At 33.1% G+C, this 121896-nt stretch overlaps 6 protein-coding genes and 1 long non-coding RNA gene across 12 annotated transcripts; 3 read left to right on the top strand and 4 right to left on the bottom strand.

The window, feature by feature from the left end:
* The first annotated feature begins 773 nt into the window (after nucleotides 1-773).
* LOC111421488 (oxidative stress responsive kinase frayed) lies at nucleotides 774-14638 on the top strand. Of its 3 annotated transcripts, XM_071196955.1 has the most exons (11): nucleotides 774-892; nucleotides 1494-1598; nucleotides 1680-1897; nucleotides 2227-2445; nucleotides 2502-2812; nucleotides 2925-3098; nucleotides 3155-3331; nucleotides 3386-3600; nucleotides 14138-14167; nucleotides 14229-14415; nucleotides 14471-14638. In XM_071196955.1, the coding sequence occupies exons 1-11, from the start codon at nucleotides 831-833 to the stop codon at nucleotides 14546-14548; spliced, it is 1776 nt and encodes a 591-aa protein (XP_071053056.1). In that variant the 5' UTR covers nucleotides 774-830; the 3' UTR covers nucleotides 14549-14638. The 3 variants fall into 3 exon arrangements, with proteins under 3 accessions (XP_071053056.1, XP_071053058.1, XP_071053057.1); XM_071196957.1 differs by lacking the exon at nucleotides 1494-1598 and having other exon boundaries at nucleotides 775-892; XM_071196956.1 differs by lacking the exon at nucleotides 14138-14167 and having other exon boundaries at nucleotides 776-892.
* Nucleotides 14639-15381: 743 nt separating this feature from the next.
* On the bottom strand, nucleotides 15382-42723 carry LOC111423028 (MLX interacting protein mondo). Of its 3 annotated transcripts, none has more exons than XM_023056279.2 (13): nucleotides 42164-42723; nucleotides 41790-41896; nucleotides 41660-41733; nucleotides 41479-41601; nucleotides 32122-32269; nucleotides 31971-32063; nucleotides 31805-31917; nucleotides 31502-31751; nucleotides 31341-31438; nucleotides 31094-31259; nucleotides 16583-16746; nucleotides 15912-16527; nucleotides 15382-15854 (listed from the first exon to the last, which is right to left on the bottom strand). In XM_023056279.2, the coding sequence occupies exons 1-13, from the start codon at nucleotides 42439-42441 to the stop codon at nucleotides 15733-15735; spliced, it is 2352 nt and encodes a 783-aa protein (XP_022912047.2). In that variant the 5' UTR covers nucleotides 42442-42723; the 3' UTR covers nucleotides 15382-15732. The 3 variants fall into 3 exon arrangements, with proteins under 3 accessions (XP_022912047.2, XP_022912049.2, XP_022912050.2); XM_023056281.2 differs by having other exon boundaries at nucleotides 31344-31438; XM_023056282.2 differs by having other exon boundaries at nucleotides 31977-32063.
* Nucleotides 42724-43379: 656 nt separating this feature from the next.
* Nucleotides 43380-69539, top strand: LOC111423029 (Eukaryotic translation initiation factor mextil). Of its 2 annotated transcripts, XM_023056283.2 has the most exons (11): nucleotides 43380-43468; nucleotides 43668-43798; nucleotides 59165-59280; nucleotides 59340-59528; nucleotides 59587-59773; nucleotides 59911-59982; nucleotides 60507-60567; nucleotides 60625-60898; nucleotides 60954-61140; nucleotides 68805-68974; nucleotides 69033-69539. In XM_023056283.2, the coding sequence occupies exons 2-11, from the start codon at nucleotides 43681-43683 to the stop codon at nucleotides 69129-69131; spliced, it is 1473 nt and encodes a 490-aa protein (XP_022912051.1). In that variant the 5' UTR covers nucleotides 43380-43468; nucleotides 43668-43680; the 3' UTR covers nucleotides 69132-69539. The 2 variants fall into 2 exon arrangements, with proteins under 2 accessions (XP_022912051.1, XP_022912052.1); XM_023056284.2 differs by lacking the exon at nucleotides 59911-59982.
* Nucleotides 69540-75189: 5650 nt separating this feature from the next.
* On the bottom strand, nucleotides 75190-84085 carry LOC111423032 (de-etiolated protein 1 abo). The gene is made up of 3 exons (XM_023056287.2): nucleotides 83456-84085; nucleotides 75506-76399; nucleotides 75190-75449 (listed from the first exon to the last, which is right to left on the bottom strand). Exons 1-3 carry the CDS (start codon nucleotides 83986-83988, stop codon nucleotides 75215-75217), a joined length of 1662 nt encoding a protein of 553 aa, XP_022912055.1. The 5' UTR covers nucleotides 83989-84085; the 3' UTR covers nucleotides 75190-75214.
* A 10220-nt stretch (nucleotides 84086-94305) lies between these two features.
* LOC139429936 (uncharacterized) lies at nucleotides 94306-94745 on the top strand. The gene is made up of 2 exons (XR_011640531.1): nucleotides 94306-94363; nucleotides 94415-94745. It is a non-coding gene; the product is annotated as an uncharacterized lncRNA (long non-coding RNA).
* Nucleotides 94735-115892, bottom strand: LOC111423031 (Plasmanylethanolamine desaturase Kua). Its single transcript, XM_023056286.2, has 4 exons — nucleotides 115362-115892; nucleotides 115091-115302; nucleotides 95947-96165; nucleotides 94735-95886 (listed from the first exon to the last, which is right to left on the bottom strand). The coding sequence occupies exons 1-4, from the start codon at nucleotides 115606-115608 to the stop codon at nucleotides 95629-95631; spliced, it is 936 nt and encodes a 311-aa protein (XP_022912054.2). The 5' UTR covers nucleotides 115609-115892; the 3' UTR covers nucleotides 94735-95628.
* LOC111418803 (tigger transposable element-derived protein 1-like) lies at nucleotides 105840-115084 on the bottom strand. The gene is made up of 2 exons (XM_071196378.1): nucleotides 110710-115084; nucleotides 105840-110569 (listed from the first exon to the last, which is right to left on the bottom strand). Exon 2 carries the CDS (start codon nucleotides 109558-109560, stop codon nucleotides 108595-108597), a length of 966 nt encoding a protein of 321 aa, XP_071052479.1. The 5' UTR covers nucleotides 109561-110569; nucleotides 110710-115084; the 3' UTR covers nucleotides 105840-108594.
* Nucleotides 115893-121896: the final 6004 nt, after the last annotated feature.

Below are 121896 nucleotides of genomic sequence, written 5' to 3'. Positions count from 1 at the left end.
GAGCTAAGAGGCAGTTTAGTCCATACCTACTCCGAATCTAACTGTCTTTGAAGCATCGGTGTACCAGGCTCATCTTTTTAGTTGAGGCCCACCCATCTTCCAATCATCCCTGCTTCTAAATATAACCTTATACGGCTGGTTGAAATTGTATTCTGTCGCTATAAGGTCCGTTTTAATTTAAATCAGGTGATTTAGACATAGCTCCTTGAGGATTTCGAGGTGTCCTCTGAGGTTCCCCTGCATCAACTTGAGTGAAGAAACTGTTTTCAGTGATAAGGCACTTGAAGCTGCCTCCTTTTGTATATATATAAATGGTGTGGTGTGAGACCGAGAGTGCTAGTGTTAGCTCTAATGCCATTGTTATTCGGCACTAACTAATATAGGTGCATTAAAATTATTAATTCAAACAGTTTAAAGTGTAAATTAAAAATTTTTCATAAAACGGACGGAGTTTTATTGTATTTAATTTTTCTTCGTATTTAACCTGCCCATCACGTACGTGGTGTATCTATCCTAATTGGCCTTAACAAATAAATTAGACTATGATGTCGAGAAGTTACGCCGTTAAAAAGAAGGATCAGTTAAATTTAAGCAGCTCTAAAACGCGGTCCTTGAAAAATTCGGCATCTTTCCTTCGTTAATCGAAAGATTGACGGGCACAAGATTTCAATTATCACCTTTAAACAACGTTATTTAGCGGTATTTACTTTGTTGTCGTCGATTTATTCGCGAATATGAAATGAATTTTCTAAAGAGTAGTATCACTTTATAGTAGAGTAGTGAGAGAGTCGTGTCATATTTCAGTGAATTTAAATTATTCAATTATAATTATGATTAATTCAAGTCTGAATATCAATAATAACAACACGTTACAATTTGGAAATGGAAAAAGGTAAGTTTGTGTTTTTTGATTTGATTAAAACTAAAAATAGCTATAAATATATTCTTCCAACTAAAAATAGCACATAAAGGTACTTTATAAGGTCATATTAATAACAATAATTCCCCCCTTGGTGTCTATATTCGTAAATTGTCTTGTTAAATTCGATTTAAAATGATTTACTTACCGCCATAAACTGCTCGAGTCAAATGTTGTTTGTAAACTTTTTCTACGCCGAATAAAAATTGCAAATTCACAGTTTTAAAATGTTTATCTCAAATATAAAGAGTTATATTTAATTTTAGTTTTAATATGATTTGTTTGTTGAAATAAATTTAAACTGTAATGAATAAGTAAAGTATTTGACCTAAAATTGTTTGAATGACAAATTAGCGCTATTAATGGAAATTATGAGCTATTTAAGTTATACCTTTTATCTAGATATTTTCAGATTGACTTATAATTTTTTATGAGTCAACGATAAAGTCGATTTTATTGTTAATAAATAATTTAAATATGTTACTATTTTGTATAATGACGTGTAGATGGCGCTTTTTGAATTTGATGATAATCTTAAAATTAAACGTTCTCATTTCAATTTTGTTGATTTTAGAATTGATTCAAATAGTAAACGTAAAGAAGAGATAACATTAGAAGCAACTGATCAAGTGATATTTGAAAATAGCCGTTTTTTAAGTACATTGGTGGTCGGTAAAAAGTAGGTACCTGCAAATGGGTGATATAAAATAAAAAGTTTATATTTAAAGAGTGTATTTATAAACGAATCGTGCTCCTTTAGGAAGCCTCAAAGCGATGTGGTTCCGTGTGGATCTCCGGGAATATTCCGTCAAAAGTCCGGGACGTGTGATTTGTCCTTCAGTAGTTGCGCTCGCGCAGCACGGACATCGCTCGGTAATATCGGGAACGTCCTATCGCGAAAAATGGCGGCCTCTACATCGCAGGCGAACGTTTCCTGGTCGAATACCAAAGACGATTACGAACTGGGAAAAGTAATCGGTAAGTAAAATTATTATTTAAACGCCTTAACATTTACTTTTAATCTATTAATTTTTATTAACCAATTCGTTAAAAGCCTTTTATTAACCGGCCCAATGATTTTCTAGGTTATGTTCTTATTTGGTCAACGTAAAATTCTTATCGGTGTATCGCCCCTTTTTATCTTTTGACGTTTACGACGCGATAAATTTAATAAGTTACAACAGCTTTTTATTTGTACTTAATCATTCTATAAATTAATCAATCTTTTTTCGCAACATTTTTATAAAGTGAATTGTGGTTAATTGATTTGATTGATTGAAAATCATGTGATTTCTATCAATTTAAAGGTGTTGGAGCCACCGCGGTCGTACACGAGGCACTATGCAAACCAAGAAACGAAAAATGTGCCATCAAACGTATCAATTTGGAAAAATGGAATACTTCCATGGACGAACTTTTAAAAGAAATCCAAGCTATGTCTAGTTGCAATCATGAGAACGTCGTAACTTATCATACTAGTTTTGTTGTAAAGGAAGAATTGTGGCTTGTTTTGAGATTATTAGAAGGTAAAATAATCAAAAAGTTGTTTAAAGTGGTGTAATTTGATAATAATTTTAAATAGGTGGAAGCCTTTTGGATATAATAAAGCACAAAACGCGCAAAACCAATTGTAAAAATGGTGTTTTTGATGAACCCACGATAGCCACTGTGCTTAGGGAGGTTTTGAAAGGATTGGAATATTTCCATAACAATGGACAAATCCACAGAGATATAAAAGCGGGGAATATTTTGCTTGGAAATGATGGTACAGTTCAAATTGCCGATTTTGGAGTTTCTGCTTGGTTGGCAACAGGAAGAGATCTTTCCCGACAAAAAGTTAGACACACTTTTGTGGGAACCCCCTGTTGGATGGCACCGGAAGTCATGGAACAAGTATGGTATAGATGATTTTTTAGAGATTAGATTTGATTAATTACTAAATTTAGAAACTAAATTAAATGTAAAACTTCTTTTTTTCATTTTAATAAATTAATTTTAAATTTAGGACCATGGCTATGATTTCAAAGCAGATATTTGGTCTTTTGGTATAACTGCAATCGAAATGGCAACTGGAACAGCGCCTTATCATAAATATCCACCTATGAAAGTGTTAATGTTGACATTACAAAATGATCCACCTAACTTGGATACAGGAGCTGAAGAAAAAGATCAATATAAAGTAAACAATTTAATTCACCCTTTAAAAATATCAATTAAATGATCATTTTTTAACAGGCATATGGTAAAACTTTTCGAAAAATGATCGTTGATTGTCTTCAAAAAGAGCCTAGTAAGCGACCATCTGCTTCGGAACTTTTAAAACATCCATTTTTCAAAAAAGCAAAAGATAAAAAATATCTTCAATCGACATTGGTTGCTAATGGACCCAGTTTAGAAACTCGAGTTCAAAAAGTAAATTATTGCATTTATATTGTGCGCGTTTTTTTAAAGTATTATTTTTTGCAGGCTTCAAAGAGACAACCAGGAGCTTCTGGACGTCTTCACAGAAAAGAAACTGGCGAATGGGTTTGGTCAAGTGAAGATGAAGGAGATGAGGGGGCTTCTAGTGATACGGACACTGAACCAAAACCCCTAAATATTGTGAACCAACAGTCGGATTCTGAACATGAAGAAAGTAGTGAAGGGGAGGTTCCACCAGTTAATCTTGTTTTGAGAATGAGGTAAAAAAAATTGCGTAAAAACTTTATTTTCCTTTTTTTTTTCTTTTTAATTAAGTATAAAAAGAGAATTCCCTTAAAACATTTCTTTTTCTTTAAGATATCTGTTTTGTTACTTAATTAATCATAGTCTATGCTGGGAAGTTGAGCTCCAGGTTTCATACCATTGTATAGGAGGTCTTCTGGTGGGTATATTTGCTCTTGGAAGACTTTCTTTGATCATCCTTGGTAACCTTTAACATGATCCTGGATGTCACATTGTATGTCTTTGATATCCTCACTTCTTTTTTGGTCCCACAAGGTATATTCTGATTTGTTAATAAAGACTTGTTAATGACCTTAACAAGTCATTAACAGGATATTTATTCTCTAGACGGGTGAGCAGTACTTGGTAGCACTGTAAACAAATCCTAGGGTTGCAGCTGTTGATCTCTACGTCGTGCGACATAATTTCTGAACGATATTGTTTCTTGTGCATAGTTTAGCTGTTCTGTGGGTTCTGTCCAAGGTCACACCAAGGTACCTTGGAGTTGGGTTGTGCGCCTCAGAATGACTAGCTGACGTGTGGTCGCTTTGTTATTGAGGTGTCAATCTTCATTTTCTACAACACTCCTCCATCACATTCAGTTCGCACAGAATTCCTGCCCTCTCCTCCATGGTGTTATGGCTCACAGCCAGGATCAAATCATCTGCGTGTGCGAATTTTGCTGTACTAGTATCTGGCATGTCCGCAATGTAGGGATGGAAAAAATTCAGCAGTAAGCCCATTGTGTTACAAGAAATTACATTTAGGGTACGTTTACGTTGGAGCTGCGATAAACGATAATAGCGACAATAATAGCAAAACCAAAGAAAATGTTGTCATTATTTGTCACACGATTGACAACCGAGTAACGCTAATAGACAACCTAAGCATTGACGTCATAGAGATGGGCGGAGCTTATACCGACTCCAAACATTTTCGTTGCTAACGGTAAATCAACATATCGTCGGCGTAGTAAGAAAACCACGTAAGTCCGTTTCGGGAAATTTTACAGGAGACAGAAAAAATTGAATTCTTTAAATTATATTTGTATTTCGACTGTCGAATTTTGATACAATTGAAAATGAGAATGTTATACGATAGAATTTACTATGGTTGGTAATTGTAAATAATTTCAGGCACTTTAGATGAAGTTACGCGTTTTTCTGTTTAATTTTTCTAAAAAAAGTGGAGTGACGTGAATTTCATTCATACTTTTAATAAGTTTTTTTATGCAAAATTTTATAATTTATCTCCAACAATATATTTTAAATTGAAAAAAAACTTATATGCAAGTTAAAAAAAATAATATAAACTAGAAAATAATGAAATTAACAGTGTTTATTTTTTGAACAAACTAATAATACAACAAGGATTTCAATTGAAGTTTTTCGAAAACAAAAAATAGCTCTTATTGCTATAATTATGTTTTCTTAAGTGCTACATTATTAATAGGAACATCTTTTAAATACACAAATCACAAGTATCTTATTTGTAAAGAAGTTCATCATAAAATTTATGATAGTCTTGTAGAAGACCAGCTTTTAGGTTCTGAAGATGATCGTATTTTTCTTTCTTTGTTTTTCTTCGTTGAACGTATAGAGGCGGTAAATCATCAAATTTACAGGGATCAATTTTTTTGTTAACTCTACTATTTAATTTGCAAATGGCTGACTATGTCTTAATTTGAAAAAAATTTCACCATTAGGTAAATATTAAAGTGATTTTAAGTCGGTAACAGCGGGATCGCCGACAGCTCTGCCTGGACGAATCGAGTTATAAAACTTTAAACCATCAAACTTTAAAAAAAAGTATGACCCAAAAATTTCACTTCATATTGCAGGTTTTTGTCTGGCTTTTGTACAATGATAAACATAATGAGCAGGAACATTAATTTTACAATTTCGTATCTTTCGCCCAATGGTGGAATGCATAGAGTCTACCTCCATTTATGTATGACCCTTACACAAATATTTTTGGGTTATTGTTATATTGTGAGTTATCCTTAGATTTAAAAAAGCATTGGCTAAAGTAGCGTTTCGATTTGGCTTGTACAGCCATCACTATAAAAGATTAATTTAATGGAAATACTTTTCCATTCTGAAGGTATTTTTCTTTGGTTTCTAGTTTTAATGCATAAATTATTTTCAGTTCTTTCAATGTTCGTAGCTTAATCGGAAGCAGGCGGAACATTTTCGTTTGCTTCAACGATATTGTCATAATTTTCATCACTATTAGAAACCTTGTCCTTGAAATCGTCGTCTTCAGAAATTCAGTTTTATCAAAATGCTCTTCTTCATTAGGGTTTTTATTTTTTGTAATATTATCTATCGATGCAGGTACTTCAGAAAGAGGAAGTAAGGGTTTGGCTAAATCATTTTCTTTAGCAGGGTATTCAGTAGTATTGTCTAAAACTGTAAGTATAGTTGCGTAACATTAATAATATCTAACAATAAAATATCTCCATTTGGAACTGTTTCCTCTTTGCTTACTAAAACTTCACTAGCATTTGCTATAGTAACTTCATCATTGAAATTTTCGTGTTCTAAATTAGATTCACCAAATTCTGCCGTTAAAATTCCGGTGTCTTTATTTACAAGAGAATTAATTTCAGCTGATTCATTCAAATGTTGTAGTGCTAATAATATTTTTTTGAACGCGAAGTCGGAAAGTCGGCAGATCACAGCTAATCTGGGAGGCGAGTTGTTGTCTATTAAGGCGCTAAGAGGATTATGTAGCAAACAGATACACTTCACAATATCATCTATGCCAACATGTACAGTGATGTATATTCCATGAATGTTGCAGGCTGTTGCCTTAAGTGTTTATAAAGGCGCCAAACGTATACCTTTTGGTATTTATAGGGTGTGTATTGAATGAGCGCTTTTTATTTGCAATTTCAACAATACAGGGACATTTATTAGCTCGCCATCAAACTTTGACATATGATAGCTAATCCAATTACCAAAAAAAAATGTTAACGAACATCTTTCAATTCTTTACAAAATTATAACACTTTAAAGTTTTAATATTTATATCATAATTAACTGCAACATTTTTTTTAAACACATAAATATTACAAATATTGTTCAAAAATTCTCCTTCTGCTAGAATATATGCTTCACACCGACGAATTAAAGAGTTCTTCAGCCGAATTAAAATATCTGGTTGATTTCTTATTTCACTAGCAGCCATTTGTATTCTGTTTAATAACTGTTCTCGTGTGTTAATTTCTACTTGATACACAATTTGTTTCATTTGACCCCATAAGTAGAAATCCAATGGTTTCAGGTCGGGGGATCTAGGTGGTCAAGCAAATGGACCATTATTACCACTCCACTTGTTTGGAAAATATTGGTTTAACCACTCGATAACTACTCTTCCGCGATGAGGTGGGGCACCATCATGCTGGTACCACATATTTTGAATTACATTGAGAGGTATATCTTCAAGTAAATCAAAAAGTGTATTGTTCAAAAAAAATCTGTAATTTACAACGTTCAAACGACCATCAAGTATATGCAAACCTAGTAAATTGTTGTTAAATATTCCACCCTAAACGTTGATGCTGAAACGTTGTTGAAATTTCCTTGGTCTAATCGCATGCGGATTTTGTAATGCCCAGATATGTTCATTATGGTAATTATTTACACCATCTCGTGTAAAACATGATTCATCTGTCATGAAAATTTTTTTTTTTTTAATAAATTGCTGTGATGTGCTATAATAAACAAAACGATACCTACAAAGCAGAGATCGTCGCTATTATCAAAGCTCCACTATAAACTGCATATCATAAAAATGAATTTTGAGCAGCTCTTATCGTTTATCGCAGCTGCAACGTAAACGTTCCTTTAGAAACTTAAAGAGTAGTCTTACCCTCTATGTCGTAGGCCGCTTAGCAACATATTTTCAGCAAATGATACACCAACTGCTGGTTCTGGTCCGCGTAAAGCGTTTGTGCTTTAGCGCTGCCCACTCGTGCTAGCTCATCTGCCGCTTCCTTGCTAGCAACCCCAGAGTGGCCAGGAACCCACATCGTAAGAAACTCTGTTATCACAACTCAGTGTGTTTAATATTCTTTTTATAGTCATGATCCTGAGCCGACACCGTTTTCACGGTCTTTAGCGCCTGGAGAGCGGCTTGACTGTCTGAGAAAAATCGTACTGTCATGTTCTTCACTCCTCTCTCAAGAAGGGTTTTAGCACCCATGCCAATAGCAAATACTTCCGCCTGGAATACAGTACAGTACGTACCCAGGTTGTAAGCCTTAATCCGAGGTCTCTGGCAGTATACTCCTGCCCCGACCCATTTCGGCGCTTTTGATCCATCGGTGTACGTGCAAATATCTGTCTGAACCAACTGTCGTTCAGGCAGTACAATCTGGTATTGAGCATTAATCACTGATAGTGATCCCGCCAAATCTGACGGCAGTAATAGCGCAGTATCAGTGCTTATAATGTCTTCCTCAGCCCATTGGCAGGACATGTCGGAACAGTTTTGAGCATATTGCTTAAATCTGTAAATGGTTGTTCTAGCCACTTTCTGTATATGCAAATGCAAAGGAGATAGGCCAAGTAGAACATCCATTATTAGAGTTAGCGTTCCGCTTATTGCATCAGAGAGTGCCAATCCAGCTACTCGTTGAATTCGTGAAAGATAACTGAACTCTGTCGGATTTTCCTACACCAGGCTGCTGCTCCGTATAGGACCTAAATTTTTTCCACAAAGTCTACGACAAGTCTACAAGGATAATCTAGCTTTGTGTAAAATTCCCTGCAAATGTCTATTCCATGAGAGGGTTTTGTCTAGGATTACTCCTAAATATTTGACTTCCTGTGAGAAAGAAATTTCTTCACCTTGGATAGTTGGGCGGATTAGTCCATCCAACTTTCGTCTCTTGGTGAAGGGCACAACGATTGTCTTTTTCGGGTTTATCGAGAGATTCTCCCCCTTACACCAAGCGCAACTGGTATCTAGGGTCATCTGGAGGACCTTGGATATCCTTGACAAACAGGTTCCCTTGGCCATAACGACAATGTCATCAGCATAAGCTTATGTTTCTACACCAACGGCTTCCACTATCGCAATCAGAACATCAACCAGAAGGGACCAACCCGCTATAGTTGCTCCCACTCCTCTGTCGAGAGCAGCTCTTTCAAGAGATTGTGGTATTGCATTGTTGAACACACATTCTACAGGGTAATTCAAAATCGACCCCCACCATTGGGATCTCAGAAACCATAAGAGATACAGAAATGGTTAAATGGGGGCAAAGTTGCGTTTCTTAGAGCTTATCATTTTTCAACTAAGTTTTTGAATCTAGCCGTTTTAGATTTTAAAATATGGCCGAAAAACAAAAAAAAATGACTTTTTCGTTTTTTGTCTATAACTTCTTTATTTTTCGTTTTTTCGGGAATCTAAAAAAACATTCTTAAGGCAACTTTTTATGGAAAAATGTCATGACACAACTAGAAATTTTCTCCGATGTTTCGTTTTCGTGAAACTCTCATCAGGTTTATTTTTTCTTATGAACCCCATATTTGATTTTCACACCAAAAAATAGGATAATTAATTCTGATTTCAATGATATGTCACACAATGTATTTCATTAAAAAAAAACATTGAATTATTCAAAAAGACAATAAACCTGATGATAGTTTCACGAAAACGAAACGTGATTTGGATTGGGGGGATTTTAAACAGTTCCAAATAGCATCCAAATACATCCAAAGGCGTATTTTTTACCTTTGTCCTTAACTGCAACCCATACCTGCAAATAAACGCCATGACACGGAATATATTCACAGTGCAAATTAGCTCTTACGTAATTTAAAAAAAAATGCGTGCTTCGTCACATTTTCCCAAGAGCCACTGGCAAAAATTCATGCGCCGTTCAAGATCTTCTGGTCTGAGGTAATGGACTTTGCTAGTTCTGTATGGCTTAAATCTGAATTTTTTCAAAATTCGCATAGCTTTGGTTCTTTTAATTCCTGTGGTTACACTCAATTGCCGCGTTGATATTTGTGGATTATTTTCCATTACCCCTAAAACTACTCTTCTTCTAATTCCCCGTCTTTATTCGGTATATAAGTTTTTGATCTTTTCTTTTCGAATTAGTCGCTAGTTTGTAGATTATATCACAATCTTCTAAAAATATCATTAAAAGGTTGCCGCCTCTCTGAGTATCGTTCATGATATAAATTTCCTGCAGCCTCTGCATTCTCCCCAGATTGTATAAAACTTAATTAATAACTTAATAAATTATTCATTATAAAACTATCATGTCCCATTTTTTATATGACATTATTTTGAGAGTTGATAACAACTAAGTAATACTGTATAATACTGTAATACTCATAAACAATACATTTGTTTTATCGAAACGCCGTCAAAGCACACTAGCCTACTAGTACGCAATTGAAAATCTTAAAAAATTATAATATTTTTGAAAAGGAAAGTGTATGCTCTCGTCGAATTTACAAAAATATATAGGTGTTCCATTTAAAAAAATCATTTCTATGTCAATAACCACTAAAATATTGCTTTAAGTATTGCTAACTTATTCCATCGAATTCTACATAAAAAGTTGCTTTGGAAATGTTTTCACAGAAAGAAAGATTTATCAATAAGAAAAAAGTTATGATGACTTTTCGATAATGCACTTTTTTTAAAAACATCCTGTATCTCTGAAACCGTAAGAGACATCGATATGCGGTTTTCGCCATTAAGTTTCTTATAAAAATCGAGCCTCAGACACTGATATCATTTTTCCCCTATCTCATAGAAATCCCATTAAAAGTGTTCAATTTGACTCACCCTGACACAGCGGTATCAGTACTGTTATTACTGGTATCTTACGGGAGAGTAGTTGCTCCTTGATTTCGTTGACTGTGATTGAAGTAAGAATTAAGATCTAGAAAAACCTTCTTTTTTTTGTTTAACACGTTGACGTCGACATTACGATTTATTTCTTACTATGGAGGTAAATGCCGCCCGATGGTCCAGACGAGCATACATTGGAGCAAGTGTCAACGTGTTAATATTTAGATAAAAAATAGAAAAAGTAAAAACTTTTTGTGAGAAATAATTAAATATTAAAATTTATTATTAAAGAGCAGACATGTTTCGAAACGATTGTTTCATCTTCAGTACCTGTTTTTAGGAAAAAAGTACAAAATAGGTAAAACGTTAAAAAACGGAAAAGGATAAATGACGGTAACGGTTCGGATTTGAAAATTAACTTACTTTAAAATATATGCAAAATAATGGAAAAAAAATACAAAAATATAAATAAATTGGGAATATCTTAGTAAATTTTTTTAGCAAATTTTCTTAAAAAATAAAATTATTTCTATATAGGTTTTCTTTTTGTTAAAAATGAAAATAAAACATTTAGAAATATTGGAAATAAACTTATGGTAATGGCGAGTATAAACGTGTGTATTTGTTATCAAAAACTTCATTTAAAATTAAATCGGCATTGTTTTTTGAATTTTTGGAAATTTCATATTCTTCTAGCAAGTCTAGCTTCAATGATTTGGGTTGATATGGTGTAATAATTCCATATTATTGAGGTTTATTTTATGATCTGTTTCTGAAATGTGTTTGAAAATGGCAGAATTTTTGTCTTTGTTATGTTCTTTGAAACGTGTTAAAAGATTTCTACCTGTTTGACCGATATAAAATTTATTGCAGTCATTACAGGTAATTTTGTAAACTCCATTTAGTAAATGAAAGTGAAATTTATGTTTATTGTTGGTGAGTAGATTAGAAATTTTGGTCGTGTTTTTGGTGGTTATGTTTATGTTGTATTTTTTGGTTAAGAGTTGTAGTTTATTGATAGCAGGATCATATTTAGAAATAGAGATATATTTGGGTGGGAGTTTATAGTGAGGATAAATTAAGGAAAGTATTTTATTATTATGAACTTTGTAAAATATCTTTTGTAAATCATTAATATTGTAGCCGTTATTTAGGCCTATTTTTATAATATTAAAGATTTCAGCATTAAATAACAAATTAAAGATAATACTAAAAAAATCTTCCAATACCCTAAACAAATTTTCTCCCACAACCAAAAAACACATGCCCATGAACCCTCTACATCCCACCTTACACAGTTTAATAAAATTACACAAAAAAAGATAATCCCATCAGACCCATAGTTAGCGATATTAACTCTCCTTGCCACCTTATCTCTAAAACTATACGCAATATTCTAACTAATTCCTTTAATTTCAAATCTACTTACTCTATAAAAAACTCTTCTGAACTAATCTCTAAACTCCGTAACATAAAAAATAACAAAAACACTAAACTCATTTCCCTAGATACAAAAAATTTATACACTAACGTCCCTACTAAAGAAACTTTAAAAATTATAAAAAATTTTCTCACCAACAACAGATCTGAATTCAACAATAATTCTTCCATTAACATAACCAACATTGATATTAACAATCTAATAAATATACTTAAAATTATAACCAATCAAAACTTTTTCATATTTAATGACCATTTCTTTGAAATGCCCGATGGTTTACCCATGGGTTCACCCCTTTCTGGCCTTCTAGCTGATTTTTACGTTTCTAACTTAGAATCACAACTTTTTTCGTTAACTAATCATTTTTCAACAAAATACATCCAATTTTACTGTAGATACGTTGATGACATCCTCATACTTTATGAAGGCTCCGATTCTAATCTAATAGCCCTATTTAATCTTATAAACAATATCAGTAATCTCGAATTCACTCTTGAAAAAGAAATAAATAATAGTATCAACTTTCTTGATTTAACAATCACCAAAAACACATCTAATTCTTCCCTCTCCTTCAATATTTTCCGGAAACCCACCACTACTGACACTGTAATCCCCAAAAACTCTTTCACTCCCTTCAAATACAAAGAAGCAGCATTCCGATTCTTTTTCCACAGAGCTATTAACACACCCCTTAACACAGATAATTTTAATGCTGAAATCTTTAATATTATAAAAATAGGCCTAAATAACGGCTACTATATTAATGATTTACAAAAGATATTTTACAAAGTTCATAATAATAAAATACTTTCCTTAATATATCCTCACTATAAACTCCCACCCAAATATATCTCTATTTCTAAATATGATCCTGCTATCAATAAACTACAACTCTTAACCAAAAAATACAACATAAACATAACCACCAAAAACACGACCAAAATTTCTAATCTACTCACCAACAATAAACATAAATTTCACTTTCATTTACTAAATGGAGTTTACAAAATTACCTGTAATGACTGCAATAAATTTTATATCGGTCAAACAGGTAGAAATCTTTTAACACGTTTCAAAGAACATAACAAAGACAAAAATTCTGCCATTTTCAAACACATTTCAGAAACAGATCATAAAATAAACCTCAATAATATGGAATTATTACACCATCAACCCAAATCATTGAAGCTAGACTTGCTAGAAGAATATGAAATTTCCAAAAATTCAAAAAACAATGCCGATTTAATTTTAAATGAAGTTTTAGATAACAAATACACACGTTTATACTCGCCATTACCATAAGTTTATTTCCACTATTTCTAAATGTTTTATTTTGATTTTTAACAAAAAGAAAACCTATATAGAAATAATTTTATTTTTTAAGAAAATTTGCTAAAAAAATTTACTAAGATATTCCTAATTTATTTATATTTTTGTATTTTTTTCCATCATTTTGCATATATTTTAAAGTAAGTTAATTTTCAAATCCGAACCGTTACCGTTATTTATCCTTTTCCGTTTTTTAACATTTTACCTATTTTGTACTTTTTTCCTAAAAACAGGTACTGAAGATGAAACAATCGTTTCGAAACATGTCTGCTCTTTAATAATAAATTTTAATATTTAATTATTTCTCACAAAAAGTTTTTACTTTTTCTATTTTTTATATAATTTATTGAGAAATATGGAGAATTTCATCCCTTTTTAATATTTAGAGTTTTAAAGACATTAAGTTGATTTTTAATGTAGGATGTTTAAGCACAGTAGTGAAACAGGTTGTGGTTAATTTTGTATTGTCATTTATAATTTCTTTGTAATTTTCGGCAATGTATAGAAATGCAGGAGGAATTTTTGGCTCTTTTTCTATTTGTAATGGAGAGTTATTGTTGTTCTCAGTTTCTACATCATTATTCAAAACATGGTACCTGTTTTGTGTTAGTAAATCATCTAGATTTAGAACTGCTTTTCGTTTTCACTCATATTTACGTAAGATTATCTCCGTCTAGGAGCGGTTCCAACTCGTTTAAATGTTTTATTGCATTGAATATTAATTAAATTTTTCGTTTAGCTTGAAAAGAAGTGATACAAATAAAAGAACTGTATTATATGCACTCACTTTGATTGCAAGATCGAGACTAAATCATATCTTAATAATGATGATGTAAAATTTTGCAGTTGTGTTTTGAAATTGCATAATGAAAGTTATTTTTGCAACTTTATTAATCCCAAAAAAATCCCATTCCTTTTCTTAGAATTCCTGAAGAGTTCCCTCCTCCATGCAGGTTATTAAAACATTTTAATCCAAAAAAGAACAACTTTAACGATTTATTTTTTTCTTTTTAGAAATGCTAAACGAGAATTGAATGATATAAGATTTGAGTTTAACGTGGGAACAGATTCAGCGGAAGGAATCGCGAGCGAACTTGTTGGCGCGAATTTAGTTGATAGTAGAGATATGGTGGCAATTACAACGAATTTACAAAAATTGGTTGAGAGTAGGGATACAATGAAAGTGGTTACTTTTCCTTTGGTAAGTTTTTTCACAATTTGTTTTAATTAGTTAATATTATTTAAATAATTTTTAGAATTCTGGTGTGAATAGTAACGAAACGCCTGATGATAAAGCGTTAATAGGGTTCGCCCAAATTTCCATAACCGACTGAAATTTCGCTCGTTTCATCGCCCAATCACATTTAATTACATCCGTAAAGACACAAAAACATAAACTACATATGTATCAATTAGTGTTTAGCATCGATAAATTCCATAGTTCGGCTATTGTTGCAATGCGACAAGAAAGAGCTATTTGTAGAGGTTGCCTTATTATTATTATTATATACACAACATACACATACAATAGTATTTTTACAGAAAGTTTTGGACCGAATGTGCACTCTTGTACTTAACCTTTATTAATTTTTTTTCTTCCTGAAAATATTAATTCCTTTTTCTTTATGTTTGTTAAATTTAATATAATCTATATAATATATATTGTATTTGTTTTTAATATGGTTATTTTAAAAATGGTTTTAGACGAACAATTTTTTCTTTATAATCACGCGCTCACTAAATCTCTCTGAAGTAGTCCTAAAAATTAAAATTATTAAAAGGGAAAGCAATGATCAAAAAAAATAAATAAATAAGCATTTTTACGGCAGCTTTTTCATAATTTAGCGCCCCGTTTAATGACAATAAATTTTAATTATTAGCCAAGTAATAAAATTAACAAAAACAAAGTGTCCTACTATTTCTATAATAATAATTATAGATGCTTGTATTTATTTAATTGAGCTGTTTATTTTTAATGTGGCTTACCTTCACGTTTATTTAAATAAAGATAATTAATAAAATTTTAACTGTACTAAAAAAAAAAATAAGCTGCCTTCATAAATAAACCTCTCAATTATTTTTTTTTCTTTTTAATTTTGGGGGTGGTTCAGTTTGTATATATGTTATGATTATGTATTTATTTATTTGAGAGAAAATAATAAAAAAATTTCAATAAAACGTTTATTAAATAAATCTACGGGTTTAAAATTTTTAACAAAAAAGAAATAAACAATTATTTGGTACATCGACAATCACGAATTATTACGACAAAAATATGATAATAAAAAGTAACGGACTTTTTTGGGGGTAAGTACCTTTTGAAATCTAAAACTAGGTATTTTAAGGCACAAATTATATGTTCCTTTTTTGTGTTTATATCAAAGTATTCTACAGCTTTCTTTTAGTTTAAAATTAAGAAATCACATTGTTTTTATGCTTATTAGTAAGTGGGTTATTAATTAATTAATTAATAATAATTGACCCATATGGCAAGAGATGATAATTTTTCTTTTCCAACTCAAAGGTCTGCGTGATTTGTTGTAGATGGACCAACTTGACTTCTTGCTTCTTCAGGTAACTTATCAGGCATTAATAATATTTCGGTTTTTGTACATAAATATTTAAGGGAATTAAAAACAACTAAAACAAAAAATTATTTTTTTAATTAATTAATAAATTAAATTAATAAACATTTACTTGGTCTCAGATCTCCTAACGCGCAATGTTGCTCAACCCAATGAAAAGTAGTTTTATATAAATCTTCTAAACTTGCGGTTGAAACAAAATTATTAAACGAACCCAATAAAGGTTTAAATAACAAACTAAAAATCCAAAATTTCCAATTTTCGTTTGTTCGAATCCGCACGTACTCATCAAACATCTCTTGCATTTTTAAATCACGCTTTTTTGATGAAATGGGAGCCCCCGTTGCGGGTAACAAACACTGACAATTACTTATAGATGTAGTTAAACTATCGATTTGTTGCCTTAAACTATCCATTTCATCTTTAAGTTGTTCCCTTTCGTTTCGTAATTGAACGATATATTCGGCCCCTTTTTGTAACATCGCCGCTTTGCTTAATTTAGCGTTGGGATTTTGATTTAATGGTGGTATTAACGAATACATCACATCAAAACCATTTTTAATATTGTACCTTCTTTTTTGTTCTGCGTGGATATGTCCGGCTCGTCTTTGTTCGCGATGTATAGGCTCGCGATTTAACGATTCTAAAGAACCGTGGGGTGATGTTGGCGAACTTAAAGAAGGATTTTCTTGTATTATACTTGCGGGTGGTGATAAAGAAGTTTGTATCTAAAAACAATATTTATTAAACTCATTTTTTATTTAAAAAATAAATAAAATTTACCTCCGGTGATTTATGTACAGCAGTCATATTAATAGGGGATATTATCACAGGACTAGTGACGCATAATTTAACACTAGAAGGAATTGATTGTTCCTCTTTGCAACGAATTGATTCTGTGCTTGTGGAAGACATAGTTTGAGCATTACGATATAATGATTCAGAACCTTTTTAACAAAAATGTTTTTAAAACAACCATTGATGTTTTACTATACTCTATTTTTTAATTCGGAGGAGTGTTTTTAAATTGAAGCGCCAAAAAGAGGGGTTCGAGTTAAGCTCGCGTTTAACATCTCAGACCTCTTAGAGGAGGATGTACAAGGGGCCCGTTGGGGCCTAGGTGCCGCGTATAGTATACGCACTCCCCGTAACATACAAGAGGGGTTGTTATTGGTCAGTTTTAAACAAAAATTACACTAGGAAAATTCGACATGTTGCCGGCCGCCTAGAAACATTTGAATCCGAATGATTCTAGGTCTTGTGTTGGTTCTAGTGATAGTGTAAAACTAGAACTAACACTAGACCTACAACTAGAAAGTTTTGGGTTTAGCCGTGCGTCTGTAGACTAGAGAAATAAGAATATACAACATAGTAATATCTTATGCTAACTAGCGCTATCTACCACTGCCACTAGAACTAACACAAGACCGAGAACTAGAAACATTCGGATTTAGCCCCACGTCTCTTAAGACGGCTAAACCTGAATGATTCTAGGTTCTATGTTAGTTCTAGTGATAGTGTAAAACTAGAACTAGAAAGTTTCGAGTTTATCCGCACGTCTTTCAAGATGGCTAAAATCCGAATGATTCTAGTTCTAGGTCTTGTGTTAGTTCTAGTGATAATGCTAGTGTAAAACTAGAACTAACACTAGACCCAGAACTAGAAACATTCAGATTTAGCCCCACGTCTCTTAAGACGGCTAAAGCCGAATGATTCTAGTTCTAGGTCTTGTATTAGTTCTAGTTTTACAGTATCACTAGAACTAACACAAGACCTAGAACTAGAATCATTCGGGTTTAGCCGTCTTGAGAGACGTGCTGCTAAACCCGAATGTTTCTAGCTCTCAGTTTAGTATTAGTTATAGTTTTACACTATCACTAGAACTAACACAAGACCTAGAACTAGAATCATTCGGGTTTAGCCGAGACCGTGAAGGTCATAACGACTTTTTTCATTTGGTTGTTTCTCAAACCAATTTATACCACTTCCGAATAAGAATTCTGCTAAAACTTTACCATAGACGGAAGTTACAATAAGCGATATGAAGAACTTTTTCTTGGGTTGTTGATATTGATGGGTCAAACTAAAAAAGGTTGTAGGAGAGATTACTGGTTAACAGACCCTTTGGTTGAAGCACCAATATTTCCTAAAACTATGAGCAGGATGAGATTCGAACAAATCCTTACATTTTTCCATCTCAGTGATAATGTACAAAACGCACCTAGTAGAGACAGACTTTGCAAAATTAGACCTCTGTTCGATTACCTTATTCCAAAAATTTAATCTATATATGTAGCGAAACAGCAATTATTACTTGATGAAGTAATGATATCATGGAGAAGACGTCTTAGCTTCAAAACATATAATCCGGTATAAAGATTACAAAAAGTGAATGTGAGTCTGGACAAATTTGCAACTTTCAGATTTATTCGGATGGAGGACAAAAACTGCAATAAACTATATTATCAGTCTTGCATCTGTATTTTGGTTGTTGGTATCATGTATATACAAGGTGAGTCGAGAGGAACGGATCAAACTTTAGGAGTGTATTGTACGCTTGAAAATAATGTAAAAAAACTCATATGTTGTTGTCTGATTTTAATTTTTTTTTTCATTTTCAGCAAGAGCTTTTAGTAAAAGAAGCCGGTAATGTTTAGAAGTTAATGGCGATATTTTCGTACAATTATTAAAGTAACGCTGATGGTCAATATTTAATGTTAATGTATAAGATTTTGTTTAATTGTAGTTATTTAATTGTACAATACACTCCTAAAGCTTGGTCTATTCCTCCCGACTCACCCGGTATATCAAGATAATTACTACAACACCGTTTCGACAGCTGGTATATTATTAGAAAAGAAAATGCTTGTATGTTGTACCACACGAGAGAACCGTGGCTTGCCAAAGGTACTAATAGAAATGTCCAAGAATCTTCAGAGAGGGTAAATGACTTTTGTATGATTGCCTTCTAATAAAAATATAACCGGTTTCCAGCATTTCATGCATGTTTTGATAAATTTCCCACTATGAGAAAAACTACAACAAATAGGTATAGGAATGTTTATAGATTATTTGTAGATAATTATATTCCCTTCCTGGTAACCTAATAAAATATGGGGCGTTCCATTTAAAATTTTGGACTTTCTTGCCATTGAATGCTGAAAAACGGTAATTCAATTTAAGACCATCCCTGTATAAGATACTCTGATACAACAAATGACAATCTATTTAATATCATCTGAAGAATAGTCGTGCCAAGTTAGAGCTTTCTTAAATGAATATTGGCTGAGATATGGGGTTTTAAATAATATGGTGAAATATGTCAAAAAAAATTTTAAATCAAAATAACTCAATAACTAAAAATGCGCAGATAATTAGAAGGTGCAATAAAAACTATAGCATTCCATATAAAATAACGAAATTGTGGTCTACTTCCGGTCGACCGGAAGTGGCCACCATCTTGAAACTACTTTAGATCGAAAGATCGATATGAAATGAATGGAACAGAAAAAAAAAACGGGTGTTGTTGAGTTTTTGGCGGGCACTGTATAAAAAATATGTTCAAAGTTTAATTTCATTCAGTATAAATAAAATTTATTGGAGCTTATTTAAAACATTGTACTTTCAAATTCATTTACAAAAAAAATAGCTGGTGACATGACATAGTTTCTGTGCAAAATTGCCGGTCAGCGAAGTATTAAGACGGCTGGTAGGTAGTAGGTAGCACTACTTAGCAGAAATATCACTATATAACATATTTTTATTGAACTAAAACTAAAAAGTTTCGGGATTAGCCGTGCATCTGAAGAAAAACTATCACTAGAACTAACACAAGACCTAGAACTAGAATCATTCGGGTTTAGCCGTCTTGAGAGGCGTGCGGCTAAATCCGAATGTTTCTAGTTCTTGGTCTAGTGTTAGTTATAGTGGTAGTGTCAGGTAGCGCTAGTTAGCATAAGATATTACTATGTTGCATATCTAGTGTTAGTTCTAATTTTACACTAGCCTCCAAAGAAGGTGTAATGTCATTTTCATTTCAATCTTCAAAATCACTTGCACTATCGGATTCTATAACATTTCTTTTTTGCCGTTTTGGTGGTATAATGTCAGATTCATCACTTTCGGAATTACTACAACTTATTTCGAAATCACTCGGACAATCAGATAAACTAACCGCGTATAATTCATTGAAATGTTCTTCGCCGATACGTTCCATCATGGTTGAAATTTTTGCAATTATACTAAAATTGTGATAAAAACCTTTTAGGTTATTACCAAGAAATTTTTTTGTTATAAAGCGAATTAAAAGCGAAATTTAATCTGAAAATTTTGAACAACCGCTTTTAATTTTGTGTTAATTAGCTACCCACTTATAAATGAATAAATTTTCTTTTATCATTTTTATTTTTTTCTTATTTTTTTTTAAATTTTGATATCTCCGAAACAAAGAGGAAGTTTGTCTTCATGTTTTGAAGAAAATTGCGGTTTTCATTTTGAACAGCTGTTTTTAATTTTGTGTTAATTAGCTACCCTCTTATAAATGAATAAATTTCCTTTTATCATTTATATTTTGATATCTCCGTAACAAAGAGGAATTCACCTATAGGTGATATACCATTTTTTGATCGTTATGATCCCCGGAATATATGGTATAAGCTTGTCGGTCGAGTCACGGAACATCCTGTATAGGATGTTTACAGGGTGTTTCATAATATATGCGCAGGACTTCAGGATGTGATAGCTTATCCAAAAATTTGAAAAAAAATTTCTATCAATTTACTCTCTAAAATGCACCATTTTCGAGATTTTTGCGAATATCTCCCTAACCGTTTATCGTACAGAATTCATAATAAGCTAAGTTTTATGGGAGAAAAAAATTGTTTAGTCATAACTAGTGAAGATTTTGAAGGGGTACTGGTTGTTTTTCTCCCTAACTTCTACGCCACTGGAAAAAGTAGACAGAAAAAAAGAATGAAAGAAAAAGAGTTCCGGAGATATTCGCAAAAAACGATTTTTTTTATTAAATTTCAACACCTGTATCTTGAAAATGGTGTATTTTAGAGGGAAAGTTGATAGAAACGTTTTTTCAAATTTTAGGACAAGCTATCACATCCTGAAGTCCTGCGCATATATTATGAAACACCCTGTATATTAGTCATATCGAAATTTTAGTGTAAAGTCAAATTATATTGACATGTTGTATTTTATGTGGGACAAAGTAAGTAGGTACGCCCTGGTTTTTATTATGTTTAGTCTCGTTACTACCATCTTCTGGTTAAGCTATCTAGGGGATTATTACCATGGTAACGGCTATTTTTGTTTATCTATAAGATAAATTTAACAGTTTAATTGAAATTTTTTTTTTAAAACTCCCGCAAAAAAATAGCTTTGAAAAATTACACTGTGTAAACGTGACTTTTCATTTTACTCCTGGGAATTAAAAAATAGAGTATACAGGGCTTCTCAAAACTCCCGGGACGGAGCTATAAGTTTTGAACGAGTGAAGAAAAATGTTTGAAAATTTGGGGATTACTAAAGAGTCATAAAAACTACATTCTTAGATAGTTAAGCACTTCCATGCAATATGGAGTTTTTTGGGAGATGACCACCAATACATTTTTAAATAGCAACCCCTGTCTAGTTTTCCGTTATTTTAAAGGTAATGAAAGAAGAAACACAACCCCATAAACCAAAACCCCATATCTTAATTCTTTCAAGAATTATGAGGGATTGCACGTTTATTACGATTTTTGTAACAAATGTTCAAATTCTCGACCTTCTTCGGTCTCGCAATGACCCAAACGCTCATAAATGGAATTTTGAACCATCAGGAGCATATCCCTAGTGATAGTGGTGGTTCCCTAGTGATTGGAGTGACGAAAATTCACGTTTAATAAGAGAAGATCATACTCAGAGACCCTTCAAGTATGCGATTTTCCAAATCATTTATTGATTCTGGTTTTGTTGCATACACTCTACTTTTCAGAAACCCCCAACAGAAAAAAATCGAGTGATGATAGATCAGGAAATCATGGTGGCCACTCAATTTCACCTGTTCTACCAATTCAACGGTTTGAACCACTTATTGTTAATACCATGTCTGCATAGGCTATCTCCAAAACTAAAACAGATAGAAAAAAAGTAGCTTACATGTCGTGATCTCGTTTTTCCAGAAAATGCTAATACCTAATTCATCGTCTTTTGTTTTCGCCCTATCGGCAAAAACTGAAAATTTGCGAAAACGACAATCGCGAATATCTCACTTATTAACAACGATGGAGTATTATAAATAAAACATTATATGGGCAACTTTTTACGAAGAATTCAGTGGCGTAAGTAGAATTTTTTTCCCATCTTTTATTTTCGAGATTTTAGACGTAACTTTATTTTTTTAAATGGAAACCATAGTTGGCTATGACCTAAAATAATTTGTTATTTTCTTTTGATAACAAATATATATAGTTAGTGGGGTATATTTCTTATAGTTATTGAATAATTAACAAAAATGTATTTTGTTCTTTCTAAAACTATTGTATGTACCGTATTTTCTCGAATCTAATCCGCACCCTTTTTACAAATTTTATATGCTCTAAAATCAAATGCGGATTACAATCGAGTGCGGATTAGATTCGCAGTCGTATAGTTGCGATTTGGAAAATAGTAAAATAAAATCGCATTATAACAATAACGCTGTTAAGGGTTTTAGAACGATATTTACATTTTTATGTATCATTTTCTGCCCATATTTCGTCATCTTCGGATCTGTCCAAAGCAGTGGTTATACAAAACTTCTTAAATGATGTTATAATTGTTTTCAGGAATCGTTTTCCATGTGTGTTCCTGGTCTACGACTCCATACTCGTCTTAACCATTCCATCATCAGCTTTTCCATTATTCATCCTTTTATTGTGCCCTAACTAAGACGTCATTCGGGAAGTCTTTCGGATTTCAGAATGGTTTTTTTCTCAATATTAATAATGACAGCAATTTTTCCCCAATTTTGTCACTTGTTGCTGCTAGCATACTAATGTTATGCACAATTTTTCGCAACCACTCGTTTCTAAGGAAATTGGGAGGCATATCCAGATATAGTGCCATTTCGTCGGCATTCACTGTTTGAGACAAATTGAAATTTTTTTGAAAATCATTAGGAGCTTTTGGGAAATTGTAGTTTGTCCAACCTTTGCTAGTATTAAAATTACAGACAGAGTAATCGAATTACAATTAATGGACTATATTACGGAATACAACCTTTTACCGCCTACATAGTCAGGTTTTAGAAAGCATTATGGCTGTAATACAGCTCTGTCGAATATTGTGGACGATGTCATACGAAGCACAGACCAAGGAAAATACACTTTGATGTGTCTCTTAAATTATTCAAAGGCTTTTGATGCTATCAATCATGCCAAGCTTCGCTACATTGGGTTTGATGATCTTGCATCGGGGTTAGTTACTTGCACAGTTACTTGACGGGCAGAATGCAGTGCGTGAAGGTGAATGGTTGCGTTTCATCGTTTCTTTCGACAACATCCGGTGTTCCTCGGGGTTCAATTTTGGGTCCACTGCTATACTCACTTTACACATCGCATTTTAACAGATACATAAAAAGTTGTAATCATCATTTCTACGCGGATGACACCCAGTTATATATCTTTTCTGCCATCGGATGTCGATGATAGGCGTCACTGCCTTTGTCTTAAAGCTGCTAAAACAGAGCTGATTTTATTTGGGCCAAGAAAGGTGATAAGTGATAATTCTGTTCGAGATCGGGTCAAGATAGTTGTCAACAATCAAGTATTGCCGCTGAAGGATAAACTTGGGTGTCTTATTGGACGAAAATTTAAACTTTAATAAACACATCAATAAGTGCACTGCTTCCGCGTATGCTGCTCTTAAGCTGATTTATGGCGGTCGGTCGTTCCTCAATCGTAGAACAAGGGTGCTTTTGTGCGAGGCCTTGGTGTTAGCGCATTTTAATTATTGTGATACATTGTATGATCAGTGTATTTCGTATCGTTCGGGGACGTCAGCATGTTTCGCACAAATTAAAGGATTTGAGTTGGCTCAACATGAAAAACAGGCGCATACTTCATTCGGCGGTTTTGTTCTTTAATATAATTACTTTGAAGAAATCTCCATACTTCTTCAATAAAATAAAATTTCGTACCGATGTTCAATTGAATATTCGATTCAAGGGCACTCGTACCCCGCCGATACATCATCACCAGCTATTTAAGAAATACTTTTCATACCAAATAACACATATTCTTAATGATTTGCCATCAACTATAAAATGTTGCACTTCTTCAAGGTTGTTTCGTCACAGAGTGAACGGCCGCTTGTCTCAAATTCAGAATGCATTGTAGGGCGACAGGGATCGGGGAGTTTACGCTTAGTAATTAATTATGATTTCACCATCGGGTCTTTTTCTTTTCGTTTTTCTTTTCTTTTTCTCTCTTATATATTTAGAATTAGTTTTATTAGGTTTGAGTGGAAGAGCAGGTGTTGTTGGAAGAGCAGGCTGCACCTGAACTCCGCCTAATTTGTGCTGGCTTAATTTATAATAATTTTATGTATATATGTATACTATGCATAAATATATTATTATTATTATATATTTATGGTTAACAACAAGCATCGCATCATTTTGTTGTTGTCGAATTGCTCAGAGAAAGATGCGGATTACATTCGCAAACTAAATTTTTTTACCATTATGCATTTTTAAAATCGGGGTGCGGATTACATTCGAGTGCGGATAAGATTCGAGAAAATACGGTATTTAGAACTTAATGTTGTTATGGTGATAACCATACCATAATGGAAAACATTGTTTCCAATTATTGCCAAAGTTTGTAGTAGTATTTAAAAATTCACTAACAACTCTGGCATTATGTGCTGGTACTCCGTCATATTGAATATATATCATTTGAGACATATTTAATGGCAAATTGTCGGCCAAAGGCTCAATGTGCTGCCTTAATATAATAATATACCTCAATAAAGTATGTCCACGGAAAAGGTGTTGAATAAAAAAAATTTTTTAATTTTTAATTTTATCGAAAAATGTTAATCTTGATAAAAATTTTTGTTAGTTCTTAGAGTAAGATTGGGATAGAAACATTTAACATATTTTACACGCGGTGTTCAGAAAACTAAAAAAACTTTAAATGATATAAGAGTAAAGTGCATTTATTTAAGAAGATTATGAAATAAGTTACTAGGAAAAGTTGTTCAAAAGTAAAAGGTAGTCTCTAATACCAATTTTCGAAAAATCGGCCTACATTTATTTATTTGTGATCATTACATTTATTTTAATATCAATTAACTAATTCCAAATTAACAATGCACATGTTGTAAGTTTATTTACTCAAACACACTACCACCCTGTTGGGCACATGCCTTTAAACGAACAAGTAATTCATCAAAACTTTTTCTAACCTCATGTAAAGATATTAAACCAACATCACCTCAAAACGCATCCTTTAATTGATCAGTAGTGGCATTTATTTGAGGTGTGCGATAAACAATTTGTTTCAATTGGTCCCATAGGAAAAATCCAGTAATGTTAAATCTGGACTCCTAGGACGCCACTGAACTGGTCCTTGTCTCCCAATCCAATGGTCTGGAAACGTATGGTCTAACCGTTGCCGCATAATGTGCTGGGCATCCATCTTATTGAAAATGAAATGAACAACTGTATTTTAATGGAAGATTGTCTAATTCTGAATAACTTGACGACAACATTTTTCGCCTTTCCCATAATATTGCACCAAATAATTTTTTTGCTGTAAAGTAAGCATTTTAAGCTGACAATACTACGGCCAATAAAGTATAAAAGCGAAGTGTCAATAAAGCTTGTCACTATCAACGCCTACTAGTACAAAAATGATCACAAATAAATAAAAGTAGGCCGATTTTTTCGAAAATTGGTATTAGAGACTACCTTTTACTTTTGAACAACTTTTCCTAGTAACTTATTTTCTTATCTTCTCAAATAAATGCACTTTACTCTTGCACCATTTAAAGTTTTTTCAATTTTCTGAACACCGCGTACAAAATATATTAAATGTTTCTATCCCAATCTTACTCTAAGAACTAGCAAATTTTTTTATCAAGATTAACTTTTTTCGATAAAATTAAAAATAAAAAAGTTTTTCCTATTCAACACCTTTTCCGTGGACATACTGTATATTAAGGCAGCACATTAAATCAGTTTAAGTTTTCATGGTAGATAGTATATGCCAAAATTCTATTATCTAAAAGGGCACACCATACATTAAACCCGAATCTTCTTTGAACACTCAGAGACTTCATCGGTTCAGATAACATTTTGAACAAACAGCAGATTATTTAATTTTTCTAAATATCATCTACAAAATTCTAATCTTAGATTGACATCTCGGGTACGTAAATAATGAGTTAGCCCCGCTTTATATGGTTTATATTTATTTTTCTTTCATATTCGGGAGCAGCGGCTTTTGGGTCAGACGTCTTGTTCAATTTCTCTGCAAGATGTTGATGGATTTATCGCAACTGAAGCCAACACATTGACTTCATCCTCTTGCAGGTCATTTTGGTATGTTTTTGCACGTGGTTTGGGGAAAGACCAAAAATCCATTAAATTTTCTGATAACCGGCTGAAAATTCTTGCGTGCGGTTGTCTTCTTTCCGGATACCTTGTGAAATATAATTCCGCGGCTAACGGCGCATTCTTCTCTGATAACATGTAGCATTCCATCATGTTACCTTTTTCATAATTTTCGAAATTCATTGTAAGGTTTTATTCAGTTTTGTTATACTTTGACACTTAACATGCTGATGCTCCATACCAGCACATAATGACAAAGTTGTTAGCGAATTTTTAAATACAAACTTTGGTAATTATCTGATACATTATTTTCCATCATAGTATGTATGGTTATCACCATAGCAACATTAACTTTTAAATACATACATTAGTTTTAGAATGGTTTTAGATAGAACAAATAGTTATTTTTGATACAAGATAGCGAAATGACTTTTGCATTCGAGAATGAAAGTTGAAAAGAATGAAAAAAATCGTTCGAGAATGCAAAAGAATTTCGCTGTCGTGTATCAAACAACATTTTTTCGAAAACTGCGTATTCTAAAGTTATAAATTGATAAAAAGACCAAATTTAGGATAATGACATTTAGAATTCATTTAATGTTATGTCAAAAACTTAACGTCACATCGATTTAACCTCACATATTGAACAAATGTACTATTATAAATTTGCATTTAAACATGAAATGAAATGATAAAACAATTAAATGTTGATTATTTTGTGTTTATAATTTGTTCATAACAATAAATTAACAATTAATAGTATCAAATTCTTTGATTGTCGTAGCTAGACGTAAAAGTCTTTTGCGTCCTGGACGTAAAAGACTTTTATCTACAACTATTGAATTATCTATTCGTTATACATTTGATTTTTGACGGGTAATGACACGCATTACCCATGACTGACAAAGTGTTGAATAATGAAGCCATTATTCCACAGTTCTGACACGGCCTACTAATCAAAAAATAAAATATTAACAGAAATGACAGCTTTCTTATATTGAGGTTATGTGTGAAATGTCTATCAAGTTTTTTTTTTCCTTTTTTTTTGATTTTTTTTTCAAAATTAAATAGTTGTAGATAAAGTATAGTATTCAACTTGCGTATAATGGATGTTACCCACTCAGATTACAACACTCGCTCGCTTCGCTCGCTCGTGGTTCAACTTCATCTTCGTGGGTAACAGCCGTCATTATACGCTTGTTGAATAATATACTATTTTGTAATTCGCGACGGCAATGAAAGCTATTACAGTACTCAAACGGGTGCGGTAATGAGACTCCTTACAGCATCCAATGCTGTAATGAGATTTTAGTAACATTTTATGGAACCAATTCAAGTTGGTGACATTGGGCCATTAATTTTTCAATGTGACAATTTTGTCTATGGATGTTTAAACACGTTCTTAGCATCAAATGCAAGGTCCACAATGATGAGGACATTGAACTCTGAGCAATTTCTCTTATATTGGGAGGTGTACATGAAACATTTTTTTCAGGTGAATACATTTTGTGTTTTTACAATTTTTAATTGTCAATTCAAATTTCTATTTTCAAGTGTTACGGTGTTACCAACTGCTACATACCTATTTCCCTACATTGCCAAAATTTACTTTATTTTTGTTAAAAAAAAAGTATAAAAACGCGATTTACAAAAAATAGCATAAAAAACACGTTTCATAAGACTTAAAGCACTCATTCATTAAAAAACTCGTGGCTTCACTCGTGACTTGAATTCGTGCATTGCAAGCGTGTCTTACGAAACTTGTTTTTTAACATACTATTACGTCCTGTTGACAAAAAACTATCGTTTTGATGGTCGCTAAGTACTACGCAAAAGTCAACTTTTAATAGCAGTTTTCGAAAAAAGAATTTTTGTTAATTATTCAATAACTATAAGAAATATACCCAACAAACTATATATATTTGTTATCAGAAGAAAATAACAAATTATTTTAGCTCATAGCCAACCATGGCTTCCATTTAAAAAAATAAAGTTACTTCTAAAATCTCGAACATAAAAGATGGGAAAAAAATTCAACCTACGCCACTGAATTCTTCGTAAAAAGTTGCCCATATAATGTTTTATTTATAATACTCCATCTTTGATAATAAATGAGATATTCGCGATTGTCGTTTTCGTAAAATTTTCAATTTTTGCCGATAGGGCGAAAACAAAAGACGATTGCTGTTCGCAGTTTTCAGCATTAGCATTTTCTCGAAAAACGAGATCATGACATGTAGCTACTTTTTTTCTATCTCTTTTAGTTTTGGAGATAGCCTATACGGACAACGAAATTGGGACGCCTGTACAGGATGGGCAAATTTGGGTGTTATTATAGGCTATTTCACAAACTATAAGAGATACGAAAAAATTAGGTGCCATGTCTCGGTCTCTTTTTCCGAGACTAATTCAATCCCGCAAAGACCAAATCTCTATCTTATTTTGTTTTAAAGTTATAGCCGAAAAGTCAAATTTTAGCGATTTCAAAAAATGCTCATATTTCGTTTATTTTTGAAATTAGAGAAATGGGGCTAATACATTCTACAGGCACCTTTTTGAGTAGAATATACTGCCGTTGAAAAATTTTAAACATAGCTGATAATTTTTGAGATATAACATAAAGTTGTATTTTATGATGTTATTGAAAAGAGCATATTTTTAGCTTTCCAATGATGGTGTGATACATCATTGCATGATGTATCTGCAGAAAATAAGCGTTATTTTTCAATTTTAAAATATTAAAGATTAAGATTAAAATTTTTAATTATAGTAGGCGAGGAAAACGCTAAATGCTACTTAGTCATTTCATTCATGAATTTTACGAAACGAGTTTCCCGTTTAAGAAGTTCCGCATTATCTTTAAATAAAACGATAAAATGAAATATAGAATATATTGCAGTCCGCATATCCCCATTCAAACGGTGTTTCAATGGAAAGTCCGTTCCCAGTTCATGATCCCTAATTTTCCTCTATCTCACCTAATTTCAAAAGAAAAGATTGCTGATATCAAAAAACTTCTAAATCTTATGTTTGGGTAAAACTGGGAAAATACTACCGAAGATTTCATTCATTGATTCTGAACTGTTCTAACCTTACAACCAGTAAGTTTAGTAGAAGAAGATGACAGTTTGTGACTGTTCAGTTCCTGAAGTTGTCCATATTTAATTATTCATTAATTAATATATTTCTTGTACTTTTAATAAACAAACTTTACTTGCTAACCATTTTTTATTGGTGAACAAAGTCAGGGATAAGACGCCGAGAAAGTTAAATTAACTACATATTCAAAGTTTTTATTCGTTGATACAAAACCAACTTTATTCTGTCACATTCGTGCAAAACCATATGACTACGGAAAGGGGGCTTATGTGCGAAAATTTAATTTTATTTCTACGAAAAAAAATCTAAAATTAAATTTTACATTTTGCGTTTCTACTTTAAAGACATTAAACTTTCGATGCAAATAGCTCAGCCGCGAAGCGATAGTTGCGAAGCTGAGGTTCATTGAAAAGACCGCACTTTACACTATTAGAAGATTCAAAATCGACCTCTTGACACCTAAACCCCCTTTCCATAGTCCAGGTCACATATATTATAGCCATTAAGTAGTATTTATTGTCCGGACCCGCCTGCTATAATCAAAATTTTGAACCATGGCGCTTACTATTTTGGAATTGAACATTAACGCTTATTTTCTGCAAATACACCATACATGCGATACATTATTGAAAAGCTAAAAGTTTGCTCTTTTCAGTAACATCATAATCAAGTATAGTTTGTATTTAAAAAAACACAACTTTGCATTGTATCTCAAAAATCATCAAATATGTTTAAAATTTTTCAAATTGCAGTATATTCTACTTAAAAAAGTGTCTTAAGAACGTATCAACCCCATTTCTCTAATTTGAAAAATTAACGAAATATGAGCATTTTTTGAAATCACGAAAATTTTACTTTTTGGCTATAACTTAAAAACAAAAGAAGATAGAGGTTTGGTGTTTGCGGGATTGGATTTGTCTCGAAAAAAGAGACCGGGACATGGCACCTACTTTTTTCGTATCTCTTATAGTTTCTGAGATAGCCTATAATAACACCCAAATTTGCCCACCCTGTACACTTGGAACCACTTGATTTTCTAACAGTTGCAGATATCTGTCTCTGTCCAAATTTTCATTAGTAAAAAATGGACCAATTACATTCTCTCCCATAATACCAACCCATACATTAATTTTCTGTGGTCTCTAAGTATGGTCTTCTCTTATTAAACGTGGATTGGTTCAAAATTCCATTTATGAGCGTTTGCGTCATTGCGAGATCGAAGAAGGTCAACAATTTGAACATTTGTTGTAAAAATCGTAGTAAACCTACAAAAAAACATGAAAACATTTTATTTTCCCATTTGGTAGTCAACCCCTCATAATTCTTGAAAGAATTAATATATCGGGTTTTGGTTTATGGGGTTATGTTTCTTTTTTAATTACCTTTAAAATAAGGTAAAACTAAACAGGGGTTGCTATTTAAAAATGTAGAGGTGGTCATCCCCTAAAAAAACTCCACATTGCATGGAAGTTCTAAACTATCTAAGAATGTAGTTTTTATGACTCTTTAGTGATCCCCAAATTTTCATGTTTTTTTTTCACTCGTTCAAAACTTATAGCTCCGTCCCGGGAGTTTTGGGAAGTTTATATTAAAAAAATCCTTACTATTTGTGAGCAATTGTGATAAGATAATATTATTCGCTGGACTAATTAAAGAAGGGTCACTAACGGCAGATTGTAAAGGTGGAACCCTTTTAAGCGGTTCCCGCGTATTCGATCGTGACCTCCTCACTCTTTGTATTGATCTGATCCCGTTAACTTTTTCCTCTTTCTACTCACCAAAAACGAAAAACAAAAACATTGATAATCAGAAAAGAAAATAATCGAACAATTAATTTAAAAAATGATATACCACCAATTGAGGAATTTTACTTTGCCCTCCTGGAACCGGATTTGGCTTCTTATAATTTTCCTTGTAACCTTTGAAACCTTGCTGCGTCTGTTGCGGTACTGAAAAAACAACAGCGTAACAGGGTTTTTGAGCTTACAACTTAATAGTTTTTCAAGCGGTACATTGCAACACGGTTAAAGTCACTGGTGTTGACATCTCAGCCATTTGATAATCGGGGTAGTTGGTGGTTTGTTGGGGTCCTTTTTCTTTTGATTTTACACTACTCTTGGATATCACCGAATATGTTGGTTGCTGTAATAAAACGTCGTTGACGTAGGGTTGTTGTTGACGATTCGTTTGTAGTTGTTGGACATCTAAAATTGTTGTAGATGAGCTTTGAAATTGTTGTATGGTACTCGAAGATAGATTTAACTAAAAATTTTTAATAAAAATAAAATTGTGACTTTTTTATAACAATAATTTACATTTATGTTGTTTGAGGTTGATGCTAAATCTAGTTCTGGGTAATTCCATGGAAGCGATTTATTATTACAAACTGGTTCTTCAGGTACAGTAGGTAATTTCCCCGATAAAATATCTAAAAAAATTAGTTTCTTTTAAATTTGGTTCTTTTATTAATATTTTTGTTACCTAAACCTTCAAAATCCATTAAATCGTTATTTGGTAAGTTTGGTTGTAAGGGCCCAAGACTTGGTTGGATAAAATGTGATAAACCAGCTTTTGCTAATTTTGATAAAAATAAATTAATAATTTCAACATTAAAAATATTTTTTGATCTCACCAATTTCTCGAGTATCAGGAAAAGCGAATGGTTGATTACTTATAGTTGAAAATAAAGTGTCGCTCATCAACCCCATATAATCTTCATCAATGAGCATATTATGCTCTTGATATGGGAAATCATATCTTAATAATTCCAACTCCAAGAGCTAAAACAAATCAAAATAAAATAAGTAACCATAATTACTCAACAGGTGTTAAGTTAACCATAGATTTAAAAGGATACTTTTCTCAACTATAATAGAACATAAAAAATCAGAATTAATTGAGACAATCTTCTGTATTGATGAAAGTATGATCTCAGCACATAATTTCGTTAAAAAAACTTGGACTAACACAAGTAGGTTATGAATATTTATAGGATTTTTCTATTATCTGTCTGACCGAAACGTGGTTGAATGCGGGTTTTTTTAGCGCAGAGTTCATGAATTCGAGATACAATGTCTTTAGGGTGGATCGAACTGAGACTATGGGTATGCTCGGTGGTGGAGTTCTTATTGGGGTCAAAACTAAGTATATAGCATGTATCATCCGTTTGGAAACTGAACTTGAAATACAAGCAGTTAGGGTAAATTTTGGTAATTTGTTGATAATATTAGTGGTATCATATATCAGACCGTCTAGTAATGCAGACGTGTACCAAGAATTTATAAACTTAATGACTAATTTGTATATAACATACGAAGCAAACTTTAAATTTTTGGGAGATTTTAACTTGCCATTAGTTACAGGTATTGGGTTTGGCTTTTATTCTATTAATAATACTAAGGGCCGATCTTACAAAACAGTTTATACCGCTCCGTATACCAAGAATAACTAAATGTTAGTATAAACACTAGAATAAACGTCTTACAATATCGGCGTATAGCATAAGTAACGGTATACGGCGCAGGATAGCTATACCGTGCAATTCAACGCGAATAGCTTATACTAGGAATAAGTCAGAGACTGTTTGACATTAACTATAATCAATCAGACGTAATAATTATTGTATGAATAACGCGTAATGCTGATTTTCAACTTAAAATTTGCGAGACATCCAAAAATAAGTTAAATTTGCGAAAAAAACTAAGGGTGATGAAATCTTTCCATTATTTTTCCCGGATTCAGTACCCAAAAATCAATGAAGATCGCCTTTCAGTTTCAAAAAAGATTTTTGATCGCAGGCCTGAGTTATTAAAACTAGAACTAACACTACACTTCGGATTTAGCCATATGTCTATTAAGACGTCTAAACTCTAATGGTTCTAGTTCTAGTATTAGTTCTACATTTAGTTCCATAAATATACAACAACCTAGCACTGAATAACTATAAAACTAGAACTAACACTAGACCTAGAACTAGAAACATTCGTGCGTCTGGAGACGCATGGCTAAACCCGAAACTTTCTAGTTTTAGGTCTAGTGTTAGTTCTAGTTTTACGTTAGTACTATCATCAGAATTAACACTATACCTAAAACTAGAATCATTCGGATTTAGCCATTTTTAGAGACGTGCGGCTAAACCCAAATGATTCTAGTTCTAGGTATAGTGTTAGTTCTACATGGTAACAGTGCTAGTGTAAAACTAGAACTAACAATAGACGTAGAACTAGAAACATTCGGGTTTAGCCGTCTTAAGAGACGTACAGCTAACCCAAATGTTTCTAGTTCTAGATCTAGTGTTAGTTCTAGTTTTACACTAGCACTGTTACTATGTAGAACTATTAATACCAAAACTTAAAAATATTTTGTTCACATTCATATTCGTAAGGACGTAAAATGAAAATGAAAACTGAATAATGGTAAACACTGATCAATTTGACAGTCGCTAAACGGAAACACCCACAGTATTACCAACCATTGGAATAACTATTCTGGCATAAGAAAGGCTTTATAAGATCGGCCCTAAGTATAATAACTTTGGGGACTTCCTTAGCTTTTGTAATTGCAAGTCGTTGAATGATATTCCTAATGGAAATAGTGGAACACTGGATTTGATAATTTCCGATATGAACCTCAGCCCTCATTAGAAATTCAGATAAACTGTAATATAGAAAAAATAGTATTAACTCCTAAATATGTATACGTGATTTTCGGAAAGCTGATTTTTTGGATATTTATCGAGACTTAAGTAGTAATGAGACGTAAATGACTCTGTAGATGCATTCCACAGCATACTTAATGAAATAATTGAAAAGTATACACCAATGAAAAGAGTTTGTTCTAGGAAGTATCCTGTTTGGTGTAACTATGATATAATAAAAAGTATTAAACTTAAAAACTTTCATCACAAATTTAAAAACATTTCTGCATAGCATATGGATAAATTTAAGGAGTTAAGAGCTAGCATAAGGCATGACATTGGCATAGCATACAATAGCTACACCGCTAAGGTGGAAGAAAATATTAAGAATGAGCCAAATTCTTTTTGGAATTTCATTTCTAACAAAAAAAGAAACTTAAATGAAGCAACGTGTGTTCAACTTTCTTCTGCAGAAAATATAAGTATGGCATTTGGTGAATATTTCAATTCTGTTTTTGATAATGTTTCTACTTATATGCTTAATAAATATGATGAATCCCTTCAAAGAAGCTCGTTGAACATATTTACATTTAATCCTATTTCGAATAACGAAATATTGGAAGCAATAAGAAAGTTAAAGCCAAAAAAGGCACAAGCACCAGATACTATACCCCCTTATATTGTAAAGGGTTGCAAGAGTTTTTTTTGTTGGCTCTCTCTATTATCTTTAACCTAGCAATTTCCACCTGTACGTTTTCTTTACATTGGAAGTGGGCAAAGATTGTATCTATACACAAGTCTGGTTCTGTAAGTGAAATCGTCAATTATAGATCAATTTCAATAATATCCTGTTTTGCAAAAGTCTTCGAAAGCATTATACAGGGTGTCACACAAAAAACGCCCCAAGCTGTAACTCTGTCATTTATATTCCGATTTTCATAACCAAGGCATCAAATGAAATGGTTTGATGAATACTATGATTCATGCTACAAATAAATTGTTTTCAAGGTCATCTTCAATTTTAAGCGATTATTCACTTTTGTTTTTCAAATTGCTCTATATATTTTTCTTCAAGTCATTAGATAGAGATTGTTTTTCTGAATCCATTGATGTACAATACATCCATTTTGAATGTAATTTTAGCACAGAAAAGACACCTGTATTGCCAAATTAAGGTTGATAACGATACTAAGATATATGACGAATTGGGTATTGCGAGTGAGTTTAATGTAGACTTTAGAGACGTTGCCGAAAAATTATTGAAAAATTTGTGTGCCATAGTAAAGTGACCAAACGATCTAGCCGTTCTCGGCACCAAAACATACTTCATCATGTTGCTTAAGCATATTCTAAATCCTAAATCGACATCTCAAAAATCGAGTGTTTTCTGATTTTTGAACAAATGTCTGCTGGAGCAGATTTTTCTAGAAAAATTCGAATAACTCGAGAACTGCAGAATCAAATTGCAAAAAGTAAAATTATTTATACACCTTGAAAATAGACAAATCCAAATATGTAAAAAATATATAGGGTGTTCCATTTAAAAAACATAAAGTAGGTGGCGACTTCCAGTATAACCGGAAGTGCTAGAAATCTGAAAATATTTTAGTCGAAGAGAACGCAATTGATTATACTTAAATCGGAATTCTCAAATTTTTATTTTGGCCAGAACTCCAGAAACGTCTAATGACTGATCTCGCTGAGACACCTGTATTTGTCTACTAAAAACAAACTCATACTAAATAAAAAACTAAAAAGTCCACGTGGTACGACCTGTACATATAAGTGCCGTTCGTTAATATCTGAAAATCAACGCCAGCAGATTCATAATGATTTTCGGAAAAAATGTTTTCTTGAGAGTGTAAGAGGCAGTTCATTAATTCTTCCGTGTTTACTAAAAATATAAAACGACGTAGACCAAAAGACCCTCTATCTACAAAAGTGCCTACACAACAAAATCTATACTATAATTTCTTCATTGAAAACAAAAACATCCGAATCTGTAAATTATTTTTTTATAAACACTTTATCGATCATCGAAAAATTTCTTTATAACGCTTTAAAAAAGAAGTCTACATGTAATATGTCAGTACCTGATCAAAGAGGTAGAAAAGTATCTATCAATAAAATTTCTGATGAAGTTATTGAAAAAAATCACTAAGCAAATTAACAGCTATCCTACGTATGAAAGCCATTATTAAAGAGAAAGGTCTGTAAGAAGTATCTTGGAGATGGCTTAAATATTTCAAAAATGAATGGGGTTATATTGCGAAGAACTTAGGAACAAAAGTGAAGAAATGTCCTTTTAGTAAAAATCTTCAACGAAATGTTTAATTTGTCGTTCCATTTACCAGACAAACAACACGTCTGTGAAGTTAGCACCTAATTTTTAAAAACTTCAAATTTCTCTTGAGTTCCTATTGCACCCCATTGAATTCTATAGTTCTCTACTATTTTTAATAATAGTTCCGCAAAAATAGGCAAAAAAATCGATATCGACTTTTTGGGGTGCTAAGTTCACAAAACGAGATCACAAAATTTGAAATAACTCTTAAACGAATGTAGGTATCAAAAAATGTTATCAAAATGTCTTTTAGAATTTGTGAGGTGTTATCCAGAACTCCTGGAACTTGAACCTGAACTTTTACCTGAAATAATTGGATTAATTCTATTCGTAATTGTAAACAACCCCCATTCAATGTATTCTCTATGGGTCTAGAAGATTTTAAAAATTGTAGTACATTTTACTCATTATGAACAGCACCATTCATATCAAGAAAAATAAAGTAATGAAGGAGAACAGTTTAAATTATCCAACGTTGTTTGGCTCCAAATTAGACGAGAAACATTAGACGCCGAAAACGACTATGTAATAAAATACGGGGGATGCCATTTAAAAAAATGAAGTTATGGTACTTCCAAATTTCGAAAAGTTAACGTGCCATAGTAAAGTGACCAAACGTTCTAGACAGCCGTTCTCGGCACCAAAACATACTCCATCATGGTGCTTAAGCATGTTCTGAATCCTAATTGATAACCCAAAAATCGAGTGTACTCTGATTTTTGAACAAATGTCTGCTGGAGCAGATTTTTCTAGAAAAATTTGAATAACTCGAAAACGGCCGAATCAAATTGCAAAAAGTAAAGTTATTTATAAACCTTGACATGAAATTAAGACATTCTAGAAAACCTATAAGTAAATATGAAAATCTTTTAACCCTTCTTAAGTGGGTTCCTGAAGAATATCAGGATTACTTTAGGAATTTACCTTTCGCTAAAGAGGCCCCAGAATTTCCTAATGATGATTAATAAGTTTTAAAGTTTCAAATTTTGACTTGCCGACATATACCTTGATCACTGTATATTTTGGTTGTTGTCAGAAGATAACAAAATCAAGGAATATAATTACATACATAATCTAGCGGCTCAGAATGGATTCCCTAATAAAATAATAAATAATCTTTTTAGAAAAGTACATATTCAAGCAGATCCACTATATGTTAAACATGAAAAAACAAAAAACATATACAAGCCTATCACTTTCAACAATATCACTTTTAAATCAAGTTCAATCTTCTCAAAGTATAACATTTCATTGGCATTCTCCAACAACAACAATTTACTTCGAATCTTTTTTAACTATCATAATAAAAACAACGATAAATTGAAGGAAAGTGGGGTCTACTCTATTGCATGTTCTGTGAATGTATTTATGTTGGACAATCAGGAAGTAAGCTTGAAAAGCGAATTCAAGAACATAAAACCAAAGAAAACTCAAACGTTTACAAACATGTAGCAGAAACAAAACATAAAATAGATTATGAAAATGTGAATCTCATTCATAAATGCGAAAAAGGCTTTAAGCTTGATTTATTGGAATCATTGGAAATTCACAAACATAAAGTTAAAAACAAACACAAGTTACTTAATGAACAAATTCAATTGCAACATAAACCTCTTTACATGTCTTTAAAAGACAACATCATAATACCAGCTCAACAAAACAAGTTCTTCCTCTTTCAAATATTTCAATCATTCCGAAATGCAACCAGTCGTTTCTTCATAATGATCAAGTATAGAAATTAATAACATCTATAACAAACTTTTTAACGTGTTCGTGACTCGTTTATATGTAGAAATGTCATTTACATTTTAAGATATATATGTACATTCGTCGTTTTAAAGAATTTTTTAATGATTGATTTTTATTTAACAAACAAGTTTCCAAAATAGTTTTATTGACAGTAAGTTCACGTTTTATATTTATTTGATTATCACTAACCATTTTTATATATACAGGGTGTTTCAGGTTTTTGTAGCAGGACTTTAACAGTCGATAGATCTTTTAAAATTAACACAAAAACTTCATATAAACATAGGTCGACAAACGCTTTGTTTTTGAGATACAGGGTGTTCAAATTAAATTTTTAAATTGATTTTTATTTAATATTACTCGTGTATTTCAACCGTTTCTTTTCAAATTTGGTATACGGAGGTTTTTTGGCATGAGAACGACGACTATGGAGTCCGTTTTACTATAGCCGACAGAGGGCGCTCTGTAACGTATTCTTTACGTTTTAAAATAACAATAACTTTTCTGACAGTTTACTTTTTGGCTTTTTAAATAAAAATTCTTATTCTGTGTACTTTTTTAAACAAAAAAGGTACTCTTATCAAAATGCGCTAAAGTTGTTCGTTTTCAAGATAATCCGCTTTTTATTATTCGATATAGACCAACTTTATTAGAGGATACTTAACGATAGGTATAATAATGTGTGCCATGGAAACAAAGTAAGTTCACTAATGTTTCAGTTTATTAATGTTTTTTAATCTGAATAATGCAAGAAAAAAATTAAAGAAACTGTTGAAAATGTGAACCATTTTGATGGATTCATAATTCTGACCGACGAATGACTGACCGAGTAATATTATTTAAGAACGGCCTTATGTCATTACAAGCATCCTATTAATAAGTTCATCCCTTGTGGGGACAGGTGTTTCATACAGTTTTCCTTTCAAATATCCCCATACAAAAAAATCTAAAGGATTAAGATCTGCAGATCGTGGGGGCCATGCAACTGGTCCACCACGACCAATCCATCTTGCAGGAAAATGGTTGTCTAACCAACTTCTTACCACCCTACCTTTCCTTTAATAAAATTAGTCTATATCGAATAATAAAAAGCGGATTATCTTGAAAACGAACAACTTTAGCGCATTTTGATAAGAGTACCTTTTTTGTTTAAAAATGTACACAAAATACATATTTTGATTCAAAAAGCCAAAAAGTATACTGTCAGAAAAGTTATTGTTGTTTTAAAACGTAAAGAATACGTTACAGAGCGCCCTCGACCGGCTGTAATAAAACGGACTCCATAGTCGAAAATTTGAAAAGAATCGGTTGATATACACGTATAATATTAAATAAAAATCAATTTAAAAATTTAATTTGAACACCCTTTATCTCCAAAACAAAGCGTTTGTCGACCTATGTTTATATAAAGTTTTTGTGTTAATTTTAAAAAATCTATCGACTATTAAAGTCCTGCTACAAAAACCTGAAACATCCTGTATATAGCTTCGGCTAATGATGGGAAACTGAGTTTTTCCCGAAACTGGTACCGTTAAAATAAATTATAAAAAAGCAAGTAATAAGTTTCATTTTCCATTTTCAAAACGCAGTAAGTCCAATAATTTTGTAAAAATAAAGATTTCTTATAAAAATATGCTATTAATGAATATTACAGACTATTAATATTAAAAAAATACCGATATTTCCGAGCTTTATTTGCGAGGTAAGAGCATGAGAATTATTAATTATTTCAATTTATTATTATTTGAAGTTTTGGACTTATGTCCCTTTCGCTTTCAGGTACAGATATACAGGGTGGTTCAGGTTTTAATCGGGAAACTTTACTAGGATGTAGTAGTTGCCAAAATAACACAAATTTTTTATATAAACGTAGGGTCGCAACTCTTTTGTTTTCGAGCTATGAGCGATCAAAATTGAGCTAAAAATTTACATTTTGTTTTGTATTTTGGCTGTAAGTAAACCGTAGAATTTGAAAATTTGTACGTATGTATTACTGGTTAAGACCTTATTTTCAACCATACCTTAAACTTCCCCAGCGCCCTCTAAGGGGATGAAATTCACCACCCCCTTGATTTTTTTATAAGAACTTTTTAACGGTATGGAATATTAACATAAAAAAATATGGGTTGTAAAGCTCATTCTTTAGTGGTACTTTTTGTCTCTTTAGTATTTTCCTTAAAGTTAATAGTTTCCGTGTAAAAAAATAAAATATCGTGCCATGTACCGCTATGTTTAGCTAAAATTATTCTAAAAGTTGGCTCTGAGAACTTGTAAGTTTCATTTACAATGAATCCTCATAATTGTAGATGGTTATTAATAATTTTTGACTGTTATTAAGCAAGAGTAACAATTTTTTAATATTGTTTAAAACTACGTAATTTGTTCAGACAGGCATTAATCTTATTTATGGTTTTTCTTATGAAAATCACAACTGATTGGTGTTATTTAGTTAGTACTAGATCCTAATAAGTGCACAACTTCCCTAGCCAGGTATAAAGATAAAATTTTTTTTAATAATAGCAGCGCTTTACAGTACAAGGTAGCATATTTTATTTTTTTACGCTAAAACTATTATTTTTAAGGAAAAAACTAAAGAGGCAAAAAAGTACCAATAATGAATAAGCTTTACAACCCATATTTTTTTATGTTAATATTCCATGGCGTTAAAAAGTTGTTACAAAAAAATCAAAGGGGTTGTGAATTTCGTCAAACCACCCTGTAGATTTGTAAAATTCTGTCTTAAAATTGTAATCTGCTGGATTGAGTTTAGATAATAAGACCACATATGCTTTCTTATTATCATTGAGGGGAAATAAAATATAGCATAAATTATTCAGTTACACCAGCGGTAGTGTAGTGAAATATTTTTCGCTCAGTAAGATAAAACGAATTTCAAAGTAAATTTTGATTCTTTTGTGACTACAAAAAGGTAGGAGTCTTTAACTTTACATTTATTTTCGTTCTTTTTGATCATGTCTGATCTTTGAGGTTTTATATTTTAAGCCTGTTTCGCCATTCTAAGATAAACATCAACAAGATTTGTAAGATAATTTGGCTTATTTTAGATTATGATGTCATTACAAAAAATAATGTTTTTGGATTTCTGATTCTGACTCAGAATCCCATTCTGAAACATAATCCATTAATTTATATCACTAAAATATAATTAAATTATAAATAAATGACACAAAAGTGATTCTGAACCTCCTTTTTTACTTTTAAATCTATGGCTAACTTCATCCTTAAATTATTCATCTTACCAAATCGTTTGCATCCTTTTGATGTCCAAGACTTTGAGTTTTGTAAAACATTCTCCATTTTTTATATTCAGCTGTAACAGCGGCTAACTTTCTTTTCCAATACTTACCCTCCAGGACAATTGCCTTAAATTGTAATAATAAAATTATTTTTCTTAAATAATGTGTAAAAAAATGTATTTACCTCAGGTTTATTATGTGTGTCAACATCTAAAGGTGATGCAAATTGACAAATAAGAGTATTTTGCTTCCTGATAACTGTTAAAGTGGTAAATTTAATAAAAAATGATAAAAATTAATTTATTAAAACATACATTGCATATGCCAACATCTCCAAATAACATTGTTAAGTCGAATTTTATCCTTCCATCTTAATCGAATTCCTCTAAATCTATTCCATTTTGGTGATGTTAATTTCTGTCTGGATAAAAAAATAAAAAATTGTCAATACAATTTAAATTAAAAAGAAATTATTAATCAAATAGATAAATCTCCATTTTTTATCATTTTTCTTGATAATTTGTAGTAGAGATATACATTTATATGACCAGATAAAATGAACAATAAGAAAAAAAAACATTTTCTATTGTGTTATCTTTTATGCTTAACAAATTAGATTACACAAAAAATGTGTAATAACTAGTTAAATTATTTCATATTTTGAATTCATTCATAAACTTGATCTTACCTGTAAGCTATAGACATACATTGAAACAAAGTGGATAAACCATTTTCAATAGCAATAGGTTGTAACCGTTTATTATTAACAAAATGATCCATAATCACATTGGTAGCCACAGAACTTTTCTGTAGATCCTTAATCGCAATATCTGGTATAGGAACAGCAGTATCGTCGTCGTCTTGAGCCTCAGCTTCGAAATGAGACACCATAAAATGTCCCGAATGAATCGCTTCCTTATTGTTGCCAGGTGATTCCATTTTGCGAGTATTTTCCGTAACATACATATTGATGGGATTTAACAATCAAATGGGAGGGCCCCCGAACTATAAGGAAAAATATTTTCACAAAAGATGTCGATACAGAGCGTTGTATTTCCGAGACTGATCAGTAATCGTGGCCGCAATAAAGATCAAGGACTGATTAGCTGGGTCACACACACCGAAAAACGGGACTGATTACAGATGTTGTATTACATTTTCCATAAATAACTCCGCCGTAGATAACTCTCAACATACGCGAAGTTCGATACGTTTAAACAGAGCCCCTTTCGCCGCTATCTTCTCCCCGGAATCAATGTACAAAGTTTATGAAAAGTTATTTGGTTATGTCATAACGAACTAATTATTTTTATTTTTAAGAATACTTGTTTGTTTATAAACACGTAACATATTTGTAATCATTGAGGATAAGGTGCAATTTTTAAATGCTTAAATCGTTTTATTGATAGCAAAGTAAACCACTGATACACTTTCTGACATTTCTAAACGCTTTGGAATGTAAAACTGGGTTTTATGCTAATCAATGTTTACGCATAATCTAATTTATTGGAATGTTGCAAATACATCACGTTTTAAAAGAACAAACTTAAATTTAAAAATTAAAATTTAAAAGATTTAAAAATTTTTTTAATTGTCACTTTGACAGATGTCAAAAATTAACCTAAAAATTTATGACACTTCTTTATTTTACTAAAAAATAGGGGCAAATTATTTATTCAAAATATTAATTTATTTAAAAATTTGTTATAACTGCAACTTACATTACAAGCTTTATTAGTTGCCTATATAATAAATAATTTATAATTATTAAATTAAACATAAACAATTTTGAAAATGTAGGTAAGAATTTTCTATTTCTACCTTTTATTGAAAATATTTTTATTTATATTTTGATTTACAGTTTAAAATAATGTCTTTGTGACTAAAAGTCGCAAAAAGTCCGTGAGGGTCGCACATGCGCATAAACGAACGGCACCAGCTGTTGGTGCGACTTATCACGACTGTTGGTGTAGAGATAAGAGCCTTCGACAAGGTATTCGAATAAATACGTCCCGTAATCCTTAATAACCCTTTTAATTGCAAAAAATAGAGCATGCACGTTAAATAGGGACAATTTGACTTTATTTCGCTTTGCGTCAAATTTAGTTTCCACAATGAGTCACTCACACTGTCCGTTTTCCTTCCATCCACCCGAACTTGGTTAATTATACCTACAACGTTAACTTTTTTAGGCAACCGAACGAAATGTCTCTGGGAGTCTCGGCCAGGTTGAAGTACACCAAAAAGCATGAATTGGTTAAATCCCATAGCCAGTCTCAATTACTTGCCAACAAACTTCGACAGGATGGTGTCTTAAATACAGGTTATATTTACTATTTATTTATATTTATATTGAAAAGCATATAAGACTTTTGCTTTAAATTGAAAAGAACAACCTATTTCATACTTGTTTTATTTTGTTTTAAGTTTGACTTAGGATCTTCATCACTTTGTTGATTTAACCTTAAACTGGGGAAATTATGTGTTTATTAATACAGTAATCACTCTATATAAATATGGAAATGTTTAAAGAACAGCCCCAAATGTTTTAAAATGTGTGATATTTTAAAAAGTAAGTACAAAGAGCTTCTACACAAAACAAACTATGCCTAAGTGAAAATTACCTGGAATTTGGGCAATTTTGACTTGCTTAGATGTGGAGGACATTTTTAGATATCTCCGCATATTCTATTACTATCTTTATACCTAATTATTGACACAGATTGTGTATTTTTAAAGTTCAAGTTATTCCTAAAAAATATTCAGTAAAAGCAACATTTTCAATGTTATATTATGTTAAGTTTTAATTTAAAAACAAAATTACATTAAATTATTTTCAATGTTTTAGTTATTATTCCTCTTTGTAAGTGAATCTAAAGTAAGATTAAAAAGAAGGGTTTTGAATTGTTTAAAAGAAAACTTTATTTTCAAAAGATTTTCAAGATGTTAAGAAAGCAAATTTTAAGCTTTTTTATTAAAAACACATGCGAATTACAAAAAAACCTCAATGAAGAGCTTAACATATCATGAAGTTCATGAAAAAGTATACTCTTGATTAGAACTACAACAAGTTAATGATTTTGTTTGGAACAAATTGCTAAAATTAAATTCTCTTGAGGTGATTAAATTAATTAATTGAGATGAATCATTTGTAACAAGTAGATTTTGTTAGTTTGAAGAGAAAGTCTATTCTGCTATGCTGAAATAAGTCACTTAAATTAATTGGAAAAGATTATTTCCCAATAAAATTTATAAGAAAAATTAGCATAAAAAATTTTCAAAAATATCTATGGGATGAAAGGTAATGAAAGTTATGCTGTGTCTTGGTTCATTCATATCAATTGGTAATTGTAATGATGAAGTGGCAGTAATTCAAAATAGAAAAAGATAAGATTCGTTTAACTAATAATATATAATTCAATCTTAAAAGATTGGGATTTAAGTCAAAATAAACACAGAAGGTGAATGGAATTTTAACGCGGCGTTTATTTCTATGTAATAAATTGATGTAAGTAATAACTGCCATATTTTTCCATGTACCATACCAAGAATAGCTGAAACATAAATCATGAAGCTATAAATTGTAGCATATAAATTTGTCATTATCTATTTAAATGCTTCACGAATTTAGCACATACTTAAAAAGCAATTCATTGCATTGAAAATATTCGCTGAAGTATCCTCAAACAAAAAAGAAGTTTCAAACAAATATTAATAATTTAAATTAACTGTTTTTTCAAAGTAACATTGGATTTGGGAAGAACATTCAATCAAGACTGGCATTTTAGTTTGTTATTAAGTTTTCTAACAATGACAGGCGACATTTGATATAAACATAGACTGTGTTGAGGTGTGCATTTTTTGAGTTTGTGAGTTTTGTAAACACTTCAATACAAGACAATAAACATTATTTTGTAACTAAAAATGTATCAGAGTAAATTAAAAAATAAGTATACAAGTGTGCAAGAAAAACGTAACCTCTTCTTGTTACATATCTTACAGGAAGTTTTTTATATTATTTTATATGCAGGATGTTTCTAAATTGATGCGAAAGATTTCAAGGGGTGATTTTTCAGCGATTTTTTAACTTTTTGTTCAAAACCCCTTTTCCTCCAAGATATAGCCCTCTAAAGTTAAGGGAAAAAATCTGAAACTTTCTTATCTCTTGACATTTTACAACTAACAACTTGTTAGTTTGATCACAAATACTAAAATAATGCTGTAATCAATTTGACATAACTTCATTTCTTTGGCTAATAATAACCAATCTCTGAATTAATTCACTTGAGCCTGTGTTTTATTTTATTTTTTTGTGATTAAACTAACAATTTTAGGAGAAAATGTGAAGAGACAAAAAAGTTGCGTATTGAATCCCTCTATTTAAGTCAAGTTCTTAAATAGAAAAATGTAGACGCATTAAAAAGTTCTGACGCAAAGTATTATAGGGGTTGATTTTTTCAACTGATTTATCTGCCAAATTTCATTCTTCTAAATTCCTCCATAGTGGATTTATTAAATAAAAACAATTTCTTCCCCTATCTTTAGAGTGCTTAGAGACCCCCTTAATTTTTGCTGAAAAATCTTTATAATCAGCTCCAATCGGCAAAATACGAAATTTCGAAGTTGTCATAAATATTTCTTTAAAAATTGGAACATAATTGGTGTTTACTGTGTAACGAAAAGATAACACAATTATTTGGCATTATCTCCATATTTATGAGTCATAAGTTGAAAATACGTAATCATAAAAGGATGTGGTTTTGATTACGATAATAACAAATAAATATCGCGTTTATACTGGAGAAGTGGAAAGAAAAGACGACGTTCTTTGGTCACTATACTATAATCTTTATAATAACTATATATTTGGGATCAATATTTGGAAAGTGGGGGAACAAATAGAAAAAAAAATTAATAGCTATTTCTGAGCATGTGTTGAAACGATTTATACACGAAGTAGACTTGCGGAAATGGGGTATGGAAGCAAAATTTTAAATCTTCCTGAAAGCGGTTACAAAATTTCAAAACAACGCACAGAATTGTTTCTCGTAAAATAAACAAATTTGTAACCCGTTCATATGGAACAGATACTATTAAACATTAAAAAATTGTAAATGAGTTCATTAATAAAGTAAAACCATTTATTTAAACATATGATATGGTCCGAAAAACGTATTTAATGTCGATGAAAACGGATTTAATTAGGAAATACACGGGAGATGTTCACTGGATTTCAAAGAGAGAAAAAATGTTGAAACAGTTGTTTAATTGGTAAATGTAACAATTCATAGTTACACAATCTTGCATTACTATCAGCATTGGGTAAGGTTATGTCGCCATTGCTGATAGTATTAAAAAAAACCCAATGGGAAGTTTGGCCCACAAATGCTGTAAACATTACTTTAACCGCCAAATATTGATATAAAAGTATTGATCTCAGGCGAACTAACCTCTGATATATTTAAGATAGTTTATTAATACTTAATTACCAGTCTTAGGATCGAAGAGTTTGTTATTACTAGATTCATGGGTGGATCATTATCCAAAGTTTTTATAAACAAAACTTCTTTCTGAGGAAGACAAAGACGTTAAGATATTTATTTTATATTCGTGTGGTTTTTAAATAAGAAAAGGATTGAAAGGAACACTTCTGATAATACCTACCACTTCTATAAAATACAATATCTGGTACATAATCAACAATCATCATCCAAATATAAAGATTTATTTTCATATGCATAGTATAAGAGCATAGAACACTGACCTAAAGCTTTTGGCCATCTGAGTCTTGCTTTTTTAAATCAAGATTTGCCATATCCTGATCGAACCTCAGAATGATACACCTTCTTCTTTATTTGTTGTTCTTGATGCCATAGGTTTTTGTCTTTTAAGCACTTTTTTGACGACTTTCATCATCATCAATAAAAGAATCAAAAGTCAGTCTATCATACCTTCTACGTTTGAAACTAATTTTCTTACGCATTCTAACAAAACATTAGTTAATAATTTTTGTAAGATATATCGATGTTGTCAAGCTAACGCGGTATAAACCACATTTACTTGATTTTTCTTTAAATAAAAATTTTATCATCATGTATTGAAATAGGCATTTGCGCAAACTTAAAACCAATATTGTTGCGATTTTTGTTTGTTTCCGGTTATGCTTCTTTTACTGTTGCACTACTGTTTGTAATATTTATTGACGACTTATTAAACAGATTTAAATCTGGTGTATTGGCCTATGGTGATGATCTTAAGATAATTCGCCCTGTGACCTCGGATGACGTGGCTTCGATGCAGTCGCATATTAATATCTTGGTGGAATAGTGCGATCGTAATCAGCTCAGGCTTAATGTGGAGAAGTGTAATGCTATCACTTTTATACGTAGAATTAATCATATTCCTTCATCCTACTGTATAGATTGACTTCTGTTAGAGATCTGGGAATAACCTTTGATAGCAGATCATCGTTTATAACGGACATAAAGGGTGTCACTTTCTGTGCTGTGAGGATGCTTGGCTTTGTGCTCCGTACTTCACGTTTATTCACGGATTCTGCAGTATACATACTTATTCTGTCGAAACTGGAGTATAGTTGAACTAAAATTAGAACTAAAACTAGAATTAACACTAGAAACTTTCGGGTTTTGCCGTGCGTCTTTTAAGAAAAGGTTTGACGTTTCGGATGCCATGTTGCAACCTTCTTCAGAAACTGGTTCGAAGTACTTCGTTTCAGACCAGTTTGAACCGACGTACGTCAAATTATTTTTCCATAACAGATCAACTACTTGTATGGAAGAATACCAATTGTCAGCTGTAATATTACGATTGCTGTTAAAAATTGGTTTCGCTAAACGTAACACAGATTGAGTAGGCTTTAGTAACCTCTTTTCTTCACCATTGAGGCCAAAACTATCAGAAGCTTTTCCCGTATAGATGTATGCGTTATATAGATAACTATTTCGTGCGTCGGTAAGGCACTGTATTTTGAGGCCGTACTTTGCCGGTTTATTAGGTATGTACACTTTGAAGCGGCACCTTCCTCGGAAGCTTAGAAGCATTTCATCTATAGTAACAGACTGTCCAAGTCCATAAACATTTTTACAATTTTCTACAAATGTCTGAAAATAAATTAAATTGCTGCAGCCGGATCGTTCTTCTTCCGCTCTTCCCTGTCCTGAGAATTGTCGAATCATATAGCCGTCAAAAGAACAGAACACTCTTCTTACTTCTTACTCATGACTGCTCTAAATATTTCTCTTCCATTTCCGTCCGTTACTCGAATTGAATATCGCCGTATATACTAGAAGCCCCAAAAATGCCTTCAGCTCAGTGATATCTGCGTTTGTTACATGCTGTCTGGATTGTACAGAATATCTCTCACGAATTGAATTTATTGGTAGTTTTTGGTTGGTGTGCTGTAGAATATGTTCTAACATTTTGTTATCGAAAAACAAATTCCAGATTGGCAATGGATTCGCAGCATCACCGAGGTTACGTGCTTTTGATTTTAGAATCGGAATTTTTGTTATATTATGCTTGAAGCATTGGAGAAAAGCAACCAAAATCTTCACCAATTATGACTTTTCATTTGAAATTTTTTCTCGCACAAAACTTAGCTTATTATGAGTAGAAAAAGCTTACAGACTGTTTGGTTAAAAAAGTTTGCTTTATGTTCAACATCCATATTAAAAATACAGTCGAACGGAATATTATTTAAATCATTTGTAAAATCTCTATATGTATAACAAAATGGCTTAACCGGTGGATGGGTGGACCCATTGTCACAATATGCAATTTCATGGTCAGATGCTTCATTGTCTTGAATACCATGATCTAGAACGCTAATATTTCGGTTAATTTAACCTTCCTCAGAGCATTTTTTATTGTTTTTTGAAACTAACAATTGTAGAACAACCGAAAAACATCATCATAAGAAGGTTACAATAATTAACCGAAATATTAGCTTTTTAAAAAGTTGTTTCTTTAATTAAAACCTGGACCGTACACCCCGAATAGTCGCAATTACTTGTTGCTCACTTGTATCGGTCGTAGATACTTCTTTTCCGCATGATCTAGAACAACAAGCGCAGTAGACACGGCGACTATATCCAGCAACGTAGAAGAATTAGCAGTGATCCTTGTAGGACTCTGAATCAATTGTACTAAGTCCAGTGATTCAAAAACAGACATTAATCTCTTGGTGTCCGCACTATGCAAATTCAATAAATCTATGTTTAGATCACCAAGACACAACACATAATCATAAGACATTTTAAGCTCAACCAACTGGGATTCCAGTTGACTGTTAAAAAGAACATTATTTAAACCAGGGGGATTATAAACACAACCAATCGCTATTATACCCAATTTGGTCCTGACAGAAACCCATACCTGCTCATAATCAGCTATACAATTAATGATATCACTCTGCAAATGCTGGCGCATATACATAGCCACGCCACCTCCACACCCAACTTTATCCCTCCTGAAAGATTTATAACCATCAATGTTTATCATATAAGAGATGTAGTTGAAGATAACCAAGTTTCAGAAACACAAAATATATCATATTTTAATTTCCTTCGTTATCTACGATTGGTTTAACTCTTTTGTGCTTTCCAACAAACTGGCTATAGGTTCTACAATTAATAAATCCTAAACGGAACATAATTAACACTTTTGCAACGTAAACCTCAAATTATTTGTTTTAATACGATAGCTTTTGTTTCTTGGGTTTGGTTGCTCCAAACCAAAGCCAGCTGATAATTTTAAATTTACTAATAACCAAGAAAATTTCATTTTTTTCAAGTTTCTACGAAAACCGTACGTTTTAAATATAGGGATGTAATGACAAAGTTCCCTTATTTTTCAGCGTACAATACGCTGGTGAAGGAAAAAATTGGGGTTGCCATTTAAAAGAATGAAGTTTTCGAGATAGGGATATTCGGCGCAAATTTCTGACAACTGTATAATTTTTTAAAAACTTTTTGAGGGTTATGTAAGCTATGGGTCCTCTCTGTGCAAACCCTGAGAATATTTGGCCGGACACTAGTGTAATTTTTAAAAATTATTTTTATGGTGAAGGGCCAACATTTTCGAAAAAACTGAAATAATTCAAAAATGGTGCATTTTAGACATATGATGACTTATATGAAATTTAAAATTTTAATTTTATTACCATTTAAAATAACGAAGTTGCTGTCCATTTCCGGTATTACCGGAAGTAGGAGAAGACTGAAATTTTAGCTGAAACGTGCACTACAGCTAAACCCTGTATGCAAATTTTCACAAAAATAGTACCTAAAGTTTGCCATGAGTGTCCCGTTAAGCGTACGGAGCGGCTGTATCTCTAGAACTGTAAGGCCTAGAGGTTTGGGAAAAAATCCTTATAAGCAAAGTGACCAAGAGAAATAGCTGGAAATTGTTTTGAAGTTCGTAATTCGACCGCTAAGGGGCGTAATTGCCATTGAGAAACATAAAGTTCCTGCTATCTCAGAAACTTAGGCTAAACACATACTGACGCGACGAGCAAAGCGGCGAGCAAAGCGGTGAGGAAAGCGGCGAAAACAAACTACATATCCAAATGAGTAGAACATAGTGGTGCGGCGCGGCGCCAAGTAGCAGTGTGGTCATAAGAGAGGATAGCGGCGTGTTCAAGCAAGTTTGTTTTCTCCGCTCTCCTCTTTGATACAAAATGGATGTTGAAGGTTTAATACATGAAAACGTTACATGAAAAGTTACAAAAATAAAATAAAATGGTTGAGAAATTGCAAGAGGTAACCACTTTTTATCAGTTCGCGAAAACCAGAAATAAAATGTATAAATGCGCATGTGTTGAAAATAAAATAAAATTACATAGAGGGTGTTCAGATGAAACAAATCCCTTCTGCGAGTATAATTGTCTGCGAGGCAACAACTCTAAAATCTGTTTTTTAAAAATGTATGTAATGTATATAATTTGTATTTTGTTGTTAATATTTCCAGGCGTTGAATAGTAAGGTAAGGGAAGGGGATAATAAAATTTGGATTTTTAAATTAATAGAAAAATATAGGATAGGGAATACAAGGATAGGGTGTAGACAGGAGTTGGGTGTTGCCGCAGGGACCCCAAAATCTGCGAACAGTGTGTGCGGCTAAGTACACTGATCCTCGGTATTTTGGGGGCATTTGTATAAGGGTGGCTTTAAGGGGAGGACCTGGTCATTAAGGCACTCAAGTCTTGTATTAGTTTTTATGAATTTGTCTATTTCATAGCTCTCTAAAAGCTCAAGTTTGTGGCCTTTATTTTGTTTATGTATCAGTGTTATATTTTCTTTAATATCAAAAGTGTGGTTGTGCAGAGATAGGTGTTTACCAAAATTAGAGTTGGGTTTTATTAAATGTTCTCTAATTCTTGTTTTTAGGGCTCTCCCTGTTTCGCCAATATATGTGGCTCCGCAAATATTACATTCTAAACTATAAACACTGTTAAGTTCCAACAAGTCTAGCTTATCTTTTGCATTATGCAAAAGTTTTTGTAAGGTGTGATTGTTTTTGTAACATATGCTGATTCCATATTTATTGAAAATGTTTCTGATATTGTGAGCTATTTTGCCGGGATAAGTAATTGATCTGTATGTCTCAAAGTTTTGAGTTATAGGTTGAAGACCTGTAGAGTTGTTAAGGTTTTGTTTAAAAATGAATTTATTAATTATTTTGTCAATTTGGGATAATTGAAAACCATTGTTAATACCTATACTCTTAATGATATTAATTTCTGTGTTTCTATCTTCGTTTGAAAGGGGGGTGTTGAAACATCTATATAGATAAGCATTAAAGGCAGCTAATTTGTGTGTTGTAATGTGATGAGAATAATATGGGATTATGGTGTCTGTTTGTGTTGGTTTTCTGTAAATTTTGTATTGAATAGAATAATCGGTATTAACTAAGGTGAGATCTAAGAAGTTTAGTTACCCTTAAGCATGTATTTAATTTTTCTGTTTGTTCTGGAATCTTTCCCGGGGCGCTGAAAATTTCTCGGGTCATTCCAGTTTTCAAGGCTGGTGATCCTACAAATGTCAACAATTTCAGACCAATAGCGATAACTAGCGTTTTTTCAAAGATATTTGAAAGCATCGTCTCGGAGCGAATTTTGAGTTTTCTGGACAGGTTCAATGTTGTTAGTAATGCTCAGCATGGTTTTAGGCGGGGCCTGTCTACAGAGATTGCGTCATTGAATTTTATTGAGTTCATCTACGATAACCTGGATAAAGGTAATTTTGCTGTGGGTCTGTTCTTCGACATGTCGCGTGCGTTTGATTCGCTGCCACTAGTGTACATCATGCAGAAATTGTATGCTTTGGGTTTGCGAGGCACGATTTTAAATTGGCTTCAATCATTTCAAAGTGGTCCTCTCTGGTCAGGGGTCATCGGAATCAAATGTTCGACTGGGAGTTCCCCAGGGCTCAATCTTGGGCCCATTAATTTTTCTATTGTATATAAATGACCTTCCTGAGTATCTTTCCGATGTCCACATAGTCATGTATGCCGATGACACGTCAATTGCCCTGGCGTCGAATGATGCTGATATACTAAACTATCTAAACTGGCACAACTTTCTTATTTCTGATTCCATTGATGATAAGGCAGATTTTTTTAATAATTCGTTATTATCTTTATTTAGAGCTCATGCACCACTCCGAACAGTTACACTGCGAAAGAATTATCGCCCGTGGATAACTGATACTATTAAAATTCTCATTAATTTACGAAATAATGCCTATTCGAGATACAGGTCTACCAGGGATCCCTCTCATTTTAAGTCGTACAAAGACTTGAGAAACTATACTAACTCAGCAATCCGTCGGGAAAAAAAGGCTTATCTTTCTTTAATATTTCATAACAATAATTCTCGTAAACTCTGGAACAATCTCAAGTCGTTTGGAGTATGTGGTGCTAAAACGAAGTCAATTCCGTCTACTGTGGGAAATGCTGATGATATTAATAATTTTTTTCTTTCTTACATTCTTTCTTCTACTAATAGATTATCTTCTGTTTCTACAGAATTTTCCTTTTCTTTAGTTTCTGAGGAAGAGGTTTTGGAAGCGCTTAATCGAATTAAAACAAATGCTGTTGGTAGTGATGGAGTTATGAAGCAGATGCTTTTATTAAGTTCTCCGGTGACACTGCCGTACATGTGCCACATTATCAACTTTTGCATCGAGGGGTCGGTCTATCCGAGGCAGTGGAGGGGTGCTCTTGTTAAACCTGTACCTAAAACTGGAACGGTTGCTTGTTTGCAGGATCTTAGGCCTATAAGTATTTTGCCGGTCTTTTCTAAAGTATTTGAAAGATTATTGTCCACTAGGTTGTGGTCACATTTAAATGCGCATTGTATACTACCTAGCTTGCAGTCGGGTTTCCGTTCTGGGTATAGCTGCACTACGACTCTTTTGGATATCACGGATGATGTTCTACGTGGTATCGATGACGGGTTGGCCACGGCTCTGGTCTTGCTTGACTTTTCCAAAGCTTTTGATACTTTGCATCATTCGCTGCTGGTTGAAGTGCTTGGGTATATTGGACTGTCGGGGTCTGCTCTCAATCTTATTCAGAATTATCTTTGTTACCGTTCACAGCGAGTAGCTTGTAATGGTGAGTTATCTGCACAAGTTGAGGTCGTGTCGGGTGTGCCGCAGGGTTCTATTCTTGGCCCAATTCTGTTTTCAATTTATACTTCCCAACTGTGTTTGGCTGTAAAGCACTGTACTGCGCACATGTATGCTGATGATATTCAATTATACTACACTTTTTCAACATCAAATCTAGCTGTGGCTGAAAGTAATATTAATGCTGACTTGAAGGCCTTGGTCAATACTGCTAGTGAGCACAGCTTAAGGATAAATCCATCTAAGTCATCGGTGATGGTCTTTGGGAGCCGGGGTGTTTTGGACGAAGTCAGGGATGGGTTGAGCTTGAAAATTGACTCTGATGTTTTGCAGGTTGCTGAAAGTGCAAGGAATTTGGGTATCATTATTGACAGTAAACTTAGATTTGACTCGTACATTGGTAGTCTACTGCGTCGTGCATATGCAGCGTTAAAATTGCTCTATAATAGTAGGCATTTATTGGAACAGCAACTGCGGATACGCTTGTGTGACGCCCTGGTTCTCTCGATCTTTAATTACGGTGATGTATTATATGGCCCTTGTATTGATAATATTCACAAGGTAAGAATTCAAAGAGTTCAGAATGCGTGCTTACGTTTTATTTATGGCATTAGGAAATATGCGAGTATCTCATACACCTTAAAATGGGTGGGCTGGTTGAATATGTCACGTCGTAGGGCCCTTCACTCTGCTTGCCTCTACCATAAGGTTTTGACTACCAAATGTCCACCATATTTATACAACAAAATTCAATTTCGAACAGACGTTCATAATATTAATATTAGGCACAGACATACGTTAACAATACCCCAGCATCGACTGGAAATTTTTAAAAGATCTTTCACGTATTGTGTGCCTAATTTGTTGAATAACTCCACTTTCGATCTTGCAGGAATCTGAGCGGGTTTTCAGGGTGATATATAGGTCTGAGTTATTGAATGAGCAGAATTGTGATGACATATGAATCAATTTTTTTTTTGCTGTTTTTTCTCTTTTTTCTTTCTTTTATTGTTTTTTCGTGTTTCTTCTCCTTTTCTTGTCTTAGCTCTTCTTATTTACTAGAAAGCTAGTCTTACTATTATGTATAATTGGTATTAATTTTAAGTTTTTGGTAACAACTAGTCTTTCTATTTCCGTTTGCCGTCATGAAGTTTAAGTTTATTTATACAAAATGTAGAAAAAGGACCAATGAAAAACAGCTGACCCACTGGGAATGCTGACGTGGTCCTTTTTAACTCATGGCATTTCATTTTGGTTTTATTTTAGTTTTTAAGTATTTTGTTATTGGGGTTTATAATGGTGCTATGGGTTAATAAACACTATTATTATTATATGCTTTTTTCTAAAGTCAAGCATACCGTTGAATCATTTGATGCTTGGTGCAAACAAAATCGTATTGTTCTTAATCTAAAAGAGACCGTGTTTGTAAATTTTCATAAGAGGAGAAGGCTTCCGCAAGCCGATGATATCATTCTATCAAATAGCTGCAAGTTTTTGGGTGTTTATCTAGACGAGCAGCTAAGTTTTGACAAACATGTTGATCATCTGGTTTCGAAATTGAACTCGTCCTTCTATGCAATTCTGAAGTTGAAGGGATGCCTCCCGCTATCGGGATTATTAGATGCGTATTATGCTCTCTGTTATTCGCATCTCTCATACAATATATTATTGTGGGGAAGATCGACGGAGTGGCGGCGTGCCTTTGTAGTACAGAAGCGCATTATAAGATTAATCTTCGACCTAAACTGCAGAGATTCGTGTTCAAGGCCAATTCGCTTCTTACTCTTCAAAGTATATATATATATATATATAAATCAGTTGTTCATGTGCGGGAGCATGTCGATAGATACCCTGTCATGAAACACAATTACGAAACTAGATCTGATAGTTTGGTGTGCTTGGATCATCATAAGACGGCTTTCTTTGAAAAGAGTCCACGGTATGATTTCCCAAAGCTCTATAATAATTTGCCATCTGCAATTAAAAAAGCTGATACGTTTAGCTCATTTAAACATAAAGTAAAAATGATGCTTGTAGAAAGGGCGTTTTACGACCGCCAGGAATACTTGTCATTTAATTTTAGTATTAATCCTAGTCAACTAGCATAGGTCATACTTCATAATTTAGTTTCTCTCTTTCTTTGTTGAATATTGTGTATGTTGTGTATTATATATTGTATGTGGTTTGAACTTGTCACATCTACTATTTGTAGCCAGGTGATTAAATAAATTATTATTATTATTATTAATTATTATAGTTGTTTATGTTTTTCAATTTCTATAGTAAATTTATGATTTTTATGGAGGTTATTAATGTATTTACGGAAATCATCTATCAAATTGAATCCGTCATCATCCCAAATTATCAAAATATCATCAACATATCTGAGCCACAGGACTATATTATTATTGTTAATGTTATCTTTGTGTAAAATTTTGTTTTTTGTATTATTAAGGAATATGTCGGAGAGTAGACCGCTCAAGGGGGATCCCATTGGAAGACCCTCATTGTATTGGTAAAATTTATCATTGAATAATGGCGTAGTTGTTCATACAAATGATGAAATTCGCCATGTATATGTCTACTTTTATTTATTTCATGTACATTACAACTTCTCTTCCTTTTATATTTTAATAAATACCAAATTTTCACGGAAGAATTTTCTAATAGTAATAAATCTATACCTCCTTATTAGACGCGCCACTATGTGAATGCAACTCTTTTATTACCGCGATTCTCGGTCGCCGCTTTCTTCACCGCTCTCCTCGCCGCTTTGCTCGTCGCTCCAGTATGTGTTTAGCCTTAGACGATGAGTATAACTTTGACAACATCATTTAATAGCTTGGATAATACCGCATCGCTTTTGTTTTGCGATATTTCGCATATCTGTCATAATAAGGGAGGGGGAGGCCAATACGTTTTCATATGTTTACATTTTAATATCTCCTAGACCATTCAACCGATTTGAATATTTTCGGTGTTGTTTGAAAGAGCATTTTATGCTCTTTTTAAAGATATTTTCAGTAAGGCCGTTTGCTTTAAAACAAATGAGCTAGAGGGCGTTATCTGCAGCGATTACATATTTTTGTGATTTTTGAAGAAAAGTTAAATGGAACGATACTATCTACTTTACAGACCCTTAGTCACCATAAAATTTGCTAAATTTTAGTGAAAACCGCATCTCGATATCGCCACCCGTTCTCGAATTATAGAAGAAAATGTTAAAAACTCGACTGCCATCAATCGGATCCAGTTACCTCATCGAGAAAAACAAATCACATAACCATGGTAACTGTAAACATGTCATTTACTAACGCAGAAGCGTACGATAGAGCGTATGATGATTTATTTTCAACGTTTCTAATACGATGCAACTGCATGGCAAAAATGTGCAATGCAATTAAGACAAAGAAAGACATTTTTCTCTAGAAGTGTTTTTAATATTGACTCAGCGATTACGGAAAACTGGCAACGTGTAGCCCATTCAGACATCTCTATGAATTCGTAAATCACATTGGTGCGCAATGTGATCCCACATAATCTGGGAACTCCGAAAACAATTGTCCACAAGATTTCTCAAGAGAATAATATCTCCATCACGTTGTTTTACATTAGGCCTTAAGATACCGATTATGATAACAGACTGAACTATTACCATTGACTTTTAAATATGATTTGGGCGAATTCAAACCTTTTATCACAAATGCTATGGATGCATGAAGCATCTGTCCACAAGCTGATGTAAACTTGCATAATATGCATTCTTGGTTCGAGCAAAATCCACATTGCTTTCACCCCTTTATCTATTGGGTAGACTAAACGAGCTGACTTTTCAAGAAAAACCAATAACCAAGGAAAATATGACAAAACACTAAATACCAGTAGAAACGTGTCCAGGGCCGACACTTAAGCAGCGCTTTTTTTTCGTCGAAACTAGATTAAATAAATGCATCGAGGTTTATGGAAGGCATTTCGCACATTAGTGAGTTATTTTTGCCAAAAATTTAAGTTATTCTAAGTGTTTTAGTTTATTTTGTTTTATTATCATTGTTGATGTTTCATTGATCCGTTGGCTTTTCAACACGCCTCAAAAGTAATTTTGAAGCAATTCTAAGCTTGGATAAAGTGTGAAGGAAGGTTCTAGATAATAAAATTTTTGTTCTCTCTTATTTGTTTCCTAAAGTAACTTGATCCGATTAAGATATACGAATTTTTAACATTTTCTTTTATAATTCGAGAAGGGATAGAGATATCGAGATGCGGTTTTCACTAATTTTTAGCAAATTTTATGGTGATTAATGGTCTGTGAAGTAAATAGTACCGTTCCATTTAACTTTTTTTCAAAAATCACAAAAATATGTAACCGCTGCAGATAACGCCCTCTAGCTTATTTATTTTAAACCAAGCGGTCTTACTGAAAATATCTTTTAAAAGAGCATGAAATGCTCTTTCAAACAAGACCAAAAATATTCAAATCGGTTGAATGGTCCAGGAGATATTAAAATGTAAACATTTGAAAACGCATTGGCCTCCCCCTCCCTTATTATGACAGATATGAGAAATATCGCAAAACAAAAGCGATGCGGTATTATCCAAGCTACTAAATGATGTTGTCAAAGTTATAGCTCATCGTCTAACTTTCTGAGATAGCGGGAATTTTATGTTTCTCTATGGCAGTTACGCCCCCTAGCGGTCGAATTACAAACTTCAAAATAATTTCCAGATATTTCTCTTGCTTAATTTGCTTATAAGGACTTTTTTCCCAAACCTCTAGGCCTTACCGTTGTTGAGATACAGCCGCTCCGTACGCTTAACGGGACATCCCCTGTACATATAGACTTAGCTCGTCGTGACAGACCCTGTACTTATCTCTTTATAAGCATTTTTTAATTCAATACGTTTCTGTGTTCTTCATATAGAGTGGTACTGTATTAAATGGTATCGTAATGTATTCTTTGTATTAAAGAAATTATCATTTGACGATTTTATTTATTGGTTTAAAAGTGACAAATAAATAATTAATTTTTATTTAATTTCAGTTGAAAATGTTATGCAAGCTGTTGATCAAGTTGCTTCCTTATTGGCATCATCAAAACCTGTTGATCCTACAATTTCTTATAAAGACAGTATCATTAATTTATATCAACACTTAAAAGTAGGTTAATAACTAACTTACTATTCTTAACTGATTAAAATCGATTTTTGTTGTTGTAGGTCTATGGGGCTTACTTAGAAATCTTATACCAAGACCAACTCAACAGAGCTTTTGTGGTATTTCGTGATAGATCTCAAGACGACATACGACTCGATTATTTATCTCGATTACACCTTCTCGAATTGATTGAATTACGAGCGAAAGGATGGAAGGGAAACGATATTATGAACCAATACTATCGCAAAAAAGTATGCATTTTTATAACCACAATCAAATATTCTAATCCAATTTTTATTTTTTCAACAGATAGAGCAATCAGAATCTGCCTCAAGTTTGACGGAATCAATGACAACAATCGCTCCGAGCCCGGCACCTTTATTGGGACCTGGTGAAGTTATTAAACCTTCTGGAAAATTTAGTAAACCCACTAGGATCCCTGGAAAAAATTATTGCAAGGATGAGGTTGTTATTAGAAATGCGGATTCTGGAAAAGGTAAAGACATTTTTTTCGTTGGACTTGGAAACCAATGGAGTTAAAAATATTAGAATTGTGGAAAAATATATAAATTGTGTTTAAAATGATTGAGAAATCTTCTTTAGTAGGAATTGAAGGGTAAAAATCTTTTATAGTAATGGGCATAAAGGGCCGTCGAGTTCACATGATTGAAGAACTCAGTGAAACGATCATTTCGTTCCAGAAAGGTAACAGTTAGCTGCGATAACTCAGTTAACACATCCGCTTCTGTTTGGTTTATTTTTTTCTCCCCCCTATTTTAAATTCTAATACTATTTTTTTTGCACCAACAATTTCTAATTTTATTATACAATTTTCTTGTTTTCTAAGAGAATTATGCTAATAATATAACATGTTTATTCATCTTTATTAACTCTTTAACATTTAACTTTTAAAATTTTATGGTCCCTTTAAAATAAGATCTTTTGATTTGATTTAAAGGTTTCTTTATTGACAACAAAATATTTTATATTATGTTATGGGGTTAATACTTTGCGAAAATGATATCATCGTTGTGTATAATTCTCTAATTCGATATTCTATTAAAACCCACATGTTTTTTAAATACCCTTTTTTTATAGGCATGTCCACCATGATTTCTACGTTTTTTTTTACGTTTTCATTTTACATAACAATGCTTATTACTTAAAAACTTTTCAAATTTATTAATTTGATTATTACAAATTTTATTAAAAAGACTTATTTTTTGTAGTAACTCCAGGTGCTAAAGAACGTCTCGTCCAAATCACAGGTGCAAATGAAGAAAGCATAAAGTAATTATTAAAAAGTTTTATAATTTTTATTTTAATTTATTTCTTTTCGTTTTATAGCCACGCTAAACAATTAATTGAAGATACAATCAAACGTAACGCTTCCCCAGTTAGAGAACACGGAATCGCAGTTGGTGGACCATTAACAGGGTCTAGTTCAAGTATTAATTCTTCTGCTTCCGATGATAGCGCCCTTCCTCAAGTTGCAAGATCCTCAAGAGCTTTACTACATAGTTTGAGTACAAACGATGCTAGTATTGGAGAATATAAGTATACAATTGTAACTGGTGGACATACAATTAAGATTACAGGAGATAATTTGGATTTAGTGAGGGTAAGATTAATAAAAGAAGATTAATGTGGTACTTATTATTGTTTGTCTGTTAAAGACGAGTAAATTAATTTTGGATGAATACTTCTCTGGGGAACCAATTCAAGATATAGGCCAGTTTTATAGTTTTGATAGTTTACCCCAAGCAGAGATTGTTTTACCTGTTTCCGAGCCTCTTTCTCCACCTGAATCTCTTCCGTCGCCGAACGTTGTTCCTAATGGACAAGTTGAGGAGCCACCGCAAAGTAAGTAGTTTAAACTTCAATTTTACTCTGAGATGTTATATATTCATTGGAGGCATTCCCTGAGCTACTTTATATGATTTGTAAATGTTTAAATTCGCTATAAAATTAATTTCTTGAAGGATGCTTGTGGAAATATCACCGATTATTAATTAAAGTATCCTCTTTTTGATGCAAAAAGCCGTTTTGAAAAATCACTTTCAGTTCTTGAGAAATAAATTTTTGAAATGAGCGACAATTTTTTCGAATTTTACAATTTACGCCGATTAAGTTTTAAAAATTCGTATAAAATCTAGTTCTTGGAATATGAGTATGAAAATCTCCTAAAGTGTTAATAAAAGTGTTTTCTTTCCAATGAACCAACCCGTTTTGAAAAATAGTTTTTAGTTTTTGAGATAATATTTGAAATTTTGATAAAATTTTCGATGTTGCAATTTTCATCGATAACTTGTAAATTCGCTATAAAATTAATTTCTTGAAGGATCCTTGTGGAAATATCACCGATTATTAATTAAAGTATCCTCTTTTTGATACAACAAGCCGTTTTGAAAAATCACTTTCAGTTCTTGAGAAATAAATTTTTTAAATGATCAACAATTTTTTCGAATTTTGCAATTTTCGCCGCTTAAGTTTTAAAAATTCGTATAAAATCTAGTTCTTGGAATATGAGTATGAAAATCTCCTAAAGTGTTAATGAAAGTGTCTTCTTTCCAATGAACCAACCCGTTTTGAAAAATAGTTTTTAGTTTTTGAGATAATATTTGAAATTTTGATAAAATTTTCGATGTTGCAATTTTCATCGATAACTTGTAAATTCGCTATAAAATTAATTTCTTGAAGGATCCTTGTGGAAATATCACCGATTATTAATTAAAGTATCCTCTTTTTGATACAACAAGCCGTTTTGAAAAATCACTTTCAGTTCTTGAGAAATAAATTTTTTAAATGATCAACAATTTTTTCGAATTTTGCAATTTTCGCCGCTTAAGTTTTGAAAATTCGTATAAAATCTAGTTCTCGGAATATGAGTATGAAAATCTCCTAAAGTGTTAATAAAAGTGTCCTCTTTCCAACGAACCAACCCGTTTTGAAAAATAGTTTTTAGTTTTTGAGATAATATTTGAAATTTTGATAAAATTTTTGATGTTGCAATTTTCATCGATAACTTACAAAATTCGCTATAAAATTAATTTCTTGAAGGATCCTTGTGGAAATATCACCGATTATTAATTAAAGTATCCTCTTTTTGATGCAACAAGCCGTTTTGAAAAATCAGTTTCAGTTCTTGAGAAATAAATTTTTTAAAAGATCGACAATTTTTTCGAATTTTGCAATTTTCGCCGATTAAGTTTTAAAAATTCGTATAAAATCCAGTTGTTGGAATATGAGTATGAAAATTTCCTAAAGTGTTAATGAAAGTGTCTTCTTTCCAATGAACCAACCCGTTTTGAAAAATTGCTTTTAGTTTTTGAGAAAACAATATTTGAAGTTTTGATACAATTTTCATCGATAACTTGTAAATTCGCTATAAAATTAATTTCTTGAAGTATCCTTGTGGAAATATCACCGATTATTAATTAAAGTGTCCTCTTTTTGATGTAACAAGCCGTTTTGAAAAATCGCTTTTAGTTTTTGAGAAATAATTTATTGAAATTATCGACAATTTTTTTGAATTTTATCATTTTCGCCGATTAAGTTTTAAAAATTCGTATAGAATCCAGTTCTTGGAATATGAATATGAAAATCTCGCATAGTGTTAATAAAAGTGTCCTCTTTCCAATGAACCAACCCGTTTTAAAAAATAGCTTTTAGTTTTTGAGAAAACAATATTTGAAGTTTTCGATGTTGCAAGTTTTATCGCTAACTTGCAAAATTCGCTATAAAATTCGTTTCTTGAAGGATCAAAAAAGTTCATTCAAAGTTGACATATCTTATCAGCTTTCTTATTAATTTAATTTTTATTCAAATACCGTAATAATGTGACAATGTGGGATATCACCTCAGAAATGTACTAGAAATTATAACCATAATGGCCGGATAGATATGCCGGATAACCGGATATCCGGCCGAAGGGGATGCCGAATATCCGTTATTCGGCTTTTCGCAAAATCACTATCGGTTCCATCACTTGAAATTGAGATCAATAGCAGTTAAAGTATCAAAGTCTGATTCAAAGCTGATCGCCTCATTGATTGATACTTCCTTACTGCTTATTAGATTCGTTTTCTTCAACTTCTAAAATGATGGTAAAACTGCTTTCCTGATTCGAAGCCTCTGTAGCGGTAAATACAGTAATACCCCGGTATAAGTCGAATAAGCGTAAATTGGGGTCCAATTTTGCATATAAATGCATACAAGTTATGTTCAATTTGGGACAAGAGACTAAAGGAACAATAGTTTAGAAAAAAAATGTTTAATAAACTGTTACATAATAGGTACATACATCTATTATTATGTACATATTGCAAAAAAAGTAAACAGAGTTTACTTACAAAGGGAGTTTACTGCTTACAAAAAAGTTATTTTGAGGTAGAAGGCTTCATAAAATCTATTAATGTCATCTGACGAGTTAATTCTTTTTCTTCTCACGCAAAATTTCCTCGTAGCACGCTAATAAATTAGTAGCACCTTTTTTTTTTGTAGAAATACGCATCTTTTTTCAATTGAGGCCTTCTGCCAAGTTTGCAATCGTCATTTAATCTTTTGATTGAACCTAGTCTAAAGAATTAGATTGTTCAATGTGTTGCTCTTCTTCTTGTTCACGCATTTCTACAAGCTCATCAATTGTCAGCTCCTGATTGTGTGAATCCAGCAGTTCTTGAACGTCATCACCATCCACCTCTAAATTTAATTAGACGCCATTTAAAGTTTTTTGTAAAATTTCATTCCAAGATTGTCATGACTTCCATTGACTTCTAAAAGTCTTTAATAGAAAGCTCATTGTTTTGTCTCATAGCTTCATGTAGATGCGCAAACGATCGTCTCTTGTAGTAGGTAGTATTCGGTGGCAAAAATACAACTTTCCCACGTGGGTCGAAATTAATTAGAGTTGCAGGAGGATGACCTGGTGCGTTGTCGATTAATAACATCACTGTAAATGGAATTTGTTTTAATTGGCAATAACGTTCGACTTCAGATACGAAGTGATGACCAAACCAGTCTTTAAAAAGAGAAGCTGTTATTTATTATCCAAGCTTTAGCATTCCAGTGATTACGAAATTTTTCGTGATTTTAGAAATGTTCAGTGATTACAACAAACGTTGTCGCAATTTTTTTTTCAAAGTGAGCCTTGACTTTTTGCACGGACAGTATTTTTTTAACAAGACAAAAAATAAGCAATGCAAAGAAACGAAGCGCACTCAACGGCAAGGGAAAAAACCAGTTCTGTATTATTTGTAGTATATTATTCGAGATCTTTTGACGATGTAATAATTTTAATTTTATTATTATTATTTACAAAAATCTTACCGTCGGACGTCCAAACATTCTTAAATGATAACTTTAACGCGGCTTTTTTATATTTATAGATCGCGCCTAAATACTGATAAGTCCTCTCTGATGGTGATACCTGTTGAGTTAAGTTTTCTTTTCATATCAAATATCTTCTTACGATCCCGATAGCTGACGAACTTGACTATTATCGGTCTAGTTGGCTCATTGAAAGGCTCTTTATTTTTTTTACGGTTACTTGTTCGGCTGGTAGATACTTTACCAACACGGTGAGCCCTGTCGATGGCATCAGGGGAAATTAAAGGTAAAGAAACTATAACTTCGCCTGATTAAACATATCATATGAACTTGAAACTCGACAACATACAGGGTGATTCACATAAGAACTGACACTGAGCAGGGACATGTAGAGGACAATAAATTAAGATGTTTAACCCAACTTATCTCTATACTAAGTTGTATCTCTGAGGAGTTATAGGCCTTCAAAGTTGGGTCTTAATTTTTTAAAACATTGAAGTTTTTTATGAAATGAAGTAGTAATGTATTAAATCAGCCAAAAGGTTAAAAAAATCTTTGAAATGCCTCAATTGAGTTCAATTTGCTACCAATTAATACCCTTGGTACACTCACAACGTATACCAAATTTGGTTTTTCTAGCTTAATGTATTATGAAGATATTGAACTTTTCGACAATTTAAGAGGCTACTTTGAAGACCTTTAACTCCTCACCCTGTATTGTAGCGCCTTAACTAAATTAAGGACGGAGAATCTAGAACTTCGCTTAATAGAAACAGAGTTGTAAGAAAAAGTGTTTATAGTAGAAACCACGAGAGCTGGCAGTGACAGATCGCTTAAAAATGGTATGAATCAAGATATGGACGTACGACTTAGATTATTTCACCACATACATTTAAATGAAGGTTATGTTAGTAATGGAGGTTATATGTCAAACATTGTCAAAGATATTATTTAATGATTTTCCTTTCAAAGAAAACATTTTCGGCTTGTAAAAACACTAACAGAGTCATGACAACGCTCACAAGACGTTTCGATTTGAGGTTATAGTTATAGAGTTACATCCCTTAGGCCCACTTTTACCATCCTCCTGATAAACTATCTAGAGGACAGTTGCCATGGTTACGGCGGTTTTAAGCACTCTCATTGGCTAAGAGCTGGATTTATCTATCGGATAAATTTATCAAGAGGTGGTAAAAGTGGGCCTTAGAAGAACAGACATACTTTTTCGACGCAACCATTTGAATTGTACAGCAGACATATTAAACTAATGCTATCTCTTTCTAACACACATTACTCGCTAGCGGTTTGTGAACTACGTATGGCATTTGTAAGAGCGGAAAACGATGATTTACTGCCAGCTCTCGTGGCGTCTACTATATAGATTATGACTTTAATAGCAAACTTTTGGTGATTTCTATAAAGTTATCATACCTGTAAGGAGTTAATAATGTTAATAGTAAACAGTAGTGATGTAAAATTATCGGTAATTTAAAAAACGGTAATATTACCAGTAATGTTACGTAATATTACGGTAACATTGGTAATTTGTAAATAACAGCTTTTTAAGTAATACAAGTTTTTCTTATTTCAAAACTCTAAAAACATTACGAAAAACAACAAGAACGTTTTTTAAACTAGTCAGAGTCACAATGGACTATGTAATAGAGTGGATAATGGTAAATCATCCTCATCATCATCTGGATCATCCCCAACCTCGTCATCTGAATCTTCTTTCTCTTTCGTTAATTGAGTAAAGTCTATAACTTCGAAACCGATATCTTCTTTTTCTATTTCTTCTTCAGTAGCTTTTACTATTTTTGAATGATCGTCTTCATATAGTAAATTATAATTATGGGCAATATAAGTTAGTTTTCCGGCCCTCTCCACGGTAAGTCTGTTTCTTCTTTGCCGATGAATAAATCCGTAAGTACTAAAGGTTCTTTCGGTTGCGGCTGTTGACGGTGGTAAATTTAAAATGTCTACAGCCAAAACCTACTTATTTTAGAACTGGAGCAAATTCCTGCCCACCAAACAGGTCCAGCCATACATTTTTCGCTGGAAATAACGAATTCCTTAGCAAAATTATTACCTCTAATTTTGTACGGTGCGAGTGCTTCCATAATAAGATCTACTTGTGAAGAATACTTTGGATGATGCCTTGCAGTTTCATAGATGAACTCCGTTGCAATTAAATTTTCATCTTCAGTTAAATTGTCGCCGCGTTGATTTGGTTCTAATAGGTAAGCAGCAAGATGAACGGGTTTGAAACATTTATTTTGTCGTTTTTCAAGAATTGAATACATTTTCTAGTATTCCAACATAGTAATAGATAAATTTGATGCTTTGTCACATAGTATAGATCTTATTTCAAAAAAACAGATAAACACTTGAGTTTGTTGGCCCGTTAGCTTCAAAAATCGTTATCCACTTAGTGATTGGCTGGAACAAGTCATAAGTTGCTTCTATTTGTAACCAAAATTCGTTTTGAAGAAGAAGTCTTACTGTATTTGATGAAAGAACATCAGAAATATCTGGGCTATCATCAACTGCTAAACTTTTTAATGAATGTTTAGTGTCCAAAAAGCTTGTTAGACAACAAACAAAGGAACAATCCTTTTAGACAAAGGAGATGTGTCGCCCCGTTTTGTGTAACTGGATTTTTTCAAACGTTGCATGTAAAATCTGCGAATTTTTCAGCTCAGATACAATTGAAATTATATTCTTTTTAAAATTGCAAAAATGGTCTAATTTCAAGAAGTCTTCAACCAGAAGGTTTAGACCGTAGTAAATACAACCATAATTAGTAATGTAATCGTACTTGCTGCTAACTATTTCACGAGCCTTTTTTATGTTAGCTCTGTTGTCAGTGACAATAGCTGGAAAAGTTGAAGCTCCTAATTCTTTCAACACTTTTTCAATTTCTGAGGCCAAAAATGTTGCTAAATGTCTGTTATTTTCGGTGTGTATTGATTTGTAAAATACCGGAAGAGGTGTATTAATAACAAAATAGATATAGAGTCATTTCTGCAATTTGACCATCCATCCATTTGTTGGCTTAAGATAGGTGCTTCACTAATTTTTGAAGAAACTGCAGCTTTTACTCTAGTGTACTCGGATTCGAGCAGTTGATTTGACAACTGGTAACGAGAGGGTGGTTTATATGCGCATCTCATTGCTTTGAATACATTTAACCATACTTTTTTCGTTGTCATATCTAAGGGGGCTCCTGAGACATAAATAGCCCTTGCGAGTATTTCATTAATCTTATTGTTTTCTCGAGAGGACGTGTTATCAAAATACAAAGAAATTGTACCCTTTGATGCTTTAGTAGTACTTGAAAATGAAGAACTAACTGATGAAGGCACAGACCTGACTAGTGAAGCAATTTCTGAGTCTAAAGATTCTCCCTGCCCCTGCTGAGAGGTAGTATCAGTATCATCAGCATCCCTATCTTCTAATACCTCGGTTGAACTTAGCGTGGTGTTATTGTTACTACTGGAAACATTTATTATAGGCAATATCCCTTTTTAAAGAATTTGTACTACATTTTCAGGTATTTTGATACAGTTTAGCAAATGTTGGAATTGTCTGGTAGCATTTCTTTTAAAGGAGGTTTTACAATATTTACAGAAATAGTTGTCTTTATCTTTAAGATCGTAGTACCTCCAAACATCACTGTTCGGCTTAACCATATTATCGCAAATACAAAATAAACATCATGCATTTCGGGAAGAGCTCAACTTAAAAATATCTAGACTTACTAGTTCAAATATCACATAACAAGGCAAAACAATTACAGTTATTTAATAGGAATCGCACTGATAGTTATAAACAACACCTTTTATAGCAATAATGTCACTAATTATGATGAAGATTGTTTACAAAATATCGCTTGCCGCTTGTCACGGGGAACCATGGAATTATCACAAGTTAGATTTCGGGTATTCCCCGATCGATATGTGCGGCCGCGCGGCGCCAATGACGCCATGTACAGCTGGGCAAATAAATGAGAGTGTAGAGCGAAAAAAAAAACAATATTTCCAATGTTACCGATCTTGCGGTAATATTACCAAAATTACCGGTAACATTTCCTCGGTAATATTACCCTTTACATCACTAGTAAACAGTTAATAATTCATAATTTTTACGTTTTTATTTTATTTAATACTGAGGTAATTTATTATAACAATTTCTTTTAGCTCCTACATTAAGACGACCACATACATCGATTGATGAAGTCCCTAAGGAAAAATCTAGACTTATCTATTCAATTGAATTTTTGGCCAGATTAGCAATGAGTCCTTTGTGTTTGTCTCCGCCCATTGATCTCGAACGTATCACCAATCAACATCCGACTTTAATTAGAAAGGTATGTTAATATCTTCGATTTATTTTTTTTTGATTAATTAATCATTTATCTATTTCAGCTTGTGGAAATGTTTGATGCAAAACAATATCTTACAAACCGTATGGGTGAGCCATTAACAGTTTTAAGTGCTGATGAAGTTGAAGCGGCTGATGTTTGACGTAAACAACGCCGCAATTACAAGTAAAAGAATCTCCTCTGTTTATAAAAATATCCCCCCAGACTTAGTAGGTTTGTGTTTTGTTTTTCATATATTTTTTTTCATCTTTCGTTTTGTTAGGTGTTTTTAGAAAGATTTACATATAAAAGTAAGTCTCTAGTAATTCTTTCTGTCTTTTTGAGAAGTTTTTCGATATGATAAAGTTTTAAAAGGAAACAATAATGCTCATTTTGTAAGATGAAATGAAAATTTAAAAAAAAAGAAATGAATGAAATAGTTGATAGGAAATATAAACTTATAAAATATATTTTAAAGATTTAAAATAACTATGTTTTGTTTTGTTTGTTTCAAAATTTATTATTAAAGAAAATGTTAACGTTCTTGGATAGTTAAAAAAATTTATAAAAATATTTAAAAGAAAAAAAAAATCGAAAATTTAGTTCACTAAATTATTTAATTTTTATGTTTATATATTTTTTGTTGACTCTCTGGTTTTTTTTTATTACTATTGATATAGTTTTAGTTTGAATCTAAACATTTGTAGGCTTTAATATTTATATACGATAATAATAATCCTATTGTTTTTTTTATTTAAAACAATAATGGTTTTATCTATTTAAAACAAAAGTATATATATTTTTTGTACACTTCAATTTGACACTGGAAATAAGTCATCCACTAGTTACTATTCTGGTAACGCTGTTTTAAATAAAAATTGTAAGCAATAATTTACATTCACTTAAAATGATTTGATGAATATCACATAAAAATCATATCTTGTCCTAAAGTAATACCTAATATTTATTTAAAGTTAAATAACAGTTACTTTTTTGTGAAGGTTTACTTTCTCTTTCTTGTTCGAATTAAAAAAATCAAAATAAGAAAAGTTTCTTTATTACCTTATTTCAAAATATTTCACTTCCTTAATTAAAAATTTTATTTATTATTTATTGTCTAGGAAAAGAAATCGATAATCCAGAAAATAAATAATAACAACCAACGTTAAATATTGTCTAAATAACCTTCGAAAATAAATCGTCTTTGAATTTATCACAATGGCAAAGGTGCCAAAACTTTGGACACACAAAAACCTACTGTAATAGAGACTCGCGTTGTGTTAAATGCGCAAGATAACACTTTATTACTGATTCTTCCCGCCAAAAACGATGTGATGATGCCAAATATGTTAACTGCGATGAAAATCATCCGGTTAATTACAAAGGTGTCTTGTTTATAAAGAATTGCAAAACAAACATTTCCCGTCTCTACGCAATAAATATGTAAATATTCCCCAAGAGACAAAAAAGGTGTGTACTACTCGCCAATACACAACAATGTAGTTTGTAATGATCAAATTAGAAGCGCTAATATCCCAAAAGACGCAGAATTAAACCAGCAACAAGAATCCCAAAATGCACTCTCTGCATTCTCTATATCAAACAATTTTGAACACATTATACATAAAGGAATGGAAAATGTTCGACCTCATAATTGCTTTATGGTGTGTTCCCACGGGATGTGAAAACGAAAGTGTATCACGCCTTCATACTCGATTTTGTGTATGTGCCTGCCAGTTGTGGATCATGAACCTTTCACACGGACTATAGTATCAACGAAAACGTTATTCATCGAGATATGTGCTATGGTGAGTTCAATTTGTAGTGCTATCTTAGCACAAAGAATGAATCAGTTGCTAAAATCGAAGGAAAAACGGAAGAAATGGCGATGGTGGGTTAAAAAGTGGATACTTGAAAAGAAATTGGGGGCACGTAATTTGGTTGACAGGGAGCTAAAAGTAATTACTTAAGGGCTTTGGTAAAGGCAACTGCTGAATAATATGCCATATCCTTAACTGTAGAGCACAATAAGCAATACACTATTTTGTATAATTACTGATTGTCCGAAACTTTACCGGCGAAAAATAAACGAAAAAGTCTTAATACTAAAGTATCGGATGAACTGTCGTTGCTGGGCGAATGAAAGAATTCATCAAGTCAAACCAGAAAACTCCAGACCGCTGTCGGCTATTTTCTACAACTCTTTACAGTATGAAATCCTCAGGTTCTTAAATTTTTAAATAACGTCTTTCCGTCCAAATCCAGGAATATTGATCAAGCTAGGAACTCTCTCAGCTGCTGCTATTCCCAAATCTCGGTTTATGTAGTCGTTGATTGTTGCATCATACAACACTGGTTCATTAGCATACGTGAGCAAATTCACGACAAACATCAAACCAGTTTGATATGAAGCGTGAACATCACTCTTGCCTGTGGCGTCAGCGTGAGGGTGTTACTCGAAAACATGCCTCTGTGGAAACTCGGGTTTAATCTCAAAACTTAATGTACAACAATAAAAAAAAGTATGGGAAGCTAACGGCTTGACTAATCCTAATCAAGAAATAAAGTTGTCTAAATAAATCTAAGCCCATACGACAAAATTAAGTTATTTTAAGCCGGAAAGACGTGCGTATATAATTATTACTCGAGTACGCACGTTGGGTATTTTTATCCATTTTACATATAATAATAATAATTTATTTCCAAAAAACTCAAAAGTTACAGGTTGTCAGATAAAGTATTTGTATATCATAATGTAATTCATAACATTATAGAAAATATAATAATACAGAATATATGACAGTTTGTTATAAAATTTTACGCCCTGGTAATATATCGATTCTTGACAGGTAGTCGGTGTCGGTGGTATGGAATTTATAGAGATGAGTTGTTGCTCATACTGTAATGATGATATTGGGCTCTACACGACACATCATTCATGTTTTGTTTTATGAAAATAAGACACCTATAGATATACAGCGAATAGACAGTCATTATTTTTAATTCTTTAAACAATGGCTTACGCTGTCTATTAGATTTGCATTCATCAACGCTCTAACTCCTCTTTTTTGTATTATAAATATTCGTTCAACACCTGGGGAACGTTTTCAGAACAACACACTACAAGACATAATGCTTTGGAAATTCGAGTAATACACCATTGCTGTATGTCGATTTGTCAATCTTATCACTGTTCTTAGCTGGAAAACTACTGAACTGAGTTTATTTCCAACTTCATGTATCTGTGTATTCCATTTCAGAGAACTTTCTAGGAGTACTTCTGGTAGCTTAGCAGCTGTTGCATCAGTGTGAAACTTAATTCTTCTGTATGTCGATCTGCCACAAACGTAACAGAAATTGTTTATATTGCAAACCATTTTATGCGCCACAAATACTGGTTTTTCCACCGTAAACACAACAAACAAATCACTAAGTCGCAAATAAACACACACCAAACAAATCACTAAGTCACAAATAAACGATGCTCTGCCAGATGTTCACTGTTTGAGGAATATTCTCGAACTAAAAGCTACGGACTTATGTACTAACCCACCTGAACATCTAACTTCTATCCTTCTATCTGTTCGTTTTTTTACCTGTAAGACTTTCTTGTTTCTTTGTTATAGCGAAGGGTGATGAATGGACTCCCTGTACATACGTCCTGTAAGTCTACTGTCCGTTTTAAGTTATTTTTCATAAAATGTTTTAACCCTAGAATACTATAGTGGTTTTGATATACGTGAATACTATACTGTCGTAAACTTTACGATCATTAAAAAAACGTTATATAGAAAGCGCGTTTTTATTACAAAATATGTACAATCTATGAAGATATCTTGCTTACGTATTCAGTAACACAATAATATATAATAAACCTTATATTCTTAATGCGAGGCGAATTCGGTGCAGTAATTTCCACGATGCGTTACACAAAATGCCTTTCTACACTGCACACAATAGGTGGTGGTCATTCGCCTTAATTTGCTCGGGCAGTAAAAACAAATTGTACGTTTTTTGTCTTGAGGAACCGTATTTTCATCCACCATATCTACCTTGAGTATTTCGCAAATGTTTTGGCGTAATTTTGACGCAAACTTGGAACGCTTATTCTGTGCTGCATCCACGGCTTTGCAAGGCGATAGACCAATTCAATCACAAATCCTTCCCGTGATAAAGGTTTTTCGCCTCTCTTAAACGTATTGTAGCAATATACTATATATGAATTAATACTGGCTGAATTTACCATTCCGTAAAATACACATAACGGCCATCTTCTGGTTTTTCGACTGCAACTCATATTTGAAGAAAGCTGATCAAACGTATCGACCCCTCCTTTGGTTTCATTATAATTAAGAATCATCATTGGTTTACCATTTTCTTCTGAAATTTCCGCTCCGTCATGCATCGTGGATAGCAATAAAACGATTTTATTTTTTTTCGGTTCGTAAGACACCAATGTTTTGTTTCGGTCAAAACAAGTTTTAGGATTCCTTCCTTTCGTTTCTAATAGTTATGGGGGTATCGCCCGTTTTTTTCTTTTTTGTTCCTAACATCCTAAGTTTATATGGTTTTTATAGTAGTTCATCAGCAAGGTCAACCGAAGTGAACCAATTGTCCATCGTGATATTTCGATTGCTGCCGTGAACAGACTTTGTTAGTTCTTTTACAAAATAATTTGCTACTGGTAAACCTCCAGTTTGCGTTCCCTTTCCTAAGTATGGACATGCGTCAACTAGATATTTTGATGAAGAATCACATAGCATCACTATCTTTATGCCATATTTAGCTGGTTTAGTAGGTATATATATTTTAAAAGGGCACTTGCCGCGGAAGCCCAGAAGTTGCTCGTCTATTGTCAAATAAGACGATGGCGTATACGACGTTCTGCAGGTGTCGATGAATATTTCCCATATTTTACGTATATGTGTAAAAGGATCATCTTGCTTTCTCGCTTCTCTACTTTCTTTATCATCAAATCTAAGACAATTAACTAGGAAGTTAAAACGTTCGTAACACATGCAACTTTTAAAAATGAACCCGAAATAGCAGAATCAAACATCCGTTTGACGTGAAGATGATTATCTTTTTTTACGGCAGAAAGTAGCAGTACTGCAAAAAATTCCATTAATTCCTCCTTAGAAACATGTGAGATCCAGGCTTCGGCATATTTCGCAGATTGTCTGGTAATTTCTTCATTAGTGTGTTGAAGAATTATATTCAATATATCATTGGAAATAAAATGCAAGAAGTGATCCTCAACAGTTAAACACTCTTTAGCTTATTATATTTCGACTAGCTGTTCTTTTAGATCTTTGCGGTAATTTAGCTGACCATTTATGTCCGTTTTTTCCCTTGAGATTAGTTGTATTGGGCAAAATTATACTCTTCTCCGTTCGGGGTATTTTAGACAATGGGAGATGTTTCTTGTTCAACGTTTTGTGGTGCTACTGTTGAACTACGTACATCAGCAACATCTATGGGAACATTTGTAGTCTCTTGTGTGGAAAAAACTGGGGAGTCATAGCGTGCAGTTCTAACATCCTCATCCAAATTGGTATCATCATCTGAAATAGACTCATCGACTTCTAAATTATATTCTTCCCAATCACTTCCGCTATCACTATAAGGTTCTGAATTACTTTCTTCTCCATTCATTATTCGTTCAATTTCCATTTGTAATTCAAGTTCAGACAAAGGTCTTTTGGACATTTTACTAAAAGTTTTAGATATTTTGCCGTATCATGAACAAAAAGCTTACTTTACCTGAATACAAAATAGTTTTCGCTTCACTATAGAGAAGAAATACGGCCAAAAACTACCGTAAAAACATGCCAACTTTAGGTGATCATAAAAAACCCCGAGTTTTACTTTCATTTACCATTGGAACCAACCGGGATGGTTTTTCTTGTTGCACAGTGTAATTGTTCAAAATATAAGATATGTAAAAATAATAAAAAACAAGAGCACATTCAATACTTTCATGAATATATTCGTAATCTGGGAACTTGAAAACATAAAAATTTGCAGATATCCAGGGCAACAAAAAAAATTTTTTTGTTGTAGAGCTGTGTAATGAGGATAATTTAGCAAACTTGCAACGCACGCTTCGTTTTACGTCACTAAACATTGACACTGGAGTTGGGAGCGTTTAAGAGTCACTTTTCTAAACTGGCCAGTCCTTGGTTATATTAAAGAGATTTAGATTGCAGTAATAAATGAGATTAAAAAAAAATATTTATTGATTCATTATTGAAACGTTAAAACATTTTCATTTTCATTCATTTCACAATCTTCCCTCCTATCTAATCTTATATGAAAATTAACAACATATTCCATGTTTGTTCTTTGAACGGAAATTGCAAATGGATCAGTTGGATGGAACGTAAAAGCTACCAATCTTCTAGCTGGTGGTGTTTGAGCTCTATTTAAGCTCCCCGCGTAAATTTTAAACTTCAAAAACCCCGAATCACGGGCATAAAACCTTCAAAAAAGTAATTATAATTAAAAGAAATATATTAAATAATTATTTTTGGTTACCTAATTGGATGTTCTCCGCAAGGTTTTGGTCTCTCCATAACAGAAACCCATTTATCATCGTAACTAAAAAGTGATAAATCCAAATAAGGCGAACTGTTGTATGATTGTGAACTAATTGGTAACTGTGCAAGAATTCTTTTTGTGGCTTCGGTTTCCCCGCCAAATTTCGCACTGACGATTGTCTTTTGAAACCTTTCTTGAATTAATCTAGCATAAATATTATTGGAAGGACTACACGTGAATTGAACTTGTTTAAAAATGTTTGCGTTTCGAAAATAATCGCAAAAATCTTCGAATAATTTTAATAAAGCGGCCGAAGTATTTTCATAAACCGCCAAAATTTTACTTTCAACCATATTATAAACAACAAAAAACGACGGCAAACTATTCGCATCTATAGATTTTTGGGTAACAACTTCTTCGCTAGCATACTTCATGAGCAAATGGTCTTCATCTAAAAGTTGCATTTTCCATAACCGTAAACTTTTAAAGTTTTCGAAATATTGATAAAATTTTCTTAATTCGTATGGGTTTTTTGTATCTAAAGTTATACATTTAGCTCGTTTGTATAAAAATACCAATAATCGATGTTTTAACGTATTTATAAACGGTTCTCGAAATTTTCGTTCCGTTGGAAAAACTGAGTTGTAAAAGTACAAATCATCCTCAAAACAAAACCTTCCTATTTTTCGTACATCGACAAACATTCCATCAAGAATTTGAAAAATATGAATTACTTGGTGTTGCACCGAGAGGACAGCTAATGTATCTTTGTAAAGGTATAATCCCTGATTGTGTGACAAAAAAATTTTGTCAACTTTGAAACGGCGTGTATCACATAGCCTTCCAGCTTTTAAATCAACTAAATGTAAGGTATAATCTTCTAATGGTGATCTAAAATGATTTTTTAATGAAAATTGAAACTTTTTAAGGATTTTTTTTGGAAAAATTCAAGAATCATCATGTGGCTTAAAAATTGACCCAAAACATATGTTAAAAATAAAAAGAATGTGCGGAGAAATGTAGAACATATCGAAAAATTACAACATTTCTAGTTCTTGGTCTAGTGTTAGTACAATAAAAATATCCAACAGAGTGATATCTTATGCTAACTAGCCCTAACTACCATTGTCACTAGAACTGATATTAGGCCGTGCGTCTCTTAAGACGGCTAAACCTGAATGTTTCTAGTTCTAGGTCTAGTGTTCGTTCTACTTTTCTTTCAATAAAAATATACTACAATTTAATGTTAAATAACATTTAAAACTAGAACTAACACTAGACGTAGTACTAGAAACATTCAGGTTTAGCCGCACGTCTCTCAAGACGGCTAAACCCGAATGATTCTAATTCTAGGGTTAGTTCTAGTTTTAGTGTAATAAAAATATGTAACATAGTGATATCTTATGCTAACTAGCGCTACCTACCACTGCCACTAGAACTAACACTAGACCTAGAACTAGAAACATTCGGATTTTGCCGCACGTCTCTCAAGACGCATGAAGAATCGCATGAAAAATTAGAAGGAATTATTATTTCCCATATTTTTTTTTGCTTTGATCTTTTCACTATTTTAACCTCAAAATTAGAATCTACGGCAAAATACATAAAAAAACTCGTTTTTAAGATAAATAATACTAAGCCCCGTTACTACCAAACCAATGCTATCTATTAGTTAAGCTATCTATAAGATACAATTTATCTCGTAGATAACAAGGTCGTGCGTACTACCACCTCCATTTATCTCATAGTTAAGAAATCCTTGAGATAACCAAGAAATCTTGGGATTTTTTTGTCGATTATGTTAAATTGACAGCTCTATGTGATCAAAAGACCTACTATTAGGTATTTTGACGATATTTTAACCTGTTCTAACCTTAAAATTTAAATTTGAAAATGGAGACTGACAAAAGGCGACGAACCACCAATTTCACAAAAGAAGAATGCGAACATCTTGTTGAATTTGTTATCAAACATAAAACGTAATAGAAAACAAAAAAAGTGATGCAGTATTGTATCACTTTTAACATACCATTATTGTATGTTAAAATGTGATGGTAAACAATATATTTATGTCAATTCTTTTGAAAGATCTGGATAGAAATAGCTCCGGACTAACGGCGGTAAGTAGGATTTGCCGGGATGCAAAAGGCGTTAAAGCCAAGTATGATATGTTAAAGAAACAAGTGAGAAGTAAATGTACTCAAATTCGACAAAACGCGATGAGAACTGGTGGTGGGCCTAATCAGTTGAATTACATAAACCAACAGAAGTTAACAACAATTGGACCACATGGAACCCACAAAACCTTAGGAAAAGGAAATGTCGTGTGTTGGATGTGGGTTCAAAGCCAAGTAAGTTAGATTCTTGTATGTAATATTACTTTAATACATATGTATACTTGTTTACAGAAACCGCAAACAAATCTATCCGTGATGGATATAACCACTTGAATAAAAAGAGACTGGAATTAACTGAATTGCTTATTAAACAAGCGAAAGAAGAGCATGAAAAGAAAATGGAATTGCTGGACTTACAATTAGAAATAAAAATAAAAAGAAAGCAAGGAGCATTACTTTAAAATTAGAATTGATCTGATTATCTAATTACACAGGTTTGCGATGAAAAAAATACAAGAGAATTGATAACTAAACTTTATAAAAAAATACACAACGTTCAGCTATCAATTCCTTTGTATTTTTTCCATTTCCAATTCCCTTGTAAAAAAAAAAGTAATTTAAGAAAATAAAAATTTATTTACATTATTACTACATTTATTTTTAGTGAAAAACTAGCGGTATCTATAAGATAAATACAGTGGTAGTAACCAATTTTTAAGCTATCCGATAGATAACGCTATCAGAGACTTTAACTATGACTGGTAGTAGTGGGCCTAAGTAAAATACTGCACACAAACATATGTATTAATTTAACAAAAATAAAAAGTTTAACTTAAAACATTAACAAAAAGCGCTTAAATTTTTAACAAATAACACCAAAAAAAGTTATAATTGTTCAAAAATTCCACCATCCAGGTCGATGCAACATCTCACTCGTTTAATTAATGAACGTCTTTCTTTCCAAAAAATACCTTGTTTGTTTCGAATAGCATTACAACCGTCCCTTACACGTTGTTCTAGCTCTTCAACATTGTGAACTGGTATTGCATACACTAAATATTTAAGGTAACCCCAGAGAAAGAAGTCTATAGGATTCAAGTCCGGCGAACGTGGGGGCCATGCTACGGGCGCTCCTCGACCTATCCATCTTTCACGGTAGGTTTCATTTAAATATTGCCGTACTTGAACGCTGAAATGAGGAGGAGCCCCATCACGCATAAACCACATTTCCCTTCGTGTTTGATACGACACTTCTTCCATCAGTTCAAACAAGGTATTTTGCAAAAAGTTAAGATAATTTGTACCGATGAGACGGTTATCAAGTACATGCGGACCAATTAAATGATCTCCAATAATACCAACCCATACATTAATAGAAAATCTTTCTTGATGTTTCGTGGCTAAAACATTGTATGGGTTTTCATCGGCCCAAACATGGATATTATGGAAGTTAATGACGTCATCTCGGGTAAATCCAGCTTCATCGGTAAACATTTTTTCCGGAAAATTTCTGTCATGGCGCCATTGTTCCATAATCCAACGACTGAACTGTAGTCTTGGGATGCTATCGGTGGGTTTTAAGGCCTGCACATGTTGGAAATGATATGGATGCAGTAGCTAATCTTTAAATAAAACGGTCGTTTTCGGCACAATTTCTTGTACCGATAATCTCCTAGTGCTTACCCTAGGATTGATAGTTACTGCATCGAGCACCTTTTCTTCCACTTCTACAGTCCTCATAGTGCATGTCCTTCCACAGTCGTAACGTTAAATTTTCCTTAAAGCACCAATTTCACACAATCTTCTATGAATAGAAGCGAACGTTCGTTCACAGGGAAGTTGTAGATTTGGATATATTCTGCGTACAATCTTCGTGTTTCACTGGCATTTCCATCAGCTCTACCGTACGTAAAGTGAATGTTTGCCATCTCTTCGTTTGAGTATTGAACCATTTTGATTTAATTAAACGTAAATTACAATAATGGTTTTTGCACTAAAATATGTTTTTATCGACCGCTTGACAGCAAAGATCAACAAATGAAAGGAGCCTACTAAGATTTTTAGTGATAGTTTAATACACCTGTTTGTGTGCAGTATTTTACTTAGTATTATTTATCTTGAAAACGAGTGGTCGTAGACTATTTTATAAGCAGAACTTTTTTTTTTGTATTTTTTGCCGTAGATTCTAATTTTAAAGTTAAAATAGTGAAAAGATCAAAGCAAAAAATTTCCGCAACTGTACATTCTTTCTAATTTTTCATTCGATTACACAAGGAAACAGCATTTTTGTTGCATGAAATATTATGACTAATATTATACTTTCTCTGAGTGCTGATTTCAGATCTGAAGGCAGATTGTTCGTATCAGCTTCAATTTTTGAGATATAATAATTAAACCGTTTTTTAAGAAAAATCTATATTTTATTAAGAAACTCATTAGAAAAACAACCACTACTTATCAAAAAATTTTCTTTTATAAGATTTTCTTTTGCGTGACTTGGTTCACGAGGGCTGTTTTTAATGCTCCATCATGTGAGCATTCCAGTGACCCTGGTAACGTTCCTGCATAGTTCGAATGTCTTGATGGAACCGTTCCCCTTGTTCTTCACTCAGATCACCAAGATTTTCAGGGAAACGGCCCAAATGACTGTGGAGGAAGTGTACCTTGATGCTCATATTACATCCAAGCTGCTAGAAGTGTAACAACATCAGCTCAATATGCTCCGCATAGCTTTCGTCCTTTTTGTTTCCCAGAAAATTTTGTGCAGTCCAAACGAATTCATTCCAGGCATTTTTTTCAATATCAGTCATGTAACTATTAAAGTTTTCATCCTTTGTCAACCTGTTTATTTGAGGACCACCAAAAATTCCGGCTTTAAGTTTCTCTGTGCTCAAGTTATGGAACTTTTTAGCGATGTATTTAAAACACTCACCATCCTTGTTTAGAGCTTTGACAAATTGTTTCATAAGCCCTAGTTTGATATGTAAAGGTGGCAGTATTATACGATCCCTGGACACAAGGGGTTCATTTATCACATTCAGCTTTCCCGGAACCATAGTTTGCCTGGAAGGCCAATCTTTTCTAACCCAGTGCTCAGACTTAGCTCTGCTGTCCCACAAACAAAAAAAAACATGGATATTTTGTATAGCCCCCTTGTTGTCCAAGAAGAAAATTCACCATCTTTAGATCTACACATATCAGCCACTTGTGTTCGTTGTACTTGATTTTATCCATAACAGAAGCTACAGTAGCATATTCTTCTTAGACTGTACTTGAATGTGCAATCGGTATCGAACCCAGTTTATTGCCGTTATGCATAAGTACACATTTTAGGCTACGTTTAGCAGAATCAATAAATAAACGCCATTCGTTTGGATCATACTTCTGTACTCCCATTGCTTTCAATAAACCAGGAACATCTGAACAAAAAGCAAAGTCGTCATCTTTAGCAAAGAATGAAAGCAATTCTGTCTCACGGTTACGATAGTATGAAATTCTTGTTTCCGGGGTTACAAGATTTCTTTGCTTTAATCGAGAAGCTAGAATCTCCGATGCTTTTTTAGAAAGACCAAGGTCTCTGACTAATGCACTGAGGTCTTCCTGATTAAAGGGCTGAGGCTCAGAAGAAATTGGGTTAAAATCACTTGTCCCACTTTCATCACTTAAAGAAGACCTTGTTTCCTCAAAGTCGTGATCATTTTGTGTAGGTGAAGAAACTTGGGGTACTGGCGCATCTCCGGAGTACAGGACTGGCCGAGTAACAGATAACAAGTTAGGGTAAAACCATTTCGACCGGTTTCTTCTATTAATTCCGTCTATATTAACCACACAAAAATAACAATCATCTTGATGAGGTCTTTTCTTATTCGCCCATAACCTCAAAGACTTATATATATTTTAGACCACACATATTTTACATACCATATGAGGGATCCAGTACTTGTCACGGGTGTCCAACGGGAATCCAAAATAATCAAAATACACCTGTTTTATGAACGCCGACACACTTTGTCTACAATTTTTGAATGTATATTTACCACAGATTTGTAATGTTTCGGTTTATTTTCATCTAACATTGACAATCTAAATATTAACATTTAAGAAATACTAGTTCTGGGTAGCACGAGTTCTAACAAAAATGATTAAGGCCCGAAGCCGTAAAACTAACATTTAAGAAATTGTGCGCGTTTTCAAGTGTTCACATTGAGATTTCGTGAATGCCCTGGAGGGGTGAAAATTTTGAAAAGTTCCGGGAGTTCTGATAGGAGTTCTGGGTAGCACCTCACGAGTTCTAACGAAAATGATTAAGGCCCGAAGCCGTAAAACTAACATTTAAGAAACTGTGCGCGATTTTAAGTGTTCACATTGAGATTTCGTAAATGTCCCGGAGGGGTGAAAATTTTAAAAAGTTCCGGGAGTTCTGAATAGCACCTCACGAGTTCTAAAAGATATTTTAATAAAGTTTTTAGATACGTGCATTCGTTTAATAGTTATTGCAAATTTTGTGATCTCGTTTTGTGAACTTAGCACCCCAAAAAGTCGATATCGATGTTTTTGCCTATTTTTGCGGAACTTTTAATAAAAATGGTAGAGAACTATAGAACTCAATGGGGTGCAATGGGAACTCAAGAGAAATTTGAAGTTTTAAAAAAATGAGGTGCTAACTTCACAGACGCGAGAAAAACCACATATTGAACGTCTTCTTCAAAGTGCTCTACCTCCCTTAGGAAGCATTTTAGGACACACCTTTATATGTATGAACTTTTCTTCATGATTTTTTATGTAGAATCACACCTTTTAATATATGAACGCAATTTCCGGAAACCTTGTATACAATATAACTCTAAATAACATTTAAAACTAGAACTAACACTAGACCTAGAAATATTCGGGTTTAGCAGCACGTCTCTCAAGACGGCTAAACTCGAATGATTCTAGCTGTAAGTCTTGTGTTAGTTCTAGTGATAGTGCAAAACTAGAACTAACACTAGATCGAAAACTAGAAACATTCTTAGCCCCATGTCTTTAAAGACGGCTAAACCCGATACTTTCTAGTTCTAGGTCTAGTGTTAATCTAGTTTTAGGGCAATAAAAATATGCAACATAGTGATATCATATGCTAACTAGCGCTAACTACCATTATCACTAGAACTGACATTAGACCTAGAATTAGAAACATTCGGATTTAGCCATACGTCTCCAAGACGGCTAAACCCGAATGATTCTAGTTGTAGGTCTTGTGTTAGTTCTAGTGGTAGTGCAAAACTAGAACTAACACTAGACTGAAAACAAGAAACATTCGGATTTAGCCCCACGTCTCTCAAGACGGCTAAACCCGAATGATTCTAGTTCTAGGTCTTGTGTTAGTTCTAGTAATACTGTAAAAGTAACACTAGACCTAGAACTAGAAAGTATCGGCTGACCCAACCTGACATTTGAGAAATTTGCACTGTTTTAAATGTTAATTAATCTAATTCAAAGTGGAATTTCTACACAAAATTCTGAAATAAATCAGAATGTAACGTTTAAAGAGGGGGGTAGGGCATCAGGTATAGATTTTAGGTTTTCTTTAGTTTATAGATGGTAAACAATGACATTTTAGTCATTATGCGTCGAAAACCTAAGAAACAACCGTATTTCACCCGAAAATATGCGTGTTAACGCATAGTGACGTCACGTCAAAACTTTAAAGTGATTTTTCAGTAAATTTTACACTTTTTTTTTATATATAACCTCTTACCTGAGTGATTTCCTGTCAATTAAAAGAAAAATTGTCGATTTTTAAGCGACATGATTCTTGAATTATATCATTTTTTTTTAAATAAATTACCTAGGATTTGGTGTAACAGATTCATTATTAGTATAAACTTCATAAAAATGAGGTCTTAAATCTTCGGGAATATAACTAGCAGATCCTATAATAACATATCGACCATCATCACTAAACAAACTACACTCTCTATTTAACTGTTCGGAACTCTGACACACATTAACCACATGTTTTAATTGAAAAAATCGTTCAAATATACTACTTTTACTCTCAAACTTTTCTTTTTCACTTCTACAATGAACGTGTTGCAGCAAATCGCAAGCAACAGCTGGTCCTTGATAACTATACACCTCCAAGGAAGTTTGATCTGCGGAAAACGCTATAAAATGCCTTCCATCTGGACTGAATTTTCTTAAAAAACACGGTGGTTTTTCTACGTTTACCACAGTGAAATTTGGGAAGACGTTTTGATAAAACTGCCGCACTTGGTAGTAATGAGTTCCCGGTTTTTTGTAACCATACGTTTGTCGATTAAATAGTCTTATTACTATGTTTTGTGGCGGAACTTTTCGAGGTTTAATAAAGTCATCCATTTCGTTAGTGGAAATACTTTTCTCATAATAGAAATTGAGTAAAACATTAATTAAAAGATATTAATTTCTAATTTTATATAAATCTGACTTGACATTATCTTGTAACTACATTCATTGTTGTCGTTTGTTTTTCGGATTATTGATATGAAGTTAGTTATAAATTATTTGATTTTCCTTAAGATTTATAAAATGTTATAAGGATATTAAGATAAAGTTTGATTGGGTTTTATAGAATAATCTAATAATATCAAATACATATTTGTTATCATATGAACAATGTTGTTTTATGATTTTATTTATTGTCGGTTGGTAACCTCTTAACACTTCATATAGACTTTCACAAAGTGGGATTTATGCAATAAGAGTTGCATATCTATCTATGAAATTATTTTTATATTCAAACAATACTGAAATACATCTAACACAAATCGATTGAGGTCACATTTTTTGAAAAAGGTGGTAAATTGTCATGTCATGTGTCAAAAATTCAATCTCATCATGTCTAAAAATTAACGAATGCTTTAAGTAGTTACTAATTGTAAGACTAAAAGAAATTAACGTAAATGAATCAATTTAGGATTTCTCAAACAGGGATTAGTATAATCTTGTTTGGTCTAGGTATATCATGTGGCAATAAAGTAACTAATTTAATTTTGTAGATTTCCGATGTCGAGATAATCACAAAAGATGCAAGGTCATCAATGGATTTATCTTCTTCTTCCGCTTATAATAGGGCTCAGTCTTATCTTTGTTCAGAACACAGATTGCCGAAACAGTACACTGTTCTGGACCTATCCCGACAGGATCTCTTCATTTGTCGCGCGCTCCTCTTTTCCTTGACGTCTTCATTTCTAATGCGGTCTAGAAAAGAGCAATTGCTTTAAGAATCTCTTCATCTCTATGGTTCTGAGAAGCCCTTCTTAGCTGTCTTAATTAGGTTTTGTTTGTAAGTATTTGTCGTTCTATATTACATCCTGGAAGCACAGTGCTTTTGTGATTTGTGTCCTGACTTTCGTCAGAAGATATTCCACCTGCATGACCTGATCTATGATACGATTGTAAACCCCTAGTTTACACCTTCTTGGTTCTTTGGCTATTGTTAGGGACACCACTCTTTGGAGGCTATCTTTGTCTTCAGATCAAGACTGCATCGTCTGCGTAACATATGATTCTAATAAACCTCTCACTCAATAAATCGTTTCTTCAATTACTTATTCTATTACTAAAATAAATAGAGCCGGGCATGGGCGTAGTCAGAATTTGGTCTAGGAGGGAAGGCGAATTAGAGTTGACATCTTGGAGACTTGCATGACCGGGGGAAGGGTTTCAACAATTGAACAAATTCGTTAATTTAAACAACACATACTTTTAAACTAAGATTAGAACTAAAACTAGAACTAACACTAGAAACTAATTGCGTCGCGTCCGGTGTGAGGCGGGAAGAGGTCTTCGTGTTCACCACCATCTTCCATGTTCTGCTAAGCTCCCAGCCATCCTGTCTGTTGACGTTATTTTTATGTCGGTGAATCTCTATGGCTTCTCTTGTCAGTCTTTGGTAGTATCTGTTGTCCCTAGCCAGCACCTTTGTTTGTTCGAAGTCTATTCGGTGCCCCTCTGCATGGCAATGTTCCGCAACGGCCGACTGCTGGATCTTCTTCAGCCTTACATCCCTCTCATGCTCCTTGATGCGGCACTCGACGTTGCGTCCAGTTTGGCCAACATAAACCTTCCCACAACTACACGATAGTCGATAGACTCCCGCTCCTTTTAATGGAGTTAGTTTGTCCTTGGCTATCGGGAGTGTGTTCCGAATTTTGCTGACCGTGCCGTACCGCACTACGATGTCGTTCTTCTTGAGGTGCCTAGCAATTCGTTCCGTTACACCTGAAACATAGGGAAGACAGATAAATCCAAATGGTTTTGTACTTACCGTGTCCTCTTTCTGCTTTCGCTGCTTGATGGCCTGGTTGATGTTCCTCGAAGTGTATCCATTCTTCTACAGCACGCCTCGTAGAAAGTGTTGCTCCTTCACATAGTCTCGCTGCTCGCTGAAATAATGTACGGATCTCTTCTGTTGGGGATGATGATGTGAACATGCCTGTAAATACCTGTTGGTATGGGTCTTCTTTCGGTATACACCAAGTTCTATATCTCCATTTGTCGTCCTGGTGACCAACACATCTAGGAAAGGTAGTTTTTTGGCAGTTTCTGTTTCCATGGTGAACTTAATCATAGGATGTTGAGAGTTCAAGTGATCCAAGAACTCTTGGAGCCGTTTTTGACCATGTTGCCATATCACAAACGTATCATCCACATATCGGAGCCATAGTTTTGGTTTCCACTGGCTCTTCTTCAAAGCGTCCTCTTCGAATAATTCCATGTAGAAATTAGGTATAATTGGCGATAGTGGAGATCCCATGGCTGTCCCTTCGAACTGCTCGTAAAATTCTCCTTTCCAGCTGAAATACGTCGACGATAAGCAATACTCCACCAGATCTGGCATGGATCCTGGTAAACCCTCCGGAATGAGTTTTCGGCGAAGACCCTCTACAGCATCCTTAACTGGTACCCTAGTAAAAAGGGATTCCACATCGAAACTTACCAACATATCCCCAGCATCCAGCTTTACACCTTTTACCGATTCCACAAAATGTGTAGAATCCCTGACATACGATTCCGTGTTACCTGTAAAGGGGGACAGAATCTTTGCAAGATGTTTAGCCAGCTGGTATGTTGGGGAGTTGATGGCGCTGACGATAGGGCGGAGGGGTTTCTATGACTTCTAATTCTATCCCATTCTCTTTTTCCGACACAAGATTTTTATGCACACTCATTAAACATAGTCCATTTAAACGATTTTCCTCCATTGTAGATCTTAACCATGTTTTGACACATCTTAATGTGCTAAATGATCTTTCTATTGTACTTGTAGAACAAGGCTGCGCTATTGAGATCATTAAAGCATTTTTTATACCGGGAAAGAATATATTAGCTTCTTTAATCACTTCAACCATTTCCAGATCTTTTAAGATCTGTCTACCAAGGTTTTTCAGTCCACACATGATGCCACAATTCTGTTTCAGACTGAAGTTCTTTCAGGTCGTACAATTCAGCAATACATTTTGCTCTCTGGTTAAAATCTTCAATCTTCAAATTTAGCATAAGATAAGGATGTAGGGATAATATAGAAAAGGCCGGTAAGTTTTCTACAGAAAATCTGTTCTGCAACGCTGACGTTAAAGAGTCCAGATACGGAATAAGTATCGTACGTTTCCAATACTCGGCAGGTGAATCTGCAGGAGTGTTTGAACGATGCTGTTGGTGCTTTACTATTCTGGATGAATGAAGAGTTCTATTTGTATTTCCTCCGCAATCCTATTGGCAGAAGCAAAGAGATCTTTCATAATGGCATCATAATGGCAATGAAAGAACAAGCCCTTTCTATACTTTTCTCTTATTATCTTTTGTACTCCACCATCTTTGCCGGCCATTGCCGCACATCCGTTGTATCCTTGCCCAACACATTTTTGTGGGTCTAATTCTCCTGTTTGTAAAAAGTTGTTGATTGTTTCAGCTATGGTTCTTGCATCCATAGATTCTAATTTTTCGAATCCGAGAAATTCTTCGCGTACCGTCAATTTTTCTTCATCGAAAAATCTCAGTTCTAAAGACAGTTGTTCGCTTCCTGATATATCGTCCTCTAATATAGAATAAGTGAACGATTTTTTAGCAGCTTTTAGTATAAGACTTTTTACAGCATTACCACACAATTTTATAAGTTTATTTTGTATCTGGGGTGATATATAGGTAACATTTTTTTTACCTTCTATCTGTCGTTTTAGGTCTACGTCGGCGTCGCCACTATCAATTCTGAAATTTCTAACTCTTCAAAAACTCCTTCGTTTTGTACTTTGCCTCTTAATGGTAAGTCATGAATTCCACAAAATAGTATGGTTGATATGATTGATGATAACATTTTTCCATTTTCCGCTCTTAATTTTTGATGTGCGGATATTAGTTCGACATCTATAGGAGCTTCCTCCATGAAGGATTTTGCAGCTTTGACTGCTGCCAAATGCCATCGACTTGCAATATGTAGTATGCAGTACTATGCAGTATGTACTGAAATTTTCTCTTCAGATGTGTGGCATCTTCGGCAAAGCTTTAATTTTGTGGAGGTATCCAACAGCGTTTTAAAATTTTCATTTTTTTGGGGTGTAGTCATAAGCGACGTTTTTCCCACCCATTTGCCGACGTCATTATCGCAGCTCTCTTCTTGAACAGTGTTTTGGATTGTCGACGAAGAAGGCCCTGGCTGAGGTTCAGGGTTTGGTAAGGGATCCTATGGCTTCTCCTCATCATTTTCACCTTCATTTTCCGATCTCTTCCTTTTCTCGGTAGCTAAAAGCGTCAAACATCGCTACAAACTATAGTCTATAGGTATAGGCATATACCTGAATAGGTAAAAAAAATTTGCATTTTAACACAGCACTACGACTAGGCTATAACTTCAGCAGAAACGTTTCTAGTGGTTTATATGTTTATGATTTCTGTCGACTAACCAGAATAAAGTTATGAAGGTCTAGTTAGTCTTCTCGGCAACAGATGTCGCCCGTGGTGTAAAGGCCTAGTTAGTCCTCTCGGCAAACCGATGTTGCGCATGGACTGTGATGCAGTCAATTTGTAATTAAGAGTTTTATTTTTATTAGTAATTATTTCAGAGATTTGGGGCCACTCTGGCTATGCCCATGGAGCCGGGCGAAGGGTATCTCCCTGCCTCACATCACTTGCAATTGGTATAACTTTCATGAATTCCTCTTCTGTTAAAAACTTAAAAACTTCTTAAAAAACCTGAGTATTCATCCAGATTCATCTCACTTACAAGTGTTACTATATTAGAGGATATGTATCGTCTTTCTAGCAAGATTACTACGTCACTTAGTGTCAACCTATCAAAAACCTGTTTAAGATCGACGAAACACATACAAGCTGTCTTGTTGAACTCTGTATTACATCTATAGTTAGTTGAGCTGTTTTTTGAATCATTGTTGTTGTTCACAGATTCCAGTTGTTATTATTTCATCTGATAGCATTTTGGTCATCAATTTTTAGATTAAATTTTTAGATAGAACTCAAGATGGTAATTCCCCTTTAATTCCTTGAGTTTGTCTTTTCACCCTTCTTGAAGATTGGCATCAGTATGTTGCACTTCCAGTACGATGGCATCCTTTTACTTTTGTCTTCGCCATATTTAATGGCGAATTAATGGTGATTTTCTATTTTTCAACTTCTACTATTGTACGACGACTACATCTGCATGGCACACTACATCTAGATTGTTTGTTTTACTTATTCTTTGGAAAATTTGAATTTCGATTAAGCAATAGTTTCCATGGCTAGTTGAGGAGGTACTGTGTTTTGCCTGTTTTCTGCCATGTCTTCGTACAACATTTTGGAGTATTTTTCTCAATTTTCCGCCTTTATCTTTGTGATATGTATGAACTCGTTTACTAGTTTCTTTCTGTGTATCAATAAATTTCAGGATTCATATCATTCGTTAACTTTTTCCTGTAGCTTTCGTTGATTGATTGAATGTCTGCCTGATCTCTCATTTTTCCGCAGCTACATCTTGCACTTCTTGAGTGAACCAAGTCTTTGAGATAAATTTGATCAAGAGAGATAGATGTAAAAAGTCGTACCACGTTTTGCAGTTGTTTGCAAAAGTCGTGCTAATAAATCGTGAGATATTAATTTCGAAAGTGCAAAGAAAACCAGTACTATGGAAGGATCAATACCCAGATTACAAAACAAGGGAGATAACAAGAAAGTTATAAGAAGATGTTGGAATATGTATTGGATTAGATTGTAGTTAAATTGTTTCACGCTGATTTTCTAGAAAATAATGCTCTACTTATTGATAGTAATGTAAGTCACGTCAATTAAAACATAGGGTACTTTGAAGTTTATACCAGATAGTTTTCTGTTTGGTGGCATATCGAATTCCTCATGTTTAAGCAGTTTGAAGAGTTGCGAATATGAAAATATTCCGTCATCACTTTGCTTTCGCCTGGTTCCAACCGCGATTGTGGTAAATTTGTTTTGTCAGCATCAGCTACTACTTGTAACTCCACTGCAAATTACTTCAGGTAATTGAAATAGCGAAAACCATGTCCTGGTGGGCATTTAGTTGGCAGTGGTTGCCGTCAATTGATCCTATAAAATTTGGAAACTTCTAACGTCTTTAGTATTTTGCAACAGTTTGTAATTGGTATTAACTGGCATGAATTGACGAGGAACTGGTATAAATTCGTCAACAAATTCATCCTATATTATTTTCATGTTTCATGAACAATTTTGCAAATGACAATGAGAGGCCTCTAGATAAGAGCTTGAAATATTATAATAACTAATAAGTTATTAGTTATTATTACTTATTACCCGAATTTATGTGTAATAAGTAATAACACATTCGGGTAAACAAGCTCCCGATCAGAAAATGACAATTTAATAACAAAATAGCCGATTTTTGATATGTAGCTATTTGACAAAGAGTAAAACAACTGGCACCTTTTCAAACAAACTTCAGAACACCAAGAGTGGGGATGAAGAGCAAACTACAGAAAACGTAAATAGTGAATTAATACCATATAATCAGTGGCGTACCTAGGATAAATGGCGCCTATGGCAAACATCGATCTTACGTTTTATTTACTAAAAAACTACTTTAGAATTGGGTAAAAAAGCACACAAGCTAAATCTATTAACATTTTATTACAAATTTATCTTTCTTGCTTTAGTTGACGCAAATTGTTTAATTATATTATCAAAGTCAATTTCTTCGGTCATTTCTCATTCTATGCTAAGTAAAGCAAGATCACATAATCGACTTTGGGCCATCGAGGTTCTCAAATATGAAAGTATCAATTTTAATTTGCTAAATGATCTTTCGCAACTGGCAATAGTAACTGCGACTGTCAGCAATATTTGCAATGCTATATACGCATATTGGGAAAAACGTTTTCATCTCCATACTGAACTATAAAATTAAGTAATTGTTCGGGACTTGATATTTTTTCGGTACGGCTTGTTAGCAGCGTTTTAAAATAAAAAATTTCTTCATATAATCTTGCCCATCCACATCACAACTGTAGGCTTCTCCAAAATTTTCACAACGCTCTTTCAAGTAGCTTGATTCGGCTTTAAAACACAACCCTTCTATATCAAGAAGAAATCAAAATTTTTCATCACTTTCTTGTAAACAAACGCTTCTACTTTTTAATTCATTGAATAGACGGTCCACAATCCCTTTCATAACTCTTTCCATTTCTTCTTTAGCTGATAAACCAGCATCTCTCGATGTTTCGCCATCCATTCTTTTCTTTCAAATTCAATGTCCCGTTCATTGCAAATTCGAATTCCTTCTTTCAGTGAGTCACTAACTAACACTTCTCTTTCATCATGAAAATAATTTTGGAGTGCTTTTAAATCTAAAGCTGCTTCATGAAAGTTCATTTTAGGGTCTTGCAACCTCTTTTGAGCGCGGTCAATACGAATTAAGATCTTGTCCCAAAACCCTAGTAACGTTAGATAAGTCATATGTTAATATTATTATAGAGTTGCTTTGCATCGCTTTTAGTTTCACTAGTCGCGCTTTCATAATCCATTATGTTCTGGAGAACTTTCACTATTTGCTCGAGATATTTGTTAACAGGTTTTACTGATTCCGTTTTTGCGCTCCACCTGGTATCGGAGTCAGACTTTAAAGCCACAGGTACAACAGCTTTGAGCTTTTCCCAACGCTGGGTTGAACGAGAGAAGAAAACATAAAGTTCATCGATGGTTCCGAAAAAAATTACCATCATTACTTCTTCTTTGGCTGCATGGACGCCTACCAAATTGAGAGGAATGATTATCACAATTCACAAATACTGTTTTTTTTGATTCTTTGATGAACACCAGTCTTGTGTCCAGCTATAACAGCAGCATTATCATAGCACTGTGACCTACAGTCTTGTAAATTCATATTGTCTTTCTCTAACTGCTTCAATATTTCTTGAACCAAGTTTGAACCATTCTTTAATCTGCACAGTTTTTTTCTCAAAATTTATATCTACATATCTTACTACCTCAGACATTTGTTCACGATGAGTTTGATCAGGAGTCGAGTCAAACATTAGCCCATAATACTTTGTTTTACGTATTCTTTCTAGCAAACTATCACGAACAGTAGATGCCATGATGTGAATAAGGTCGTTCTGTATTTTCGGTGAAAGATATGAAGTGGATCCAGGATGGCTCTCCGCAAATCTTAAATTAGTTTCAAGAAATCCAGTAAATTTCCTGTATTAAAATCTGACTGAAGTGACTCGCAAAGCCAGGTTTTGTATGGCAAGGTATTTGATGCAGAGTAAAAGTCTTTTCAAAATATCACACCACTTCTGACTTTCTTTTTAAATTTGCTCTTGAAGTTGCATCAATTATGGCTCTGTTGTTACGTAAATTTCTTTCCATTTCTTTCCGGTGAGTAAACCATTGTCGATGATTTTTGGAACACTTATTCTCTCAAGTGCTTTCCATTGCTTAATTCCGAAGAAGACAGCAAATACAAAAGGCAGACTTTTTGGAAGGTGAATAAACTAATCATGAACGCATCACTTGCTCACCAAGACCATCTTTTAATTTTTTTTGAACCAAGTTTTGTTCATAGAACGATTTTTAGTGGGCAAAACACTAGGACCACTAACAATAAATAAATAAATAATTTCTATTCTCAACGCATCAGTTATAATTGCCTTTCCCGACTCTTCACTAAACATAAGAAGACCGATGTCGTGTTCTTAAATCGCTCTAGATATGGGATTTTTTATATTTTCTGCGTCTTTGGACATCAAGTTTTTATTTACTTCAACGTCATCAGTATCTATTTCTTTGTCAGACCCATCTTCTAATTCTTCAGAAGTAGCATACTTTCTAGAATTAGAATTCTCTATATTTCCAGTTATCTTTTCTGCATCATTAGATGTCGTATCAAATTCTTTCTCGGTTGAACTTGGAACCAGCATCATTCAATTCTTTAGAATTTGCAGAATTTTCAAGACATTCTGAAGAAATCGTGTTTGTGCTTGATTTTTTAAAAAACGTATTACAAATTTTGCTGCTTTTTTCTACTTCTTTTGCCTCTAACAAGCGTCTTTTTCGACCTGCAGCTCTACTCTCTTTCTTCTTCTCAAAAAAGAAAAATCACTTTTAGTTCTTGAGAAATAAAATTTGGAAATGATCGACAATTTTTTCGAATTTTACAATCCATTTCTTGGAACATGAGTTTGAAAATTTCCCAAAGTGTTAATAAGAGTAACCTCTTTCCAATGAACCAACACGATTTGAAAAATAACTTTAATTTTTTGAGAAGACAATATTTGAAGTTTTGATAAAATTTTCAATATTGCAATTTTCATTGATAACATTCAAAATTCGCTATAAAATTTATTTCTTGAAGGATCCTTGTGGAAATATCACCAATTATTAATTAAAGTATCCTCTTTTTAATGCAAAAAGCCGTTTTGAAATACCACCTTTAGTTCTTGAGAAATAAATTTTTGAAGTAATCGACAATTTTTTCGAATTTTACAATTTTCGCCGATTAAGTTGTAATAATTCGTATAGATCCATTTCTCGGAACATGAGTTTGAAAATTTCCCAAAGTGTTAATAAGAGTGTCTTCTTTCCAATGAACCAACACGTTTTGAAAAATAACTTTTAGTTTTTGAGAAAACACTATTTGAAGTTTTGATAAAATGTTCGATGTTGCAATTTTCATCGATAATTTTCAAAATTTGCTATAAAATTAATTTTTTGAAGGATACTTGTGGAAATATCGCGAATTATTAATTAAAGAATCCTCTTTTTAATGCAAAAAGCCGTTTTGAAAAATCACTTTTAGTTCTTGAGAAATAAATTTTGTAAATAATCGACAATTTTTTCGAATTTTGCAATTTTCGCCGATTAAGTTTAAAATTCGTATAAAATCCAGATCTTGGAATATGAGTATGAAAATTACCCAAAATGTTAATAAAAGTGTTCTCTTTCCAATGAACCAACACCTTTTGAAAAATAACTTTTAGTTTTTGAGAAAACAGTATTGAGGTTTTGATAAAATTTTTGATGTTGCAATTTTCAATATAAACGCGACCTAATAGAATGAAGCAATTTGAATAATTTGCACAAGATTTTATGTCTTCATTTGGATAAAAAATTAATTACAATTACAACAGATTCTTTTTTACATTGTTTTTTTAACCCATTGTTTTAAATAACCATGAAAATATTATATTGGTTATATTTCTTATTGTATTCATTTGCGTGGATTTTATTACAAGTACGATAGGAATATCTTTTATATTTAAATTTGAATTTATTTTCCCCACAGACTACAGATACTGAGAATATAAACCTTTGTGATTACGACGATTTTGGAGATTTTTCATGTAGGGTCCCAACCTTACCAGAAAAGGCAAAACTAATCTTAAAATCTTCATGGAAATTCATTTATGGTTTTACAAATTTTTGGAGAGCCTTTTTCCTTTTCTTAATGGAAGTTTTTAATCTTCGCCATAAAGACAGCATGGAATTGTTATCTTTAATGGATCATTTTGCAACGCAATTTCAAACGGAATTTTTAAATATATTATGTGTTATAAAAGGTAAACCTGGGTATGGATATGAATAAATTTGAAATAAAAAAAATCGTTAAACTTGAAGCATATATTTATTTATTTAAATATACAAAACAGCACTGTGGTTTTATTTAAAGTAGAAGTAATTAAAACAATTTTTTTGAGGTTAAAACGAAATATTTGTTGATGATTGTCGGATTAAACAGAAAAATTTTATTTGAAGCGATCAGCAGTGAGCAAACATCGACAATTTAATATGAAAATGGCTTCGTTAAAATAAAGTATCTAAAATACAAAAAGTTCTTTTAAAGTTATTGGCCTTAAGCGCTTTTTTGTTCTTTGGTAATTAAGTGGTAGGCTTATTACTATTTAGTTTAAGTCATTTTTTTATAAATCCAGTATTAAAAACGTTCAGTTAATTTTTGTAATTCGAGAATTGTTTTTAAAAAAGAAAAGCTTTAAAAAATGGCACCGGAATGTATAGATTTATTAAATATATCCGTAGTTTTTTTTAAAACGTTCTTTGTATAATCAGTCTCATGCATACAGGTCATTTGTAAGGCAATGTATCAATTCTTAGCAAAAAAATGTACCACCAAAAATATAACAACGAATAAATTATAACAATAAAAATAACAACAACCCAAAACGATTTTTGCTAAAGCAAATTTAACAACCAAATAATTGCATAATTAAAATATCATAAAAATCGAGTGGTCCCTATTAAAAATATATTGATACTAATATAAATAAAATATATATTAGTGTATCACATCGCATTGTAGCTGCTAACTTAAAAACGCAGTAAACATTTTCTCTTAATCATTTAAAAACAATTTGTATTAATTTACCGGATAAAAGACAATAAGATTTTATTTTATAATTTGTGAACCTGAGAGTGAAAAGTGTATTATTTTAAGTGCTATAGCAAAACATAAATAAAAAACCTATAGCAAAAATTGTTTCGTCAAGTCTTCTTAGACCACTTCATGTCGTCATCTCTCGGTTTGTAGCCGGTAACTGATTCGATAATCGTTTCTAAAGTACTCCAAAACCTCAGTTTTTCCAACGGCCAATTCAACCACCCCGTTGTCATACAAAAATAAGTTTCGTGGGGTGCCACGTGGTGAATCCTATGGTGTTTTCTCGGCAGGATTATGTGACAATCTTGTAACCACATCACCCAAAAGGGTAATCCAAAATAAGTATGCGACCATTTGTGAATCTAAAATGAGCTTGTTTGTTTTTAATCGCGCTTGGCATGAATAATAAATTTAAATCGAACCTGATTTGTCATCGCCACAAATATTGCCAATAGAAAGATGTAGCAATACCAATTAAAATTCTTTTGTACTTGATCATTAGGTAACGTTATAAAATCGTAAAGCATTTTTCCTAGGAATGGAATTGTCACTGAAAAATTATCTCCATTCGTTTCAATAAAATCATGTCTTGTTATCGATGTCGGATCGATGTGATGCTCTCGAAACGGTCTTAAAAAGTTCTACAAATTAAAAAAATTAAACTATTTTGAGTACAGTATAACCTCGATATAACGGACAAACTATTTTTAAGTCATACTATTAATATTATCTATTTAATACATCAGCATAGTTAAATATAAATGTTAGTGCTAAATGTTAGATAAAATCTAACTCGGGTTATTACAGTTGCTGTATTTCATGTTCATATACAGGGTGATTTATAACATACGGAGTAAACAAAAAGGCTAGGTACTAGAGGTAAAACTGAAGAGATTTTTTTAATAATGTTTTGTTAAAAACTTAATAGTTACATAGATATCACATGTTAATTATTTAAATAATTTAACGTCCATTTTTAAGAACCGCTGATATTCATTAAAGAATAATTAACATACTTGTCCGTTGCTAAGTAACCAAATCAACTGGATTGGCAGCAATAAAAACATGATATCAGCGGTTCTCAATAAACAAACACCACGGTTTGAGCGTTTTAACAAATTTTTAAATAGCCGTAACTGCTATATTATAAAGATTTTATTATTTTTGCTAATTATGCATTGTTTAAGTAACCCCGAAATATTCGCAGTTTGAATTTAAACGTAGCGTAATACCGTATATGGCAAGAAATGCTCGGCCATTAATTCAACTTTAACGTTCTGTATTTTTGTGATTATTAAGTTGTGGTCAAAACATTATTAAGAAAATATCTTCAATTTGGCTCCCACTACCTACCCTTTTAGTCTGCTCCGTATGTTATAAATCACCCTGTATATTTTTTTTCTCTTTCTCCTTCTCTTTTCTTTTTTCAAGCAAGAAATGTGTTTAGAATTCCTTATATAAAATAATATAAACATATTGTTTTCCCTTTTTTTTAAGTATATGGCAAACAACGCGTTACTTTCTGTTGGGCACATTAACACTAGATCGTTATTATGCAATTTTGATATATTTCGCGACTATTTTGTATCGGGTGAATGTAATGTTATTGCCTTATCGGAGACTTGGCTTCACGCGGACATTCCGGATCATGGGGTTGCTATGGATGGGTATACGGTATACGTTGGTGAGGAAGGATAGAGGTGCTCGTGGGGGTAGCGTGGGATCTTACATCTCTAAAAGCCTTAAGTTTTCTCGACTAACTGCTGAGCGAAACCGTGACGCGGAGATGATATGGGTTAAATTACATCTTCCAAAAACATGCTTGATTATTGGTGTTTTATATAGACCCCCCCAATCAAACGTGAACATATTTGTTGAGGTTCTGGATTCGTGTATATCTCAGTTTTTACCAATAGGTGATGATTTGATGATTGTAGGTGATTTCAATATTAATGTTTTGGATGAAGACGCGCCGTTTACGGTTTGCTTCAGATTGTGAACTCACCTACTAAGGTAACTGCCTCTAGTTCTACGCTCATTGATCTTATTTTGGTGACGGAAGGTATTGTGGTGCGGGAGTGCGGTGTTCGGGAATTTTTTAAATTCTCGGATCACTTTTTCACTTTCTGCACCATTTTGCATGACCACTTCAAGCCCCCTCTACTCTTTAAAACTGTCTGGGATTATGGCTCTGCAGATCGGGTTGCTCTTGAGAGGGACCTGGGGATGCTGCCGTGGATGGATATTATTTATACGCAGATGTTAACGATAAATTGAGAATTTTCAATGAGCTGCTGCTCTCTGTGTTTTATGTACACATTCCTAGTAGAGTGGTGAGAGTATCCAGCCCTCGGCCTCCTTGGTTGACGACCACTATTAGAGAAATGATTAAACTTCGTGACAACTCGTATAAGAGATTCAAGCATACCAGGCTGGATTCTCATAGGGATTATTATAAAAGCTTAAGAACCGCTATCAGAAGGCTCCAAACACTTCCTCCGAGTATTGGCGTCGCATTAGGTAAAACGTAAATATTACTAAAGGTAAGGGTATTATCCCGGAGTCGTTGGCCAATGCAAATGAGATTGCGAATCATTTCGGCGGCGCTGTTCCTCAAACTGATTTCGACTGTGATGTGTATCAATACTACAATAACAACAAGGCTACCGCTTTTCAAACTGAATTCTTCTTCTGGGCTGTAACGGAGAACGATCTATACTCCACGTTGATTAGTATCTCTTCCAATGCCGTTGGAGTCGATGGCATAGCACTAAAATTTGTTAAGATGTGTTTTCCTTTTATATCTAGATATATTTTACATATCGTAAATTTCTGTTTAACAGAAAATGTATACCCTACCATCTGGAAACAGTCTGTTGCAGTTGCAATACCCAAAAAAACAAATCCTTCCGATTATAGCGATTTAAGGCTCATTTGTCTTCTGCCCGGCCTTTCCAAGGTTGTTGAAAAAATTGTGGATCGTCAGCTGCGAACACACCTAACTCAATATAATCTTCTGCCTGATTCCTAATCGGGTTTTCGTCCGGCTTTTTCGTGCGCTACTTCTCTTTTAAACCTTACGGATGACATTGTGCGCTCCTCTGATTCTGGCCTTGTTACGGCTCTGGTGACACTTGACTATTCTAAGGCATTTGACACTATCAGTCATCAAATGTTGCTTGCTGTTCTTAGGTTTATGGGTCCTATCTTATTTGTCCTATACACTAGTGTCTTCTCGTTATACGTCCGTTATTGTAAATTACAAACTTATGCGGATGATACACAACTATATTTGAGCTTTCCGTTGTCAGTGATTGAAAGTGCAAATAGTCGTTTAAATTAAGATATCGAACGGGTGGTGAATATTTCGGAAGGGCACGGTCTATTGATTAATGGTACGAAATCATCAGCTATTATATTCGGTAGAATTAAAGACCTTGATCCTGCCAGAGCATCATTGAGGATTCGTGTGGGCGGCGATGAATTGCGCGTAGTTGATACTGTAAAACTCTTGGGGGTATGGCTGGAATCGGATATGCGTTTTAATACACATATCAATCACTTAATTAGATGTTCGTATGCCACGCTAAAGTCTTTATACGTTAACCGTCACAGTTTAAGCACACAAAGTAGAGCCTTGCTCACTGACACGTTGATACTTTCTCGGTTTAATCACTGCAATGCTGTTTATGGACCTCATCTGCGTGCAGATGCTGCGGCACGAGTCCAACGAGTTCAGGGGGCGTGTCTCCGTTTGATATTTGGTATACGTCGAAATCAAAGGATCTCTTACAAGTTGCCCGAGACACGGTGGTTGAGTATGAAAGCAAGGAGAATTTTTCATGAGGGAGTATTATTTTTCAAAATTGTTATGTTCAAAACTCCGGCTTACTTGCACAATAAAATCAGTTTTAGAACGGACGTTCATAATATAAACGTCCGCAGAAAGAACTGCCTGTCTATCCTGCCTCATAGCACCCAACTGTTTAAAAGGTCTTTTTCTTACAGAATTGCCGATTTTTGGAATTTTCTGCCGGAAGCTTTGCGCTCTAAACAATCAGTGCCTGCCTTCAAAAAAGCATTCAAATTACAATTTGTTTTTTGATGTTGCTTAAAAAAACAATTTTGTTTTTGTTCTTTTGTGTTTTGTCACGTTTTGCGTGTTTTCTCGATTTATCTGTTTTCTTGTATTCTCTTCTTATTTATAGTATTTTGGGGCGATTGTGAAAATCAGAGTTGTTTATCTAAACCGCCTCTGACAATCGGCCGAGTTGACTTGATTTAATTAATAGTATTTTTATTTTGATATGTTATTATATGTTTGAATTAGGTTTTTGTTATCAGGTCAATAAATGAATTATTATTATTATTATATATAAATTCGGAGTATTATGAAGACGTACGGCTAAACCCGAAACTTTTTATTTCTACTTCTAGTAGTTCTAGTTGTTATTCAGCGTTAGATTGTTGTAAAACTAGAATTAAAGTAAGTTCATTATTATTATTCTAAAATGGAAAATTCCTAGAGGTTCCTCTTTTAATAGCAAACATGTCGGTTAAGCGGCGCACAGTAGGAATATTTCTGAAGAAAAACGAAAATAACAAGAAGTCGTAAAAAAATCGACATTTTTTAAAAGATGCCCTGCAAATAATGAATCTAAGGAAACTGTAACGGCTGTACAGGTGGGCAAATTTGGGTGTTATTATAGGCTATTAATTTGTTATCAGAAGAAAATAACAAATTATTTTAGGTCACAGCCAACTATGGTTTCCATTTAAAAAAATAAAGTTACTTTTAAAATCTCGAAAATAAAAGATGGGAAAGAAATTCTACCTACGCCACTGAATTCTTCGTAAAAAGTTGCCCATATAATGTTTTATTTATAATACTCCATCTTTGATAATAAGTGAGATATTCGCAATTGTCGTTTTCGCAAAATTTTCAATTTTTGCCTATAGGGCGAAAACAAAAGACGATAGCTGTTCGCAGTTTTCGGCATTAGCATTTTCTCGAAAAACAAGATCATGACATGTAAGCTACTTTTTTTCTATCTCTTTTATTTATTGTATTAGCCAACCTAAACGCTAATGATGCTAGACTTTTTTTATAAACATTTGTTTCTGGCAATAAAAAAACATGTTCCACAAAAGTCCCGGTATGTGAAAGGTTACCCGCCCTGGTTTACAAGGGATACGATTCGGGTGTTAAATTAAAAACGTAGGATGCATAAACGGTGGAAGCTCTATGGGAATTAGTTGGATTACGTTACTTTTTCGCTTTTGCGTGGTCGCTCAAAGTTTCTGATCGATCGCGATCACATAACATACATAGAACGCGTTCAGGATGATATTGTCACAGACCCCAAAACAATTTTGGTCTTATGTGAGACGCAGGAGAGGCGACACGAGTATCCCTGCTAGCGTCGAGTATGATGGTACTGTAGCTTCTGATAGGGAAAGCATTTGTTCGCTATTTGCTGAGTATTTTTCAACAGTTTTCACACCACCGTCTGCCATCGTGCTTGACGAGGGGGGCGTGATAAGTTTGTCTAATGTGTCTGTTGGGTCCTTTACTATTGCTGAAGTACACAAAGCATTACATGGGATAGCGTTGAATATGGGCCGGGAGCGGATAATCTACCACCAATCTTGATTAGGAACTGCTCTGGGGCTATGGCAATACCCCTACAGTTAATTTATAATAAATCTTTGCAACAGGGGATTTTCCAGACGCGTGGAAGCAGGCCAACGTAGTCCCAATTTTCAAAAATGGTGCTAGGAATTTAGTTACTAATTACCGACCGATATCATTATTGCCTATTATTTGCATGGTTTTTGAGAAATTTGTGTACACCAGCGTATTTTTTCAAGTCAAACAGAATATACATATGAGTCAACATGGGTTTTATCCCGGACGATCAGTTGAAACCAATTTATTGGAATACACAGATTTTCTGTTCTCAGCACTTGATAACAACGTACAGGTGGATGCGGTGTACACTGATTTTAGCAAGGCATTTGATAAGGTGGACCACACTATACTGTTAAATAAGCTACGATGTTTTGCCGTGACGGGTGGCTTGCTGCGTTGGTTTGGTTCCTACGTGTCTGAACGCACCCAAGTAGTGCGCATGGGAGGCTACTCTTCGCATCCATCTATAATGACTTCTGGCGTGCCTCAGGGCAGTCACCTGGGACCACTACCATTTTTAGTATATGTTAACGATATATACTCTTGTATAACCAATTCACGCTTTTTAATGTATGCTGATGATTTAAAAATTTTCTGGCCGGTTCGGACCACAGATGATTGTGTGAAGTTGCAGGCTGACCTTGACAGGCTTGACCAGTTCTGTGTTAGAAATCACCTTATTCTAAATATTGCCAAATGCCATACTATTTCATTTACTAAAAAACGCGATTACAGCAAATATAACTATTGTATTGGTACGGAAGGTCTGCGTCGAGTGACGCACACCGTCGATCTTGGTGTAACACTCGACCACAAGCTGATATTTGACAGACATGTTGACAGAGTGGTAATAAAATGTTACAGAATGTTAGGTTTTATAAAACGATCTACCGAGCAGTTCACAAACTCAAGTGCAATTATAAGCATGTGTACTGCTTATAATGCATAGTGTACTGTATTGGCAGTGTCTTAAACTTTGGAAGTATTGTCTGGAATCCACAATATGCGGTTTACATTGAACGGTTAGAAAAAGTTCAAAAATGTTTAATTAAATATCTTTGCTACAAAACCAGACGTGAATATGTGGATTATCCCGCAAGCTGTGAGATGTTCGGGTTTCTGACTCTTCGTTAACGACGAGCATATAATGACGTACATTTTCTGTGTAGGCTTGTCAGTGGTCTTTCTGATTCACCGTCTTTACTGGCTAGGATCGACTTTCATGTTCCCCCGCGAAAACTGCGATATGACTTTTTATTTTACGCACCTACGCCGCGAGCAAATGCTTATCGGAATTCCTCTATTCCGTATTAATTGCGATTTATTCGCGTATAATCCCGCTAGTGTTAAGCGTAACATCAGAACCGCCATTATATCTTCACCATGATTGTAATTGTTTTAGAAATTTGATTTTTTTTTTTTTTTAGTTGTGCTTCATAAATGTATGTTGTGGAACAACTTTATTGGGTTCGTCCCGTTGTTGTTCTCTTGTTCAAATAAATAAAAATAAATAAAATAAAAAAAAATAAAAATAAATTTATATAATATGGACCATGTTTAATGGAATTTGATTTGCATCGCATTCAAAAAGTTCAGAATAGTTGTCTTCGTTTCATTTACGGGATCAGAAAGCATGAAACTATATCTCATACTATAAGTAATGCAGGCTGGTTGAACATTAGAAACCGTTTTAAATACTATTTCCTGTGCCTTGCGAATAAGGTAGGTATCACGTAATCACCGCCTTACTTGTATAATAAAATCACTTCTAGCACATACATAATCTAAACCTCAGACATAAAAGCATCAATCTTGGTGGAACAGATTTCGACTCGAGTTTCACGTATTGTTGTATCGCATAGTTCTAGAAGTAATCGTTTGATCGTTCATCTATATTGGAAATTTGAAACAAGTTTAAAATAGCTATTAGTCGATATTAAAAACAATTAAACTTGGTGAATATACAACAAAAGAAGCGTCCGGTAAAAGTAACGTGTAAAAAAATTGTAAAAGAAAATAACGGTATTGAAGAAGTACAATCAGAAGCACATTTTGAAATACAGTAAAGTTTCGAGTTCATCCAAGAAGACACACCGAATGTCCAAAGACATAGGTGTGCCGAAAAATGCTTCATTTATATCTACAGATGCTTATGTAAGCAACCAAAGAAACAGGGTTCGCATCAGTGTGAGTGACGATATAGAAAAGGACATTAGAAACCAATGTCTACAGCTAAAGACGCAGGATCTCTCGTTTGCAGTAGTAAGTACACAACAGAGAATTAGAACGCTTTGTTTCTGGGTTACAACCACTTCTCGAGAAAAGGAAGTGCATGTCCAAAATAATAACAGAATATGTAATGACGTTATACAGGATAATACAGGTAGTATAGATACTTCGCGTGTTTAAAGAGGAATTGGTTAACTTGCTTTTACGAGATACTGCACTTAAAAACCTGACTTTTACTACTGATCAAGGTTCTAACATCAAAACGCGTTGCAACTGAATTCGCACATTAATTGTATTGGCCATGTTCGAAACATGATTTGAACACATTTCTTCAAGAAAACAGTACTAGAAGAACTATTTTAAACCGGCTACATTATAGTTTGATGCATATCATGCATATTTTTAAGAAAAGTTGATGAACTATGTAATGAAAAAAAAATTACCGATATCCACGCGGTTATTCGTTGTTGTTTGGATAATGTTTTTGACATAAAATTTTCACCACATCGCATTCATAAAGTATTGCATTTTCATTACCCGAATATAAACAGCTACGGTTTCTAGAAGACAATACACATGAATAAATTTATACTTTTGTAAAGGATGAGCTAAATTATATTCTCGAAAATCCTGAAAGCTCTTCTGCCACACTTTAAATTTTTCTTATAAATTCCTGCTTGAAGTGAACAAACGGTCAGTTCCGTAAAAACAGGAAAACGTGCAAACCAAAAGTGCAATAGAAAAAACAAGTTAATACCACTAAGAAGTATTTCACCTGTTTTCCTATAGGCTTTGCTGTTGTATAGAATAGACTGCATGCTAGGAATGAAAAATCATGAGTAACAAGATTACAGATGGGGGCAAATCGAGCCTGTAAAAAGTTTTACTTGGAGTAAAATTAACAAGTCGTGGCGAAGAAGAGGGAGAGATCCAAAGGAGATGTATGTTAGCTAATAAAGCAGATATTGCCCTTGCAAACATCTCGACACTAAAATTCCTCCTGTATTTCATTTTCCCATCGTTTCAGGGATCATCAATAAATTTAATTACTGTTTTGTAAACTTGCAGCTTTATTACGGAAAGCTTGATATTGATGCAAAAGAAATGCTAGGATGCAGGAATTGGAAGAGAGAAGCTAAACATAGAAAAGTATGGGGAAAAAATTGAAGGAGACCAGTGTTTGATAGTGGACTGCAACGCCATAAGAGTACGAGACCAAACTGTTTAATAATCATGAATAATATTAAATGAAATTTACTTAATAGCTTAGAGAGTCATGTTTTAACTGATAGATCATATAACCAACATTATATATTGACATAATATACTACGCCAATATGAAGTGTGGATTTTCCTACCCTTACAGTATGCCACGTCATGAATATTCTCCAAATTCCTTGCTACCATAATATGTTCTGTGGCAGTAAACATTTTATTTTCTAAGTAACTAATTGTAAAGAGTATTAAATAAGAGCGCAATAATTCAATTGATTGGTATTTTAGAGGTCATTTGATAAGCTAAAAATTGTGACAGATCATAATTAGATAGTAGTTAGGATGGAGTTGGCAAATATTACGCTCTGCATGATACAAGAATGTCTGCTTATTGCAGTAGAAATGGTGTTTCAAATTTCAAAAATAAGGATTGAACAGTTATACGCAGAAACATAGAACAGAAACATACGCATTTTCATGCTTACAAAGTACAATTGATCCAACATTTTCTAGCAACAGACCATGCACACCCAAGCAGATTTCGCCAATTGTATCATCGATCAACAAGAAGTGAGTACCGGGTTTATGAATAAAAACATCTTCACCGATAAGGTCTATTTTCATCTCGATGGTTTCGTTTATAGACAGAATTAAATAAATGAATTCCAAACCTGGCATTATTTGGGATGTATTGTGGTCTCGAAGAATCATTGGAAATTGTTTTTTTGAAAGCAAGGCAAGTAATAGTTAATAGTGAAAAGTAGCCATTATGTTACTATATTGCTGTTGGACATACTTTTGGAGCAATGGTACGTCACTTGCCATAATTCTCATGAAGTTTTAAGAATTCCACCACCTGTTCACAAAACAGCTCTTTTTCATACAATATTGCTAAGGAGTATGATGCCTGTCCTTCTAATCTCAAGTATAAAAGGCCCGACATTTTAAAAATAAAGTTGCGCGACGCCTTATTAACACTACAAAGATCACAACAAAACGTTTATGATGCCTCGGTGTTCTGACGTTGAAGCGAACGAATGTTATTATTTTTATTTTTTTTATCTTTCTTTCTTCATAATTTGTTACGTAAGAGTGGAAAACGATATACGCTAACAGTTCTAGGTTTTTGTTTTATTATCTTGAACGTTCAACTCCTGATTGAGTAGAACAGATGACAAGATCTTTGGAAACTGTTATCTGAACTTCGCCGTTTGACTGCATAAAGTTTAAATCTGATGATGTTATATTATCGTACTCTGTATTTATTTTTCTTGATTGCAGTCAATAAAGTAGTTTATTATTATTAAGTCAAAATGATACTGATCGCAACAGCTACAGCGCTTTAGATATATCTGCTATGGATGTCTCTTTTATAGACTATGACAATAATATTATAGAAGTTAGAGATTTGTCTAATAACAATAATGATAATATGGTATTAGACATACTGCCAACTTGATTTTGATTACAGTGATGATGTGGACATCGTTACAGTGGTTGTTTAAAACGAAGAAAAACCTTGTACTATGTCAGAAACACGACCACACCCCTTAAAGTCCTGAGAGATTATTCAGGGACACCTGTATATTTTTTAATTGAAGCACATATTCGGTATTATATAACAAACATTTATAGGCCCACAAGTGTTTCTCAATGCTTGGAATGTCACTGGAGAATCAGAAACATCTCAGAAATTATGTAAAATAATTTCAGAAGCCATTGATTTAGCCAAAAATATGTATAAGACAAAGATTTATGCTGTGGTGTTAGATAATGCAAGTGCCATGGTAAAAATGGGTAAGTAAATGAAGCATTGTTAATGGCATTCTACGTGCAATAGCCACAAAGCAAATTTACTTGCAAAACAGAGCATTCTATCTATTATCTTCGATGATGACTTTGTAGAGGAAGTCCGTGAAAATATTTTATTTTACCAACCCTTCTGTGAATCAATAAGTGTCAATCCCATAGTACATCCCTTGCAGACGCCGCATACTTGAGGCTATCTCTAGAGCTACCTAACGATAAATTCGAAAAAAATTGTATTTAATGTTTACGCCTTCACTGCTTATTACCTACATCCACTGTACGACAATAACAGGTTATCGAAACAACATCTGGATGAAATTAATACTTTTCTTTTTAAATTCCTTCCTAATGAAGGGTGTGAAGAATGGGATAGCTTTAAAAGAAATGTAAGAGTTTTTCAAGATTTACGGAGTAAAAACATAACAAAACCTTTGCTATAGTAGAAACCACGAGAGCTGGCAGTGACAGATCGCTTAAAAATGGTATGAATCAAGATATGGACGTACGACTTAGATTACTTCACCACATACATTTAAATGTAGGTTATGTTAGTAATGGAGGTTATATGTCAAACATTGTCAAAGATATTATTTAATGATTTTCCTTTCAAAGAAAACATTTTCGGCTTGTGAAAACACTAACAGATTCATGACAACGCTCAGAAGACGTTTCGATTTGAGGTTATAATTATAGAGTGACATCCCTTAGAAGAACAGACGTACTTTTTCGACGTGGCCATTTGAATTGTACAGCAGACATATTAAACTAATGCTATCTCTTTCCAACACACATTACTCTCTAGCGGTTTGTGAACTACGTATGGCATTGGTAACAGCGGAAAATGATGATTTACTGCCAGCTCTCGTGGCGTCTACTATATACTGGCGCTTGGCAGAAATGCAGTGTAATAAATTACCGAAATTAGGTATTAAGCTTTTACAAATTCCTGCTTCTTCTGGGGAAATAGAACGAGTGTTCTCGAACTGGGGATATGTCCATGGATCCCTACGCAACATCCTCTCATTCAAGAATTCAAACTTGTTCAATATCTGTTATACGTTAAAGATGCAAGATACAAGCATGGCATTAGTCGAAGATAATGATAGCTACGACGAGGGAGATCCGCATGTGATAATCTAGACAACTAAGAAAAAATATGATATAATTCAAACGACGAAAGAACCAACTTGAGACATCAAATTATTTTTCAAGTTTCGACAAACGTTAAGGATATAAAGCACATGTTGCCTTTTTTCAACATGTGTTCTGCATCCCTGAAGTAATTTGGGAAATAATTTGATGATGCAATCGTTTGCATTAAATCTATCTACATTTAACAAAATTTTTTTTACTACTTAGTAATACACTTAATTCTGTTTTTACGCGACAGATACGTTCCCAATAAATTCGCGTAAAAGAAAATCGCGTAAAAAAAGATACGGTATTTATGTAAAAATACGGGATAGGTTCCGACATTTGAAGAATCGGTTAAAATGTTATGATTAAGAAAGATAAATTCGGTTACTTTAATGTGCTTTTATTTAATAAAACTTATTTTAAAATAATAAATAATTCATAAGTTGAAATAATAATAAAATAAAAGTAAAGAAAAAATCATTATTTAGTGAAAAAAACGAAAATTAATTTCTAATTGCTATCACTTTTCGATGCGCTTTCCTTCTCAAGCTGTGCTGCCGCGTTAGTGGTTCTAGTCACAAATTCTGTTATCGATCGTTATGTTCAATTCACGATAACTGCCCATTAATAATTTAATGTCTCGTTGAAATTTTGTAGATCTTTCTTCAATAGGATCATGCTTTTGAAAATGATCGCATAATTTAGCAGCGAGTTGTAGTCCTTCTTTGATTACATCTGCGGTAAGGGTAGGAATCTCTTCGTCAATTTTGCATTCTTTATACTTTATACTGCATTCTTTATCATCGGGAATCTCAAGCGCTAAACTAATGATTTCATCATCAGTAAGTGCATCCTCTAGTAATTCATCGATATCTGCCGACGATATATCAGCAAATCCTTCTCCGCCTATTTCATGAACTAAGGCTGTGATGTTAGGGTATTGATCTATATTAGAATGCACATGATCTTTATTTTTTACACATTCTGGTCAAAGAGATCTCCAACATGCGTTCAAAGTTGATGGTTTCAATTCGGATAGTGCTAATCCAGCATGTTTGATGCAGTCATTTATTGTAAAGTTCTTCCACGCGTCAATGACCGTTACATTTTTATTATTTGTTAATTTATCTAAAATGTATCGAAATGTTTGCTTTACGTAATAGGTCTTAAAGGTTGCAATAATTCCTTGGTCCAACGGCTGTATCAAGGAAGTAGTATTTGGAGGAAGAAAACAAAATTCAACATTCAGGTGCTCTATGTGTGAGTGGCCAGGTGCGTTATCTATAATCAGAAGAACCTTAAATTCAAGACTTTTATTGCTCATATAGCGACGCACTTCTGGGATAAAATGTTTGACAAACCATTCATTAAAAATTTCTCTAGTTACCCAGGCTTTTTTATTAGCTGTCCAGTGTACTGATAAGGTATCTAAATTTACACCTTTCATAGACCGTGGTTTTAGAGCTCGATTAACAAGCAAGGGTTTTAACATTCGATCTCCAGACGCATTAGAGCAAAATAAAAAGGTTACGCGATCTTTGGCCGCCTTGAACCCACTGGCAGTTTTCTGGGATTTAGCTACGTATGTTCTATTTGGCATACGCTTCCAGAAAAGGCCTGTTTCGTCCGCATTCCATACCTGATCTGGAGTGTAACCACCTTTTTCAATTATTTTAGCCAGTTTTGCTGGAAATTCCTTAGCTGCTACATCATCTGCAGATGCAATTTCACCCTTTATCTTTATATTATATAACGCATGTCGTTGTAGAAAACCATTCATCCATCCCGTACTAGCAGAAAATTCAAATTTTCTTCTTTTCTCGCCTGATGTTTGTGGTTCCGCTTCTTTAATCTGGTTGTAAATCTTTAATGCCATTTGCTTGATGTTATTTCCGTCAACGGGTATTCGTTTTTGAGACATATCCTCCATCCATATTACAAGAGCCTTTTCCATTTTTTGCTTCACAATGTCTCTTGTATATGATGTTGTATGAGCACTTAATTTTGTCCCAGCAATTACAGATTTTCTAATCGCGTCCTCATTTTTTTTATAGTTCTTACGGTGGATTCTCTTAAACCGAAACGTTGCCCTACAGTGGTGGCACTATCTCCATTAGCTAAATTATCTAAAATGTTGATTTTAACTTCCAAAGAAATAGCTTTTCTTTTTGTTTGTTGTGTAGCTGACATTGTGATTAGATCGCCTATAAAAATTTTATTTATTTATATGTAATAAGTAAGTAAAGAGTAAATGTATCAAAAAATATTTTATTTAATATTGTATTCGATTTTGTTACTCACCTTAAACATTGAAGCCAAACTGTAAACTCGTAATTATTTTAACCAAAACAGATGTGAGATGATATAAAATTAGGGAAATCCCCTGTAACTATTGATGCGCTCGCGCAATCAGGGAGTATCGATTCTCGCACAATCATATACCTTTCAAGCGCTTTCACATACTTGCACGTACACGAAATTTTAGTTCCAAAATTATTCTAGATTAAAATTTCTTGCATCGCGTTAAATCAAATTAAATCGCGTAAAAAAAGAATAAAATATATTTTATTAATCGCGTTATATCAAATTCGCGTAAAAAAAGTTCGCGTAAAAACAGAATTAGGTGTATGTTGTTTGATTTAAAAATATACAGTACATGTTTCTGTTAAAAAAGAATACCTATACGTTACGTTCCTTATTTGAATAAAAATTACCTTCCTTTATTTTTTTTACATTTTACATAATTTCTACCGATGTAAATTACATAGTATTATACATGTAAAATACTCTATGTAAATTACATTGCTAACCCTGGTTGCGAGCATGAGACAGCTGTGATAATAGTCTTGGAAATGTTCAGAATCTATCTACAGGGATTTAAATTTAAATAACAACTAAAATTGTACTGTACGATTTCAAGTCCGATTTGCATATTACGTCTAAGAACCAACTTAGATACGACACTTAGGCTCGTTACTACCATCTTCTGGTTAAGCTATCTAAGGGATTATTACTATGGTTACGGCTATTTTATGCGCTCTGATTGGCTAATAGATGGGTTTATCTATAAGATAAATTTAACTAAAAGATGGTAGTAATGGACCTAAGGCCCACTACTACCACTCATAGTTAAAGTATCTGATAGCCAAGGTCTATACAACATAAGGTTATCCAATGCCGATTCTCCTCCTCTGAGGGGCAAGGTGGGTCAGTGACGTAGCTGGTTCTATGAACAACACAACACGATGCAAGGTTTAAATATTTTATATAGACTGTACCACAGTATAGGCACGTATAGGTTATTTTTTATTCTGACTGTATCGAACCAGTGACGTCAATCTGCGGGGTAATAATCGATACTACAGAGACATAGGGAAATAGGTAACCTTATGTTCTAGACCTTGTCTGATAGCGTTATCTATCGGGTAGCTTAAAAATTGGTTACTACCACTGCATTTATCTTATAGATACCGCTATCCGAGGGAACTTTTGGGTGTCGGATAACTTGCTATCTAAAGGATAACTGCGGATACCTAACCTCAAATAGAATTTATACTGACGTATAAAATTCGAGCGTTTTACTATTTCGGTTAAAATAAGAAAAGTAATATAAACTTAAACAAAAAACTATTAATAATTAACATTAGATAAAATCATCATGGATAATTTCTTCGACATTGGAGATGAAGAACAAATTTTTGAAGAAATCAATGAATTATTTCCTATAAGAAGCGAAAGGATAATGAGGAGTAGACTTGACCATTTAAATATTCATTCAGATGTTGAATTTATGTCGAGATTTCGTCTGTCGAAAAAATGTTTTCATCACCTTTTGAATCAAATAGAAGATGTAATATAACCTCCATCCATGACGTAAGTAATTTGTTGATTGCTATTATTTAATGTAAAATTCATCAAAATTTTAGTAATAATGCTGTACCTGTTTGTTGCTGACTCTTCGATTTTATGTAATAGGTAACATGTTGCTATCCATAGCAGATTTTGCAGGAGTGAGTGTACAATTGGCATCTTCAGTCGTTCATCATGTTAGTTGTGCCATTATTGTTTACCATCACATTTTAACATACAATAATACGAGATATAGTAGAAACCACGAGAGCTGGCAGTGACTTGACGTTTAAAAATGGTATGAATCAAGATATGGACGTGCGACTTACATTATTTCACCACATACATTTAAATGTATGTTAGGTTAGTAATGTAGGTTATATGTCAAACATTAAGGGATTAAGTAAGTTTTATTTAAACAGTGGTTCATAATTTATTTCATTTTCGGCTTGTGAAAACACTGACAGATTCATGACAACGCTCACAAGACGTTTCGATTTGAGGTTATAATTATAGAGTTACATCCCTTAGAAGAACAGACGTACTTTTTCGACGCGGCTATTTGAATTGTACAGCAGACATATTAAACTAATGCTATCTCTTTCTAACACACATTACTCTATAGCGGTTTGTGAATTTTAATTTACTACGTATGGCATTTGTAAGAGCGGAAAACGATGATTTACTGTCAGCTCTCGTGGCGTCTACTATATACACACTTTTTGCTTTCCTTGCCATGTAACTGCATCACTTTTTTTCTCTTCTATTGCGTTTTTATGTTTGATAACAAATTCAAGAAGATGTTCGCATTCTTCTTTGATGAAATTGGTGGTTCGTCGCCTTTTCTCAGTCTCCATTTCCAAATTTTAATTTTAAGGTTAGAACAGGTTAGATTATCGTCAAAATACCTAATAGTAGGTCTTTTGACCACATAGAGCTGTCAATTTAACATAATATACCAAAAAAATCCCTAGATTCCTTGGTTATCTCAAGGATTTCTTAACTATGAGATAAATGGAGGTGGCAGTACGCACGACCCTGTTATCTACGAGATAAATTGTATCTTATAGATAGCTTAACTGATAGATAGCATTGGTTTGGTAGTAAAAATAGATAAACTAAAAATAGATGAACCTACAATTTCGGGCCAGTGTCGTTTTCTAGATGTTAGTATAAAATTAAAAGTTTATGTCTTTTATTTTATATAGAATTTAAGTCTAACTAGTTTCGGCCCTTGGCCATCTTCACAGACTCTACCAATAGATTAACATCTCTCATCTTATCTATTTTACAAACGACAACGCTAGTTAGCATAAGATATCACTATCACTATGTTGCATATTTTTATTGCACTACAACTAGAACTAACACTAGACGCTAGAACTACAAATATTCGGGTTTAGTCGTCTTGAGAGATGTGGGACTAAAAAAATGAATGTTTCTAGTTCTCAGTCTAGTGTTAGTTCTAGTGACAATGGTAGGTAGCGCTAGTTAGCATAAGATATTACAATGTTGTATATTTTTATTGTACTCAAACTAGAACGAGAACTAGAAACATTCGGGTTTAGTCGTGAAAAAAACTTTCAGTTGTCAATGTCAACTTTAATTTTATTATTATATTTGTAATCTTCATAAAATAATCTTTAAAGTGAGTCCAAACATGACGCATTTATCTCAAAAAACCAAAACGTTCGAACTTTCAACTTTTAATTTTGACATATTGGTCAACTTCATACAAAAATCCTTTAAAATGAGTCCAAACTCGACATATTTAACTTTAATATTAATGGAGATACAATCACTTCCGGTTTGAAACGTCAACGTCAATTTTGACATATTTATCATCTTCATTAAAAAACCTTTAAAATGAGTCCAAAGATGAGGCACTTATCTCAAAAAACAAAAAAATTTGGAATAAAAAACATTAAACCCGAAGTTAGTAACAATCAAGATAGTAATTTAATTATTAATATTAATACCAACCTTAATTTTTTATTTTTATTATATTTTTGTTTTTGTGACAAATATTAAAACATTTTATAAAAATTAATACGTCAAAATGACATTCACATTCCTAACTGGAAGTTGACTATAACTTCATTAATATTGAAGATAAATATGTCGTGTTTGTACTCATTTTAAAGGATTCTTAATGAAGATTACAAATACGTCAAAATTAAGGTTGACATTTTAAACCTGAAGTTAGTTATCATATAATAGAAGTTTTATAACTGAAGTTAATCTAGTGTTAGTCACTTTTCCGCACATTCTTTTTATTTTTAACGTGTTTTTTTGGGTCATTTCACATTGATTAAAAAAAATCGTCGATTTTTAAGCAACATGATGATTCTTGAATTTTTCCCAACTTTCTTAACATTTCTTTTGTTAAAAAAGAGCGTTCTTAAATTTTAACCTGTAAACTTGTAACACTTCGTCCTTAATTTCATTTTATAATTTTTTAATCTTTAATTTTGTAAATTAGTAACTAATAATCTAATTTCGACTTTGATATATGATCTTTTTTAACAAAAGAAAAATTAAGAAACTTGTTTGTAAAATGGATGAGATGAGAGATGTTAATCTATTTGTAGAGTCTCTGAAGATGGCCAAGGGCAGAAACTAGTTAGATTTAAATTCTATATAAAATAAAAATCAAACTAGATTATTTTCTTCAAACATTTTTACACAAATCATCATTTTGACTCTAGTATTTGTGGTTAAATTTATGCCACGACTTACAGAAACACCTGTATAATCGCAAAACGTAACGACTGACCAAGCGGCTTGTTCTTGTAATAGCTGTCATCAAATAGACAGGCACCATACAATTTTCAATAATTTGAGCCTGTCTATTCTGAGAAGTCTTATATTTTTAGAGAGATGAAAACGAAAATCTAGTTTTTCTCAACATTGTTCATTTGTCGCTTAGTCAAGTGATGCATAACGCGGTCCAATTATTATTCAGTGATAGATTGTTGTAAATTTTTATTGAACCAAAACTACAACTAACAATAGCCATAGATAGAACTATAAACATTCAGGTTTAGCTGCATGTCTCTTAAGATGGCTTAACCTTAATCTTAAGATGGTGTTAATTCTAATGCTAGTGTTAGTTCTAGTTTTAAATATATTCCGCGTTAGATTGTTGTATACTTTTTGAACTAAAAAATAAAGAACGTAACGGTGTGGATAGGTGTTTGAATCTGTATGCATTAAAATTATTCATTCAAACAATTTAAAGTGCAAATTAAAAATTGTTCATATGACGGATTTTTGGCTATATGTAAGACACTTCCTTCCCCATATTAATCATTTATATTGAGGTTTTACTGTAATTGTGTAAAAACTAAAAAGTTTTAGTGCTCTAGTTTAAATTAGCGTGACCTAAATTACATTTAAACGGTGCTAATTCGTTTTTGAAGATGTTAAGTGCGTATAAAAATAGGAAAGTGATGTAATATTTGATAATTTTAAGACTGCTTGTAAATAAGTTCATTAAATACATTAATCTTTGTTGATGTTTTTTACAAAATAAGATTATAAATTAAATGTACTTGAAATAAGGATTAGTTTTATCAAAAGTTAGGTGGATTTAGATAAATAAAAAGGTGCATTTTGTTAAACAAAAAACTAACCTTCCCAATTATTGGTAATTCTACGGTCCCCCAAGTATCAGCACCCCAATGAACAAAACCAGAAGCAAAATCAGCCGTAATAATTCCACCTAAAGCTACCAATACAATAGTACTGATGTTTTCTAATCGTAGATGATAGATTATATAACCAAAATTAGCTGCTATTAAAGCAATACAAATCCATACACAAATATACTCTTGAGTACGCTTTCCTACAAACCAAAAATACAATTTACTAAGTTATTAAACAATTTTGAAAGCAAAACATTACCTGTACTATACAAATTAGCTAATTCTTGAGCTCCTTTATGTTGTGGACCCCATCTAGGTCGGTTTTTCTCCTCTTCCCTTACAGTGGCCGAATTTGCATTGGGATCATCTTCAAGCATAGAATTTTCTAAGATATCCTTCTCAGTTTTGACCGGGGCAAGAATGGTGTTAGCAACGGTTGTTGTTTCAAATGTAGTGGTAGTTAAGGCTTCTTTAACTCTCTTCGAGCACGATATTGTTAAAGCCATACCAAGTTCTTTTTTAACTTTTTGGAAAGAACAAAAAAAATTTGACAAGTTATCACAATCGCTGATGGATCACAGCACGTTTGATTTCTTGTTTTTCCTTTTTTAGTCGTTTCGATTGAATTTTTAAATGGGGTTTGTTGTCGAAGTTGTTTTAGAGGATATTTTGGGGTACATCGCGTGCGAAGTCGTTTCGACGACTGTCGACGCCGCAATACGCAAGAAAAAACGGGGGCGATAACAAAAATCGAACTGAAAAGCGTTTACGCCGGTCGCTATCTTCACTGCGATCTGTCAAATTGGAGTTTTGTAACTAATTTATTAAGTTTTTTCTTTATTTATATATTTTTTAAAAGTAGTGATAAAATTAATCACAACTTAAATCTGAGATATAAAAATAATACTTTCATTAAATTTATTCTTTTAATGTAATGAAATGTTTAAATTATATACTTGGCATCTAACTTCACTTAGAATATATGCAACTTTAAAACAGAAAAAAAAGTTGTTTATTATCATTGATTTAGTAATTATTTTGATAACAATTGTATTAAATAACAATTATAACTCTAAATACTTTATTAAAGTTAAATAAAATTCCCGCCTTAAATTTATTATTCCCTAACTTCACGTACCTATACATAATTTTGATGTGCTTTTCTTTAAATCTTTAAATAATTGAAGTGGCCTACACTCATAATAGTCATAATGCTCAATTTGACGCAATATTAATAAAATGTATATGAAATTAACACTAAGATTCGGCCAGAAATAACATTGTTCCTTTGTACATTTGAGGAAAAAGAGAATTTAAATAGTAAATCAAGAAATAGAAGCTCTTAGGATTTTTTTAAATTTTATTTACAACAATTAAAACTTGTCAAGTTGGACCAACCATTATGCATATCTGAATTTTTATAACTTTGACTTTTACTCAGAGTTTACTTTTAGGCAAAACATTGCTTTTTATACAATGTGTAGTTGAAGTACTTCTACATTATCATATAGGGGAAGCCATTCTTCGAGCTTCTTTGCGTACCTTTTGATTTCTTCCTTGATCGTTGGAATGTTTAGTAGAACCTATTGCTAAAAATCAGTCAATTGCCAAAAACGATCAATATCAGCTTCGGAATTTGGATGGGAATTATAGGAGATAACGTTTGACGAAGAAACGGACAATTATCGGTTACATGGAATATGCGTGGAATATCAAATAATCTGGAGAGGAAGTGAAGAGGTAATGAGGGATGTAGAGAAATATAATTTAGACATCACAGTACTTACGAAAACGAAGAAGAAGGGCGCTGATCTGGAGTGCACAAGTCACAAAGAGCTAATTGGTGCTGATATTAATTCAAAATAGGAGAAAAAGACTTATGGAATGTAACCAATACATCATGGATAGAATAATCATTGGAGTGTATGTCCCAATAGATGAAGCAAAGAAGCCAGTTTAATGAAGACCTTACCAATACTATTAGCAATATCAACCCGTCTTATGACTGATAACTACATCATTTTGTTATTAAGATACTAATAATTATTAGTGTGTAATCAATTCTATCGGAAATTAACAAATACTTTCTTCCCCCACAAGGATATACACCATCTCTTTGTTACCACAATAGTATAGTCGTATGAAATAATAAAAAAAATATTTGTTTCATCACGAAAACGTTAGAGATTAGAAAATGAACTACTATATACAGTGGATCTAACGGAAAATGTGTCAAAAGAGTACGAGCAAATGATACACAAAATGTAGCAAAAGAACTTCTAGGAGAGTGTAAAAGGGAAGATGGAAAAGATGGGTACGTATATTTTTGTAATGGAGGAATTAAAAGAACTAATAGAAGAAAAAATAGGTTGCACCAAAAATATTTAACACACAGGTCAGAAACTTCAAGACTAGAATACAAGACAAAAGGTAGATAGGTACGTAATAAACTGAAAACAGAGAAGAACCAATGCTGGAAACGGAAGTACACCCAGATTAACACATGTATTGTGGGAGCACAGAGGCAAATCTTAAAATAGATGAAAACACATTATACAAAAAGATCACTGAACTTAATACCTATTAAAAAAATGGAAGAAGTAATATGAACTACTACCGACTGAAAACAGATTTGAAACGATTCCTTAATATACAAGACGAGAGGATAGGGGATAAGTATGGAAGAGCTATAGGCGAATCTAACTACAATGAAGACTGAAATTGCGAAGAAATGATAACAAACGTTGGTAAAATCTTGTCGGTTAGAATAACTAACTTAATGAATAAATATGGAGAACACCTACAGAATGGAATAAAAATTTTTTGATAGGAGTATTTGTGTTACAAGCACTATGAGTAGATTGTATAGCAAGGTATTACAAAATAAAATAAGAGAAAAAAAATTATCGGAAGACTAAAGCGATTTTACCCCAGGCCGGGCCATGTACGGATAATTTATTTATTCTGCAACAGTTAATGAAAAAAAAAGATTGACACATACGAAGAGATATACATTAAATATCTGTTGCATGTAGTAGGTAATCAAAGGAACCCACCCATTACAAAAGGTTTGCGGCACGAATGTTACCTGACCCAAGTATGGGGATTAACGGGTAAATGATAAATATCTTATATCGTCAAGTTTTGCCGATGAACAAGTGATATTAACGCAAGATGCTTTGGACATCAAATACGTACTTAAGAGACTATAGTATACAGCGTACGAGTGGCGATAGGAAGTAAGTCTCGAAATTCAGTCTTTTCGATATATGGTTATGACAAACACTAAAGTTAAATTCGATGTTTTAATTAATGACAATACATATGTGAAACAAGTTCAGGAATTTAAGTATCTAGGAATACCAATCGATAAACAAATATAAATGAAGAAATATAGATAGAAAGAAGATACAGGATAAAATACAAAAAGCCAAGGATATCAAATCAAGAAATAAGAAACAGAATGTGGTAACAGAATTACATAAAGAATAGAGAAAAGAAGATTAAAGTGGTTTAGACACCTACTCAGAATGGTTGGCACAAGATGGCCTAAACGATGTGGAGATTTTTCAAATTTCGTCTGGCAACGTTGTTAATAGACTTTTTATCACGCGTTCAGTTTGTGAATCAGACTATTTCTTTCGAATTGCTTTCGAAGTGCTAATTAGTTATTTTGTTGCCTTCTTAGCAACCATGAGTTTTACTCGTCCAATTGAACGTTGAATGAATCTTCATCGGAACATAGCATTGTGCAACCAGATTTTTCTTTACAATATTTTCCCGGCGAAGACAACGACTTCGTTTCGACTAAAACGGCTCAGAATGTTATAACAGTCTTAATTTTGCAGTTCTAAGCATTGACAATAAAAAAAAATGTTATTCACGAAATGAAGGAAATATGAATGAATTTACACGATGTCGATAATTCGGTTCACGTGGCTATAGGTAATGAAGGACGCGATAAAGAATTGGTTGAGACATTGATAAAATATGCAAATGTCACAAAAGTGTAAAAGATACTAATAAAGGAAAACTTTTGTTTAAAAGATGAATTTTCATTCAGAAAAGAATAGTAGGTGCCAAGTAGACTTAATCTGATACAAGATACAGGAAGTTTATCACTCTGTCCTTTGGGAACTGAAAGAGTGGGATAATAATTTTAATTATGTATTCATGTATTCTATAATTAGATAACAGATACATATTATAGGTAAAAGCACAAGTCTATGACTAGAAATTAAGCTAGTGCACGAAAAACCTACACATAGTAAAAACCAACGTAAAACGTGCTAACCAAGACAAAATGGTCCAAGGGCTTGAGATATGTCCAACTTATAAGAAACAGTGAGTATTATTCAAGCATAAAACAATTTCATTACAAAGCTATGCTTGGAATGGAACCTGGAGTAGGTAGGTCTAGTAAAGACACTTTATGCCCGAAGTAAATTAATAGTCATCGCCTGTGTTTGCACGAATTAATAAGATATTTTCTAAATTATTTTTGGATATTTCGTTCTTAATTCGGATATTATGTAGCGAAGACCTGAAAAACACCTTACCATGCTTACTTACGTTACTGGTAGGGCTTGTGTTATGTTTGTCTTATGTTTAATATTTTCGCAGTACTTTAGAATATATTCAGTATATGAAATTCGAGGAGTGCAGGTACAAAATTCCTTAATTGCAAATGATTTTCTCATCAAATTTATCAAATTTTATCAAAATCATTTGCGTAAATGTTTTTGCGCAATATTCAATTCTTCATCGGTTAAAACACAGACGAATCTTGGATCTAAGTAGATCGCAGCTAAAAATGCTTTATTAGTCGTTACTGTCATTAGTTTAGTTTGACGAGATTTTATATTGCAATAAATCCTTCTTGCCAAAGGAAGATCAATTTTACTAGTTTCTGAAGTACACTACCACCAATAGCAAATGTGATAAAAATCCCCTGGCAATACATTTTCTTTCTGAAGAAGAATTGTTGCAGTTTTTGAAGGTTTGAGAGCCACAACAGCGTTTTCGATTGATTTCTAATTCACTTCGGACAAATGTAAGTTCTTATTGTTGCCAAAATCTACCACTATCTTTTTAATAGCTAGATGACGTTCCAGCATAAGGAATGTTGACTCCAAAAAAATAAAGGTTACCGGTTAATTGAACCGTTATTTTGAACCGGTTCGTCATGCCTGATTCAAAATGATTAAAATCACGTCCGCCAGCTAAAGCTAGGACATCATTTGAGCTAAAAAGTATTTCTTATTTCAGTCATGTGATTCAAGAGCTGTTTTGGGCAGCTGTCATCAACAACAGTCGATCACCATAAGCTACCACACATTTTGTGCTTGTAGAAACTTTTGTTTCAGTAATGTGAACTAGTAAGTTAAAGTTAACAAATTGAAAGATGATGATAAAGGCCTCCTAACTGTTAAGGAAGCTTCGAAAGGAAGTGGGAAGATACAAAGAAGTGAAGGTGTAAGGGAGATTATGATAGAAAAAGAAGTATCATAGAATCTTCTTACACAGCGGTTTAAATCCAAACAAAGTTAGGAAGATTTGTAACAAGATTTATAACAGCTTGTCCCTATAATAATAATACATGCAGCTTTTGCTTCCGACCAACATTTTCAATAAGAAATGAAAAGATCTCAGAGACACGATGTCAATTAATGTTGTCAATCGATCTACTTCGTACTAAAATCGTAATCATATTCAATTTATTTAACCTTTGTGTTCCAAGAAGTCAAAAATTTTGAAACTTTGTGACAGAATTAAAACGGTAAAGATCTTTAGAATCAATTTTAGCAAAATATGCAATCCCCCCATTCCAGGGAGTAATGGTACAAAAGGATCTGGTCAAAAAAGATGCTAATTTAAAAATTCTTGGAAGCCGTATTTATTGAAATTAAGGAATGAGACTTATTGTAAATTAAAGCTCAATGCTTTCTCTTTAAAATGATGTACAATAATGGTTATGTTATATCACCAAAATGTGGAGAAAAAAAAATGTTGAAATTAAACTTACATTTTCGTATAACCTAAAAATGCTAATTTAAAAATTCCTAGAAGCTGTGTTTATTGAAATTAAAGAATGAAACTTATTCTAAATTAAAGCTCAAAGCTCTCTTTTTAAAATGATGTATAATAATCGTTGGGTTGAATTAGAAAAATATTGAGAAAAAGAGTATTGAGTTAAAACTAACATTTTCGTATAACCTAAAAATTTCAAAAAAGATGCAAATTTAAAAATTCCTGGAAGCCGTATTTATCGAAATTAAGGAATGAGACTTATTGTAAATTAAAGCTCAATGCTTTCTCTTTAAAATGATGTATAATAATGGTTGAGTTGGATCACAAAAAAGTGGAGAAAAAAAATGTTGAAATTAAACTTACATTTTCGTATAACCTAAAAATGTAAAAAAATGCTAATTTAAAAATTTCTGAAAGCCGTATTTATTGAAACTAAGGAATGAAACTTATTTTAAATTAAAGCTCAAAGCTTTCTTTTTAAAATGATGTATAATAATTGTTGGGTTGGATTGAAAAAATATTGAGAAAAAAAATGTTGAAACAAGACTTACATTTTCGTACAACCTAAAAGTGTCAAAAAAGATGCTAATTTAAAAATTCCTGAAAGCAGTATTTATTGAAATTAAGGAATGAAACTTATTTTAAATTAAACCTCTAAGGTTTCTTTTTAAAATGATGTATAATAATTGATGGGTTGGATTGGAAAAATATTAAGAAAAAAAATGTAACAAAACTTACATTTCTGTATAACCTAAAAGTGTCAA

This window comes from Onthophagus taurus, chromosome 6 (assembly GCF_036711975.1).
Source record: "Onthophagus taurus isolate NC chromosome 6, IU_Otau_3.0, whole genome shotgun sequence".
Taxonomy (NCBI): Eukaryota; Metazoa; Arthropoda; class Insecta; order Coleoptera; family Scarabaeidae; genus Onthophagus; species Onthophagus taurus.
The sequence above is the reverse complement of the archived record's forward strand: the minus strand, read 5'-3'. Positions and strand labels throughout refer to the sequence as shown.

Excerpts from the sequence above, each read along its gene's own strand:
- LOC111418803 (XM_071196378.1), bottom strand. The coding sequence starts at position 109,560 with ATGGAAAAGGCTCTTGTAATATGGATGGAGGATATGTCTCAAAAACGA.
- LOC111423032 (XM_023056287.2), bottom strand. The coding sequence starts at position 83,988 with ATGGATGACTTTATTAAACCTCGAAAAGTTCCGCCACAAAACATAGTA. Across the intron at positions 76,400-83,455 it reads TCTGTTACACCAAATCCTAG|ATCACCATTAGAAGATTATA; the intron begins GTAATTTATTTA and ends AAATCATTTTAG. Across the intron at positions 75,450-75,505 it reads TGCGGAGAACATCCAATTAG|GTTTTATGCCCGTGATTCGG; the intron begins GTAACCAAAAAT and ends ACTTTTTTGAAG.
- LOC111423031 (XM_023056286.2), bottom strand. The coding sequence starts at position 115,608 with ATGGCTTTAACAATATCGTGCTCGAAGAGAGTTAAAGAAGCCTTAACT. Across the intron at positions 115,303-115,361 it reads AGCTAATTTGTATAGTACAG|GAAAGCGTACTCAAGAGTAT; the intron begins GTAATGTTTTGC and ends TTTGGTTTGTAG. Across the intron at positions 95,887-95,946 it reads TTGTGGCGATGACAAATCAG|ATTCACAAATGGTCGCATAC; the intron begins GTTCGATTTAAA and ends AGCTCATTTTAG.
- LOC111423028 (XM_023056279.2), bottom strand. The coding sequence starts at position 42,441 with ATGTATGTTACGGAAAATACTCGCAAAATGGAATCACCTGGCAACAAT. Across the intron at positions 31,918-31,970 it reads AATGGATTTTGAAGGTTTAG|ATATTTTATCGGGGAAATTA; the intron begins GTAACAAAAATA and ends TAATTTTTTTAG. Across the intron at positions 31,439-31,501 it reads GACTTTAACCGTGTTGCAAT|TACCGCAACAGACGCAGCAA; the intron begins GTACCGCTTGAA and ends TTGTTTTTTCAG.
- LOC111423029 (XM_023056283.2), top strand. The coding sequence starts at position 43,681 with ATGTCTCTGGGAGTCTCGGCCAGGTTGAAGTACACCAAAAAGCATGAA. Across the intron at positions 59,983-60,506 it reads GATCATTTCGTTCCAGAAAG|TAACTCCAGGTGCTAAAGAA; the intron begins GTAACAGTTAGC and ends TATTTTTTGTAG. Across the intron at positions 60,899-60,953 it reads ATAATTTGGATTTAGTGAGG|ACGAGTAAATTAATTTTGGA; the intron begins GTAAGATTAATA and ends TGTCTGTTAAAG.
- LOC111421488 (XM_071196955.1), top strand. The coding sequence starts at position 831 with ATGATTAATTCAAGTCTGAATATCAATAATAACAACACGTTACAATTT. Across the intron at positions 1,599-1,679 it reads ACATTGGTGGTCGGTAAAAA|GAAGCCTCAAAGCGATGTGG; the intron begins GTAGGTACCTGC and ends GTGCTCCTTTAG. Across the intron at positions 2,813-2,924 it reads CACCGGAAGTCATGGAACAA|GACCATGGCTATGATTTCAA; the intron begins GTATGGTATAGA and ends TTTTAAATTTAG.